At 44.1% G+C, this 144,179-nt stretch overlaps 5 protein-coding genes across 7 annotated transcripts in view; 2 read left to right on the top strand and 3 right to left on the bottom strand.

Annotated features, from left to right (window-relative positions):
- TMED2 (transmembrane p24 trafficking protein 2) overlaps positions 1–8,050 on the bottom strand; it is a 23,557-nt gene extending 15,507 nt beyond the window's left edge. Inside the window, exon 1 of one of the 2 annotated variants that reach the window (XM_040347277.1) lies at positions 7,721–8,050. In XM_040347277.1, coding sequence (XP_040203211.1) covers positions 7,721–7,900 — 180 coding nt within the window. In that variant the 5' untranslated portion in view covers positions 7,901–8,050. The remainder of the gene's footprint in view (positions 1–7,720) is intronic. The other variant, XM_040347278.1, reaches the window with a different exon arrangement.
- Positions 8,051–23,546: 15,496 nt separating this feature from the next.
- On the bottom strand, positions 23,547–25,394 carry MOCS3 (molybdenum cofactor synthesis 3). The gene has a single exon (XM_040347276.1). It carries the CDS (start codon positions 25,369–25,371, stop codon positions 23,749–23,751), a length of 1,623 nt encoding a protein of 540 aa, XP_040203210.1. The 5' UTR covers positions 25,372–25,394; the 3' UTR covers positions 23,547–23,748.
- A 170-nt stretch (positions 25,395–25,564) lies between these two features.
- DDX55 (DEAD-box helicase 55) lies at positions 25,565–44,813 on the top strand. The gene is made up of 14 exons (XM_040347275.1): positions 25,565–25,694; positions 31,110–31,160; positions 31,766–31,852; positions 32,892–32,983; positions 34,814–34,876; positions 35,261–35,410; positions 35,512–35,701; positions 37,025–37,107; positions 37,196–37,327; positions 37,424–37,516; positions 39,530–39,644; positions 40,915–41,083; positions 41,944–42,236; positions 44,512–44,813. Exons 1-14 carry the CDS (start codon positions 25,587–25,589, stop codon positions 44,662–44,664), a joined length of 1,779 nt encoding a protein of 592 aa, XP_040203209.1. The 5' UTR covers positions 25,565–25,586; the 3' UTR covers positions 44,665–44,813.
- A 17,197-nt stretch (positions 44,814–62,010) lies between these two features.
- Positions 62,011–78,637, bottom strand: EIF2B1 (eukaryotic translation initiation factor 2B subunit alpha). 2 transcript variants are annotated; one of them, XM_040347272.1, is made up of 9 exons: positions 78,442–78,637; positions 76,083–76,184; positions 73,609–73,748; positions 70,768–70,884; positions 68,687–68,799; positions 67,846–67,914; positions 67,686–67,761; positions 64,596–64,721; positions 62,011–62,196 (listed from the first exon to the last, which is right to left on the bottom strand). In XM_040347272.1, exons 1-9 carry the CDS (start codon positions 78,620–78,622, stop codon positions 62,041–62,043), a joined length of 1,080 nt encoding a protein of 359 aa, XP_040203206.1. In that variant the 5' UTR covers positions 78,623–78,637; the 3' UTR covers positions 62,011–62,040. The 2 variants fall into 2 exon arrangements, with proteins under 2 accessions (XP_040203206.1, XP_040203207.1); XM_040347273.1 differs by having other exon boundaries at positions 62,013–62,196; positions 78,509–78,598.
- GTF2H3 (general transcription factor IIH subunit 3) lies at positions 78,611–112,822 on the top strand. The gene is made up of 13 exons (XM_040347274.1): positions 78,611–78,686; positions 85,855–85,934; positions 86,022–86,128; positions 87,588–87,748; positions 95,004–95,069; positions 96,977–97,006; positions 97,099–97,127; positions 97,223–97,297; positions 97,379–97,432; positions 106,125–106,193; positions 106,287–106,422; positions 112,080–112,116; positions 112,220–112,822. The coding sequence occupies exons 1-13, from the start codon at positions 78,677–78,679 to the stop codon at positions 112,287–112,289; spliced, it is 924 nt and encodes a 307-aa protein (XP_040203208.1). The 5' UTR covers positions 78,611–78,676; the 3' UTR covers positions 112,290–112,822.
- The last annotated feature ends 31,357 nt before the right edge of the window (positions 112,823–144,179 follow it).

The raw sequence follows: 144,179 nt of genomic DNA, 5'->3' as shown, positions 1-144,179 counted from the left end.
TCATCTCAAGGCATCAGCAGGAGTCCATCATGAAGGCAGGACAACTGGTATTGCAGGCCAACTTGTTTGACTAGTTTCAGACCCGGTTGGTCTCAGTGCTATCCTGGCCATGTGCTCAGAGTTCTGGCCAGTGTAAGTAATATGTAGGGCAGGGGTGCCCAACCTTTTGAAGAGCGAGGGCCACTTAAGCAACTTGGTAACCAGTTGGGGGCCACAATGAACAGAGCGGGCGGATGACAGGTCAAGGCTACTCTATAGGCCCTCCGATCCGCCCAGATGAAAGGGGACAAATTTTCTTCTGTTTTTCGGATTGGAGGTAGGCGGGCGTAAACAGACATCTGTCGCTCTATAGAGGTGAATTGAATTGCTTTCACTCTGAAGTGTTGTGGTTTACCCACACTGCGGGTGCAGCCTAGTGCACCTGTGTCTATCCTTTGGGTTAGCTGAACTTTACCATAGACTCCACCTGTGGCAAAAGCCTGCACTGTAGAGGAAGCATCGGCTTAAGGGGCTCTGCTCCACAGATGTTTCCTCTACCACCAGCTTCATTCACAACACTGATGCTGTGGTATGGCGGGTTGGCAACCTGCGATCTGGGCTTGCCAACCCACCAATCCAGAGCAGGAGTTCGTGTGCCACATAAGAGGGCTCTGCGGGCCACATGTTGCCCCCGGGCCACTGGTTGGCCACCCCTGATGTAGGGAAATGTACAGAGGTCAGTAGCAGGTAGGGCAGTGTACATGGGTAATTGTTATGCAAAATAGGAGTACAAGGGTCACGAGTAAGTAGGGCAGAGGACAGGGGTCAGTGAAGCAGTGTTCAGAGAGTCAGCAGGGCACTGTATAGGGGTTAGCAGGGCAGAGGTCAGGTAGCTCAAAAGGACAAAGGGACAGTAGGGCATTGATTTTAACTAAATGAAGGCAAGTGGCGGTGGCACATTCCTCCGACGCACTGATCTCTGTGAGGCCTCCTTTCCCATCCATGCCATATGATGTCACATACATGCGCCTGAGATGGACAGGAGAGGGGGCCAGCGGAGAGGAGGGCCAGCAGAGAGCAGCACGATACATTTAGACATGTGGCTTCCTTGCACCTGTCTGCAAGAGGAGGAGGAACCCCAATGTCCCACCTTGCCGAAGGAGGGTTAACAAGGCGGAGAATAAGCTCAGGCAGCTTAGGTCAAAGCCCAAACTTCACAGCAAGATAGTTCAGATGGCTTTGGACTAGTGTCCAAATGAAACTCCAGCCAAACCTTTATAAGCAGTTACAGCAAATTGCTTTTTCCCTTTGGGATAAAGGTTTAACATAAATAAAAGCTGATCATTGCAAGCACCCAAACAGTGTTAAATGGTTCGTCTCATCTCTTTAACTGGTACATTCTGCTGGACAGCTTGTTCTTTTGAAAAATTATAGAAGAATCGCTAGCTGGATCACCAAGTGAAAATAAAAATATATGAATGCAACAATCACATCTAAGAAAATGTAAACTCTAATATAATGTTACCCGTTTAGATTGACAACAGGTAATCTGTTCTCGCAGTTGTGCACATTTGGCCCTCCCCTGTATTTGCTCTGATTAGAATAGAGTGATCAAAGACACCCAAGTATACATATCTTAACTGCACACTCACACAGCACCTCTGCGATGCTAGAGTGTAAACAAATTTCTGAATATCGATAGCACATTTTAGTTAAGCACAATACACAGTTCACAACGATCTACATAAAACAAAAAACACAACACACACACACACACCTTTCTACTGATCCCCGCTAAGCAGGCGGATGGCAGGTCCTGTCAAGAGTCGCACTCATCTATGGGAAAAACAGACCGCCTGTCCATTTTCATCCGATCCAGACGGATGGAAACCAGGGTCACCATCCGTCCGGATTTGACAGACAGGATCGGATTAGCAGCGGGTGACAGTGGACATGTCGCCGATCAGGTCCGCCTGAAAAACTGACAAACGGGCCTGATCAGAAAGCCTGTGTGAAAGGGGCCTTAGAGGAAAAGTCACCAAGACAGGAGCAGCTGTGCATTGTAACCAATCGGCTTCATGTACCATAATGCTTGCCTTGTATAACAATATCAGACTAAATGCCCAACAACGGTATAAAATGATTTGATTCTGAGCACTATAAGAGCTTGTTGTTTCTGTATTGGAGAGCATTTGTTTCAGGTATTCCCAGCTCCTGCAGAAAGTTAAAAGCAATAATTGTTAGTATAATAGAATGGTTTTAAACACTATGGGCCCCATTCACACCAGAACATGATGGAAAACCTGTGTTAAATGTGCGTTTTCTGCATAGTGTTGCAATTTGCAGTGGGTTTAATTTTTAACGAGACCCCAAAACATATGTTGCAAATGCAGTACATTTGCCTGCAAGGAATCGCTTGGTACAGGTGTACGATGCAATCCAAGGGCAGGGCTTTTTCCAAAGTAATGCATACACTACTTTTGCTGTGGTCCACTGTGATTAAACCTATTGTGAATTGAGATTGAGATCTTATAACGATTAATCGTGCAGCTCTAGTAACCACCCCACCAAACAACTGCCACAGTACAGACTAATTCACTGTGTGGAGAGAGACACATCAAAAGTGGTCATGGGGATATTCTGAACTTGCTCAGGTTTGAGAATATTCAACTGGGATCTGAAAGCAAACACCTCCTTAACTTTTTAAAACAGTTTTCTTCCTGGAGACTTAAAATTCAGTCCAAATAGCATTAAAGGTAAATGAGAAAAAAAATAAGGCGTACAAGTCTCAGACCTAATTATTTATGCATGCAGCATTGGGGTCCCTGGTTTTAAGCTTAGCCAGGACACTATCTGTATGGAGTTTGCATGCGTTTCCAACAGGTACTCCAAAGACATGCTGGTAGATTAATTGGTCCTGGTATGCATACAAGATTGCAAGCTCCTTAAGGGCAGGAACATGGCATGCAATGCACTGTGTAATTAGCAAGCGCTAGATAAATTCCTGTAATAGATAAATTAGGCAGGGAGAGTAGGAAACACTTGTACCTAAAAATCATTTGCCTATTGCAAACCGGGCTCATGATCAGAGCACCACATAGTGTGCTACCTGCTTCTATTGTGTACTAGAAGTGAGCAGCATCAAGGTATCATAGCAGCTGCAAGAGTCTCAGCAACAACCCCCAGCAAGTACAGATAGGAGACCCCTAGGGTCCCAGCCCCCTTTACACTAGTATGGGTTTTCTGCGTTGCACTGTTTTGAAGAGGTGCATGTGCTTCTGTTGGTGCAGCATAGCACATTTTTGGTCCAAAGGATTAATAGGAATGCATGAAAAAAAGCATGCACATTATTGCCACATGATTTTGTGCTTAAAGTGGAGGTTTACCCGATTTTGTGACTTTGGCTTAAATAATAGTCCCCCCGATGTACATAACGAGTTGGCATTTAAAAAAAATTCGATACCTTATTTATGTCTCCTCGACCAGGCACTTCCTGGTTCTAGCGTTGCGGGACTGGGCGTGTCGCTTTCACCGCAATGGATTAGGGGGATTGTCTGCTGGTCACAGCGGGGAGTGTCCTTTTCAGGACGCTGCTGGCCGTTGTCATAGCAGCTATGCAGTGTGACGGCGCGGCTCGCCGTCACACTGCGCATGCGCGGGATAGAGCGGTTAATGATGGGACAGCATTCACCGCATCCCGGAAGAATACACAAGAGGGCTTCAGAGTGCCCGCAATTAAGATGGCAATGTCCATCATACTTTTTTATAAATTATCGTTTTCAGGGGAAATCATCATGCTAGCGGCTTGGACTATAGGACTTGGGAGTACTCGTTTCTTTCTCATATCAGCGTTACAATAACCTTTTAAAAAAAAAAAAAAACGTTTTCCCGCGGAACTCCTACTTTAAAGCGGTATTAAACCCAAAACCAAAAATATATCTATATTGCAGCTTACTGACCCTTAGATGTGATGCCTGCGATAGTTTTTTCTGGTGATCTAGCCAGTAACCCATAAGAGCACCAGAGTACCCCCATCGGATGAGGAGAAAATTCTGGACAGCCGGCTGTCCAGAATTTTCTCCTCATCCAATTGCTTATGCTTAGCCTGCACCTGCTGTTCCTACTCTGAGGAGAGCTACATTTGCAGACACCTTTTCTAGAGCAGCATTCCTTTTCCCCCCTGTTGCCAGAGTACCCCCACTCTGGATGAAGAGCAGGGGACATCTTTGAACAACAGCATGGTCATTCTGGGGGAGGGGTAAAATGTACTAGCAGATTCAAATACACCAAGGCCTCATGCACACATAGCCTACTTTGACCACCGGCAGCGGGATTACGCAAAATTCAGCAAAATCATACCCCGAAATTGATTATTCCTCGTTCAAGAGTGCAGTTGAAGCTCCCCTAACCGCAGCAGCTTGTAAGCTCTGGCAAAACCTTATGTGTACATTTTCACATAGGGTATTATGAAGTTGAGTTTAGGAACTTTGACAAAAAAAAAAAAAAACACACCAAAAGTTCCAAAACGCAAGTTTAGGAGCTGTAGCATACACAAAGCTTTAAAGTGATTGTAAAGGTTTTTTTTTTGTTAAAAATAACAAACGTGTTATACTTACTTGCTCTGTTGCAGTGGATTTGTACAGAGCAACCACAATCCTCTTCTCAGGTCCCTCTTCTGTGATCCTGGCCCCTCCCTCCTGTTGAGTGCCCCCCATAGCAAGCAGCTTGCTATGGGGGCACCCAAGCTGAGCCGCAGCTGGCCAACTGACTGATTGACAGCAGTGGAAGCCGAGTTCTAGAGGGGTTTCACATAAGTATTAGGGCCCTTTCACACATACGGACAAACGGTCCGTTTATTACAAGTCCGTTTACTGACTTGAAATGTATCCCTATGGGATTGCAGACGTTAGCGGATGATGCATCCGCTAACGTCCGCAACCATTCGCAAAGATCCGCTTTTGCGGACGGAAGAAAACCCTATTTTTCTTCCGTCTGGCGGAACAGATCGGATGAATACAGACACACGGCCCGTATTCATCCGATTCCCCATAGGGGAGAGCGGAGGAGAGACAGGGCGGTCTCTGCACAGTGTGCGGGGACCGCCCTGTCCGCCGACAGCTCAGCGGCGATTTACGGAGGAATCCCCGCTGAGCCAAACGGGCTAACGGAGCAGATCAATTACGGATCCGCTCCTTGTGAAAGAGCCCTTAGATGGCACAATGCACAACACAGAAGGCTTTTTATCTTAATGCATTACGATAAAGAAAAAAAAAAAAAAAGTCTGCCTTTACAATCACAAAAAAAAAAAGAAAAAAAAAAAAAAAAAAAAGGGGGGGGGGGGGGGGGAGAAGAGGCAGGCTATTATAGGCGTTAGAGCATTTTTTTTCCTGTCTCTAACTGCCCCTCCATGTTAACCTGTGTCAATGAACACATAGAAATTTAGAGGCAAAAAAAAACACACCATCACTTGTGTGTTCAGGAGAGAAGCTTTTTGAGCATAAAAAAATAAATGCTCAAAAGTGCATTAATGCTAGGTGAGCTCCCACATTAAGTGCCAGTTCACACCGGAATAAGTCCAGTGCGGGTTCCCACATCGCACAGAACTCGCAAGCAGTATGTGAACCACTGTGGGCGTCAATAGAAAGTTAATGACACCCCTATATCGGATCACAGTGCGAACTGTAAATTCAGACAGGAATTAGATCGCATGGGTGTTCACACCCATGCGATCAAAATCTGGTGCAGACAATAAAAAGAAAAGGCCCTACAAGATTTTGGTCCAAATGTGACGCAAATTCAGCCATGCAATCTGTATGGCTGAAATTGCATCACATGTGAGCTGCACAGCAATGCATGCAATGTCTGACAGCGCTCCAGTATGAACGGACACATTCATCCTGAGCCCAGGTTCACACTGGGCTGCGGGAGTGAAGCTGTGCGAGTTCAGCTAAACTCGCACGATTTCACTCCCGCCTGTCAGTCCTGATTTTTTTTTGTAATCGCAAGGAGTAGTACAGAAACTACTTTTTGAAATGGGTGCAGCGCCGCGCCGATTAAGACAGTGCCATTGCTGACAAATGCTGCCGATTTGACATGTCAAATCGCATTTGTCAAAACACACCAGTGTGAACCAGGGATAATGATCAGAACTAAGGTCAATACAATGTATTAATTCCAGACGCCCTAGTCTGCAAAAACATGCAAGCGAAAAAAAAAAAACTTATTTTTTTTCCCCCTCGCTTTGCTGCTAAACCCTATATGAGAAAAAAAATGAGAGTGTCAATACAATACAATTTGCACAAAGCCATACAAAATGAAAGCCTAACTATACTTTATAGTCCGTTACAGCAGCTTTTTTTTTTTTTCTTACCTTTTTGGGATAAGGGTTTTATATGGAATAAAAAATCCACTGCATAAGAATGAGATCAGGCAGAGACTTGCACTCCATAGCTCATGGGGGGGGGGGGGGATGTAAAGAAGACGGTCTTCTTATAGATGACTGACACTTGGGACATCCTATATGACAGGTGACCCCCCAGTCTCATCTACCTTCCCCTTGGATGTACACTACACATAGTGAGGAGGAATAGGACGTGTGATAATGCAGAGATGACAGGTGACCCCCCAGTCTCATCTACCTTCCCCTTGGATGTACACTACACATAGTGAGGAGGAATAGGACGTGTGATAATGCAGAGATGACAGGTGACCCCCCCAGTCTCATCTACCTTCCCCTTGGATGTACACATAGTGAGGAGGAATAGGACGTGTGATAATGCAGAGATGACAGGTGACCCCCCCAGTCTCATCTACCTTCCCCTTGGATGTACACATAGTGAGGAGGAATAGGACGTGTGATAATGCAGAGATGACAGGTGACCCCCCAGTCTCATCTACCTTCCCCTTGGATGTACACATAGTGAGGAGGAATAGGACGTGTGATAATGCAGAGATGACAGGTGACCCCCCAGTCTCATCTACCTTCCCCTTGGATGTACACTACACATAGTGAGGAGGAATAGGACGTGTGATAATGCAGAGATGACAGGTGACCCCCCAGTCTCATCTACCTTCCCCTTGGATGTACACATAGTGAGGAGGAATAGGACGTGTGATAATGCAGAGATGACAGGTGACCCCCCAGTCTCATCTACCTTCCCCTTGGATGTACACTACACGTAGTGAGGAGGAATAGGACGTGTGATAATGCAGAGATGACAGGTGACCCCCCAGTCTCATCTACCTTCCCCTTGGATGTACACTACACATAGTGAGGAGGAATAGGACGTGTGATAATGCAGAGATGACAGGTGACCCCCCCAGTCTCATCTACCTTCCCCTTGGATGTACACGTAGTGAGGAGGAATAGGACGTGTGATAATGCAGAGATGACAGGTGACCCCCCAGTCTCATCTACCTTCCCCTTGGATGTACACATAGTGAGGAGGAATAGGACGTGTGATAATGCAGAGATGACAGGTGACCCCCCCAGTCTCATCTACCTTCCCCTTGGATGTACACGTAGTGAGGAGGAATAGGACGTGTGATAATGCAGAGATGACAGGTGACCCCCCAGTCTCATCTACCTTCCCCTTGGATGTACACTACACATAGTGAGGAGGAATAGGACGTGTGATAATGCAGAGATGACAGGTGGATGAACACATGCGGCCCAATGCAGGTTACCCATCCCCCCCATTCCCATTGTCATAGAGACATACGTTCAGCAGTCACAACTCACCTCCACATCGATGTCCAGGAAGCCCCCCTCAGCCACCTCGAAGATCAGGCCCATCTTGGTGCCGGACGTCACATGCTCGAAGTAGCACTCTTCTGCATGAGCGTCGATGCTGACGAAGTAACCTGAGGCGGTGGCAGAGAAGAAGGCGACCAGGGCGACGAGCTCTGATATGGTGAACATGGCGAGGCAAGGGGGAGCGAGCAAGCACAGGCCGGGAGTGTTGTTACCAAGTCTGGGCCTCAGTCTGAAAGAGGCGTCACCTCTCCAGGCAGCCGGGGAACGAGCTGCTAATGCCACGTAATGAGTCTACGGCGGCCAGCTTGGGACACGCTCACATCCGGGCACTCCAAACACAGAAACCTGGCAGCGCTGTATACGTGCAGCTCACTGAGACGCCGGGGAGGCCATTTTAAGTGTGGGCAGAGCGGGTTTCTAATGTGTATATCAGGACTGTATTACATTCTCGATAGGGTGTGAAAAAGTTAGATATTTTATCATGTATCTATTGCTCTTTGTAACCCCACAGTGGAGATGTTCCCTTACTCAGGGCCCTGTTACAGGCTTGTTACTGTAAGAGGAAGTGAGAGGGACCTTTTCAGTTGGAGCGCAGCAATAAAATGATGCTGTAGGTCTTTCCTCTAATAAAGAAAAGTAATTTCATTGTTGGAAGGATTTCCTTTCACTTCCTGTTTCAATTTTACATTGTTATTGGGAAATGCCTTCAAGGTTAAAGGGGTAGCAATAAAACATTATATAACCATGTGAAAATCCACACTAGATAAAAAAAGAAAAGAAAAGAAAGAAAAGAGACAGCTGCTGGCACAGGTCAAAAGATACAAACCTACTCCATATAATTCATACTAAGTGCAGATATATCAGAAATACATGATTATACAGTGACTAGCCCCTGACGATGTCAAACGTATGATGAAACACGCAGGGCGGCGTCTAATATGATGTCACCACATACAGCAGTCGCAAGCCGGAAGGAACTTGCCACCGACATTTTGCTAGCTGCAGCTTTTGTTGCAGCAAAAGCTCTTTGAGTTCTGGGAAACAGACTCTAGAATGAATAAACTTTTATTTTTGCCAGCAAAAAGACACTCTGTCCTAGTTAACACCAAGAGACGACGTGTGCCCCTTATGAACGAACGGTTACAGATTTTTATATCAAGTTACATAGACATTCATAAAGCCTCTCGTAAGCCCGTAAATAGCTTGTTAGCAAAAATCTTCTTCACTATTTCAATTATCTGCCTAATTTATCAGCCACTAATAAGGTTGCTGTGATCCTAGCCTCTCAGAATAAGGGGGAGTTAGATGTGGGGATGGTGTGTTCAGGGTGATGTATGGTGTTAGGGCCCTTTCACACGGGTGCGTTTTCCCCGCGTTTTTGCCGCATTTTCTCGGTAAAAATTGCGCTATTAAAACGCCCATAAAACGCTCCCCATGCCCCCTCCATTGAAATTAATTAAAAAACGCTGTAAAAACGCGGTAAACATGGAGCGTTAAAATCGCGGTAAAACACCGCGATTTTAATTCATTTCAATGGAGAGGGGCATGGGGGGCGTTTTAATAGCGCTATTTTTACCGCAAAAACGCACCAGTGTGAAAGGGCCCTTAGTTTTCCACCACACATAGCGTTTTGCTTTTAGGCCAAAAAGTTCAATTTTGGTCTCTTCTGACCAGAGCACCTTCTTCCATGTTTGCTGTGTCCCCCACATGGCTTCAGGAAAACTGCAAACAGGACTTATGGCTTTCTTTAACAATGTCTTTCTTCTTGCCACTCTTCCATAAAGGCCAGATTTGTGGAGTGCACAACTAATAGTTGTCCTGTGGACAGATTCTCCCTCCTGAGCTGTGGATCTCTGCAGCTCCCCCACAGTTACCATGGGCCTCTTGGCTGCTTTTCTGATTAATGCTCTCCTTACCCGGCCTGTCAGTTTAGGTGGACGGCCGTGTCTTGGTAGGTTCGCAGTTGTGCTATACTCTTTCCATTTTCAGATAATGGATTGAACAGTGCTCTGTGAGATGTTCAAAGCTTGGGATATTTTTTTATAACCTAACCCTGCTTTAAACTTCTCCACAACGTTATCCCTGACCTGTCTGGTGTGTTCCTTGGTCTTTATGATGCTTTTTGTTCACTGAGGTTCTCGATCAAACCTCTGAGGGCTTCACAGAACAGCTGTATTTATACTGAGAATACATTACAGACAGGTGGACTCTATTTACTAATTAGGTGACTTCTGGAGGTAATTGGTTCCACTAGATTTTAGTTAGGGGTATCAGAGTAAAGGGGGGCTGAATATAAATGCACGCCACACTTTTCAGATATTTATTTGTAAATAGTTTGGAAAACCATTTATCATTTTCCTTCCACTTCACAATTATGTTCCGCTTTGTGTTGGTCTATCACATATAATCCCAATAAGGTACAATTATGTTTTTGGCTATAATATGACAAAACGTGAACATTTTTAAGGGGTATGAATACTTTTTCAAGGCACTGTACATTCCTGAGCTCAGGACAGAACAATTCCACATTGATAGGCGTTCAGAGGCAGAAAGAAAAAAAACCCACTGCCAATGCATCCAGGAACAGTAGAATTTAGGCAGCTAAATTAGTTTTAACATGTGGTGTAGGTATGTTTAGCGCTTGACCTTCAATTCATTTCAATGGCCAAAATAAATTATTATTAATGCCATTGAAATGGATTAATGCCCACGTTTATAAGCGCGATTTTTTCTGCCAAAACGCTGCTGCTAGGAGGAAAGTCATCTAGAAGAGTTGGCCACATATCAAGCGTGCATGAGGCCTAGCACCAATTCCCTTGAAAGTTCCTAATGATCCTCAGTAGTCCTGCATTACGTGTCCTAATGTGACTTAGCACTTCAACCCTTACCCAGCAACTGTGACCCAGTGCACCTCAGCCTGCATTCTGCTCCGGTGACCCAGTGCACCTCAGCCTGCATTCTGCTCCTGTGACCCGTGCACCTCAGCCTGCATTCTGCTCCTGTGACCCAGTGCACCTCAGCCTGCATTCTGCTCTTGTGACCCGTGCACCTCAGCCTGCATTCTGCTCCTGTGACCTGTGCACCTCAGCTTGCATTCTGCTCCTGTGACCCATGCACCTCAGCCTGCATTCTGCTCCTGTGACCCAGTGCACCTCAGCCTGCATTCTGCTCCAGTGACCCAGTGCACCTCAGCCTGCATTCTGCTCCTGTGACCCAGTGCACCTCAGCCTGCATTCTGCTCCTGTGACCCGTGCACCTCAGCCTGCATTCTGCTCCTGTGACCCAGTGCACCTCAGCCTGCATTCTGCTCCTGTGACCCAGTGCACCTCAGCCTGCATTCTGCTTCTGTGACCCGTGCACCTCAGCCTGCATTCTGCTCCTGTGACCCTGTGCACCTCAGCCTGCATTCTGCTCCGGTGACCCGTGCACCTCAGCCTGCATTCTGCTCCTGTGACCCGTGCACCTCAGCCTGCATTCTGCTCCTGTGACCCCGTGCACCTCAGCCTGCATTCTGCTCCTGTGACAAAGTGCACCTCAGCCTGCATTCTGCTCCGGTGACCCGTGCACCTCAGCCTGCATTCTGCTCCTGTGACCCATGCACCTCAGCCTGCATTCTGCTCCTGTGATCCAGTGCACCTCAGCCTGCATTCTGCTCCTGTGACCCAGTGCACCTCAGCCTGCATTCTGCTCCTGTGACCCAGTGCACCTCAGCCTGCATTCTGCTTCTGTGACCCGTGCACCTCAGCCTGCATTCTGCTCCTGTGACCCAGTGCACCTCAGCCTGCATTCTGCTCTTGTGACCCGTGCACCTCAGCCTGCATTCTGCTCCTGTGACCTGTGCACCTCAGCTTGCATTCTGCTCCTGTGACCCATGCACCTCAGCCTGCATTCTGCTCCTGTGACCCAGTGCACCTCAGCCTGCATTCTGCTCCAGTGACCCAGTGCACCTCAGCCTGCATTCTGCTCCTGTGACCCAGTGCACCTCAGCCTGCATTCTGCTCCTGTGACCCGTGCACCTCAGCCTGCATTCTGCTCCTGTGACCCAGTGCACCTCAGCCTGCATTCTGCTCCTGTGACCCAGTGCACCTCAGCCTGCATTCTGCTTCTGTGACCCGTGCACCTCAGCCTGCATTCTGCTCCTGTGACCCTGTGCACCTCAGCCTGCATTCTGCTCCGGTGACCCGTGCACCTCAGCCTGCATTCTGCTCCTGTGACCCGTGCACCTCAGCCTGCATTCTGCTCCTGTGACCCCGTGCACCTCAGCCTGCATTCTGCTCCTGTGACAAAGTGCACCTCAGCCTGCATTCTGCTCCGGTGACCCGTGCACCTCAGCCTGCATTCTGCTCCTGTGACCCATGCACCTCAGCCTGCATTCTGCTCCTGTGATCCAGTGCACCTCAGCCTGCATTCTGCTCCTGTGACCCAGTGCACCTCAGCCTGCATTCTGCTCCTGTGACCCAGTGCACCTCAGCCTGCATTCTGCTCCTGTGACCCAGTGCACCTCAGCCTGCATTCTGCTCCTGTGACCCAGTGCACCTCAGCCTGCATTCTGCTCCTGTAACCCAGTGCACCTCAGCCTGCATTCTGCTCCTGTGACCCAGTGCACCTCAGCCTGCATTCTGCTCCTGTGACCCAGTGAACCTCAGCCTGCATTCTGCTCCTGTGACCCAGTGCACCTCAGCCTGCATTCTGCTCCTGTGACAAAGTGCACCTCAGCCTGCATTCTGCTCCGGTGACCCGTGCACCTCAGCCTGCATTCTGCTCCTGTGACCCATGCACCTCAGCCTGCATTCTGCTCCTGTGACCCAGTGCACCTCAGCCTGCATTCTGCTCCTGTGACAAAGTGCACCTCAGCCTAATCTTTGTGTTTTGCCATCAGGAAAGGTTCCACAGGTTTCTCGTAAGCAGAACACAATAACGCTGCAGGAGGTAATTCCCCATCAACACTGTGTTGATGAGGAAATCTAGCAATTTTCTTTCCTTCCACTCATGGTGAAAGGAAAAAAAAATGCATAATCTATGGCCTTCCTTAGACTCTGCACCTTCATTTATTGATTCCCATTTATACGTGACGCTCTCAAAGTACAGATATTGATAATATGGAATTCAAGTGGGTGAACCAGCTGTTAAACTGGTTCTTCGAATTTGTAATTCCATTAAGACTTTTCTTTCAGATTTGGGACTTGCTAAATTCTCCAGGCATTGATGGTATCTTTTCATCTGTCTGAAATCTGTTATCTAATCTGGAAAACAGCATTTCTTACAGCAATTACCTTGGGTAGAAGAGTATCTGGGCTATAAGTCTGGGGCACTTTTCTGCATGAGTTTTCCCAAAGTGCTCTTTTGACAAAGTTTCTGCCATCCTGGGTGGACGTCATATGACGTCCTCGGACCTCCTGGCCGCTAGGGGGCGCATGTGGGGTGCTGATGCGCGAGCCTGGCAGGCCGCGATGTTTGCCAAGTACTCGCGATCAGCAGTTACAGAGCCAGGGACGTGGATCTCTGTGTGTAAACACAGAGATCCACGTCCTGTCAGGGAGGAGGCCGATGGTGTGTCCCTTGTACATAGGGACACTGATTGGTCACCTTCCCCAGTCAGTCCCCTCCCCCCACAGTTAGAGTCGCTCCCTAGGGAACACATTTAACCCCTTAACCACTTAAGCCCCGGACCAATATGCAGCCTAAAGACCCAAGGTGTTTTTACAGTTCGGGACTGCGTCGCTTTAACAGACAATTGCGCGGTCGTGCGACGTGGCTCCCAAACAAAATTGGCGTCCTTTTTTCCCCACAAATAGAGCTTTCTTTTGGTGGTATTTGATCACATCTGCGGTTTTTAGTTTTTGCGCTATAAACAAAAATAGAGCGACAATTTTGAAAAAAAAGCAATATTTTTTACTTTTTGCTGTAATAAATATCCCCCAAAAACATATATAAAAACATTTTTTTTCCTCAGTTTAGGCCGATACGTATTCTTCTACCTATTTTTAGTAACAAAAATCGCAATAAGCGTTTATCGCTTGGTTTGCGCAAAATTTATAGTGTTTACAAAATAAGGGATAGTTTTATTGCATTTTTATTTTTTATTTTTTTTTTACTACTAATGGCGGCGATCAGCAATTTTTTTCGTGACTGCGACATTATGGCGGACACTTCGGACAATTTTGACACATTTTTGGGACCATTGTCATTTTCACAGCAAAAAATGCATTTAAATTGCATTCTTTATTGTGAAAATGACAGTTGCAGTTTGGGAGTTAACCACAGGTGGCGCTGTAGGAGTTAGGGTGCACCTAGTATGTGTTTACAACTGTTTGGGGGTGTGGCTGTAGGAATGACATCATTGATCGTGTCTTCCCTATAAAGGGAATGACGCGATCGATGCGCCGCCATAGTGAAGGACGGGGAAGCCGTGTTTACACACGGCTCTCCTCGTTCTTCAGCTCCGGGGAGCGATCGCGACGGAGCGGCTATAAACAAATAGCCGCGCCGTGGTCCCGGATCGCTCCCCGAGCGGACCCGACCTCCGCATGTAGCGGGGGGGGTCCCGATCGGACCCCCCACCCGCTAATAGGCGAGGACGTACCTATACGCCCATGTGCCTGTACGTGCCATATTGTGGACGTATATGTACATGGGGTGGTCCTTAAGTGGTTAATCGCCCCTTAGTGTTAACCCCTTCCCTGCCAGTCACATTTATAGCACTGTTCGCTGTATAAAAGTGAATGGTCCGAAAAAAGGTGTGAAATGTGTCCGAACTGCCCGCCGCAATATCGCAGTCCTGACAAAAATTGCAGATAACTGCCATTACTAGTAAAAAATAAACAAATTTCATAAATCCATCCTCTATTTTGTAAACGCTATAACTTTTGCGCAAACCAATCACTATACACTTATTGCGATTTTTTTTACCAAAAATATTTAGAAGAATACATTTGGCCTAAACTGAGGAAAAACATCTTTTTTTTTTTTTTTAAATGGGATATTTATTATAGCAAAAAGTAAAAAAATAGTGTTTTTCTTTTTTAAATTGTTAGCCTTTTTTTGTTAACAGCGCAAAAAAAAAAACGCAGAGATGATCAAATACCACCAAAAGAAAGCTCTATTTGTGGGGAAAAAAAGGACTAAAATGTTGTTTGGGAGCCACGTCGCACAACAACGCAATTGTCATTCAAAGCGTGACAGTGCTGAAAGCTGAAAATTGGCCTGGGCAGGAAGGGGGTGAAAATGGTTAAAGGAGGCCTTTTTAAATAGATAACATATGCATAAAATAAGTGAAATGAATACATAACCTTATTGCAAGATTGTTGTTAAAATTAATAATTTAGCAACAGGATCTCTTTAAAGTAGAACTAAAGGCAAATCTTTTTTTTTTTTTCTATTTTCGATAACCTGTCTCATTACTAAAATTTCCCGTCATTTCCTGTCCCTCCTTCAGGCCACTGGTTGGGCACCCCTGGTGTAGCATGACCGTCCAATTGTCATTCAAAGAATGACAGCGCTGAAAGTTGACAATTGGCCTGGGCAGGAAGGGGGTTTAAGTGTCCAGTAAGCAAGTGGTTAAGATAAAAAAGGTGTCCTCACCTGAGAACTCATTTGATCCTGCGCTGTGCACATCTGTAGCTCTTCTCGCCCCTTGTAATGGTCATGCATACTGGGTTCACAAATAGATGTAAGTGTGTAGCAGTCATTTTGTTCACGTTCAGCCATTAAACTTTATTAGCTTCTAAATTAGTTTTTAAAAACCAGAGAACCAGCAACTCTAATCCCCCCCCCCTCCTTCCTTCACTGTATAGAAAACACAAAGGCCCGGATTCAGAAAGAAGATACGATGGCGTATCTCGCGATACGCCGTCGTATCTCTGAGTCTGAGTCTGGCCATCGTATCTATGCGCCTGATTCATAGAATCAGGTTACGCATAGATCTCCCTAAGATCCAACAGGTGTAAGTGACTTACACCGTCGGATCTTAGGCTGCAATCTCACGCTGGCCGCTAGGTGGCACTTCCGTTTGTATACGCGAGGAATATGCAAATGAGGAGTTACGTCGATTCAGATATGAACGACCGCCCGGCGCTTTTTTTTTACGCCGTTTGCGTTCAGCTTTTTCCGGCGTATAGTTACCCCTGCTATATGCGGCATATCCTATGTTAAGTATGGCACGTCGAAACCAGCGACGTCATTTAGAGCAATGCAAGCTGGGAAATTTTACGGACTGCGCATGCGCAATTCGTTCAGCGCGGGGACGAGCCTGATTAAAATTTTACAGGCCCCCTAGCCGCGGAATTTAAATTCCGCCGGGGGATTTACGATACGCAGCTGCAAGTTTACAGGCAAGTGCTTTCTGAATAAAGCACTTGCCTCAAAAACTTGCGGCGGCGTAACGTAAATCAGATAGGTTAGCGGATCTTTAGATCGGCGTAACCTATCTGAATCTAGCCCAAACTGTTAACTGATGCCAGGACCTTATCAATACATTGTATCAGATATGCAAATTTTTCCATTACCCAATCCACAATTAAAGGATCACTAAAGGAATTTTTTTTTTTAGCTAAATAGCTTCCTTTACCTTACTGCAGTCCTGGTTTCATGTCCTCATTGTTAGTTTTTGCTTTGAAGTAGCTGTAATTCTGCTGTGATCTCCACACTTCCTGCTTGTCTGGCTCCTTATGAAAAAACTCATAGGAGCTTCTCACGGTGGTCTAAGCTTTCATTACTGTGTGTCTAAAACTCCTCAGAACCAATCAGATTAATTTAAAACAAAACACTGCCCTGGATGTGTTTGTTTTTGTTCTGTGGGTCTCTTTACTTCACATAAACATGAAACCAGTTTAAAACCGAAAGTGAAACTAGAGGCACATTATATGATAGAATTTAATCTATTTTTAATCATTTTTAAAAGGAATCAGTTAACTTTTATGTCTCTATACCCTGTAAACACTCATTTCAGCAAAACATTTTTTTTTCCTTTAGTGACCCTTTAAGTCTGGAAAACTTAACAAAACTGTCACCCTCGCAAGCTGAGCAACCCAGAGAACGAACAGATACCTGTGGTAAATAGCTCAGTTGGAGCGGATAGCCAATACACATAACTGCAGACAGGTTAGCAGTTATAACCCTAAGGCCGGGTACACACGGACAAACATGTATGGTGAAAGCGGTCCGTCGGACCGTTTTCACCATACATGTCTGCCAGAGGGCTTCTGTACGATGGTTGTACACACCATCGTACAGAAGTCCGCGCGTAAACAATACGCGGGGCGTGTCCGCGGTGTCGCCGCGTCGATGACGCGGTGTCGCCGCGACAATGACGCGGCGACGTGGGCGGCCCGCCTTTAAAATGCTTCCACGCATGCGTCGAAGTCATTCGACGCATGCGAGGCACGGCGGGCGGCTGGACATGTACGGTAGGTCTGTACTGACGACCGTACATGTCCGAGCGGGCTGAATTCCAGCGGGCTGTTTTAAAACAAGTCCAGGAATATTTGTCTGCTGGGAAAAGGCCCGGCGGGCAAATGTTTGCTGGAATTCGGCCCGCTCGCGCCCACACACGACCAAACATGTCTGCTGAAACTGGCCTGCGGGCCAGTTTCAGCAGACATGTTTGCTCGTGAGTATGGGGCCTAATACGTCAGCATGTTTCATAACTCATAAAATAATAATAGCCCAGCCAGAATATGGACAAATTTACGTCCCTCAGTAAATTCATAGCGTTTTGAGCCCAAACACTACCGCCCTAGAAGTACAGGGAGCAGAACCAGGTCAATTTATCTCCTAGGCATCTGAAACCTGTCATAGTTATGTTTATTTCAAAGCGAATGTCATGCCGGACAATAATCTGCAGGTTAGCAAACTGCACATATTCAGATATATGAATACTTATAGAAAACAGTTTCTGGGATTTGTTTACATTTCACTGCATTTTTGAGGTGGATAGGGGTACCCCTACCCATTCACATAAGGGGGGGCCGGGATATGAGGGCCCCCTTCTTAAAGGGGGGCATCCAGATTTTTATAAACCCCCCGCCCGCAGACCCCGACAACAAAGTAAAAATAAGTAAAAGCCTAGGTTCACACTGCTGCGAATTCAAAATCGCGGCAAAATGTGCGATTTTACAGCGATTTCGCGGCTGCGATTTAGCCGCGATTTCGGCCGCAATTTAATGTAAATCGCGGCCCGAAATCGCAAAAAGTAGTACAGGAACTACTTTTTGAAATCGCAGATGCGGCGTCGCACTGATTAGGACAGTGCCATTGCCGACAATTGCCGCCGATTTGAGATGCGATTTGACATGTCAAATCGCATCTCAAATCGTACCCAGTGTGAACCAGGGCAAAAAAAACAAAAAACACTGGGCATCCTCTGCAGCAGGGATATGCAATTAGTGGACCTCCAGCTGTTGCAAAATTACAAGTACCATAATGCCTCGGGGTGTCATGACCTGTACACACGATCGGTTCATCCGTTGAAAATCCGATAAAGCTGACTTTCATCAGTCTTGCCTACACACCATCAGTTAAAAAAACGATCGTGTCGGAACGCGGTGACGTAAAACACAACGACGTGCTGAGAAAAATGAAGTTCAATGCTTCCGAGCATGCGTCGACTTGATTCTGAGCATGCGTTGATTTTTAACCGATGATTTCCCCACAGAGGATCGTTTTTTTAACCATCAGATAATTTTAAAACAGGTTCTACGTTTTTTCACCGATGGGGCCCACACAAGATCGGTTGGTCTGATGAAAACGGTCCATCAGACCATTTTCATCACACGAACCGATTGTGTGTACACGGCACCAGAGTCCTGCTATGCCTCATGGGACTTGCAGTTCTGCAACAGATGGAGGTCTGCTGATTGCATATCCCTGCTCTACAGCATGGTTGCTCAACCTGTGGCCCTCCAATTGTTGAGGAACTACAAGTCCCATGAGGCATTACAAGGCTGACAGTTATAAGCATGACTCCCAAAGGCTGAGGCATGATGGGACTTGTAGTAAAGCAACACCTGGAGGGCCACAGGTTTAGCACCCATGCTCTACAGATTTGCGATGAAGCATTAACTCAGCTATCTAGAAAAACACAATCATTAAGCAGAGAAGAAAGAAATTTCATTTATTCTGTTTTACTGTCAATCATATTTTAATTATTATTACAGGTATTTACACAGCACCAACAATTTTACACAGTGTTTTACATATACTGTATATTGTGCATTCACATCAGTCCCTGCCCTCAAGGAGCTTACAACCTAAAAGGTCCCTAATTCACATTCATGGGTACACATAGGGCCAACTTAGACAGGAGCCAATACACCTACCAGCATGTCTTTGGAGGAAACTGGAGTACTCAAAGGAAACCCACGCAGGCACAGGGAGAACAAACTGCATACAAACTCCAGGCACATAGTGCTATGGCTGGGATTTGAACCGACAACCCTAGTGCTGCCAGGTTAACCACTTAGCCATTGTGTGCCCAATATCTCAAAAAATTCAAAATTTATACAGCGATGATATACAATACCCTGCCTGCCCTCACATAGGTTAACTACTTCAGCCCCGAAGGATTTACCCCCTTCCTAACCAAGCCATTTTTTGCGATACAGCACTGCATCACTTGAACTGACAATTGCACGGTCGTGCGACTTTCTACCTAAACAAAATGTATGTCCTTTTTTTCTCCACAAATAGTGGTATTTGATCACCTCTGCAATTTTTTTGTGCGCTATAAACAAAAGAAGAGCGACAATTAAAAAAAAAAACAAAAAAAAAACATTATTTTTTACTTTTTACTATTATAAATATCCAAATTTTGAAAAAAACGAAAACAAATTTCTTCATCAGTTTAGGCCGATATATATTCTACTACATATTTTTGGTAAATAAAAAAATAGAAAACAGAAATTGCAGTAAGCGTATATTGATTGGTTTGCGCAAAAGTTATAGCGTCTACAAAAAAGGGTATAGATTTATGTAATTTTTATTTATTTTTTTACTAGTAATGGCTGCGATTTTTATCAGGACTGCGACATTGCGGCAGACAGATCGGATACTTTTAACACATTTTTGGGACCATTGACATTTATTCAACGATCAGTGCTATAAAAATGCACTGCTTACTGTGTAAATGTCACAGGCAGGGAAGGGGTTAACACTAGGGGCGATCAAGGGATTAAATGTGTTCCCTCACTGTGTTTTCTAACTGTGGGGGGGTGGGACCAACTTGAGGAAGAGATCGATTGTTGTTCCTATATACTAGGAACACACGATCTGTCTTCTCTCTCTTGACAGGATGTGGATTTGTGCATTTACACACCTGTAGTGAAGTCCCAGGTATAATGCATCATTTCTGAATCTTTTTCATGTACCTTCTCCCTCCCACCATGACATCCTGGCCCATAGCGGAGCCACCGCTTACAATTTACAAATGTCACCATAAATCTACAAGGGAACACTCATGCCCACAGCAACCTTTATGTGCAGCCCAAGGCGGTGTACTGAACCACATGACAGTCAGCACTGTGACATGTGATACATCCCGATAACATTGCCCACTGGGGCTGAATCCCAATAAAAGGCCGGCATGAACACCAGACAGCAGCCACACAGAGGGGGTCGATTTACTAAAAACTGTTTTTTTTTAATTCATCAAAGCTTTCATCAAAATTAAATAAGCTGAAGTTAGAAGCTGATTGTCTACCATTCACAGCTTCACAAGATTTTGCACTCTCCAGTTTTAGTAAATCAACCTCAGGGTGTCCTATCACACTCAAGTTGGTGTAATTCACCTAAACCAGCCCACAATTTGCCTCCATGAATGGTAAGAACATAAGGGGGCCCCCACATAGGGGGAAGCACAGTGGCTAGCGCCTTCTGCCAAGAAGCACTAGCATTGTCAGTTCAAATCCAAGCCATGGCACTACCTGCACACAGTTTGCATATTCTCCCTGGGCCAGATTCAGAAAGATGCGCGCATCTTTCTGCTGGCGTAACGTATCTCCGATACGTTACGCCGCTGTAACTTTGGGCGCAAGTTCTGCATTCAGAAAGAACTTGCGCCCTTATTTACGGCGTCGTAACGTATGTGTTGCGGCATAAGGCCGCGTAATTCAAATGGGGATGTTGGGGGTGTGTTGTATTTAAATTTGCCTTGACCCCGCGTTTTTTACGTTTTTTTTTTAATGGCGCATGCGCCGTCCGTAAAATATCCCTGTGTGCATTGCGCCAAAGTACGCCGCAAGGAGGTATTGGAATCGACGTGAACGTAAATCTGTATTCGCGAACAACTTAAGCAAACGACGTCAAAATTTCAAAACTCGGCGCGGGTACGACGGCCATACTTAACATTAGCTACGCCTCATATAGCAGGGGTAACTATACGCCGAAAAAAGCCGAACGTAAATGACATAAAAAAATGCACCAGCGGGACGTACATTTTTGAATCGCCGTATCTACCTAATTAGCATATTCCTTGCGTAAACATACGGAAGCGCCACCTAGCGGCCAGCCTGAAATTGCAGCCTAAGATACGACGGTGTAAGACACTTACACCAGTCCGATCTTAGGGATATCTATGCGCAACTGATTCTCTGAATCAGGCGCATAGATACGTCCGACCCCACTCAGAGATACGACGGCGTATCAGGAGATACGCCGTCGTATCTCTTTTCTGAATCCGGCCCCCTGTGTCTAAGTTCCCTCTCACAATTCAAAGACATGCTGGTAGGTGAATTGTCTTCTGTGTAAATTGGTCCTAGTATGTGGATGTATGAATGTGAGCTAGGGACAGATGGATATTAAAAAAATATATATATTTTTTAAGTTTAATGAAAATGCTTTTGGAGTAAAAATCTATCTAAAGATAGTTTTCTATTTAAGATAAATTAATAATTTAGTTTATTCAGCATGAAATTGACCTTAGTTATGGAGGCTGTATATTCTGAAACATCATTTTTGGGTAAACTCATTTAATGAATCCAAGATCTGCAAGCGGCGATAACGTGCACTGCATTGATGCATTCACACAATATTACAGTAACCATGAGATAAAACAAAGTTCAGGAATATTCCTTTATCCCATTGTTTTGCAAATCTATGTACACTAAAAACTGTATGATTGACAATAAATACATCTGTACCAGGCTCTAATTGTGAGGAGGAAGGGCACACAGTAAAAGTGAAACCTTCTAAACCTTGTGATCCTTCTGAACATAGCATCAAGTGCTTTATTCCTCCCTTGAGGGGCAAAATGGCAGCAGGCCGTAAAAAGAGACCCAGTTTGGGAATATTTAAAGCGGGGGTTCACCCTAAAAAAATAAAAAAAATCCAGCATACTAGCACGAGCTACAGTATGCCTTAATTTTTTGCACCGTACTCACAGTTTAATCCCTTAGTTAAGTTTCAGACTCCCGCGGGGAGTAGGCGTTCCTAGGCAGAGGGGAACATGATTGACGGACATTTTCTCATATTGATTCTAACTCAGTCATTGAGGGTGTCTGTGCGCATACACTTGGTATGACACTTTGGCTGTGATTTTGTCACTCATCAGAAGCACTCATCACACAAGCCTATTGTATTTTCTTATATAGACTGTTTTAATATCAATATTTTATTTTTATTTTATTTTTGATCTTTATCACTATCTGTGCACATCACTGTGTTTTTGATGCATCTGGGCACTTAGAGGGTGAGCCACCCCTACACCCAGAGGCTTGCTCCTTTGCATCATTTTCTGGACAGACTCTGAGCTCATTAGAGTCTGTTCATTCGCTTGGATCTGCTTGTGTATTGTACGCTAAATACAATTTAATTTAATTTTTATTTACCTTTGTTGTGATTTTCATCACATATCTGGAGCGCTTATCATTTATTTACTCTACTTATTTCTTTGTGTGTCATGTGAACACTTTTAGATATAGCTGCCCCAGGTATAATTTATACACTTTATCATCTTCTGTATACTCACAGTAGCGCATCGGCCCCTTACACATTATTCAATTATTGACGGCCGGCTATGGAGCGTCACGCGTCCCGAAAATAGCCGAAATAGGACTTGGCTCTTCACGGCGCCTGCGCAGTCAGCTCCTAGTCTGTGCGCAGGCGCCGTATAGCGCCGTGAAGAGCCGAGTCCTACTCCGGCTATTTTCGGGAAGCGTGACGCGCCATAGCCGGCCGTCAATCATGTTCCCCTCTGCATAGGAACACCCATTCCCCGCGGGTGTCTGAAATTTAACTAAGGGATTAAACTGTGAGTACGGTGCAAAAAATAAAGGCATACTGTAGCTCGCGCTAGTATGCTAGTATGTGACTTTGGGTATTTTCGGAAGGCGTGACACGCTTTAGCAGCCCGTCAATCAAATCCGCTTGGCTTAGGAATGCCTATTCCCCACAGAAATCCCCGCTTGGAGCCGGATAACAACGGCTGATAAACGATAAGTACAAAAAAAAACAAAAAAACAACAGCATACTGCAGATGTCAGCAGTATGCTGGATCTAATGGCAGAAAGTTGATTTTTAGGTGAACCTCCACTTTAAGGGCAGGGACTGATGTGAATGTTCAATAATTGTATGTATGTATGTATATATATATATATATATATATATATATATATATATATATATATATATATATATATATATATATATATATATATATACACACATATACATACATACATATACACACACACACACATACACACACAAAATATGTAAAGCACTGCATAAATTGACAGCACTATATAAGTACCAGAAATAAATACCCCTAAACCAAAAGAAAGGATAATGCCCACCGTTCTCAATCACAGCCCAAAGCATATTAACTTCCAGAACACTACAGGTGCTCTTAAGGTAAGATTTATTAATCAATAAGCATAAATATCTCTAGGTGGGTGACATGAGATACCACAAGGTGGTGGGAAACAGCAGCTGTCTTATCAAAATTAGTCCCCCACCCACCCAAACGCATCCAGGGTAAGAGCAGTGTGCTCTAGCTTATGACAGCCTTCCTCCAATGCTCTCTAATATTTAGGAAAGGCAGGATCGATCTTCTCAGCCCATGCCATCAGGCCCCCTGCAATATCCTTTACTGTAAGCTCGCTAACACCTTCTTCAGAAAGTCGCTGTAGAATTTTCACGGCTCTCTGCGAATCGTTCCCAAGTTTGCAGATAACGATCAGTTTCTTCCAGTGATTGCCGCACTCGCCTGTCCCCGTCCTCTCCCCCAGGAGATCCGCGGCATTTCCAGCTTCAAGTTGACTCAGTGGGATGTGGACAGAGTGTGTTAGGTGGCAGATGTCCACCTCAGCTTGTGGTCGGACATCGATGAGCAGGTGAGGCACACCATCATCCAGGAGTTGTTTGTACTCCTGAACAGTCATCCTGTCAGCGGCACTCAGCAAGTATAACGCCCGGCACTTATCAGAGGCAGAGGAGCCACAGAACGCCTCATAGTCCTCAAGGACACGAGACTCTGACTCACTGCTACAGGTGACACAGTCTTTCCGTTTACCTCGAAGTCTAATGTTGCGGAAACGCCCGTCCAGTGCGTCATACATTAGCATGGTGCTGCTGTAGCTAGGATCAAGTCCGGAGGCCAATTGTATCACTTCTAGGGCCTGTAGACACCCCATGATCCCAGGGACAACACCCAGGACACCACCGTCGGCACAATTGGTGACCGTTTCTGGAGGTGGAGGAATGGGGAACAGGCATCGGTAACATGGCCCTCCCTGGTGGTTGTATATGGTTAATTGTCCCTCCCAGCGGAGTGCACTGGCTGATACAAGCGGCTTTCCCGCAACCACACAGGCGTCACTGATCAGATATCTGGTGGGCACATTGTCCGAGCAGTCGGCTACAATATCATATTGGCGGATAAGTGGCACAGCATTGGCAGGACTCAGCGCCATCTGGTATGGGACGTACTCCACGTTTGAATTTAGCTGCTGCAGTGCTGTCGCCATGGAAGTGGCTTTTGCCATCCCAATCCTCTTCTCACTATGGAGGACCTGTCTATGGAGGTTGTTCATCTCCACCTCGTCATAGTCCAATAACCCCAAACGACCGACTCCGGCTGCAGCCAGATACTGCGCCAGAGGGCAGCCGAGCCCGCCACACCCCACCACCAGCACTGAACACTGGGAGAGGCGGAGCTGACCTCTGACCCCGAACTCTGGGAGCACCAACTGGCGGCTGTAGCGTAAGATTTCTGGGTTGGACAGGGAGAGTCGGGACAGTGCAGGGAGCTCTTCATTGGTGCTGCGCAGCCTGGGTGGGGAGGAGGACCCGTCAGGGGGCTGGCATGACGATGACCCCTCAGGGGGCTGGCTTGACGATGACCCCTCAGGGGGCTGGCTTGACGATGACCCCTCAGGGGGCTGGCTTGACGATGACCCCTCAGGGGGCTGGCTTGACGATGACCCCTCAGGGGGCTGGCTTGACGATGACCCCTCAGGGGGCTGACATGACGATGACCCCTCAGGGGGCTGGCATGACGATGACCCCTCAGGGGGCTGGCAGGACCTGTATCTAAGTTGTTCCTTCAGGCTATGAATCTCCTGGTCTCTCCTCTTGATCTCTTCCCTCAGACTCTCCAGCTCAGCATTCTCCATGTGTGAGGAGGAAGCCAGGTGTCTGCTCATTGCAGCCTCTTTCGCTGTCCTGTTTCTGTGAGGCCGGTGGGAGCTTGGTTACAGCACAGCCTGAGTATCAGCACTGTATACTATGCACGGCACCAGACATGTGACATCTGCATGCCGTCTCACAGTGCACCGGAACCCGGAAGTCACTGTTCGTGTTGCTGCGGACGCTTTAGAGGAGCGCACTGGACGCACGTGTGATTCTTACTTACAGGAAGATGGAGAGTGTAACGGAGGGGACATGGGATACTTTGCCGCAGAGATTAAATGACAAAATACGGCAAACTCTCCGAGAACTGAACTTCAGTCACATGACCCCGGTACAGGTATGAGCCAATACACTCCCCTGTCTCCAGTGAGAAGACTCTAGTAATGTATTCGGATCACACACAGATACTTGGGCTGGTTAGGTATAGAAGGAAGGCTGAGAAAGTCACAGCTGACTGTGCTGTCCCCAGAATACTCTTCTCAATAGTACACATCACACACATAGTCAGCTTATCCCTTTATATACACTGGTCAGCCATAACCTTACATACCCATAGCTCCCAACTGTCCCTGATTTGGAACAAATGTCCGTCTGTCCCTCATTCCTCCTAATTTGTCCCTCACTTTAGTCTGATCTCTATAGTTGTATATAAAATGCATTATGTATCTATCAAAAAGAGTTTTCCAGCGCTAAACCTTTCACTTGATCTCTAAATTGCTGTATTTGTATTTTCCAAAAGCTAATATAAACGAATAGTAGTGGTAAAAAAAAGCACTTGTGGGTTTACCCAATTTTTTTTTGTACAATTCTTCTTTAAGAGGGGGCGTGGCATGGAGGGGGTGTCATATGTCTGCATACTTTTGCTGATAGGTGTCCCTCATTCCCCGCTCAAAAAGTTGTGAGGTATGCATGCCTCCCAACTTTTTGAGAGGTGAATGAGGGACACCTATCTGCAAAAGTAGGCAGACATAGGACATGCCCCTTACCACGTCCTCTTAAAGCGGAGTTCCACCCAAATTTGGAACTTCCGCTTATCCCACTCCTCACCCCCTTACATGCCACATTTGGCATGTAATTTTTTTGGGGGGGGAGTGGGGGCTTGAGGAGGAGTGGGACTTCCTGTCCCACTTCCTCCTTCCGGGTAGACGATTAAGCCTAATCGCCTAGGCGATTAAGCTTAATCACCTACAGGAAGGGGCTGCTGTAGGCGATCGCCCAGGACACGTGACAGGTCCTCGGCGATCGCCTGTCCAATCAGACGGCGCCGTGCCGCTCGCGCATGCGCAGTGGGTGCCCGGCCGTGAAGCCGAAAGCTGTCACGGCCGGGTGCCCACACTGAGCATGAAGACGCCGGACGGCGAGGGGGGGGCGAGGAGCGGAGCCCCGGCGCGTCGCTGGAGCCGTGGAGCAGGTAAGTGTCGGTTTATTAAAAGCCAGCAGCTACACTTTTTGTAGCTGCTGACTTTTAATAAACTTAAAAAATGGGTGGAAAACCCCTTTAAAGGAGAATTATACAAAAAAAACAAGATTAGTTAAACCCACAAGTTTTTTACCACTACTATTTCTTTATATTGCCTTTTGGAATTTACAAATGCAGCAACTTAGAAATCAGATGAAAGGTTTAGCGCTGGGAAACACCTTTTGATAGATAAAAGGGTGCATTTTATATACAACTATAAAGATCAGACCCAAATGAGGAGGAAAGAGGGACAGAGGGACATTGCTCCAAATCAGAGACAGTTGGGAGCTTTGAAATTGTGACCACTGACAGGTAAAAGCAGAAAAAATGGGCAAGTGTACGGATTTGAGTGACTTTGACAAGGGCCAAACTGTAATGCCTTGATGACTGACTGGGTCAGAGAAACTTCAAAACTGAAAGCGGGGCTTCACCCTATAAAACATTTCTAACTCTACATTCAGCCCAGTTCTGCAAATAAAATTACACTGACCTTTTTTTTTTTTTTCGCCGTAGATAGCGTTTATCCTTAGAATTCACCGCGGCTTCCGGGTAGGGAATCCCGCGGGAGTGGGCGTTCCTATTGACATGCCAATTGATTGACATGCTAAACGAGGGCGCATATAGCGCGTCACGACTTCCCGAAAGAAGCTCGGGTCGGCTCGGTTCTATTCGGCGCCGAAAAGAGCCGAGCCGACCCGAGCTTCTTTCGGGAAGTCGTGACGCGCTGTATGCGCCGTCGTTTAGCATGTCAATCAATTGGCATGTCAATAGGAACGCCCACTCCCGTGGTGAATTCTAAGGATAAACACTATCTATGGCGAAAAAAAAAAAAAAGGTCGGTGTAATTTTATTTGCAGAACTGGGCTGGATGTAGTGTTAGAAATTTTTTATAGGGTGAACCCCCACTTGAAGCTCTTGTGGGATGTTTCTGATCTGTAGTGGCCAGGACCTACAATAAGTGTTCCAAAAAAGGAAAATCAACATACCAGCAACAGTGTCATGGGCGGTCAAGGCTCATTGATGAACGTGGGGAGCTGGCCCGTGTGGCCAGATTCAATAGAGAAGATACTGTAGCTCAAACTACTGAAAAAGATCATTCTGTTTTCGATAGAAAGTGTCAAGACACACTGTAGCCACAGACCAGTCAGGGTGCCCATGCTAACCTGTGTCCATGGCCAAAAGTGCCTACAGTGAGCATCAGAACTGGACCACGGAGCATTGGAAGGTGGTGGTCTGGTCTGATTAATTTAAGAATAGTTTGAAGGAACACAGCAATGAGTTTGAGGTGTTGACTTGGCCTCCTAATGGTCTACAACACAATCCAATCAAGTATCTGTGGGATGTGAAAAAACAAGTCCTATCCATTGAGGCCACACCTCCCAACTTACAGGATCTGCTGCTGTTGGCTTGGTGCTAGACACCACAGCATGCCTTCAGAGGTCTAGTGGAATTCATGCCTTGACGGGTTATGGTGGATGGTCATTAAAGCGGAGTTCCACCCAATCCACTCCTCGCCCCCTTACATGCCACATTTGGCATGTCATTTTTTTGGGGGGGGAGTGGGGGCTTCAGGAGAAGGGGACTTCCTGTCCCACTTCCTCCTTCCGCCGAGGGGCTGCAAAGGCGAATAGTCTAATCGCCTTTTGGCAGCCCCTCCTGTAGGCGATCGCCTGGGACACGTGACAGGTCCCAGGCAAACGCCTGTCAAATCAGATGGCGCAGCGCCGCTCGCGCAATATGCAGTGAGTGCCCGGCCGTCAAGGCCGGGTGCCCACAGTTAGGATGGAGATGCCGGCGGAGAGGGGGGGAGAGGAGCGGCGCTGGACGGTGGAGCAGGTAAGTGTATGTTTATTAAAAGCCAGCAGCTACACTTTTTGTAGCTGCTGACTTTTAATAAACTTAAAAAATGAGTGGAACACCCCTTTAAGGATGAGCTTCGGCATGTTCGCAGAGCCCGCCAGGAAGTCGGCGCTGCTCTAATCACAGGCAGGGAGACGCAGCCACGCACCAGGAAATGTCTCCTTGCCTGTGATTAGTGCAGCGCAGTGCCGACTTCCTGGCGGGCTCTGCGCCTGGGCCGTGCGAATACGCTGGAGCTCATCCTTAATGGTCATCATGTTAAGGCTATCCTGAATAATAATAATAATTATATTGCGGGGGTTAGCTCAGGTGGGGATCACCTTCCCTGGTAAAAAGGTAGTCAAGACAGCAGGTTGTTCTTAAAAACCTGACTTGTAGCCAGTTTTATTTTAAAGGTTGCATGGAAAACAAACAAAACCATACAGAAAATAAACCCTTGTCATGCAGGTGCTTCTCCCAGTCACCAACAAAACAAAGCTCTTTTGGGTTTCGTTTCCTGAGTCCTAGGCCAAGAGATTCCTATTGCTCCAGTCCTTCCTTTTTTATACCACCTGCTGCTGGTCACAGGTGGAAAGAAAAATCTAGTTTGGAATGCACACTGCCAAGGTGGCCCAGAACACCTGGACCGGACTCCACCTTGGTTTCCCACATATGAAAGCATGCAAGTTGATACATAGTCTCCCATAATCTCCCGCCTTTCACTCTATATATATATATATATATATATATATATATATATATATATATATATATATATATATATATATATATATATATATATATTCTTTCCCTTTTTGCAAACTGACCTGATCACTGCCTCATCCTAATCATAAGTTTACAGTGTGATATTTCAATTGCAAGCTTGATTTATTTAAAGTAGTTGTAAAGATAAAACGTTTTTACCTTAAAGTGGAGTTCCACCCATAAATATAACATTACATCAGTAGTTTTAAAAAAAAATGTCATTGGTCCTTTAAGAATTTTTTATTTTTTTTTAGATGCCTTCAAAGTGTTGTTGCTAGGCAGAATAGTTAATCTTCCCTCTTCCTGCACCTAGGTGCTTAACCTACACCGCACAGACTCCTGGGAATGTAGTGGGTGTAACTATCCAGGAGTCTGTGCACTCCCCAGTCTCGAAGAATCATGTGACTTGGACAGTACAGGTGCTGAAACCTGATCTGAAAACTATTACATTGCTTGTGCAGCACTGAGCATGTGCGAGATCTGCAAGGCTGAAATCCAGGAAGTCATACAGTCTGGCTTCATGATGCCCACACTTAGGCTCCATTCACACCTAGGCAGACAAATTTGCGGCGTTTTGTCGCCGCAAATCGCGGTACAAATAGCGGCGTTTTGTACCGCGATTTGCGGCGACAAAACGCCGGTATTGTCCGCCTAGATGTGCCCCAGATTGACCCCCTCTATGGAGATGCTTCCCATCTCCTAGCCGAACGCCGAAAGCCGCCTGAAAAAAAGGTCCGGGACCTTTTTTCAGGCGGCAGGCGTCCGGCGTGGAGATGTGAACCATCTCCATAGAGGGACATGTGTTTTCATCCCTCTGGCGGCAGCGGCGTAGCACTACAGGCGTAAAAACGCCTAGATGTGAATGGGGGCTTAAGATGGCCCCAGTCAATTTCTATTTTATAAAGTGTCTAAATGCTGTAACAACCTAACAAAACGGACCTTAGTTTACAGACTAACTTTACTAGAATACATTAAGCTTGTGTATTACAGGGGTATTTATATTTAAAAAGTTAAATTGTGGCCGGAACTCCGCTTTAATGAATTCAGTGCATTAAAGTGGAACTACACTGCAATCTAAGCACCACAAACCAAAAATGCTATTGAATTGATTTTTAATAATCAAACTCACCCATCCATCCATGGCGACATGCTTCATTTTAGTGAGAAATCACTTTGAAAAACACCCCCAACCATTTCTGGCTGTGGCCATCTTTAGTAAGGGCAGAGAATTCATGTAGCATTTACTTTCCTGGAATGCGTCAGCCCTTAGTGCAGGCATGCATACAGGAGGGTGCGTTTGGCTGAGAAGAACCCAGAAGAGGAGGAGTGCAAAACCATCGCACAGAGCAGGTGAGTATGACATGTTTATTTTAATGAAAAAAAAAAAATGTAAGGCATTACAATCAACTAAAGACGTAAAAAACATGTGCAAGTGTCGCATTTAGTTGTTTTGACTGCTATCAGCAAATAAATAAGTGACATCTAATTGCTATAAGTAACCATATTGCATGCCCCATTTCCATTTGAATTGCTGTGAACTCCTTTAATGCTTTTTATGGTCAATACAAGCTTGATATCTTTTTTTTTTTTTCATTTACCAAAACACTGATTTCAATAGAATCAAACTCCCTTTTGTTTACTGCCTAGAAATAACCATAAATTCTTGTTTATATGTATTTTTTTTTCTAGTCTGCAACTATTCCTCTCTTTATGGGCAACAAAGACATTGCTGCAGAAGCGGTAAGCTTATTGTCGTATTTATGTTATAGTACAGCTAGATTCGGCCTAATTTGTACTACGCATAGTAAAATAGTCTTGTTAAAGTATACAGTAATACCTTGGATTATGAGCATAATTCATTCCAGAAGCATGCTTGTAATACAAAGCACTCGTATGTCAAAGCAAGTTTCCCCATAAGAAATAATGGAAACTCAAATGATTTGTTCCACAATCCCTTCTGGTGTATGCATTACTTTATGTAGCCAGAGGTGCGGGGGTGCTTGGAGACACTCGGGAACTGTTGACACTTTCGGGTGCTCCGATGCACGTTACGCCCACCCCACCCAGCTGGGAGTGTCTCTGAGCGTCTGTGTTCTTCAGCACCACTGGACGTCTGGCCACACACGGTAATACCTACTCCAGCGGCTTGGGTCCTGCTTGTCTTGCGAGACAGCGCTCGCAAATCAAGTCAGGATTAAAAAAAAAAACATAGCTTGTCTTGCCTCGTATACAGTGTTACTCGCAAACCGAGGTATCACTGTACAATGAAAATAAATTACAATTAATATTCCAGTGTTTATTGTTTTTTGACCCAGTAGTATATTGTAAATTGCATCTCTTAACAGATAACTGGAAGTGGCAAAACTCTGGCCTTTGTAATTCCACTTCTGGAGATACTGCTGAAGAGAGAAATTAAGCTAAAGAAAAATCAGGTATGTACTAGGAAGATGTTGGGGTTTTAAAGTGTAAACCCCCCTATTATTTTCTTCCAAGGAAGCTGCCGTCTTTGCCCCAGTTTAATCTACAACTGCCATGATGCTGCACATGTGATCAGTAATGACATCAGCCATTGGATGGTTTGACAGTTTGGTTGAGAGCACAACCAATGGGATTGTTATGTTTCTGGCATGTGCCGTATATGAAACTGTTTTATGGATTGGTTTATTTCCTCTTTAATATTTGAAGCCTTATTATTTTGGATGGCATTGGAAATATTAGAACCCATGTCTGTTTTTTACAGCTCTCTAGTAAGGATGAGCTCTGGCGTGTTCGCATAGAACACGTGCAGAGCCCGCCAGGAAGTGTGCACGGCGCTGCGCTAATAACAGCCAGGGAGACATTTCCCGATCTCTGCAGCCGAGCATCGGGACAATGTCTCCCTGACTGTGATTAGCGCAGTGCCGTGCACACTTCCTGGCGGGCTCTGCACGTGTTCTATGCGAACACGCCAGAGCTCATTCTTACTCTCTAGGGCTTTTGTGGCCTTGCCAACATGACCACAGCAGGTTGCTCACAATACGAATATATGTAGAAGGGGGTGGCAGCCTCCATACTTACTCAGTACATGCTTGCTTTAATTGTAACTTCATCCAGGTTTTTTCTTTAGTTTGTATAGTGTGGAAAAATTTGGTCTTTGTTGCTATTTTAGATTTCCCCTTACTTCCTGTCTTGCTGATACCCAAAGCTTTTGCAGTAGGATGAATCCTTTTTTTCTTAACAAAAAAACATATGAAAAAAAATTGCACTGCTATTAGTTCCTAGTGATTTCTACAAAGTCACTAATGAAAAACTTGTTGCCGAGAGGGAAAACAGGAAGTGACGCTAATAGGAAGTCAAGAAAAATCTCCACATTGGTGTCACAGTAGAAAAAAAAGCAGACAGGAGAAAATACCACTTCCTCGATCTATTATCCATCTATTTTGGCTGTATTTAAGAGGTACAAGAGATTTATTTTCTACCACTATTGTGCAGGTTGGTGCCATAATCATCACCCCAACTCGCGAGCTTGCTGTACAAATTGATGAGGTGCTGTCATATTTCACAAAACATTTTCCTCAATTCAGGTAAGATTTTATTTCTTCCTTTATTACTTTTATTCTTCTGTTCTATAGAATTGCTCTGGAATAAAAGTTGTCACCACAGCCTTTTTTTAATGCATAAGTACAACTCTGCAAACACTATTATTATTATTATTATTATTAGGGTTGTCCCGATACCACTTTTTTAGGACTGAGTACAAGTACTGATACTTTTTTTTATGTACTCGCCGATACCGAATACCGATACTTTTTTTTTTTTAAATGTGTCCCCAAATGCAGCCGTGTCCCCCTCAAATGCAGCCGTGTCCCCCTCAAATGCAGCCATGTCCCCCCCCCCATATGCAGCCATGTCCCCCCCCCCCATATGCAGCCATGTCCCCCCCCCCCCATATGCAGCCATGTCCCCCCCCCCCCCCATATGCAGCCATGTCCCCCCCCCCCATATGCAGCCATGTCCCCCCCCCCCATATGCAGCCATGTCCCCCCCCCCATATGCAGCCATGTCCCCCCCCCATATGCAGCCATGTCCCCCCCCCATATGCAGCCATGTCCCCCCCCCATATGCAGGCCATGTCCCCCCCCCCATATGCAGCCATGTCCCCCCCCCCCATATGCAGCCATGTCCCCCCCCCCCATATGCAGCCATGTCCCCCCCCCATATGCAGCCATGTCCCCCCCCCCATATGCAGCCATGTCCCCCCCCCATATGCAGCCATGTCCCCCCCCCCCCCCATATGCAGCCATGTCCCCCCCCCCCCCATATGCAGCCATGTCCCCCCCCCCCCATATGCAGCCATGTCCCCCCCCCCCATATCCAGCCATGCCCCCCCCCCCCCATATCCAGCCATGTCCCCCCCATATCCAGCCATGTCGTCCCCCCATATCCAGCCATGTCGTCCCCCCATATCCAGCCATGTCCCCCCCCCCCCATATCCAGCCATGTCCCCCCCCCCATATCCAGCCATGTCCCCCCCCCCCATATCCAGCCATGTCCCCCCCCCATATCCAGCCATGTCCCTCCCCCCCCCATATCCAGCCATGTCCCCCCCCCCCATATCCAGCCATGTCCCTCCCCCCCCCATATCCAGCCATGTCCCCCCCCCCCCCATATCCAGCCATGTCCCCCCCCCCCATATCCAGCCATGTCCCCCCCCCCCTCATATCCAGCCATGTCCCCCCCCCTCATATCCAGCCATGTCCCCCCCCCCTCATATCCAGCCATGTCCCCCCCCCCCATATCCAGCCATGTCCCCCCCCCCCCCCCATATCCAGCCATGTCCCCCCCCCCCCCATATCCAGCCATGTCCCCCGTACCTAAATGATGCCGCCGCCGCGTTAATCACCGCGCGGGGAACATTACAGTCAGCTTTAGTTTGAATAGTTCAGTGCTATAAAAATGCATTGGATTACTATAAAAAATGCCACTGGCAGGGAAGGGGTTAACACTAGGGGGCGGGGAAGGGGTTAAGTATGTTCACTGGGTGTGTTCTAACTGTAGGGAGGGGTGGCCTCACTAGGCCTCACTAGGGGAAATTACTGATCGCTGTTCATACATTGTATGAACAGACGGTCAGGCATTTCTCCCCTGACAAGACCGGGAGCCGTGTGTTTACACACACGGCTCCCGGTCCTCGCTCTGTAACGAGCAATCGCGGGTGCCCGACGAGCACGGGAGTCAGGGACGAGCGCACCTAGTGGCCGCTTCGAGATGCCGACGTATAGCAAGGGGTCTCGCGCAGGGGAGCCGACCTCCCGACGTATAACAGTTATACGGCGGCTGGTCGGCAAGTAGATAATAATCATAATTTTTTGAATTCCCAGAGAAAATGTAATTTGTTCACTGTTTCTTTTCAGCCAGATCCTCCTTATCGGGGGTAGTAATCCAGTTGAAGACATAAGGAAGTGTAAAGAAGATGGGTATGTGATTTGTAGTATGTATTAAATATAAAATACAATTTTTAAATTGTTTTGCCAAAAGTGTTGTATTAAACCCAAACAATTTTGTCAGAAATGCCCCAGCCAGTGTTTACAGTCAAAGTTAATGTGAACAAATCTAATTGGTGGCTGTGATCAGCACAAAAATGTATTTTGCATACGTTGAAGACATTAATAATTAATGGCCCAAAAGTTCTTGTTTTTAGTGCTTTTTAATTTTATTATTACATTCGTATTGAAGTTTCGTACAATCCATTTGGTGAATAAAACTTGTCTGCTGTATCAAGCTCATTCACCTGTCAGTTCTTCATTTTTCTGAATGTTTACTTATCTTAACATGATTTATATAATTTTTACTTTGATCAGTGGAAACATCATTATAGCTACACCTGGTAGGTTAGAAGACATGTTCCGTCGACAGGCAGATGGGCTGGATTTGGTCAGCAATGTCAAGACCCTGGATGTTCTTATTCTGGATGAGGCCGACAGACTTCTGGATATGGGGTTTGAAGCCAGGTGATTTATTATATGGTCTATGTCTATTTTATCAGTAGAATCGCTTCAAATTGCTATTGTGCCTTTTCTTCACATAACCCCACATTGATTTTCCCTTTTAGCATTAACACCATCTTGGGCCACCTACCCAAGCAAAGGAGAACAGGACTTTTCTCAGCTACACAAACCCAGGAAGTTGAGAATCTTGTACGAGCTGGATTGCGCAATCCTGTTCGAATCACTGTAAAGGAGAAAGGGGTGGCAGCCACTAGCACCCAGAAAACACCAACCAGGCTGCAAAATTACTACATGGTAAGCTGTAAAAATCTATCTAAAATATGGATTTTGCCAAATGTCTTAATTTTATAGTCTTTCATGTTTGGGCAAGAGCTGTAGGTGAAGTGGTCATAAAATGACACTGACCAGAGGTGACCATACCTCTTAGACTAGATAATTAATTGTAGCGCCCCCTTACTTTCAGTATGGGCACTACGCTAAATTTAGTGGGGAATGGAAGAGTTACCTTGCTCCCATTTACAATTTTTTTAAATTTTGGGACTTCTGTCATTCCAGAAATGTCCACTGGGTCAGTCTGTGGTCCAGGGATGCAATGCCATCCCTGGCCAGCAGTTGGCGCCAGAGGGGTTCTGGCAGAGTAAGTTTCTCCAGCGGCCAATAAGAGGAGCTTTTTCCCTCGCGGGGCATGCTGGAGGGGAGTATATCTGTGACAGGTGTCATGTGTTCTGGGTTCTTCGCAGGGTCCCTGTTCCAGGTGCGGCATCCACCTTCAGGGTGCGTGCATCCATAGACCCCGCCGGCGTGGCCCACCTGGCCATAAATGCAGACTACTTGGAACCTCATCCGGAGGTACAAGGGGGCCCAGGCGACTTGCTGGGTTCCCGGTTCTACTGAAAGGATCGCAGGCTGGGTGCCGTTCGATTGGGGAGTCTGTTTGAGGAGGACCCGGAGGCAGGTTGTCCAACAGAGCCTGAACAAACCAATTGGGGATCCGGTGACCAGAGTACTGACAGGTATGTTTGCTGTCATCTGGTGACCGATGCAAAAATCTACTGGGAGGATTTGCTCCATCTACCTATCTAGCTCAGTTATTGTAATTGGCCTGTGGCAGAGGCCCTAGAGCCGGGTCTGTGAGAGAGGCCTGTTCCTCCCAGAAATCCTAAGTGACATCTCGGCTGCCAGGCTTGTAAAAAAGGGTCTGTCCGGGGGCACTTTACCCACTGAGTTGGAGTGGCGACGAGTTACAAATTGGTACTATACAGAGCAGTACTGACTGCTCCATTTAATATCCAGGCCTGATACTGCAAGGTTCTCCCTCTCTCTCTATTCATCAACTTTATCCTTCCTTGATGTTGATGTTGGCCGTGTTGGGCTGGAAAATAAAGCATTGGAAAAAACCTTTATTCACTGTCTAGACCTTCGCTCACTGTTTGTTCTACAATTGCACCCCAGGGCCATATCAAGGTAACTCAATATGCCGATCCCAAAAACAAACCAGTGGCTCCTTCGGGGGTAGCGCTACATAATCTTCTTTTTAAAACTGAATGATGTCAGCATAAAGTATGTAATTCTTGTTTAAGCTTGATTTTTATTCCGAATAACTTTTGTGTTGAACAGATTTGCAAAGCAAATGAGAAGTTCAATTATCTTGTGAGTTTTCTACGTCAGAGGAAACAAGAGAAGCATTTAGTGTTTTTCAGGTAACCACTCACACAGTGTAATGCTTTAGAGAACATAGCCTGTAAGTCCTCTGCTTATCAGTTTTTTTTGTTTTTCACTGTACTTTAGTACCTGTGCTTGTGTGGAGTATTATGGGAAAGCCCTGGAAGCGTTTATAAAGAATGTGAAAGTCATGAGCATTCACGGCAAGATGAAACATAAACGTAATAGGATTTTCACAGAGTTCCGAAAGTTAGACAGGTAAGGATTTTTATTATATAAACAACAAAATTCTAGGACTAAGATTTTATCTGTCTGAGAAATATGACTAGTGACCGGTTATATATCTTGTTTCAGTGGCATATTGGTGTGTACAGATGTAATGGCCAGAGGTATTGACATTCCAGAAGTAAACTGGGTTATACAGTGTGATCCTCCTAGCAGCGCCAGGTATGTTGTACTACTTAGTGAAGCAGTATTCCCACGTATTTTGTTGCGATCATCTCAGAAGTTGTTTTTTCCCTTCTGTATGCTGACGCTAGTCTTTGAATCCCAGTATGCATCTTGTTTATCACATATAGCCATACAGGAAACCTTTTAAGAGAACATATTATTATACATTTTACCTTAGTAAATGAAGCTACATTTATCTCAGTAATGCTTGAATTGTGCCCTACCATTTAGTAAAGGATTAAAAGTCATACAATACCCTTTGCGGTGTCTAGCAGGGAACCATGGTAACTTTAGTTATTATACACTTTGATGGCTGTATTTTGTCACAGTGATCATTTATGTGACTATGAGCATCCTAATAGTGTAATGGGTAAATTCTGCGCTCACATGATCACTTGATGAATATGTGATCTAGCTGTGATGTACTCAAACCTAATGTGAGTGTTGATCAATATCATGTGAAATGGCTGTGATCTACTCAAACCTAATGTGAGTGTTCCAACAATCTTAAAAAATTAAAACTTAATCCATAAACAATACATATAAAACAAAAAAAGATGCGCAAAAACTGTAAATGAATAGATAATCAGGTGATGAAACACTAAGGATCATCAGTATAACAACTAACAGTGAAAAATGTGATTCCTCATATTTTCTCCAAATATAACAAATTAGTGAAAAAGGAAAAATAGTGAAATGTTCTCTTGTTATGAATATATATATACACACGTATATTAGTCCCACAAAAACAGAGTGTGTAACAGTGTTTAAAAAAACACAAAAATCATTCAAAGGATTAAAAAAACATCCAAAGGTGCTATTGTAAATCTAATAATTATCAAAGGTGCAGCAGTCTCCAGAGTGCAGCACTATTCACTTGTCAGCCTGCTGATGTTAAATGATTCACACTTATCAGATATAATGCATTTGACCATGGGTCAGCTTCAACACTTCCAATATTGCACCCCGTTCAGGAGAGAGAGTAATATAGATAGCCGGATGGCTCCTTACCAGGAATGGTGGACTCCTATCTCGGGAGTCAAACTCGCCTTGTACCAAAAGAAAGACAGCTTCACATGTTCACACCGACAGCCAGTCTAGTACACAAACACCTTCCGTGCAGGATCACTCAAACAGTATAGCCTTTGGGAGGGTGTCTGGTTGTTCACCTCACCTCTGATCAGCTGCTCCAAACTCTCCATGAAGATAATTAAGTGTTGCCACTCCGTGAGTGTTCAGCTCAAAGAAGTTCATTAGGTGGAAGGTGCAATGTTAAAAAAGAAAGAGGAGTACTTCATTGTGCAGTAAGCAAATGGTGCTTTATTAAAAAAAAAACGGTCGGACAAAACCAATGAGAATGGACCGAGGTTCAGTTTCATCGGTCTGTTTTCCTTCGGTCCAAAATTTTAAAACATGCTTCAAAACCGAACCGATGGACCGCTGCCCGATCAGTCCAAACCGATGGTTAGTACAGAAAAGCATCGGTTCAAAACCCGCGCATGCTCAGAATCAAGTCGACGCATGCTTGGAAGCATCGAACTTTGTTTTTTTCAGCACGTCGTGTGTTTTACGTCGCCGCGTTCTGACCCGATCGGATTTTGAACTGATGGTGTGTACACACATCAGACCATCAGGCCACTTCAGTGGTGAACCGATGAAAACGGTCCGTCGGACCATTCTCATCGGTTTTGTCCGACCGTGTGTATGGGGCCTTAAAGCACAGCAAACGAAAAACAAAATCTTAACAGCTGCTAGTGTTCAGGTAGCCTGCTGATATGTGGGGACTATCTCCCACCGACATATTTCCCTATAACAAGCATTCCCAGTAGATGCTTGTTTGTAGGATGTTAAACCAAAATAGCTGCATACTCACTTTTTCACTGAAATAAAAATTGCCTTTCCAGACAGGCTCTTTTAAGGAAGGAAATTGTACTTCATAATCTGAGGGTCAAGTTTATAATTGTGGGTCTCTTATTTTTACTGCTTGCCGATGTCGGTCTTTTCTTCCAGTGCCTTTGTACATCGTTGTGGACGCACAGCACGAATTGGTCATTATGGCAGTGCACTTGTGTTTTTGCTTCCTATGGAAGAGTCCTATGTCAGTTTTCTGTCTATTAATCAAAAGGTGAGCTTTTCCTACAAAACCATTTTATGTTTGCTGTATTGCACATAGTGTAACCAGCTCTGCATAAGAGTTTTATTGTTTATTTTATTATAGTGGATGTTGCTTTTTTTTTTTTTAGTCTGTCTGTCCCTAGTAAACTGGGAACCCAGAAATGCTGGTTTTAATCACAGAGGAATAAGAAGACAGTTTAACCTAAAAGAATATCAATATAGTGAGTTAAGCTGAAAGGACCCAAAATGCTCTCTACTGTAACAGTGTAGAGCACATCAGATCTTATAACTGAAAACTGTATTAAATCCCAAGCCGGAAATGTAATATATTGCAGCTTACTGAATCTTAGATGTAGTGGTTGCAATAGTTTTTTGGCCAGTAATACACCTCCTGTATTAACATTCTCCCACTCTGGATGAAGAAGGAACACAGGGGACACCTTTGGACAAGTAGCATTGTCAGTCTGGGGGAGGGGAATTTTAGATGGACCAATAGATTTAGATCAGGGATCCTCAAACTACGCCCATCCAGCTGTTGCGGAACTACAAATCCCATGAGCCATTGCAAAACTCTGACATTCACAGACATGACTAGGCATGATGGGAATTGTAGTTCCTGGACACCTGGAGGGGCGTAGTTTGAAGACCCCGGATTTAGATACACTAACAAGTTGAGGCCAAATGGTTTTGGTTTTCGAGGGCTCCAGGTGGATCCAGAGTTTTTTAAGCCACATTTGTTGTTGTTTTCGCCTCACATTAGGGCCTCTTGCACACTGGACATTATTAAAAAAAAGAAAAAAAGACAGTAGTGTTGGCTGTAGAATGAGGTTTTCAGGGTTTTTTTTTTTTTTTTTTTAACAAAATTATACTCCCACAAAAGCTTATGACTCAAAAACGCTGATAAATGCTGAATACCCTGAGTTGTTTGGCTCATTTTTTTTAGCTTTTTTTCAGAGTTAGAGCGTTTTTACAGCTGATTCTCTCAAATCCCACTAGTTCAGGTTTTTTTTTTCCAGCCAGAAAACGCCCCTGCCAAAAACTGCTAATAACAGCCTATGTGTGCATAGACACTATAGGATAACATGCTGGGGCGTTTGTGGCTTCAGCCATAGTTTTTCTGCAGCCAGTAAACGGCAACTGTAAATATGTCCAGTGTGCATGAGGCCTTAGTCTTGATTGAGAATAGGAATATTGCATTTTAATGATTTTAGATTCTTGTGTAATCTTCTGGGTTTCAGCATTTATTGCAGCTAACAACTTTTTCATCTTTTAATCAACAGTGCCCGCTGCAGGAAATGGCTGACTTTGAATGCACAGTTGATCATCTGCCAAAGCTTAAGTCCATGGCAGTGTATGACCGGGCAATGTTTGAGAAAGGCATGAAAGCTTTTGTGTCGTATGTGCAAGCCTATGCTAAACATGAATGCAACTTGATATTCAGAGTAAAAGGTACTTTATTTATTCATTCCCTTTGAGCAAGGTCAGCATTTAATGTAGATGTGGACCCAGTTTTTTTTACTGTAATGCAGTCAGTTGATCAATACCCAGCCCCCCCCCCTCAAAATTAGTAATTGCATCCATTCTAAAACTATGGTGGCAGACAGAGACTGGCTTTTTGGCATGCTAATTCTCTCTAGCTTTAGTTTGTCCTTAATGCATTCCTAAGGAGTATTTCCCCAAGGGCTCATGCACCAATGCTTATAGTGGATACTATTTGGAGAATTGACATTGGCCCTTGATAACCGTGTTAAAAAGCAAAGCTCAGACTGCTAGAACCATGTATAGAATATGAAGAGAGCTCTTCTATTTCCATTTTCTGCTTCTTTGAGAGCTGTCGTTAAGGTTTTTGGTACTATGAATTTTTTGTTTACTTCTCAGCTCTTGCTCATGGGTTTGCTCTGCTGAAAATGCCTCACATGCCAGAACTGAGAGGAAAGGACTTCTCAGACTTTGTTCCCAGTTCTTGGTTTTTGGTACTATGAATTTTTGGTTTACTTCTCAGCTCTTGCTCATGGGTTTGCTCTGCTGAAAATGCCTCGCATGCCAGAACTGAGAGGAAAGGACTTCTCAGACTTTGTTCCCAGTTCTTGGTACTATGAATTTTTGGTTTACTTCTCAGCTCGAGGACAACATGAGATTTTAGCAGACATGGCATATCGGCATCCCTTTAAATGGTCCTAATAGTTTGCCCACCAAGGCCAAAGTTTTAAAATATGTTGACAACTGTCACATCTGTGGAAATGCTTGATTTCTATGGGTTATTTTATGTCTGTGTGTATTTATGATTTTGGAAAATTTTGTTTTTGTAGATTTGGACTTCTCATCTCTTGCTCATGGCTTTGCTCTGCTGAAAATGCCTCGCATGCCAGAACTGAGAGGAAAGAATTTCTCAGACTTTGTTCCCAGTCCTATCAATACAGACTCTATCCCTTACAGAGATAAAAACCGTGAAAAACAGAGACAAAAGATGCTACAAGAGAGGAAGGAGAAGCAGGAAGTAGATGGCGGAAGGAGAAATTATGCCAAGAACAAGGCCTGGTCAAAACAAAAGACACGTAAAGAAAAAAGGAAGAAAAGCGCCATTAAAAGGAAACATAAAGAGGTTAATTGATCAGTTTTTGTGTAATTTGGAAAGCAATAACTATTCTTTGTTGCAAGATTTGTGAAAAAGTATTACCCTTGGTGCAAGTGATCCCCAGATTTTTACACTAGAAGCAACCCCTTGTGGAGGTAAACAGTACTTTAGTCAAGGCTTGCCATCAGCAGGGGAAGCATTATAAGAAGTGTTCACTTCTGTAGATTGCAGTAGGTTAGTGACTGGATATTGAGATTTTTTGGGACGACATTGAGACTTCTTTCAAGGATAGAGAAACATGCAGTGTGGAGGACAACAGTCAAAAGAGCCAGTTAAAATCCAATCTTTATTGGAAACTATGTTGGCACAAAAATCCAGGAACAAGACAGTTGACACGTTTCAGGCTATGCAGGCCTTAGTCTTAATGACTAAGGCCTGCATAGGCTGAAATACATCATCTGGTTCCTGGAGTTTTACCCCAACATCGTTTTCAATAAAGAAGATTGGATTTTAACCTTTTGACTTTCATACAGAGGCATACTTGCAGAGGCTTTTTTTTTATTCTTTATAATTTTTTTAAGGAAATTACAGAAAACACGCTCCAAGAGAGCGAAAACGGACCACCATCCAAGGCCAGAAATGCAAAATGCACAAGACAAAAACAGTCAGTGAATCGTATGTAAACGAGAATTCTTCCTTTGGGAGGACACTGCTTACAGGATGGTAGCGCTGTCAGTCTTTGTTACTGTTATGCAGTGTGAAGTGCCTGTATGACTGTGTGTATATTTATGTATATGACTCATTAAAACCATGTACACATTTCATTTAAAGCTGCATTGTCCCTGCAAGAAAAATCTAACAAAAGTCAAGCTTCCTGCAAATAAGGGGTATAATACCTCCCCTGTAAGTGGCCAGTCCTAAGTTTACGCTCCATGAGCTGTAATCTCCAAAGGACCTTCAACATCTAACACTCTTTTGGGTTTGTCAGATGCCTGGTTTCTTTCAGGCACAACCTATAGTTTTCCTTGCTGGCCTCTGTGTAAATACTGGACACAGCAGTGATTTATAGGGGCCAGTGGATGGAACTTCAGGTTGGAGCTGTGGACCAGGCAACCAACACAGTTCAGGAAGGAGGACTTTCAGCTGCCGTAGCTCTTGAGGTTGTCGACGATAACTCACCCCAGGCTATGGATTATACCCTTTTCATTTGCAGGGTGCTTTATTTTGCTTATTTTTTTGTGCAATGGCAGTGTTGCATTTAAATACTTACATTTGATTCATATCATATTATTTTTAATGTAAGGGGAAACTTTAAAGTGCTTGTAAAGGCTCAAGGTTTTTTGCCTTCATGCATTCTATGCATGAAGGTAATGCAGCAGCCCCCCTAATACCCCAGATAGCAAGGATAACTTGCCACAAATTTGTGGCAGTGTTGAATTGTATGTCTTAATTTGCTGCACATTTTCATTGGCAAGTTGTACACTTGCAGAGCCCTTGAAGTACAAGTTCAAGTTGACGCTTTTCCAATATGTAGGAAATTTGCGTAGCAAGTGAAAAATTGCAGTTGTGAGTCTACAGCAAGAGCTCTGCAAGTCTACAGCATGAAAATTCAGCCACAGTGACCCCTGTGCTGGGATGACTATTTCACAACATAACTGAACCAGAACTTGCAGCAGACTTGCAGAATATTTGTAAAGAAAGTTTATCTGCAGTCATGCAATACAGACTTGCTGCAGTTTGCAACAAACTTGTGAAGCCTGGCAAGTCTAGCAATAGCTTAGCAAGTTCTTTTCAAACTTGTAGCACAATTGCTGGCTATCTGGGACTTACCCAAGTTCCTTCTCGATCCTGTGATGTGCACAAGAGCAGTGCCTCTCTAGGGTCTCTGTTTCCTCATTGGCTGAAACAGCCACTGGCTCCCGCTACTGTAAGTCACAGCCAGTAAGGACAGGGCAGGGCTGAGCTGCGCTCTGTGTCTGAATAGACAGACAAAGCAGCGGCTTAGACGCAAGCTTTCTTGGGTGCCCCTATAGCAAGCTCTGTACAATGGGGGGCACTCAGCAGGAGGGAGGGACCAGGAGCGCTGGTGGTAGACCCGAGAAGAGGAGGATCATTGCTGCTTTGTGCAAATACACTGCACATAGCAGGTAAGTATGACCTGTTTGTTTATTTATATATATATATATATAAAATCATATTTTTAAATCAGCCTTTAATATAACTTTAACATTCATTCTTCGGTGCTGCAAGGGTTGTGGGATTGTCCAAAGTGTGTGAGCACTGCTTTTGTTTTGTATTGCAGGGCTCTGATATAGATGATGAAGATGTGGATGAACTGCTTCGTGATACCAGGTTGTTGAAAAAGCTGAAGAAGGGTAAAATCACTAAGGAAGAATTTGAGAAGCAGCTGACATCAACTGGTGTAGCTAAGGATGAACCTGACAAGTCGGACTGAACATAATCTCTTTAAACTTGCAAAACTTTGTACATATCTATTTTGTAGTAAATGTTCCTTCTGCCATTGCTTACAGACATATTTGTACAGCTTTTTAAAACTGTGTAAATTGTTAATTTATTGTAGAAAAACAAAGTTCTTTCTATTTGCGACTCAAAGTGTTATGTTATATAATCTTGCATAAAACCTGTTTTAAGGGCTGGTTCACACCAAGATCGTTCCTGTGCGATTCCCGTTCGATGCGTCTTGACAGCCCATTTATTTTTTTTGGGCTGCAAACCGCACTGGACCGTGGAAAAAGTAGTGTTTGCACTACTTTTAAAAATGCACTGCATGTTACTATGCAATTTGGTGCCTGGAAATGCAATGCATTCGCGATCTGTGTTTGGGGGGGTGCCATTAACAATACATTGGCATCTGCAAACAGATGACAAGGGCTGGCAGTGCATTCGCCTGCAATGTAGGAAATGTTCACAGAGCGTGCCTTTCCTGCACCATGTGGTTGTAAAGGGAGAAGGTTTTTATCTTAATGCATTCTATGCAAGTGGATGTAAACCCAACTTTTTTTTTTTTTTTTATAATTTCACAATGTACAGTAAAGGATTTCCTATCATCTGTGCCCAGTCTTGCCACACAGAGTTAATACTGCTCTGAGCAATCCTCTTTTATTGTTCAGTGTAATAAAACGGACTTGCAGAGTAAAACCTTAGTCCGTTCCGCCCCCTTGCTGTGAGTGACAGGTTATTTACATATCTCGCGCACTAGCCTGGAGACAGGCATAATTTTTTAATTCCCACCCCCACTCCTTTTCTGAAGTCATGTGGTTACTTTTCTGGATTTTGACTGGATGATTTTAACTGGATGTTGGTGATCATAGCAGAATTTAGTGTAAGGAATACACAGGAAATGCATGTTCACAAGGGGAGTGTCGAGGAGGGCGGGGAGTCTACTGACATCACGACTCCACATACAGAGCTCCAGACAACAGATCCACCCACAGAATCTGCAGTTTTTCAGTTCTTATAACAGAGAGAGGGGAAACATTTGACAGGTAAGGATACATGCAGGAGGCATGTATATCCTTATAGATCAGCACTATGGCAGTAGTTTAGAAAGGATGAGAGTGGTTTTACATCCACTTTAAGATAAAAAGCCTTCTGTGTGCAGTAGCCTCCCTCTGCCCCCCTAATACTTACCTGTGGTCCATCTAAAAACAGGGATGTTTTGGCTGTCTGGAACTCCCCTGCTCAGTGGTTGAGACAGCAGCGCGGTGCCATCCGCTCCCGTTGCTGTAAATCAAAGTCAGTGAGCAGGGGGGGCTGGCTGTGGCTCTGTGTCTGAATGAACACAGGGAGCTGTGGCTCCGGTGCCCCCATAGCAAGCTGCTTGCTGTGGGGGCACTCAACAGGAGGGAGTGGGCAGGAATACAGAAGAGGGACCAGAGAACAGGAGGATCTGGGCAGCTCTGTGCAAAACCACCACACCGAGCAGGTACGTATAGACATGTTTGTTATTTTTTAAGAAAAAAAAAATACGAAACTTTAGTATCACTTTAACTTGGGCCTAAAATGTGCATTTGTACACATACAATAATTGCAAAGGCACTTCTGGCACCAAAAGGGATAGAGGCAATGGAAAAAAAAATCTCAAGAAAATATAACTGAAATCTATAACTGCTGGCCTTACTATTTATGGTTTCCCCAGCTTTTTATTTTCACTCCATAACATATAGAACCTTGTGTATGAAAATGTAATTACTGGAACTGGCTAGCAACACCAATATGATTTAGACTCTTGATTCCAGCTACAATTTTCTACAGTAGGTTTTAGTCTAATTGGTGGCTGTGCACAATTAGGTGCTACCACAATTTTTTTTTTTTTTTTTTTTTTTTTTTTTTTTTTTTTTTTTATCCACCATAAATATGATTTTAATAATTACTATTTAAAATCCCTTCCTGAAGTCTATTAAGGGCCATAGCCCCACTCCTATTTTGTTTACAATTATGCTCCTAGTACTGTTTTGCTAGAAAACAGAGGCAAACCAGGTAGAGGAGGGGTAATCCTTAGCAGGTCTCCAGATTTTTTTTTGTCAGCATCAAATCCTCCTATGGCAGCAGTATAACCCAAAATTATATGACTTACTGTGTATCTTAATGGACTCCAAGAAAAAATAAAAAAATGTTCTTCCTCATCCATTAAGGGATAGAAGAAGACATATAATGGATGTTTCCAAAGGCATTCCAATTAAGAGTTGAACAAACAACAAGAAAAACATGTGGACTGCCTGGAGCTTAAGAGTCGTTTGAAGGATCCATACCCAAATCTGACATTGGATGAGTTTAACCCCCCAACCTGATAAGGTAACCTACCATCACAACCTTAACAGGGGGCATGGAAACTTAAAGCGGCGTTTCACCCAAAAGTGGAACATCTGCTTTAAGCACTCCTCACCCCCTTACATGCCACATTTGGCATATAATTTTTTTCGGTAGGAGTGGGACTTCCTGTCCCACTTCCTCCTTCCTCCCAGGGACCGCCAAGGCGACTCCTCTCGCCTTAGCTGGCCCCTCCCTTTAGACGATCTCCTGGGACACGTGACAGGTACATTCTTAGAGCGCAGCGTGACTCGCATGTCGGCGGAGAGAGGAGCGATGCTCCGGATGGCTGCATCGATGGACCGTGGAGCAGATAAGTGTCTGTTTATTAAAAGTCAGCAGCTATGCTTTTTGTAGCTGCTGACTTTTTATAAACATAAAAAGGCTGGAACTCCGCTTTAACCTGATGCCCCAAACCAAAGAACCAGAGAGGAGATGGTCAACTTGAACCCACCAAAAGGGATGAAACAAACAAGTACCTATTTGTGGAGAAAAAAAAATCACAATCTGAAGTGACCAACAAGGAAAGCGATTATACCCCTCGTAGGATCAGGTCTCAAATAAGGAGCCTAAGAAAATGTCCTTGTAAAGACCATTCTGTCTAAATAGGAAAGCCTTTACACAGCTGACCCTATAAGGATCAAAAATAGAGAAACGTTGTGCCTAGAGAGATTGTCAGAACAGACAACTACCTTGCCAAGGCAAGACTTACCAGGAAGGAACCCTGAGTTTGACTAGATATTACAACCTGTAAAGGAAGTGAAAGTGACTAGAGAGGCCACCAAAGAACCCAGGCTTTGATCCCATGGTTAAAGTTATAAGGTGCATTGTAAGCATGCCAACAAGGGCAAGCCAACCCTCATGGCGCTGAGGATGTTAATCACACTCACACCAGTATGCAATAGGTCCTTCTGGTTCAGGCCATAAGAGCTCCTGCAGGAAAAAAAAAATCTTGCCGATCCTGTTAAGCAGACACATTGCTTCTAAAAGTTTTTCATTATTTTTAATAAAGTACAATTTTTTTTTTTTTATCATCACATAGCAGTGCTGGACGGTTCTCAGAAATGTTTTTGATATTTTGCAGTTTGCTTCTCATAATATATTGTGAAGTAGAATCTAAGCCACGTTTTTATTGGTTGAATCAGTATACCGTATTTGCCGGCGTATAAGATGACCCCCTAATTTTCCAGGAAAAATGTTGGTTTTGGGATATACTCGCCATATAAGACTACCCCCTTCCTACTAGTCTTTCTGGAAGCTGAGGGGTAGCCAGAACCGCTGACAGAAACAGGCTTTTTCAAATATCACTGTGCCATTACATTACATGCCTCACTGTGCCATCACTTGCCTCCACTGTGCCATCACTTGCCCCCACTGTGCCATCACTCACGTTTTGCTGATTCTGACTTCCAGGCCGGTGACAGTCTCCGTCTGCTGCGAGCGTCCATGATATGAAAGCCGCGCTTTCTCCTCAGACTGTCCTGTGATAGGCAGAACACAAATATTGCCAGCAGAGGATGAGAAGGCATCTGTGATAGGAGGAACACAGAACAGGCGCTGCTGGGAAGATTTGTGTTCCGCCTATCACAGGACACTCTGAGGAGAAGGAGCGGCTTTTAAATCATGGATGCTCGCAGCAGACGGAGACTGCCACCGGCGTATAAGATGACCCCCGACTTTGGATGCATTTTTTGCATCCAAAAAGTCGTCTTATACGCCGGAAAATATGGTATGTCTCCCATACAGCGCGTCACGAGTTGCCGAACATCGGTGCGGCTCTATACGGCGCCTGCGCACCGACGTTCGACTACTTTCGGGAACTGGTGACGCGCTGTGTGCGACCGTCAGAAGGCTGTCAATCAAATAGGAACGCCCAGTCCCGCAGCCCATACCCAGAAGCGGCAGGGAACATCGATCTCTAAAACGGTAAGTACTACATTGATTTAAAAAAAAAAACACCCGGGAGACTGGGGCGTGGTCGGATGTAGGAGGGAGTGAGAGCGAGAGTGGTGGTGATGTGAGTGGTGGTGTCCTCGCCTCCTCTCCCCTCCGCGAATTCTCATGCCGCTGAGCTGTGTCTGAGGATGGATCCAAACCCCCAGAAATTATTGCCTTAAAGCCCACCCTCTACCTTGTCTCTCCCGGGCTGCTGGGGCTGATTGGATGCCGCTCGGTGCCGGGCTGCTAGTGGATCCCCCCCGCTGCACGTGTGTGTCCCTCTCTGAGTAGGAGCCGGCTTGCGTCTCTACGGAGGAGCGGCGAGTGACCGGAGCTGCCCGACATCAGCTGATTCCCATGATCTCGCGGGATCTCGGGACCCCGTGAGTGTGACTTCCTTCTACACCGTCCGGACCAGAGCTGGGGAAGCGAATTGCAGAACCACAGGAAAAACGAGCGGCCCCGTTGGCGCTAGCAGAGGGACTCAACAGAGGAGCATAGACTACACCTGACGGTACTGGTAAGGGGACACCTGGTGCAGCTTGTAGGAACAAGCATTTAATGATTATTGGTGGCTATTTGAGCTGGGCTCCTGCGACTTGGGACTTGGTTTAATAGATGCGGCTCCCATCTCTTTGGTAACAATAGACTGGGCTTATTAAGGACTACAACTGCTGGCTAAAAAGGCGGGGAGAGGAAAGGGGAAAGAGAGAGGTGAAAGAAGTGGACTTTAATATCTCTTTAAAAGAAGGGGGAAAAAAAATAAAAAAAATTTTTTTTGGTTCGCTGGCGGAGTGGTCTAATGGAGAAGGCGTATGGGGGATATATCTCACTGCATTTGGCATAAGTAGCAGTCCATTTAACCCCTAAGGGGTATTGTCTCCATATACGTACTCCCACGAACAGGGGAGATACGGGGGTTATTGATAAGCCCTGGGGGCTCCTAAGAGTCTTGTCACCCCCCCTCCCTCCCCCCTCTTCGTTGTTTTTTTCATTTCTAGGGGGTCATTCCATTTTTGATCTTCCCCTTTATCTTCCCCACTATGTTTACCATGACTAGTAAATGCGGGGCTGAGGACCAGCAACATTTATAGGGTGCCCCGACCACACGGTCCGCCAAGGGAAAGGAAAAGGGTAGCCAGGCTGCGGCAGCTAAGCTGGAGCGCTTCTTTCACCCTTCCCAGACTATACCTCAATCACCCACTAAAAGAGGCCCATCACCATCACCTGCAGCTACACAGTTTAAGGGCTCTGCAGCAGCATCAGGGGCTAGGAAAAGTCTGGGGACGGCAGTCTCTAAACCAACCAACCCCACAAACTCAAATGCAACCAAAGCCCCGAATATGATTAAAGGGCTTGGGGGGGGGCACACGTGACTGAGCCTGCATTAGCTGGACAAGTGGCACTTGATACCACTACCCCACCCGGCCCTGAGCTAGCAGAAGAGCCAACATTGAAAGATGTTCTGTGGGCTGTCAATGACTGCAAAGAGTTTATGGTGGGCTTTGATAATCAGCTAAAGACTCTGAGGGATGAGCTTGTCTCAATACATCAAGAAATGCGTAAAACTGTTGAAAGGGTTACCACCCTTGAAGAACGAATGAGCACAGTTGAAGACACTTTATATCCATTTGAAAATGAACTCAGAGGTTTACAGGAGAAAACGAAACAACAAGCAGCAAAAATAGACGAAATTGAGAATAGGCTCCGAAGGAATAATGTCCGTGTGATCAGCTTACCAGAACGGAGTGAGGGGCCCAATACTATAGCCTTCATGGAGGGCTGGCTCAAGGAGATTTTTGGCACTGCTACTTTCTCGTCTTTTTTCTCTATTGAGAGGGCTCACCGCGTGCCCTTTAAACCCCCGCAGGAAGGTGAGCGGCCTAGACTATTACTCTTCAAACTCTTCTATTACGGTGACAAGGTCACTCTCCTTCAAAAAGCTAGGGGAATGGGAGATATCATGTATAAGGGAGCCAGAATCTCATTCTACCCCGATTTTTCCCCTGACCTACAAAAGCGCAGGGCCGAATTTATGCCAATAAAGCGCACCCTACAACAGCACAAGGTGGTATATGCCTTACAGTACCCAGCCAGCTTACGGGTTACAGCCTTGGGCAGGACCTTCTTCTTCAACTCCCCGGCAGAAGGGACAAAATGGCTGGAAGCAAACTCCAAGGACCTATAGACATTAACATAATTGTTTACCCTCCCCTCTCCCCCCCTTTTTTTTTATTTTTTTTTATTTTTTTTGGAGGGCCGCCCTTCCCTTTTTTTTTTGTGAGGGGAGACTCTTTATCGACTTTAATTATTTTTTTTTAACTGCTAGGTGCACAGAAAGTCCATAAGGATTTTATGGAATTCTTTTCTTTATAGATCACTCTCACAAGAAAATTCTGCATAAGAGAATTTGTACCACATGATGAACGGCACTTAATACTTATTATTTTGTTTATTCCCTTTTTTTTTGCTGGGTACACTACATTGACTTTTAACTATTTTTTTCACTTATTAGATGCACATGAATTTGGATCCTATGGATCCTCCCCGTTTTTCTTTTTTCTTAGAGAGCTTTCACAAGAAAAATTAGCACAAGAAAACTTGCACTATAAGATAAATTGCACTCAATTCTTATTAACCTAGGGGGTCTTTTCTCTTAGGAGGGGGGAGGGGAGGGGAAGGAGGGGTGATTTTTCCTTTCCTCTCGGGGGGGGGGGGCACTATGTATTCATTTTGACACTTTTATATTTCTTCTGGGTTTGTTTTTTGTATTCTTAAAGGTTCTACTTGATTTGAGATGGCACACTTAGCCATAATTCGATTTTGATTTAATTGATGGGGAGGGAGGGTGGATATTCTCGCACTTCAAAGGAGGGCGAGAGGTAAATGAGTGTAAGAATGGGAGTATGGCTGCGGGTAGATGGGAGAGGTGAGGCCACAGGTGTAGCCCCACGGGGGAGCCCAGGGGGGGAGGGCAGAGGGAGGGGGGTTTGGGGGAGAGGGAGGGGGGTTAGGGGGGGACGAAGTTGGGAGGGAGTTCTGAGAGAGGGAGGTATCTTAATTAATACAGGAAAAAGGAGGAGCTTTAGTCCGGATGGGTGTCTGGAGGAGAGGAGAGGGGGAGAGAGGGAGGAGAGGGGGAGACCAGAAGAGGTGGCTTTTTTCTACTATCTTTGCTTTTGTATGGTACTGCTACTCTTTATAATTGCTTGTTTCTCTATAGTCTATGGCTTGGAGGATTAGATCATGGAACGTACGTGGATTGGGGGACCCTATTAAGAAAGCCTTGGTACTAGCATCAATCGACGGTAGGGGGCCAGGGATACTCTGCCTACAGGAGACACACCTAACTAAAGATACAATGGCCCAGTTGGGCTCACGGAAATTTCCATTCCGCTATCATTCAGTTCACTCCTCTTATTCGAGAGGGGTGAGCATAATGGTGGGAAGGGATGTGCCATTTACCTGCGAGAAAAGCTGGATCGACGATCAAGGTCGGTACATATTTTTGGCCTGCTCTATCGGGAACAGGCCATTTGTACTAGCCAATATTTATATCCCCCCTCCCTTTAAATTTGACATCTTACAGAGGTTGGTCGAATTTATGCTGGATAAAACCGATACCCCCCTGATTGCGGTAGGCGATTATAATGAAGTTCTAGATAGAGCCTATGATAGATTTCCTCTGACACACGAACCAAAGCTAGAACAAGTGAGCCGATTGACCCATTTCCTAGACGAGACAGGACTAATTGACATCTGGCGCACTCGCCATCCTGGTATCCGACAATACTCTTGTTTCTCTAGCTCCTATTCTACGTTGTCGAGAATCGATATGGCCCTGGGCAATGAGTTGGTACTAGATCTAGTGGAGAAGGTAGAGTATGGGCCAAGGGGGGTCTCAGACCACTCACCCTTGGAGTTAGTTATTAGGACAAACATGAGAACTTTTCCAAGAGAATGGAAAATTAGCCCATACTGGCTTGAGCTACTGGGCGAACCACGGGAACTTCTCAATAGTCTGAATGAATATGTGCAAATAAATACAGGCTCGGCAAAGCCTGGAGTGGTCTGGGACTCACTGAAGGCCTATTTAAGGGGCTTGTTGATTCAGAGCGTGGCCAGAGTACGCAGGGAGTCCAGGGCATGGGAAGAGGATCTAAGGAGTGAAGCGATGGTAGCCGAACAACGATTTATCGAGGCCCCGTCTCTAAACACCCAAAAAGAGTGGCGGGACAGACAAGAGGTTTATAGAATAGGTACTGTGAGAAAAGCACAGAATCATCAAATATTCCAGAGACAAACCCAATTTGGGGAAGGGGAGAAAGTTGGACGATTGCTGTCCATGCTGATACAGGCCAACTCTCCCTCCTCCAATATTGTGGCAATTAGGGCCCCTGCAGGGGAGATTTGCACTGATGGTAGGGAGATAAGACATATATTCTATGATTTCTATAAATCTCTTTATAAGTCTAAGGGAGGAAATGAAGGAATGGAGTCCTTTTTTCGGGGAACTCCAGTTCCAACTCTGTCAGATAAGGATAGAGAGAAATTGGAGTCCCCTGTTACACTGGAGGAACTCCGGCTGGTGATGGAGGGGATGTCTAACCACAAATCACCTGGCCCTGATGGGCTCCCAATAGAGATCTATAAGCGGTTTGGTGCAATCTTGCTACCAGAACTGCTTCAGACATTCAAAAGTGCGCTTTTGGAGGGACAACTCCCTCCCTCTATGATGGAGGCAACGGTTGTGGTAATCTATAAGGAGGGAAAAGACAAATTAGAACCTTCCTCTTATCGACCAATTTCATTGCTTTGCACAGATGCAAAAATCCTTGCCAAGGTTTTGGCAAATCGCTTAAAAGGGTGCATTGAGAGTCTTATCCACTCTGACCAATCAGGGTTTATCCCGAACAGGTCAACCAGCATAAATATCAGAAGGGCCTTCCTAAATATCCAGATCCCCACCGACATCGAGCGGCCTAGAGCACTGTTGGCTTTGGACGCCGCTAAAGCGTTTGACAGTATTGAATGGCCATACCTATGGAAGGTATTGGAAAGCTTCGGATTTGGTCCAATATTTACCAAGTGGGTCAAACTCCTATACAACGAACCAATAGCAAAAATAAAAATTAATGGCGAGGCCTCAGATACATTCAAACTTGAGAGGGGAACGAGACAGGGGTGTCCCCTTTCCCCACTCCTGTTTGCATTGGCCATGGAACCTCTTGCTATTAAAGCTAGACTAAACAAAGACATACTGGGGTTTAGAAGGGGTTCGGAGGAAGACAAGATATCGCTTTATGCGGACGATGTCTTGTTTTTCTTAGGAGATGTGGATAGATCGTTGGCTCCAGTGGTTCGAATGGTTAGGGAATTCGGAAGGTTCTCGGGACTAATTGTCAATTGGGATAAATCGGCTCTACTTCCAATAGATCCAATATGCGAACAGACAACTGCCGAGATACCCCAGCTGAGAATTACAACAAAACTGAAGTACCTAGGGGTCTGGATTACTAGCGAGGCTAAGGAGTATACCAGTAACAACATAGCTCCACTTTTGTTAAAACTGAAATTAAAAAAAGACATTTGGAACCGTCTCCCCCTCTCTGTAGCTGGGAGATGCAACCTGATAAAAATGATCTGGCTCCCCCAGATATTATATGTGTTACACAACTCTCCAATTTGGCTGAACCAATTATGGTTTAAACGGATTGAAACATTATTTAGGGAGTTAATGTGGAAGGGAGGCCAGTCCAGAATTAGATTGCATACAATGCAGCTCCCGGTGAAGGAAGGGGGGATGGCGGTTCCACACCCAAGATCATATTTCCTGGCGTCTCAGCTACAGCAGTTAGCGGGCTGTGGCAATCTAAATTTGGGCAATAACTGCTTTAGGCTATTGCTATCAAGGGCCCCACACAAAACTTTAATAGAAGCCCTGGAGGCAAACTCATTTATCCACCAATGCCTGACTATAAAGCTAATTAACAAAGTGTGGCAGACCACGAAAGCTTTATTGGGCTATATTGGGATAACTGAATTTGCTCCCCTCCCGCATAATAAGAACTTAATGGAACTTAAAGATTTAGAAATCCCCAAAATTTGGGAGATCCAAGGAATAACACGGGTACTACATATGTATGAGGGCAACCTTATCAAAACGTTTTCAAAACTGAGAGAAGAATTTGATGTACCTAACAAAACTTTTTTTAATTACTTACAGATTAGACATGCCCTCCAGACCCAGTTTAAGGCTTATCCAATGGTTAGGACACATATCCCTGTGCTTCTTAAGACAATCCAAACAAATATAACGAAAGGCCAAATCTCGGTACTATACGACAAAATCGGCACTAAAACTATAAGTCAAAGTGGGGCTTTTAAGAGCCGAGAAAGATGGGAAAAAGACATTGGGTCACTAACCTCGGAGCAATGGAATGATATTCTACATAGAGGGACATTGGTGTCAATCGCACCAGCACAGAGATTGTCCCATTTATTTCTTTTGCACCGGGTCTAACATACCCCTAAAAAAATGTTTTTTCTAGGTTGGAACCAGAGCGATGAATGCCCCAGGTGCAAGACACCGGGGGATCTTATTCATATGTTCTGGAGATGCCCCAAGCTCTTTAGATACTGGATAGAAGTGATAAACAGGATTAATAAAACCTTTAAAACTTCTTTAGAGCCGGAGGTTAGAACCTGCTTGTTAGGAGGTATAGAAGACCATAGAATCCCTCCAGGAGCAATGGAAAGTGTACTTAGGTGCTTATTCCAAGCTGGGAAGTTAATAGCTCAGAGATGGCAAGCGCATGCTCCTCCATCTGTGGAGAACTGAGTTGAAACTATCAATGCACTGGTATGGTGCGAGAGGGTGGCCTTTATTAAGCAGGGAAATTATGGTAGATTTAGAAGAGTGTGGGGACCTTGGCTAAGAGAAATGGGATTCCCCCTGGATAGATAACTTCTATAGGGGGTCCTAAAATCCTCTCACCCCAATGGGTGTCAAAGATTCTCTATAGCCATGGACTGTTGTTGAAGAAAAGTAAGGTCTCCCCATTCTCCTTTGCTCTTGGCTTACTTATTTGCAGCGCCCTTCGGGCTCTCTCTCTCATCTTCTCCTATTAATCTATCTCTCTTCGTCTGATTAATGGACAATTCAGACGATGATACCTCCTCCTAGGTTTATCTCTTTTTCTTTTTCCTTTTTTTTCCTGTAATTTTTCTATAATGATAATTGGGGGCTGGACGGGGGGGGGGGAGGGAGGAGGGAGGGAAGACACGAAACTAGTCGATTTATAAATTATATTATTGCTGTATACATGTATATAGTGTATTAGATAACGTGTATTATCTGCATGTAACTTGATCCCTTTTTTCTTACAAAAAGAAAACGGAAAATAATAAAGAGAAATTAAGTTAAAAAAAAAAAAAAACACCCGATTCTGCTTCGCCTAATTAGCCTCAATCTAATGTAAAAAAAAATTTTTTTTCGGGTGAACCTCCACTTTAATATTATAAAATATGCCTTGTATAAAATATTGACTTTTTCAGTGCTATGGGAGTTGCAGGTGTCACGTACAGCTGACCATATAAGTGAATGGTTGTATGTGGCTGTACTCTTATGGTCACTGATACTTTAGTACAGTGATGGCGAACCTTGGCACCCCAGATGTTTTAGAACTACATTTCCCATGATGCTCAACTACACTGCAGGGTGCATGAGCATCATGGGGAAATGTAGTTCCAAAACATCTGGGGTGCCAAGGTTCGCTATCACTGCTTTAGTACATTGACAAAAACATGTTTAGGTTTTTATGGGAATCCGTGAATGAGAAAATGTTGCTTTTGGGGGAATATATCATACATGCAAGTGAGCATTTATACCTATGCATTCAACTAGCGATGTAAATCTAAGTGCAGCCATTCACCTCCACAACCAGCTGCATACACCACCTGCAGCTTCTTCTATGGCCAGCGACTATTCACCTGAGTTTTCACTGCTGGTATCTAGGGATTACTAAAGAGCTATAACCAGCTTAATGAGCCAGCACAAGGTTTGAGAAAGATTAATGATGCAGAGTAACCCATAACAACCAAAAAGCTTTATTGTAATGGCCAAAAGAAGATTTTGGACTAATTGCTATGTTTTGTTGTACCTTTCTTCTTTGCCTTATTTTGGAAAGGCTTAAGGTACCTTTCACACTTGTGCAACTTGGGACGACATAGTCACATGACAAGTCATACCCCATGATTTCCAATGAGTACCATTCATATCTGTGCGACTTCAAAGTAGTTCTTGCACTATTTTGGTCCACAGACCTCAAGATTACACAGGCATTGCTTCAGGATGCATAAGTGTGAAAGGGGCCTTAAAGTGAATCTGTGCTTTACCCATACAAGGCACATTTGTGGTGGCTTAAAGCTTCCACTAGCGTTTAGATTTTCTCACCACCCCCTAAGGGACAGCACTGCCATAGCACCCAATCACTAAGCACCAGCACTGTAAATGTAAGTGTGTGTGCCTTGTGTGCTGCTATCTAGAAACTTTGTTCACCATTTTGATTCCGAAAAAAACTAAACCATAAGCACCAATAACACGATGCAAAAACCTTATATGGTATTTACAATGTGCATTAAAGTGTCCCAAAGCTTTTTTTTACTTGGAAAAAAACAACTTTATTGATATAAAGCACATTTTACAAACTATTCGGGTACATGTAGCCAAAGAAGGTCAGATGCATATCATGCCAGCAAAACAAAATATGTAGGAATGTTACAGAGTGAGCATATACATAATCACAGGTGCAGTGAATCAAATGGCAATTTAGTCCAACCCATAAACATGGTGTGCCACAGGTACAAGGGAACTTTGCACTGGATATGACACAATTATACACGTTACCCTGCCCGCCAACCATCTGTCCCAGATCTTGGAGTATTTTTTTGGAGATCCCCTGTGTGCGTAGATCAGTTTCTTGAATAGCAAGGTGTCATTAACTGCTTTTTTCCACAGCTGTAGTGTGGGAGGCACATTCTGCATCCATCTCTGAGCAATCACTTTGCGTGCTAGGAATAATGCTTCAAAAATAAATATTGTGTGATATTTGTCCACCTCTACGTCTGGCAGTAGCCCCAAAATACATAACTTAGGGTCCAGCACCACAGGGGATCCCATATTGTCATGGAGGAATCGGATAACCTGTGTCCAATACATCTGGATATGGGGGCAGCTCCATATGAGATGGTAAAACGAGCCTGGGCCAGTTCTGCACAAGCGGCACGTCAGATCCGGCGTGTGCTGGAACTTCGCCACTCTCACCGGCGTCATGTAAGCCTTATGTACTATATACAGTTGTTTCAGTCTATCGGACAGCTTGGGAGACGCTGTCTTTGTTCCCTCTAAGATCTCTTCCCAGTCAGCATCATCTATGGGTCCTACGTCCAAGTTCACATTCGGTTTTGGCCCTGTGAGAAATAGCAGCTGCACCCCACTATCGGAGTGTGTAATACAGACTTGATATAAGCTTGGAAGAGTCATCACCCAAAACTATATTCAGCACGGGGGTAGGGGGGGTTCCATCCCTACGTCTAGAGCTGGTAGCTGGTTTCTAAGTGTGTGACGGAGCTGCAGGTATTTAAACACTAGTTGTTACGGTAGAGAAAACTCCTCCTTAAGGGTCTGGAACTGCTTAAGCCCTGAGGTGGACAAGACCCCATGAAAATTGCCTCCCATTCATTCGAATGGGTGCTTTCACACTGGGGCTGTGCACTTGCGGGGCGATAGAAAAAGTCCTGCAAGCAGCATCTTTGGGGCGTGTTTGGAGCGCTGTAAAAAATCGCTCTAAAAACACCCCTGCCCATTGAAATGAATGGGCAGCGCCTTAAAAGCGATTCAAAACATGTCTTTTTTTAAGGTAACGTGTTACATAAAAAAAAAAACACCCGATATCGCCTGAAAAGCACTACTAAAAGCCAATAAACCAATTCAAAAACGGCCGGCGCTTTAGCGGCTCTTCAGTGTGAAAGGCGTCTTTCTAGACCAGTTGTTCTTAACCTCAGTCCTCAAGTACCCCCAACAAGCCATGTTTTGGGAATTTTTCTAAGATAAAATAGCTGTCCAAAATACCAAGTCATTGACTCTGATTTAAAGCACCTGTGCAACATAAAGGAAGACCTGCAAACATGGCCTACTTGAGGACTGAGGTTGAGAACCACTGCACTAGACCACTTTCTTCTCTGTACTCAAACTTTACAACTCTTGCTCCAGCCCTTTATAGCTACTTCGCATGTCAGGTCCCTTTAAGAGACCACTCTCCAGTGGCTTGAAAACAATCCCTCAAAAGGGGAAAGAATTCATAGCACACCCTGTGTAAAATAACAAAACTTTTATTAAAGTCCACTTCTGCACTCATAAAATTAAAACAACATTGAGCATTCATCAAACCAAGAGAATGGCCCCTTGTACAATATCATGTACATTTTCATCATCTCATAACATATCAAGCATGGTGGGATGAACTACAATATGAATGAAGCAAACATTGGAAGAAAAAAACATTTTAATGCATTCAGCTGTGCATCAAAAATAGACCACGCTACTTTGGGAGCCATGTTGCGAGGACAGGAGTTTAAGGTATTTTCCAGTTTGGGGGACTTTTTGACTCGTTCCATAGGCAGTAATTGTGATTTGGAGGATGGGAGCCCCATGAGCCTTGTTTGGTTGGTATGAGCACAGTTTTAAACAGGGTATTTATTTTACCCCTTTATTTCTGTTTAGGGGATAGGAGCAGATCCTGACATTTTTAGCCTTGGGCATGCACGATACACTGGAGCAAATTGGACCATGCATTATAGTTTAATTTTTGGCCATCCTTTGGGATAACTGTAGGAATATGGTTTTGTATAAGAAGGTTTTCTAGTTATAATTTTTTTCTATTGGTTGAACTAGATGGACTTCTGTCTTTTTTCAACCTGACTAACTATGGGGGAGAGGAGACCGAGGAAATGTTTTCCCCTGCCTGCAGCAGACTGTGGACATTATCTCAATCCCAGGCAATAAAAAAAAATAAAAAGATCCCTTGAAGTGGGGCTGTCCCCACACTGCAAGGGCCAATAGCCCGTTTTGCCTAGGAGAGAGAAGAAACATGGATACTTACCTGACCCTCTGCTCCCCCGGCAGGAGGTGCTCCCCAGGACTGTCTCTTGCTGTCCTCCATGTCCAGAGCAGGGCTTATGGATCCTGCTTTGGTCTTGATGATGCCAGGACTCTAGACTGCTGGAGCGTGGGGATGCAGAAGCTGCAGCAACCAGTCTACCTGGAGCAGGATCAGGGGAGTATAGGTTTTTATTGTTCCCTAGACATAAATGAACAAATAAAAGGATAAGTTCACCCTTTGTAACATGTTGTTCAGGCTGTAACATGTTACAAATTTATTGGCCCCCTGCACCCCAATTTTGGCAGCGAGCGGGGAGATCCCCCCCACTCGCTGCCACAATCTAAAGAAAACACGATTGTGCAGGGCTCCGCCCACATCGTTCATTCACAGTGTTCTGTGAATGGACTACAACTGTCAACAGCCTTTGCAGTTGTCAGCTTGTAGTTCTCAGCAAACTACCACAGCGCTGTTCTGCACTGTGGTAGTTTGATTCTTCCTGTCAATGTAAAAATGCCTATCCGATATATGTGGAAACAGCTCACACTAACAGTCTGCAGGAGACCTGCATGGCAACAGCGAAATGCTAATCGCTGTTGCAATGCTTTCCATGATCCTAAAAAAAAAAAAAAAAAAATAGTACAAGCTCATTTTATTTTACCTGCACAAAAATGTACATTTATAAAAATAAAAAAATGTAAGTAAACTTATCCCTTAAACCAGGGGTGCCCAACCTTTTGAAGAGCAAGGCCCCTTAAGCAACATGGTAACCAGTCGAGGGCCACAATGAGCAGAGCGGGCGGATGACAGGTCACGGCTACGCTATGGCCCTCCGATCCACCCAGACAAAAGGGTACCGGCACTGTAGAGGAAGCATCGGCTTATGGGACTCTGCTCCGTAGCCGCTTTCTTCCTCTACCACCAGCTACATTCACAACACTGATGCTGTGGTATGGCGGGTCGGCAACCTGCGATCTGGGCTTGCCAACCCACCATTACAGAGCAGGAGGTCGTGGGCCACATCAGAGGGCTCCGCGGGCCACTGGTTGGCCACTCCTGCCTTAAACCCTTGTTTATTTAACTGGAGTTTGGCTTTAAAATGATAAAAAGGTACAGCTTTTTTTTTTCAAAAGGTTATATTGTTGGTATGTAAAGGTACTGAAAGGTCCACTTTAAAGAAAAGTCAGATGAGACAGGCACAGCTGGTATTTTGGGATGAAAAAGGGTACAGCAAAAAGAGAGAAAAATTAAGACAAAGCTGAAAGACAGAAGGATCAAGCGATACTTGACATATCTCTCTTCAGCACTTAATTCCCTTACGTTTTCTCTCTTGAGAGTGTTCTTAAGCTGGCCATAGATGCATAATATTTCGAATTAACATTCTTAGGAAAAATCGTTTTCTTCTAACATTTGCTTTTAGAATGAATGGACTTTACCGAACGAAAACCACACACACGGTTACAAAATTAGTTTGAGAAAATGTTTCATTTTCTTATCATTGTGGTCGAAAGCAAATGTGAATTTGACCGACTAATGATTACAAAAATGCACAAACTTTCTTAGAACATTATTTTCCTAATAATATTGATTCTAAATGTAACCCATCTATGGGCAGCATAACTCGCAACCTAGGACAGGCTCTAGACTTGGCGGAATTGTAAGTTGTTGAGAAATCTGGGCCCAGGCTGTACTGCCTGACAAGAATGCCTGGATTATAAAACTAGGTAAACAGGATAACAAAACCTTCAGCAGGTAAAACCATTCATATTCCACGGATTTCAATTTTTCTTGACTAATTGCTTGGAGGTCAACTTTATTTCTTGACAATCTGCACAGATCTCCATATTATATATATGTTTTAAAACACAAACTTCTGTTCATTATTAAAAATGTTTATTACAATATTATAAGTATAGTTTAATGAGTTCATCGCTGATTGCAGATGGAGTCAGGACTCCCAGGTCTGTGAAGAGCAGTGTAATTAGGGAAGGGGATGTATAGTCAATCCAGGGGTGCTCTTTCATCAGGTCCTTTTTCTGCTGCTGCGTATCTGCTTTGTACTACAAAAAAACAAAACAATAACATAGTAGATTTTTATATGTTGTCATCCTAAAATGCCAGTTTATTTTCAGATATAAGGCCTATACCAAGAAATAAGCACACACATTCTATATTAAAACACAGAGGACATATCAGGTCATATCACAAGCATGTCTGAATATGTCAGATCACCCCATCTGTCAGAGAACTCCATGTACTTAGCATGCGTTTAGAAGAGAATTAAATGTGCTCAGATCCCCCAGACAGAATTTCCCTAAATAATACATATAGGGCCAGATTCATGAAGACTTATGATGGGCATATCAGTAGATACGCCGTCGTAAGTCCGAATCCCCGCCGTCGTATATTTAAGAGTATTCTCAAACTGAGATACGCTTATATATTGCAAAGATACGACCGGCGTAAGTCTCCTACGCCGTCGTATCTTAGGTGCCTATTTACGCTGGCCGCTAGGGGCGTGTACGCTGATTTACGCCTAGAATATGTAAATCAGCTAGATACGCCTATTCACGAACGTACGCCCGGCCGTCGCAGGAAAGATACACTGTTTACGTAAGGCGTTTTCAGGTGTAAAGATAAACCACCAAAAATATGGCGCAGCCAATGTTAAGTATGGACATCGAGACCGCGTCAAATTTTTCACGGTTTACGTTGTTTGTGTAAGTCGTCCGTGAATGGGGCTGGGCGTAAGTTACGTTCACGTGGAAACCAATGAGTCTTTGCAGCGTAATTTGGAGCATGCGCACTGGGATACGTCCACAGACGGCGCATGCACCGTTAGTAAAAAACATCATTTTCGTGGGGTCACAATGAATTTACATACAACACGCCCACATCTTACACATTTGAATTAGGCAGGATTACGCCAGCCCAGTTACACTACGCCGCCGTAAGTTAGAGCACAACTTCTTTGTGAATACAGGACCTGCTGCTCTAACTTACGGCGGCGTAGTGTATCTGAGATGCGCTACGCCCGCCGAAATCTATATCCAATATGTTTAATGTGCCCTTATCAGTGGATGATGTCCCTAGTAGAAGGCTTAATGTGCATAAAGTAGTTGTAAAGGTTGAAAGTTTGTTTTTACCCCACAATAACCCCCATGTAGTTCCAAAACATCTGGGGTGTCAAGGTTCACCATCACTGGAATAGTAAAACTTTCAACATTGGCCAACTGTGCCGTAACTGTGAAGGATGTATGGCTTTGTAGCATTTGAAATGGTTAGGGATGGCAAACTCATCTGTACTTGTATGATAATCCATGACTTTTTTTTTTTTTTTTTTTTTTTAAGGTGGGTACCTTTCCCAGCCCATAGGTAAAAGAAAGTTGCATGGTGTGGTCAGAAAATTAGGAGAGGCATTACATGGTAACACGTTTGTTTTCATGACAGGCCTGATTTTAAAGCATCTCTCATTTATTTTTTTACTGAACTGAGACACAGCCAACACTTACATAAAGCGGTGTGGGTGTTACTTATAGGTACAACACTTGCATGCTCCTTTTGATGCAAACACTTAGACTCCGTTCACACTGCCACAACATGAAAGTCGTGCGACTTACAGTGCAACTTTGCCAGGCATAGAAGTCGCCTTGAAGTAATACAGGAACCTTTTCTAAAGACGGAATGATATCAGTAGTGCTAATTAAGACAGCTCTCATTGACTAAAATGGGATTTCACGCATCACGGATCCCAAGTTGCAGCAGTGTAAACAAAGCCATATAGATAGATACTGGAAGGGCATAAAAGTCTGACGTTATGGAATACGTTTAATCTTTAGTACATCTGCCAGATGGTTTCCCAGCAGGTTATGGTGCCCCATTTATCAGAGGGGAGTGATTGATGTGTAGAGTTTCAGTTGCAAATGTGTAAATTTATAGTATGGCCTTTAACTGAAAGTTTACCCATTAACAAAACCAAATAAGAGCAGTGAATTTTCACCTCTCTTTACATACTTGACTTCTAGATGCATTCTGTCTTTATTTTTTTCAGAATGCACACTACACAGAACACCCCCACCTCCTCCAGTGTCTGTGGGTTATTGTAACACCTTTGTTTATACATGGGAACCCCAACTAGCATTCATATATGGTTTGAGCATGCATTGAAAGACAGGGGTCGGCACTATTATATGGAGATCTATTAATTTGTATCGTTGTAAAATCTTTGCATAGTTTACAGAAATTACAAAAAAAAGTTTTATTACCGATCATAAGTCTATATAGTCTAATCTGTGAGTGAGAGTGTGTATATATATATATATATATATATATATATATATATATATATATATATATATATATATATATATATATATATATATATTAGTGTAATATCCCCCCGTTTGCTTATTTTTTTAGGTGCGAGTTCTATTTTTTTGCCAACAAAAATTCCTCTTACCTTAAATTTGTCTGGGACATCTCTCTGATTTAGTGGAAACAGACGTACAAACTTGAAGCTTTCAGCTACCACATAGAATGGTTTATTCTGAGCTTTTGCACACACTGCCATCTGATTTGTACCAATCTGTATTATAAATATATAGAAATGATGTATAGGTTGGCAGCAATTTTTGAACAGATTGATTCAGACGTTCTTAAATATGGTCCTTTTTTGTTCAGCAGTATATTAAATGAACATATTTTGTCAGCTAGATAATGCAGATGACAGTAAAAAACATAAAATATAGCATTCTGTAAGTTTAAAGCCCGAGTGAAGTTTCATCAATTATTGTAGAGCAGTCAGGCTCCATAAAACAGTAATAGCGGGCTTATTTTTTATTTTTAACAGTCATATTTGTTGTATAAAAGGGTTGAAATACCCTGTGCTGGCAGCATTATAGAAAGTCTGAGCACTGCTTAACACAAAGCACTGTGGTCTGGATCTCAACACATCCCCGTGCAGTGCTCTAATATAAAGTGCTGCTCAAGGAGTATGTCTGACTCTATTTTCACCCTTGCTGCAGAAAATGGGAATGTTAAATATAAAAACAAGCCCTTAAGTAATACTGTTTATGCATTTTGGTTCATCATAATAATATTTGGTGAAGCCTCAATTGGGCTTTAAAGTCACAATGAGGGAAGAAGCTTTACTTGCCATCAAAGGCTCTACACAAAAACGGATACATGACAGTCCAGGTTTATTGTATCTGAGGAAAACACACAAACAGTGTGAAAAGTCGACAAAAAAGGTACACAGAGACATGACAATACCCAAGTATAGTTACTAAGGTAACCAGTAGCGACAGCAAAATGAAGACAAGCTACAGAACATCTAGACCTTGAAAGATTTGAGACTTTATGTAAAATTTTTAAATTATTGCAAGTTCTCTCAGCTGAAGACAAGCAAATCCTGGGATACAGTTCAAGTAACACTGCACTTGTTAATGCAGTTCTCAAACAAGAGAAACATGCATTTCTGCCATTAGAGGGTACTGCAGGGGAAAGGCTCCAGTTTAGTTTGCTCATGGGCTCCATTTTATACCTCCTACAGTTGGGATACAGTAGAGGATTGTTTCTGTCCCATCAGGGCTTAAAGGGGTTTTTAAAAATAACAAACATACCATACTTAAAGCCACTATGCAGTTCGTTTTGCACAGAGTGGCCCTGATCCTCGTCTTCTTGGGGCCCTCAGCGCCTGTCTCGGCAACTCCCAGCAAGAGTTAACCCCCCCCCCCCCTCTGGAAAACGCTCTCCCAAGGGGGTTAGCTTGCAGGCACGCTCCCATGTGATGCACTGGGCGGCCATGGCCACCGAGTGTATCACTCAGCCCGGCACGTCATTGATTTGATTGACAGCAGCGGGAACCAATGGCTGTGCTGCTATCAATCATCCAATGAAGAGCTGGGGGAAAGCAATGCGGGATCGCGCCCACAGGGATTTGGGGCTCAGGTAAGTAAAACGGGGGCTCAGGGGGCCAGAGAGTGCAAGATGTTTTTTCACCTTAATGCATAGGATGCATCAAGGTGAAAAAAACAAAACAAAGCTTTACAACCCCTTTAATTGACAGATAAGATAGTAAATTTTGTTCCTGTGACCAAGTCCTGTCGTGACGAAACGTAGGGAGGCGGCGTTCTGATGTCACCGCGCATTTTCTCTACCCGGATACGGGCTGTGTGTTCCTAAGCTGGCCGGCTTTATTTTATATGCTCTGCATTTCTGGACAATTGTAAGTGCAATTCCACTTGTTTTTACCTAATAAATTAAGGTTTTACACTATGTGAGCCCCTTTTATTTTACATACCCTCGGATGGCATATCGGGAGTCACTCACCCATACCAAGGATACAGGCTATCAGCATTTGGGTTTCCTCTCGGATATCATCGTTTCATGTCTCTTACCAGGCTGTTTTTGATCTCTTATAATTTAGAGATCGTCTCCATTCGGTAAGAGGCTTTATATGACTGTGGTGGAGGTTCTTTCCTTTCAAGCACTTTTCTCGTGTGGATTCGCTGTATACACTTGGGAGATTGTTTATATGGATTTTGCCTTTCTGGCGGACTGATCATTTTTATGACCATTATTTATTTGAACATTCACGCGTTTTATACTTCACTCAATTTTTGTGTTGCTTTACATATCTAGCGCGATCTCCCCCCTTTTTTGCAAGATGGTAAATCTGTCAGGGTTTACTTCCTCTTTAAATTCATGGTTAATACTCAAAGCAAACTCACCCACCCATCTCTTCATGCTTTATTTTGCCGAGAAATAACTGTGAAGAACAACGCGCTCTAGCATTTCTCGCTGTGGCCATCTTGAGTAAGGGCAAATGATTCAAATAGCATTTACTTCCTGGAATCTATGTGCCCTTAGGCCAGGCATGCAGGCAGATGTGCTTAGCTGAGAAAGAACCACCTCCAGGTTAAAGTAAAAAAAAAAAAAAAGGAAGAAGAACATGCCAAGACGACTCCTGGGATGTATGGCTATTTTTGCTTAGGCCAGAAACAAGGAAGCAACTTAGTTGTGGATAGAGTGCAGATGGATTAGAATGCTTGACAGTTTTCATTGCGGTTTGTGACCCCGATAAGGAGATTTATCCTCTCTATTTGTCCTGCTTACCATTATCATTGAAAGTGTAAGTAAATATATATTTTAGGTTGTCCCCAGAAAAGTAATAGAGGGGAAATCTTCTAACGGGGACTCTATAGTTCTGGTGACCTGGGGGTTCCCAAGGATTTCCCATAATTTGCAGGGATTTCCACGCACTTCTTTTGGCCATGGGCCAGGAAGTGAAGAGAAATCTCTGCAATAAGACATGGATGGCAAAATAAATCTGACAGGGGTTATAACCCTCTCTTCCTCTATCCAAAATTACTAGAAGTAAAAAGAACAAAAGGGTTTAAAACAAGTAAATATATTATACCTTCCTATATTTACTAATGCTAGCAACATAAGGATTACAAATAGTTAATACCGATTAAGAGAGAGTTTAGTTCTGCTTTAAAGTTAACACTTCATAAACGTGTAACAAAGTTCAATTAATTATTTGTACCTTATTAATAATTCCTCCGCTCTCCACGACTCCTTCAGCTCCTACAATCACCAGGTCTACCTTTTCCATGATGTAACTGGCAAAAACATAGTATGCAAGTGATTAATTCAGGAGTGTCAATTTATAAAGATTTTTTATCTATAATCTGTCCCAAACTTACCCAACTGCAGAATCCAGAATCACTGTGACTGGGACATTAATATTATGAAGCGCATCTGCCATCATTCTCCTGTAAGAGGAAAACTTTGATTACTAAAAATGATATTAAACATATGTAGAATTCCAGGGGTAGATGGCTGAATGTAGAAAATGGGGACTTTTTACGGAGATGTATAATACATGCTTCTTCTTGCAATAGATAAGTACCAAACATGTTATTGTTTCCGGCTTTATTGGCCCTGGGATTTCCCCCCAGCCCCAGAAGGGTTTCTGAGCTTCCCTGTAGTAAAATAATAAAAGAGAATATGCAGACTAGTGCTTACTATGTATTCATCAATACATAATAAAACAGCTGCTATTAACATGGGGGGGGGGGGGGGGCTTATTTACTAAAGGCAAATCCACTGTGCACTACAAGGAAGTGCAGTTGCTGTAGATCGGCGGGGGACATGCAAGGGAAACAAAAAAAAAATGCATTTTTGCTTGCACGTGATTGGATGATAGAAATCAGCAGAGCTTCCCCTAATTTCAGATCTATAGTGCAAAGTGGATTTGCCTTTATTACATAAACCCCATTGTCTTGCTTGGAGAAAAGGAGTTAGTATAGTGCAGATATCCACAGTGATCACACTGTCTATGTGCATTGGTGTGCCATTCAAAATCAAAGGCACTGCAACACTCATAGATCTATTTGTCAACTTGCATTGTGGAAATGCGCCATTTACATCACGTTATCTCAACACATAGGTATAAATCCGGCCAAAATGTTGTCATCTGTCATCAAGGTTTGTTGTAGAAGTTGTTGTCAAGAACAGGATCATTAAAAATAGAACATAAATTACCCTGAGAGGTCTGGCTGCGATTCTGTGACATAAACACTGAAGCGTTTGTTGGCGGCAGCAGCTTCTTCCAAAACCTTTAGGACCACCCTGGAGTAGGCATGGGTCAGAATTTTCTAGAAAAAAACAGAATTAAAATTATATATATTCTGTAAATTCTATAAGTGTCACCCATCAACTGTAACCAAATTCAAATCTTAGCATTTTTGTAGAGGCAGAGTACCAAAACAACCTGCTAACTAATCATAGTACAAGCCGGTTTTGTCTGTTTAACACAAACAAAACAATCATAAGGCTCCATTTATATTAGCGCGTCTCCAAAGCAACACGATTTCCAGTGCGACTGATGAGACTTTTGGTGCCACTGTGTTCCGATTTTACATTCTCTGGACCAAAGTCGCATTATAAAAACAAAATCACAAGTAGTGCAGAAACCTTTTCAAATCGCTGCACAACCATCTGAACAGGTGCCATTGCAAACAATAGGCTATGAATTGTCATGTCAAAGTTGCATGACACATTTTACAAGTGCGAATAGGCCCTAATGCCTAGTACACACTACAAGTTTTTAACGTTCAACCCAATGGGTTGAATAAAAAAAAAAAACACACACTGACAGCTCCGGTCAGAGCCACTGTACTAACCATCTAAAATTAGTGCAGCGATTTCCCCTGCTAAGCTGTTGTGTTCCGACAGGGGGACGGCCCTCCCGCCAGAACACTCCGCTCTCAGCGCTCTCTGCCATTGGCTGAGAGTGCCAATTGGGAAACAGTCGACTGCTGGTTTTACAGCATGTTTGTCCAGCTGAAGGTGACCATTAACTGGCGGAGATGAAAATAATTACATTCATACCCATCAATCATCAGATTCGTTTACCTATCTTACCCATTCCATCTATTTAATACCCTGGACTATAACTGCACACCAGCTCACTCATCATAATCTACCCATCCATGATAAGGTTTGGACTTTTGGACTATTGTTTGGTGCATATACTATATACCCAAGGGATATCCACCTATGCGCTGGCAGGCATGGCAAGCTATTGACTCTTCCCCGTATACCTCTGCATCTTGCTCTTATGCTTTTTAGGATTTGTTTTTATAATTGTGGACAAGCTCTCCGAACATACAAATACCTTTGCAGGTCCTGAAGAAGAGGTATATCTGAGAAACGCGTAGACCTGACCTGAAGGACACAGATTGCTTTCCTTTGTGATGCATCTAATGTCTATATGATTTAAACTGTTTTTATTAAAATTTAGTTTTTTTATTAAATGTATATGTTCTGTTGAATCGTACATAAGTGACATTAAGGGTATATTTAAAGCGGGGTTCCACCCGCAAATTTTTTTTTTTCTTAAAAAGTCAGTAGCTACTAACAAACAATGTAGCTGCTGACTTTTAATAAGAACACTTATCTGTCCTACTTGCCCGCGCTGATGTCCCCCCCAATGCAGGTCCTGCGCCGCCATTCACACTAAGGGAAACAGGCAGTGAAGCCGTAATTTCCTACTGCGCATGCGCGAGTCTTGCGCCGACTTGCGAATGGGCGGCTGCTCTCTGGGAACACACACAGTTCCCAGAAAGCAGCATGCCCCATTCACTAGGAGAAGATGAAGAAGAAGACGGACCGCGGCTACGGAAGAGTGAGATTACGGACTTCCGCATAGCAACAGGTATTTCGGGTGAGTATAAGTTTTTTTTTTATGATTTTTGGGCTACATTTTTTTTTTTTCCTGGGTGGAACTCCACTTTAAAGTCCCAAAGCCTCCCATACCTTTGCATTACTATACATATCAAGATTATACCCCCGAGTCACTCCACTAGTGTATGTGTAAAATCTATACTCTATAAAATGTGATTCCTTAATAATTAGTACATTTGAAAGAAAATATAAACTTATATTTTATTAAAAATTAAAAGCAAACCCATAACAACAGTTATAGCTGCAGTATAATGAAGGTAAGATAATAAAAAAAAAAAAAAAAAAAGAAGACTTTTTTGTAGAATCATGCAAGTCATGCCTACAAAATATAGACACGCTAACAATACTATTTACTCCATCTCTGTCATGGTACTTACAGATCCATCTTTTATAAATGGACAGCAGAGTTTGGTGATTTTATCTCTGGACAGAGAGATTCTCTTTAGGAAAAGTTCCCCACGCTCACTCATCATTTGTTTGCATAAAGCATAAGTCTGAAGAGGGAAAAAAGTACAATACCATTTTCAACAAAAATGTAAATAAAGTTATCAGTTTTCCACCTATTCATTTATAGGACACAAAGAATGCTAAACATAAACTGCAAAAAGGTTTACATAGAAGTAAAATTATCATATAATTTTATCAAGTACTGCTTTAGGCCAGGTTCACACTAGTGCGACACGACACTCCTACTTCGGATTCGACTTTGCCCTGCGACTTGAAGCCGACATATGTCCGACTTCTCAATGAACGGGGATCCGACTTGGATCCCCGCCAATACCAGGCACTGTGTTTGGTATGCATCTTGCGGGGGAACCTCCATGCCGAATTTTTAATAAAAAACCGGCATGGGTTCCCCCTCCGGGAGCATACCAGGCCCTTGGGTCTGGTATGGATTTAAAGGGGAACCCCCTACGCCGAAAAAAACTGCATGGGGTCCCCCCAAAATCCACACCAGACCCTTATCCGAGCACGCAGCCTGGCCAGTCAGGAAAGGGGGTGGGGACGAGCGAGCGCCCCCTCCTGAACCGTACCAGGCTGCATGCCCTTAACATGGAGGGGGGGTGCCCTGCAGCCCCCCCCCCCCACACCACCCTGTCCCCATGTTGAGGACAGGGCCTCTTCCCGACAACCCTGGCCGTTGGTTGTCAAGGTCTGTGGGCGGGGGGCTTATCGGAATCTGGGAGCCCCCTTTTATAAGAGGGCCCCCCAGATTCCGGCCCCCCACCCTATGTGAATGAATGAGTTTGGGGTACCCCACACACTACACAGGTTTTTAAAGTAATTTATTAGGCAGCTCCGGGGGTCTTCTTCCCACTCCAGGGGTCTCTTCTCCCGCGCCTTCTGCCGGGCTACTCCGCTATCTTCTCTTCTTCCGTGTTGACTCAACGATCTCTCCCACTGTAATGCCGTGTGCACGGTGCGCAGCAATTTATATAGGCATGGGGTGATGTCACCCGGTGACCCTGCCTTTTATGTCGTCACAACCCGGAGCATGATGGGACTGTGACGTCATAAGAGGCCTATATAAATCGTTGCGCATCGCACACACGGCATTACAGCGGGAGGAAGCGTTGTGTCAACAACGAACAAGAGAAGCGGGAAGAAGACTACGGAGAAGACCAGGCCGCCGCTAGTAAAAGAGCTGGAAGAAGATAGCGGAGGAGCCCGGCAGAAGGAAGAAGGCACCGGAGAGCGGGAGAAGAACCAGAGAGCGCGGAGATGACGCCGGAGAGCAGAAGAAGAGAGCGAAGAGTTGGAAGAAGACCCCCGAAGTCGGAAGAAGACCCCCGGAGCTACCTAATAAATGACTTTAAAAACCTTTGTAGTGTGTTTTTTTTTTTGACACCTTTTTCCTCCAGGTGAATGGGTAGGGGTACAATGTACCCCATACTCATTCACCTACGGTGGGGGGCCGGGATCTGGGGGCCCCTTACTAAAGGGGGCTCCCAGGTTCCGATAAGCCCCCCGCCCGCAGACCAACAACCAGGGTTGTCAGGAAGGGGCCCTGTCCCAAAGCACCCACCCCCCCCATGTTGAGGGCATGCAGCCTGGTACGGTTCAGGAGGGGGGGGGCGCTTGCTCGTCCCCACCCCCTTTCCGGACAGGCCGGGCTGCTTGCTTGGATAAGGGTCTGGTGTGGATTTTGGGGGGACCCCATGCCGTTTTTTCTGCATAGGGGTTCCCCTTTAAATCCATAACAGACCCAAGGGCCTGGTATGCTCTTGGAGGGGGAACCCATGCCGGTTTTTTATTTAAAATTTGGCAGAGCACAAGTCGCATGCCAAAGTCGGATCATGCAAGACAGCGTTCAGACTTTGATCCGACTTCAATGATATTCAATGGGCTGAAGTAGGATCAAAGGCAGATCAAAGTAGTACAGGGAGCGTTTTCAAAGTTGCTCCGACATGTGTCAGACCAGTTAAGACAGCTCCCATAAAGGAAACATTGATTTTCACACATCATGCGACATGAGCTCCCAATGTCGGAGCGTTTGTCGCACCAGTGTGAACCCGGCCTTAAAGCGGACATAGTCATTACATGATTACAAACCACAATGACTGGTACCTAATGTGGGCCAGAGCAATCAATGACAGTTAGGAATGAGAGCCATTAGCTGAACTTATGCCTCTTACACACGATCAGTTTTCCCGACAAGAAAAGTGTGATGTGAGCTTTTTGTCAGGAATTCCGACCGGGTGTATGCTCCATCACACTTTTTTTTGTCAGAATTCCTGCCAAGAAAAGATTGAGAGCAGTTTCTCTATTTTCGCGACAGGTCGTTTGTATGCAATTACGACGCCAAAAAAAACCCACACATGCTCAGAATCAAGCAGAAGAGCCGAACTGCCTGTTGAACTTCATTGATCTCGGCTCGTCGTACGTGTTGTAGGTCACTGCGTTCTTGACGTTCAGAATTTCAGCCAAGAATTGAGTGACCGTGTGTATGCAACACAAATTTGAGTCGTTTTCCTGCTGAAAAAAAACTGATCGTGTGTAGAGGGCATAAGTGTTGACTAGTGCCTCCCAGATGGGAGAACACTTTAAAAAATAAAAGGTAGAGCAAAGTTGAGAAGAAAACCTCTTAACTCCGTCCAATTACACACAGCAAACAAGCTTTACAAACTAGTCATGATGTAAATGGATATAATTATTGGGGCAGTAACTTTCAAAGCCAATCAGTTAAAGTTTAGTGTACAGTACTTGTGAACACTTACTGAATGCTCAAGCTCAGAAGTGAGAGTGATAAACCTCAAGAAGAGTTCTCCTCCAGAAGAAACAGCCACAGATGAATCCGCTTTAGAGAGGGTTTCGATTGCATTTTTCAGACTATCAATTAGCCCTTGAATAGTTTCACCTAAAAGTTGAATATCATCCAATGTTAAATAGTGCAAAGTAAACTAGTTAATGTACATTTTGTTTACTGTCATACCTGTTACCAGTAATAATGTATCAAAATACATGTTTCTGTTAACAATTGCTCTGTAATAATATCTGGTTGTCTACCCCTTGTTTGAAAGTTCACAATATCCAGTAGGAAACATTTTCAGATTTATACTCTAGAATAGACCCTTGGTACCCAGCATGCAACCTGTCTAGTGTTGGGCACAAAGTAAACAATACCCTCTGCTCCCTGCATTAGACGCATTCTAGAGCCAGGCACAGTGAAGTTGAAATGTAAAACAAAAGTGCAACATTTCAGAGCCAGACACACGGCAGCTGCATCTCAAAAGAGAACCAAGGCTGGGTTCACACTATTGCCAATTGGATGTGGGTTTGACCGCATGCAATTCGCATGTCAGGAGATTGCGACTGGCTCTCAATGGAGCCGGGTTCACACATCTCCGGAGTGAAATGCACAGGAGTCCTATGCGTCTTCTAGTCTGTTTCAGGTCCGAATTCAGCCTAAAAATTCGCACCAAAATCGGACCTGAAATGGTAAACCAGGATGCACCGGACCCTTGCTGTGAGCCGCTCCGTACAGCAGTGTGAACCCAGCCTAAAACGGACTACACCAGAACGGATCTGCTTCCTTGCTTGGCATGGTCCAAATTAAAAAGACAGAAGAGGATCAGTATGTATTTAGGAGGAATTGCAGCATTTAAAAAGGAAGAGGCTGAATTTACAATATTATTATTTCTGGATTAGGCAAATTATAATATAAGCACCATTATCCTTCTGTGAATGCTAAATTGTAGAGACGGTGGTATCGATTTACTATAGGCAAAGAGGCTACACACTTTACAAGGAAAGTTACACTTTGCAGGAGAATTTTTCCCAGAGCTTAGTGAATGAGGTGAAGCTCTGCTGAATCATCCAATCATGTGCAAGAAAAAATTTTTTTTTTTTCCTTGCATGCGATTGGGCAAATTGAAATTTCACCACATTCACTGAGCTTTGGGTACAGTTCCCTTGCAAAGTGAAAAGCCTGTTTGCCTTTGACAAATTAACCCCTTTATCTTATCTATTACTTTGACTGAAAATGAACACCATAGGTGCATCTCTTTGTCAGCATTAATGTTACTTTACACCCAATACTAAAAAAAAAAAAAAAAAAAAAAAAAAAAACTCTTTTGGAGATAGATAGATAGATAGATAGATAGATAGATAGATAGATAGATATACACACACACACATACAGTACAGACCAAAAGTTAATCAAGAGAATGCCAAGAGTGTGCAAAGCAGTAATCAAAGCAAAAGGTGGCTACTTTGAAGAACCTAAAATATGAAATATATTTTCAGTTGTTTCACACTTTTTTGTTATGTATAATTCCACATGTGTTAATTCATAGTTTTGATGCCTTCAGTGTGAATCTACAATTTTCATAGTCATGAAAATAAAGAAAAAACTCTTTGAATGAGAAGGTGTGTCCAAACACATATATATTTTGTCCCGATACCGATACTAGTATCGGTACCAATTCCGAGTATTTGCGGGAGTACTCGTACTCCCGCAAATACTCCCGATACCGATACAGAATACTTCCCCCCCCCCCCGCCGATGCATCCCGCCGCATCCCTGCTTGGTTAATACGGGCGGGGAACATTACAGCTTTCATTTGAATAGCTGTAGTATTTCCCGCCGCGCATAGACACTCCCCCTTGCTCGGGTGAACTGTTCAATCCCGAGGAAGGGGGAGTGTCTATACGCGGCATGAAAGACTACAGCTATTCAAATAAAAGCTGTAATGTTCCCCGCCCGTATTAACCAAGCGGCGGCACGGCAGCATGTACGGTAAGGGGGACATGTATATATACACACACTATATATATATATATATATATATATATATATATATATATATATATATATATATATATATATATATATATATATATACATATATATATATATATATATATATATATATATATACACACACACACACACACACACACACAAATACACTCACTTCTAGAATGAAAAAACAACAATGATAATTGTGTGCAGGACTAAGGATGAGCTCCGGCGTGTTCGCATAGAACACGTGCACAGCCCGCCAGGAAGTCGGCACGCGCGCTGCGATAATCACAGCCAGGCAGACATTTCCCGATCTCTGCAGCCGAGCATCGGACAATGTCTGCCTGGCTGTGATTAGCGCAGCGCGGGTGCCGACTTCCTGGCGGGCTCTGCACGTGTTCTATGCGAACACGCCGGAGCTCATCCTTATGCAGGACACAGTCATACCTTTATCTTTCTTCAGAAACTCCAGCAACGTTCTAATCGCAGCCACAGCAGTTGCAACATTGGGGTCTTCACGTAGCTGACATTTAAAATACTCAATTATTTCTGTAAGGAATAACAAAAATCTAAGAATCAATAAATGTGTACATAAATATATTTACATCACATGTGACCTCTGGGAGTTTTTCAGTCAGGCTTCAGGAGGTATGTAAACAGCCCACACCTATAGCAAGGGCTTTATTCGCCTTTGGTCAAAGCTGAAAAGTTTTTTTTCTTTGTACAGATGCTGCTTACCTGCATAGGCCATTTTTTGGTAAAGGTGAACAATGTCTTTAGAGATGAGCTCCAGTCGTTTTTGTGTTTAATAAAAGTCAACAGCTAAAAAAAAACTGTAGCTGCTGACTTTTATTAAACACACTCACCCAGGATCCAGCACTGTGCTCACCCGAGCCGTCGCTTCTCTCCTTCTCCTCTCCCCCGCATCTCAACTGTGGGCACCCGGCTGTAACACCTTGCAGATTCACAGCCAAATTCCCACTGGGCATGCCAAATGTGGTAGGGAAGGGGGAGTAATTAAAGCGAAACTCCCCTTTTGGGTGGAGCACCGCTTTAAAGCTGTCACCACCACAGATTCCAAGCAACCATCAGGTCCGCTCTCTCCTTAGTGACAGCAGGCATTGGACAGATTCTATAGCAGGCCATCTATTGGCTATGGATTCACCCACTGCCTGCTGTTAATTCCAAGTGGAGCAGTTTTGATGAGAAGCAAGTGTCTGACTCCCCATCAGGTTCTGTCCAACCAGCTTTAAAACCCCTTGGCCACTGCGCTGTCTGTGCGGCAGGTGGGGTGGCAGCGAGGGGGCTCTCCTGCCCTGAGAATGAAGTGTCTTTATGGCGCCTCTGGTCTTAGTGTACCTCTGCACCTGGTGTGGGCCCCAAATGTCACCTACATTGACATTTGCAGCTTGGAGGCACTTGGGATTCTAAAGATTGCCATAGACATTTAGCTTGGGTTCACACTTGTGTGTTGTAGAAACCACATGCGATTCACACCGCAATTCTGTGCGCATCACATGCGATGTCTGTTAGGTGCAATTTGAGCTATGCATTTTGTATAGCTCAAATCACATTTAATCTGTACCAGAATGGTGCAGGACCCTGTTTTTTTTATCCCCCCCTTAATTCGTATTGCATGGGCGTTTACACCCATGCAATGCTGGCAATTGCACTGTGTCTGGCAAGCTGTTGTTGGTGTCGTTAACCTAACTGTGACACCCTCAGCAGAGCACATGGACACGGAGATTGCTATGCAATGTGATGCGAGGAAATGCAGCAAATCTTGTGCGTTTCCTGCATTGCATCAGTGTGAACCAGGGCTCATTGTTAATTCTCCAGTGTGTAGTTATACAGTCCTATAGTATACTATGCAGCCACATTACCCTGATGGAGGCACAGAGACATTGCTGTGAGGAGTCCATGGGAGATTTACTAAAACTGGCGCAAACAGAATCTGGTGCAACTGTGCATAGTAGCCAATTAGCTTCTAACTTCAGCTTCTTCAATTAGGCTTTGACAATAAGCCACCCTTCACACCGGTGTGACCTGACATGCCATTTCACAGTTCCGAATCACATGACAAGTCGCACCCTATTGTCAGCAACAGAACTGTTCATATCGGTGCAACTCCGACTTTCTGGCGCTGCACCGACTTAAAAACAGGTTCCCGAGCATTTTTTTGGTGATTTCAGGTGCGACTTGCATAGACATCTGTGCATGAAGTCGCACCTCAAAACGCACTGACCTGCGGCTTTGAAATCATGCTACTTCAATTAAAGTAGCACAATTTCAAAGACACATTCAGTGTTAAGCTCTTGTTGACGCGACTTTGACCCCGACATCCCTGCACGACTTGCATACGACTTCTTTAACGGAAGTCAATGTAAGTCGCACCAAAAGTAGCGCAGGAACCTTTTTCTAAGCCGGAGCGACTTGATTCGTAACCGATTCGATTGGTTCCATTGCTGTTAGTGGTATGCGACTATGAACTCTTAAGTCACATGACAAGTTGCGGCAGTGGGAACTGGGGCTCAAACCTATTAGCTGATTGGTTATTTACCCCACCCCTTCATGTGTATGCAGCTTTCATCATCTGCTTTGTAGTGTATGGATGTTCTCTGCCATATGCCAACCTGCTGTACATGATCCCTTCTAGCTTTACAGCAGTCCAGTAATCTCCAAGGTCCGGTCCAGTCCAGTCAGCCCCCCCTGTCTGATCACACGTCCTGGTACCACCCTGATGTAGTAAAGTTGTCACCATGATTCTATCACTCTGTATTGGAAAGCTGCACTTCCGGTGTAATACCAATGTGGAGTCCCCCCAGCTCCGGGCAGGAGACATGTGGGGCACAGGGAAGAGTTACTCCCCTTACCGTTCTCGTCCATGACGGCTGTGTGTTTCGCCTGGAGGAGGCTGTCACTGCACCAGACACACGGCACTGGAAAGAGTTAACAGCAGCATGGCTCCCGGCTTCCTCTGACGTCATCAGTGAGGGACGGAAGTATGCTATGCTTTTATTGTTTGGAAGTGGTGACTTATTATGGCTTCAGGTGAGAGTCATCATCGTGTAGTGTTTCTGCTACATGTACATGTTAATAATAACACCGGGGGAGGGGGGCAGCTGGTATGTACATAGGAGGGGGTCTTCTCCGTACACATTGCACACATATGGGCGTCTGTTGTAAGGAGAACACACACTGACAGTCTGGGAGGATCAGGTCATCTCTGGTACTAATGATGTACATGGAGGGGGCTATCTAACACATCTTGCATGCTGGCCATACACACGACAATGTTCTGGTAGATTCAACCAGAGTCATGTCACACTACCGCCAAGTTTTCCATCGGCACCTCACATATGTTACAATCTGACCATACAATGTCTGCACAATCAGCTTCACACCGACCCATTATGTAATATGAGGACATACCTAAACTATTAGTCCTATCAAGGCACTAAATACTTGTTGGTAGATCTAATAGAGGTCTTACAATCGGATTATAACGTGTGGTGAGCCCAGGGGTTACTATACGCGTTACAATCTGACCATATAATTTCTTTACAATTAAAGTCCATGCAAAAACTAAAATCCCTGCATCTATAGCCATCAACATTCTAACACTAAACCCTCTAGCCCTGAAAAGAAAACTGATGGAAAACAGATGTCTCTGCAAGTGAAATCTGTGCGGTTTTCCCTTTCGCTTTCACACACCTATGGTGTAAATGAGCCCTAAAGGAGATTGTAGAGTCTTAAGGTAACCATACACTTCACTATCTGATTGTAAAATCTCTATCAAATCTTCTGTCAACTATGTAGTGCAAGGGCCTGCCTGATTTGATACAAGTTGAATGTATTGTTTAGGTCTGTCCTACCAACTACTATGTAGTGCAAGGGCCTGTCTAGCTACAAATAGGATAATTTAGGTAGGCCCTCTCATTACATAGTTTTATTAATTTCAAAGTTAAAGTGGAAGTCCATGCTAAAATCTCTGCATCTATAGCCACCAACATTTTAACCTCTCTAGCCCTTTAATGAAAAAACTCAGTATACATACCTTTTCTGCAGATGATATGACCCGATCTTCAGTTGCGGAAGCTCCGATCCCACACTGAGCTGTCAGACGCGGCTTCGCTGAGGAGGCAGGTGCAGAGAAGACATCCGACAACGGAAGCCCCATAGTAGCTAAGGATGAGCTCTGGCGTGTTCGTATAGAACACGTGCAGAGCCCCCCAAGAAGTGTGCACGGCGCTGTGCTAATCACAGCCAGGGAGACATTGTCCCGATGCTCAGCTGCAGGGATCGTGAAATGTCTCCCTGGCTGTTATTAGCGCAGCGCCGTGCACACTTCCTGGCGGGCTCTGCACATGTTCTATGCGAACACGCCAGAGCTCATCCTTAATAGTAGCTCTATGGGTGATGTCACTTACTATTAATTTCAAAGCCGTTGTCGGACTTGTCCTCAGCAGAGATTCTGCTGCTGGAGATCGGGTCGGATCGCTCGCAGAAAACCTTAGTGTTTGAATGTTGGTGGCTATAGATGCAGGGATTTAAGTTTTTGCATGTACTTCCACTTTAAATTTTAGAATTACCAAAACTATGTAATGAGAGGGCCTACCTAAATTATCCAATTTGTATCTAGACAGGCCCTTGCACTAAATAGTAGTTTGTTAGGACAGACCTAAACAATACATTCAACTTGTATTAAATCAGGCAGGCCGTTGCGCTACATCAGGGATCCTCAAACTGCGGCCCTCCAGCTGTTGCGGAACTACACATCCCATGAGGCATTGTAAAACTCTGACATTCACAGACATGACTAGGCATGATGGGAATTGTAGTTCCTGAACAACTGGAGGGCCATAGTTTGAAGACCCATGCGCTACATAGTTGATCTGATAGAGATTTTACAATCAGATAGTGTAGTGTATGGTTACCTTAAGACTGTACAATCTCCTTTAGGGCTCATTTACACCATAGGTGCGTGAAAGGGAAAACCACACAGATTTCACTTGCAGAGACATCAGTTTTCATGTGTGTAAGTTATGTGCTTTATTAACACCAATCTTGATGTCATGTCAGTTTTTTTCCCGTGCAGAAAATTACACACACGTTGCAGAAAAAATCCGCACAGTGTGGTGTGAACATTTCCCATAGAGAACAATTTTTTGTTGTTCCCCAGCAGAACATGGGCAGAAAACGGAAGTCTGCACCATGGTGTGAACAAGGCCTAAAGTGGAACTAAATTCATAAATTTAAAGCTGAACTAATCCCATTGATTTAACAGTTTAAAAAAAACAGTTACATTCCCAGCACATGCCGGGAATTCTAACTGCCACATTGGTTGTGCTCTCTACCAAACTGTCAAACCATCAAATGGCTGGTGTCATAACTGATCATATGTGCAGCATCATGGCAGTTGCAGATCAAACAGAAGCTAAGATGGCAGCTTCCTTGACTGAAAAGATTCGGAGGGTTTAGTTCTGCTTCAAGAACTCTCTGTAGAAATCCCTTTTAATTCAACTGCTAATAACCTATTGGCTGATTTGTACTTAAAGAGGAGGTCCAGCCTGGGTGATTTTTTTTTTTAAAATTCAGCAGCTACATATACTGCAGCTGCTGACTTTTAAATATTAGGGCACTTACCTGTCCAGGGAGCCGGCGATCTCGGCACCAAAGCCAATCTTCGGATCGACTCCCGGGTGCTGCCGCCGCCATTCTTGGTAAGGGAACCAGGCAGTGAAGCCTTTCGGCTGCACTTTTCAATTAGCCAGGTGGCGGGGGAAGGAGGAGGGGGGCTGAAATTCCAGGAGATCGGACTGCGGCCCGTCTCCCGAAAGTGGGGAAGGGGACCTGTCAAAAATGGGTCCCCATTCCCCCCCTTTCCCCTGAGAGGTGCCAAATGTGAGATCGGAGCGGGGGAGGAAGCGTATAAGCGGAAGTTCCACTTTTGGGTGGAACTCCGCTTTAGCACAACATTTCTGTTTTTGGAGGTAAAATGTTTTTTTTTTTTTGTATCACAAATTCCAAATCTATGCTTGTGTTATATGGAAAAACTGAAAACAAGTTGAAAAAAAAAAAACATATTTCCAATTACTACAAAGATATGGCAATAGTAATGTCTATTACCCAGGTATTGTATGGGTGTACTTATAAAAACTTCATCCTAGTTGTGATGTTATAATTATGAGTAATTTTGCTTTATGTATGTTATGCTTTGTGACCTTTGCAACATATTTTAATTACTTTATGGAAATCCCCACAAAAACGTTGTCCTCTAAAACAGTATTCATGTAAATGCTGGCAAAGTCGAATGTTACTAGGCTATTTTCTCTTATGTTGGATTTTCTTAATTCATAAGAATAGCATGCATCAGGAAAATACCACACTGTGGACACTAGATGGTGCTGACAATCATAGGAAATAAATATGTATTTCCTATGATCATCAGCAACAACTAATGGCCTTAATGCTGCAATTTTCTGAATCACACATTTAACAGTTTCACAGGACAAATAGCGCTGTAATTCTGTGATCAGCTGTGATTGGACACAGCTGATCACATGTGTAAAGAGCCTCATCATCAGCTCATTATCAAGATCAGTGATGTGATTCCTACCACATGCTGGGAATGTAAGGCTCTATTCACACCTGAGCGTAGTGCAGCGTAAGCTTCTGCAGTGCGTTATATTTTTTTTTTTAGTTGAACTTTTTGGAGCGGCACCATTCATTAGAATGGGCCTCCCTCTATTCCAAAGAAGCTCATATACCAAATCTTGTCACAGAGCCAAAAGCACTTTTTTGTTGCCCGCCAATCGCCAATTAAGAAATAATGACATCGCAAATGCGTTTAGTTTTTTTTATTTTTATTTTAATTTATTTTTTCATAAACACAAACAAAAAAAACAGTAAACGGAGGCAACATTGGAAGAGACATAGGGCCATATTCACATACATTTGCGGCCGTGTAACGTAACCCGTTTACGTTACACCGCCGCAAGTTTCCAGTTTTAGTGCCCAATCCACAGAGCACTTACCTGGAAACTTGCGGCGGTGTATCGTAAATACGTCCAGCGCAAGGCGGGCCAATTCAAATGGGCGTGTGCCATTTAAATTAGGCGCGCTCCCGGGCCGGACCTACTGCGCATGCTCCGTTTCGCAATTCCCGTCGTGCTTTGTGCGCAGTGACGTCATTTTTTCGAACGGCGACGCGCAATTCCGTATTCCCGGACGGCTTACGCAAACGACGTTCATTTTTAAATTTCGCCGCGGGAACGACGGCCATACTTTATACAGCAATGCGATTGCTGTGTAAAGTTAAGGCAGGTCAAATAACGACTAACTTTGCGACGGGAAACTAGACTAGCGGCGACGTAGCGAACGCGAAAATCCGTCGTGAATCGCCGTAACTCCTAATTTGCATACCCGACGCTGGTTTACGACGCGAACTCCCCCCAGCGGCGGCCGCGGTACTGCATCCTAAGATCCGACAGTGTGAAACAATTACACCTGTCGGATCTAAGGGATATCTATGCGTAACTGATTCTATGAATCAGTCGCATAGATAGAAACAGAGATACGACGGCGTATCGGGAGATACGCCGTCGTATCTCTTTTGTGAATCTGGCCCATAGTTAGAAAATGCAGTCAGTATGCCTACATAAAGCATGAAAGAGCCGAAACCCGAGTAACCCGCACACTCCCAAGGACAATATTGGTGGAGGGGGAGCAGGGGGAGAATTCCAGTAATAAGATTTCTAGAAATTATAGGTGCCAAGAACCCCCCAGAAAGAAGATCCACACTCTCACACACATTCACACTCCCAAAATATACCCATCAGCGCCACAATCCCCTGCTTAACTAACAAAAGAGAGTTAGAACCCCAATAATAGCTAGCCCAGACACTGTTTACAAACTATTCTATGGCATAGGAGACATTTCAGGTACGTTGTGAGGACAAGACTTTGCCCCAGAATGACTCTAACCATGGTTGCCAATGCGTTCCAAATTTTGATGAAATTCTGTAATAATTTTTTTCATATTCGTTTCCCAGATACAAGTCACTCAGGTGTGAATGGAGCCCAACTCTTTTTTGAAACTGGTAATTTGATGGGTTTAGTACCACAAAAAAACAAAAAACTGTTTAAACTGGATCCCATCAACCCCACTTATACTTACCTGAGCCTGATTTCAACCCAGCTCTGTGCCCAAGAGCAGTAGCTCACTCTGCTTTCTCCCTCCTCACAGTGCATATTAATAGTAGCGCCTGTGACGGGGCAGGGCCAAGCTGCACTGTCTGTGTCTATAGACGCAGGCAGCATTGCTCATAATCGAGTCGGCACAAGTGCTCCAATAGGAAGCAGCTTCTTATGGGGGCATTCGCTAAAGTGGTGGAGCTAGGAGCCAAAACCATTGCACAGAGCAGGTAAGTATAACATTTTTGCCATTGGAAAAAAAATAAGTTTACAATCACTTTAATGTCTCACATTTTTGTAGGATTCTCACATGTTCAAATATATTATCTCTATCTTTTTCGATATACAGCTAAATAAAAGTTTTATTTCAGTTTATTATTGCTGGTTTTGGATTGATACAAATACATATATCGGGTTTGTAAAAGCTTCTGTAAGAAATAAATGAAGCTGATCTCTGGTTGTGGTTTTAGGACAGCCTACTTCTTAGTATCCTCTAGATGGCACCATTTAGCAAGAATTTCAGCAAGCCTGGTAAAATTGGAATGTAATGTTTGAACTGACGTATTCATTCTAGTTTTACAGCAAAGAAGTATTAGTGCTTCTGTCAATGTATTTTTTTTACTTTCAATCTTTTTTTCTTGAAAATACTGCAGAATACAGCATATCAAAAAGGACAAAGGCCAGAGCCCTGGCCACAGCATAAGAACATGAGCATAATATAATAAATGTTACAAAAGATCAGAACTTAAAGGGGTTGTAAAGGTACAATTATTTTTTTCCTAAATAGCTTCCTTTTCCTTAGTGCAGTCCTCCTTCACTTACCTCATCTTTCGATTTTGCTTTTAATTTCTTTTGAGAGAATCCTCACTTTCTGTTCTTCTGTCTGTAACTCCACACAGTAATGCGAGGCTTTCTCCCTGGTGTGGAGTGTCATGCCCGCCCCCTCCCTTGGACTACTGGAGAGTCAGGACGCCCACTAACACATGGCTCCTTTCTCTATCTGCAACGTAGAGAGCGTCCTGACTCTCTTGTAGTCCAAGAGAAGGGGCGAGCACGACACTCCACACCAGGGAGAAAGCCTTGCATTACTGTGTGGAGTTACAGACAGAAGAACAGGAAGTGAGGATTTCTCAGAAGAAATAAGGACATTTAAAAGCAAAATGGAAGGATGAGGTAAGTGAAGGAGGACTGCACTCAAAGGCAAAGGAAGCTATTTAGGAAAAAAAATTGTACCTTTTACAACCCCTTTAAGCTACACATAGGGGGTTATTTACTAAAGGCAAATCCACTTTGCACTACAAGTGCACTTGGAAGTGCAGTCGCTGTAGATCCAAGGGGGACATCCAAGGAAAATACAAAACAGCATTTTAGCTTGCACATGATTGGGTGATAAAATCAGCAGAGCTTCCCCTCATTTCAGATCTTCCCCTCTGATCTACAGCAACTGCACTTCCAAGTGCAAAGTGGATTTTCCCTTCATAAATAATCCTCATAGCCTCACTGGTAGAGTTTGTGCCATATACCGTAGTACACAGAAAAGTGCTTAACATGACAATAAATCAAGGAAGTACCCAAACATTCCCAGAGACCAGAGAGAGACCGGTGGTGCCCATTAAGAAAAGATACAAAATTGGAAAAATTTCTTCTGCCAGCTTTTTTAACACTGTTAGTATCCCAATGGGGAGATATCCCCCTCACTACTTGTTCCAGCGAAATGACCGGATGTGAGGGGAAATGTCCCAAACGTAAATCACAAGTTTCAGTTCTGATTTGCCAACCCGTACCTGTTATTGCATTTAAAGAAATGTCCGCACAGTAACACCAGAGGAAATTATGGGAAATTTCCCCATTTGGGATATGGATATCATTTAAAATAAAGGTTCTACCTCTTCCGTATTCTTCTGAATAATACAAAGTGTTTGTTTGGAGTGGAGTTCTGCTTCAAATAGGAATGAATTGTGCTAAAAAGAAATTGATATCTGACTTAATTTGCATGTAACCATTGTGTTCATTCTTGTTATAGATGATGAAGTTAATCTTTTAGTTGTTGTCGTTGATGTGAACCCCATATGGTGGGGAAAGCAAGCACTCAATCAGTCTGCTGTAAGTACATAGGAATATATAGTAGGGAGTCCTGAAATTTAAATCTATGAGTATTTTCAACCAACCTTTACATCTTTGGTTTAATAGGTAACACTTCCAAAATGCATGGATGCAGTCATGGTGATGGGAAATTCCCATTTATTTATGGGTCGTAACAACAAACTTGCTGTGATTGCCAGTCATTTACAAGAAAGGTATGAGAGTTTTATTTCATCACACGCATTCAGATTGTACCTGTCTTCAATTCAAAGATATCAGAACAATGAAAGATTAATGACTGCTAGAATACTGCAAATCATTTTAAAGTGGAATTCTGGCTTTACACTTAACTAACCTTAAAACTGTCCCCTCTCCTTCACCTATGCTGACTAATCCTGTGTAAAAAAAAAAAAGTATATACTTAACTGATTTCAACCGGCTCTGGTCCGGTAACACGATCTCCCCTGTGTCAGTCAGTGGTGGCTGCAGGGGAGAGGAGAGAGCGCTATGACAGCGGCTAGTAAAGCCTGGAGCAGTGACATCTCCAGTTAATTCCAAGGGCTTCATATATTTATTCACTGCCACTGTACATCTTTTTTTACACAGGTTAGTTAGCATATGTTTTGGGGGGGGGTCGTTTTAGGGCTTAGGTGTATAGTGGGTAGGAATTCCAGTTGATTTAATGTAGTATTAAATCTGAAGCGATTTTAGGGATGTGTTTTTATTGATGTGCACAGTGTAGGAAGATACAACGCTAGTCACTGCATGCAAGGGTGATTCCCTAGGACGCTGCCAGAGAAAACAGCCACCTTGACACAGAAAACCTGGGGCAGCAGTCATGGCACCAGCTTAAAGCTGAGTTCCACCCACTTTTGATAGGTGGTCTTAAACTAAAGACCACCCCTCGTTTTTGGATATCTAAAATTGTTTATTTTTTTTCTAAAGTACCCTTTTTGGAAGTACTAAGTGTACTTCCAGTTCACCGGGCCGCGGTGCAGGATGTCATGTCCTCTTGCGCAGCGAGGCCCCCCTTCTTCTGGGACATGTGTGTGTCCCAGAAGACAAGCTGGCCATTCACAATGCGCCGCGCGACTCGGGCATGCGCAGTAGGAAACGGCAGCGAAGCAGCAAGGCTCCACTGCCATTTTCCCTTAGTTAGAATGGCGTTACCTGCACCCGATCCAATGGACCGATCAGCCGGGGGGGGGGGGGGGGGCAACATCACAGGCTCCCTGGACAGGTAAGCGTCATCATTAAAAGTCAGCAGCTACAGTGTTTGTAGCTGCTGACTTAAAAAAAAAAATGTTTATGGCTGGAACTCCGCTTTTAACTGGAATATAGGCAAGAAATAAAAGATAAAGCTAGCTACTGAGAAAATGGGTAAATGAGCTGCTGAAAGTGCTAAAGAACACTGAGGGTTTAATATCATTATATGCAGACCTGTCACTTTACATCTTTTCCAGGCAAAATATCCCCTGGCCTCTTAGTGATGCCTGGTACTTCCAGAGATAGGGGAGCATGTGACTTTTCCCCCCTTTTTTCCATAATGCAGTACTTGGCATGGAGGGATGAAGCTTTTATTCTTTCGTAAACTACAAAATAGAAAAAGACATGAAAACACATGACTTAGGAAGTGTTATTGTGTTATTTACACTATTTCTCCTTATTTTACAGTCGCCTCCTTTTCCCAGGAAAACAGTGGAAGAGTGGAGACTTCTCTGGGGAGTCCTCAATTTTTGAATCAAATGTATCAGGAAGTAAGGATGGCAAATACGAATTACTGACAGCCGCCAATGACATGATTGCTGACGATATCAGAGATCTTATGACCAAAAGTAAGAATTACCAAAAGAAAATATGGCACAAGATTAAAGTGTCTAGCATTCTATAACTGCTAGTTCATCAAGAAGAAAACCTGTAATTCTATATCTTTCAATCCCCTGATAAAATCAATTTCTCTTTCCGTCCATGGACGGACATAGCTCCTTAAATCTTGACATGTGGGTTATGTTCCTGTTCATAGGAGAGGACTAGGCAGAACATGTTAATTATCTTAAAACATGTAACTTTAATAGAGTTGAACAGCCCCGCCCAGGAGGCGGTCCCTCCGATCATAACCCCTTACCCTGCAGCATACAGCTTAGTTTTTTTCTGCCTAGAAGAGGAGATGGACCTGCCTCCCCCTTGGGCCCAGAGTCCTACAGTAATTTTAACTTTTTATTATTTTATTTTTTGATCCTGAGATCTTCTATCAAGTGTCGGCTGGACGACAAGCTGGATATTATAGATCCTGGTAGTCTCCCCAGTCCGGTCTTCGAGCGTCATTTTGGAGTGTTTTTTTCACTGTGTGGCTTGGCCTCTAGCGCTGGAAGCTTCCTGAACGACGCAAATAGCGCTAATCACCTAACAGAACACAGCAGACATACGCTGTGTGTGAGGCAGAGCGGGTAACGGTGCTGGACAGTCTCTGGCTGGGTGGTGATTTTCCTTGGGTAACCCCCTTGGTCAGCGCAGCTAGGAGGGTGGCCATTTTTTTTTACAAGTGTCTTGACTCAGTTCCTAAGGACTGTCAGTGGGTCAGAATGGAGTCTGAAGCTGGTATTTTTTCCCCGGAAATTCCAGAGGCAGCAGCTGGTGCCCCTGCACCTGCATTTACTTAGGACAATTTGTCGGCAGTCCTGGAGTCATTTGTTGCCAGGCTGGAAGTGGCATGTGGGCGTAAGGGGGGTAAAAAGCGCCCCCTCCCCCGGCATCTCCTGGGGAATACTCTGACTTGGGCCTGGCCGCAGAACAGGACCCCTGTTCTGAGGTGTCAGAGGATGTGGACCAGGACCGTCCAGGCACTGAGGAGGACTTCTCTTGCGGGTCAGTGCAGGACAGAGCACTTGTGGGAGCACTTATCAATGCAGTAAGGGACACTCTTAAGCTTGAAGATACTGCTGGGACATCCACTGGGGTGTCGGTCCCTTTTGGGTTTCACAGACCAACCTGCTCTGTAAAGGTTTTTCCTGTTGATTTCTTTGACAGATTCATAGATAAGGAATGGAAAAGGCCGCAGAGGTCCCTTGTGGTCCCTCAGCGCATGGTGGTCTGTTACCCCTTTGAAGAGAGCCTTTTGAAAAAATGGGCTTCTCCCCCTGTATCAAGGTTGAACAAGGTAACCACTATCCCGGTAGAGGGGACCCCTGCTTTTAAGGACCCTACTGATAGGAGATGCAAAGCGGTGACTCGGACCGTGTTCGACATGCTGGGTTCAGCGTTGCGGCCGTTAGTGGCTGCGACTTTGGTGTCTCAGACACTCACTGAATGGGCTAAACTTTTGCCCCAGGCAGTGGAGGAGCATCAGTTCCCACAAGAAATTGTGACACTGGCCGACCAGCAGGTGCAGGGTCTGGTGTACGTATGTGATGCAATCCTGGATGCGACTCCTTTAATCTCCAGGGCCTCTGTATCCGTGTTGGTCTTGCGCCGCCTGATATGGCTGAAATGCTGGTCCACTGATCAAGCTTCTAAGAAAGCGCTGACAGATTTGCCTTTCGAAGGTGGGAGGCTCTTTGGTGCCTCACTGGACGACATTATTAAGGATGTCACTAGAGGTAGGATCACTCTTCTACCTCAGTCCACCAAGGATAAAGGACCGCCCCGTAAGCTGGGGTCTTCCTTCCTTGCACAAAAGCAGTATTTTTGTCAGTCAGGGCCCGCTAGCAGACCCTCCCAAGCCGATAAAGGCTCAACTTGGGGACAAAAGCGTCCCTGGATGCGCAAGCAATCCAAGCCCACAAACAAATCCGCTTTCGCATGAAGTTTTTCCCCCACCCGATACTTGGGTGGGGGGATGTCTTCACAGGTTCACAGCTCGCTGGACCTCCCTGCTTTCTGACCAGTGGGTTTGCGAAGTGGTTTCTTCAGGGTACAAGATCGAGTTTCTCTCTTGTCCACCAAACAGATTCTTTTCCTCAAATCTTCCTCTCCTACCGTCTCGTCGGACTGTCCTGACTTGGGCAGTTCAAGACTGGTTGAGGTATGGGGTAATCATTCCCGTACCACCGCAGGACAGGATTCAAGGATTCTTTTCAAATCTGTTTGTGGTCCCAAAGAAGGAAGGAGTTCGTCCAATCCTAGACCTCAAGGCCCTCAATGCCTTTGTAAAGGTTCAGAAATTCAGGATGGAATCGATTCGCTCGGTGGTAGCTGTGCTCCATCCTGGGGACTTTCTGGCGTCCCTGGACATCAAGGACGCGTACTTGCATGTCCCCATATGTGACAGACACCAGAGGTTCCTGCGTTTTCGTGGTCGGGGAGGACCACTATCAATTTGTGGCTCTCCCATTTGGCCTAGCGTCAACACCAAGAGTTTTCACCAAGGTGCTTGCCCCAATTCTAGCTTTGCCGAGACAGTGAGGCATTGCCTTACGTGGGTTACTTAGACGATCTTCTTCTGAGAGCTGCTTCCAGCTCAGAGTTAGAGGAGGACGTGTCTCTAGCCAGTCAGACTTTCCAAGACTTTGGATGGATACTGAACATCCAGAAGTCGGTGTTAGCGCCTAGAATACCTGGGGCTGATTCTGGACTCATCGGAGGCGACAGTTTTTCTCCCTCCAGAGAAATTGTAGACGTTCCAGGCTGCAGTGAGGTTGTTAACATCCCGCAAATGGTCGTCTCTCCGTTTCTGTATGAGAGTCCTAGGCCTCATGGTAGCCTCCTTCGAGGCAGTACCGTATGCCCAATCCCATATTTGGGTGCTGCAGAGAATGATTCTGTCAAAATGGAACAAATCCCCATTGTCTCTGGATCATCAGATTCAGGTAAGTCGCCTAGTCAGGGCCTCTCTGACTTGGTGGCTGACATCCCCGGCACTTTAGTTTGCGAAGTATTTCCTTCCTTTCCACTGGGACTGTGATCACAACGGATGCCAGCCTGACCGGTTGTGGGGAAGTCTGTGGGGGGGGTTCAGTTGGCCCAGGGCCGCTGGACTCCAGAAGAATCTCTCCTACCGATCAATGTCCTTGAACTTCGAGCGATCAGACTGTGCCTCTCCAAGTGGTCGCAGAGGGCGTCCGGTCAGGATCCAGTCAGACAACACCACAGCGGTGTCTTATGTCAACCATCAGGGAGGAACAAGGAGCTTGGCCGCAGAGTCGAAGGTCGCTCACATCCTAAGATGGGCCGAAAGGAGCGTACCGGCTCTATCTGCTGTTTACACTTCGGGCATAGAAAACTGGCAGGCGGACTATCTGAGTCGCCAGATGCTGGACCAAAGGGAATCGTCGTTACACCCAGAGGTTTTTCAACTCCTTTGTCGGAAATGGGGCACACCAGATGTGGCCTCTCGACTCAATCGCAAGGTGTCAAGGTTTGTGGCCAGGTCCAGGGATCCCTGGGCAGACGCGTCGGACGCGTTGGTGGCTCCATGGGGTCAGTATCGGCTAATTTATGCCTTTACCTTAATGAAATTGCTTCCACGTCTGCTCCGCAGAGTGGAGGCCGAGGGGATTCTGGTGATTCTAATTGTCCCAGACTGGCCCCGGCGTCCCTGGTATGCTGACCTTGTGAGGCTTGTAGCAGACGCTCCCTGGCGTCTGCCAATGTGGGAGGACCTTCTTTCTGAAGGTCCCATACTTCATCCTGCTTTACAGTCGCTGGCTTTAACGGCATGGCTATTGAAAGCCAGGTACTAAGGGACCGTGGTCTGTTGGATTCGGTAATCTCCACCATGTTGAGGGCCTGGAAATTTTCTTCCCGGAAGATCTACCATCGCACCTGGAAGGCATACATCTCTATGTGTGAAGAGATGGCTTGGCGCCCACGCGACTATTCGGTTTCTCGGATTTTGCTGTTCTTACAGCGCGGAGTGGATCAGAAACTTGCCTTAAGCACTATTAAGGGGTAGTCTTCTTTCAACGGCCCCTGGCGGCTCACTCACTGGTTAGTACATTTGTACAGGGGGTCCGACACGTGATTCCCCTGATTAGACCACCGCTTCCTCCGTGGGACTTGAATCTGGTGTTCTCAGTGCTTCAGGAACCTCCCTTTGAGAATATCAGGGAGATTCCTCTCTTAACGCTTTCTCAGAAAGTTGCTTTTCTAGTTGTCATTACATCGGTCAGAAGGGTTTCTGAATTGGCAGCCTTGCCTTGCAAGTCACCTTACCTGGTCCTCCATAAGAAGAAAGCGGTATTGCGCCCACAGCCCTCTTTCATTCCTAAGGTAGTTTCGGATTTTCACCTAAACAAGGACATTGTACTTCCATCCTTGTGTCCTCGGCCGTCGTATCCCAAGGAGGTTGAAATACATACTTTGGATGTGGTACATGCCCTACGGGTGTACCTGTCTGCTACGGCTCCATTCCAGAGATCTGACTCACTGTTCGTGACGGTGTCTGGTCCACAGAAGGGCCTGGCGGTCTCATCGGCCACCATTTCTAGGTGGATCAGGCAGACCGTCATCCAGGCCTATGCCCTTAGGGGGCGGGCGCCTCCCTTTCCTGTCACAGTGCATTCGACCAGGGCAAATGGTGCCTCCTGGGCTTTCCAACATCAAGCATCTGTCTCGCAGGTGTGTAAGTTGGCGACCTGGTTGTCTGTTCACACTTTCTCAAAGTTTTACAAGTTTGATGTGAGTGCATCTTTGGATGCTTCCTTTGGCTGCAAGGTTTTGCAAGTCCGCTGTTTGAGGTTGCAACTCCTCCGTTGAGGAGCGTCGTTTGTTTGGGGTGAAGTTAAGTCTTCTTTGATTGCTGTTCCCACCCCTCTTTTTTCTGACACTGCTTGGGGACATCCCACATGTCAAGATTTAAGGAGCTGTGTCCGTCCTTAGACGAAAAGAGAAAATAGGATTTTTTGTACTTGCCGTAAAATCCCTTTCTCTGTCGTCCATGGACGGATACAGCTCCCACCCGTTCTTTTTTATGACGAACTGAGCTGCAGGGTGAGGGGTTATAACTGGAGGGACCGCCCCCTGGGCGGGGCTGTTCAACTCTGTTAAAGTTACATGTTTTAAGATAACTAACACGTTCTGCCTAGTCCTCTCCTATGAACAGGAACATAACCCACATGTCAAGATTTAAGGAGCTGTGTCCGTCCATGGACGACAGAGAAAAAGGATTTTACGGTGAGTACAAAAAATCCTCTTTTTATCATGGTTTTCCTTTTGGTTTTTAACCACGTAAAGAGGGGGTTCACCCTATAATTTTTTTTTCTAGCATTAAATTAAGCATAGTAGCGCGAGCTACAGTATGCCTGTATTTATTTTTTTTGCCCCGTACTCACTGTGCAATCCTATAGTGAAGATTCCGACTCCCCGCGGGGAATGGGCGTTCCTATCCAGAGGGAAGATGATTGACGGCCGGCTCTGGCGCGTCACGCTTCTCCGGAAATAGCCGAAATAGGACTTGGCTCTTCACGGCGCCTGCGCATAGTCTGTGCGCAGGCGCCGTATAGCGCCGTGAAGAGCCGAGACCTACTCCGGCTATCTTCGAGGAGCGTGACGTGCCATAGCCGGCCGTCAATCATCTTTCCTCTGGATAGGAACGCCCATTCCCCGCGGGGAGTCGGAATCTTCACTATAGGATTGCACAGTGAGTATGGGGCAAAAAAAATAAATACAGGCATACTGTAGCTCGCGCTACTATGCTTAATTTAATGCTAAAATGTTGTTATTGTGGGTGAACCACCGCTTTAAGGGACCAAAGATCTTTTTTATATTAGTTGTTTACAAGTTAAAATCTGTTTTTTAAATTTTTTTTTGCTAGAAAATTACTTAGAACCCCCAAACATTATACATTTTATTTCTAACACCCTAGAGAATAAAATGGTGGTTGTTGTAATACTTTCTGTCACACCGTATTTGCGCAGCAGTCTTACAAGCGCACTTTTTTAAAATAAATATACTACAGTACCACACGTGTGGTTTAAACACCGGTTTTATATGCTGGTGTGACATATATGTTCGCTTCTACGCGCGAGCTCGGTGAGACGGGGGGCTTTCAATTTTTTTTTTACTCTGTACTTTAAAAAATGTAAACATCCCTTGTAATAGAAAAAAAGCATGACATGACCTCTTAAATATGAGAGCTGGGGCCAAAAAGACCTCAGATCTCATATTTAGACTAAAATGCAATAAAAAATTACAATTTCCCTTTTAAGAGCATTGGGCGGAAGTGATGTTTGACGTTGCTTCCGACATCCATTTACTCTGTATAAGGAGAAGATTGGGTCTTACACATGATGCCTGAACCCTAGCAAGGTCAAATGCGATATCCCCTTTAAACACCCATCTTACCTAGCTTTTCTGTATACTCGATTAATATCTACTAACTGCACACTAGCCTTTACTTATGCACTCTCTTAATTTACTGGATACAGTGTTTATATTATTATTTAAACACATTGACACTGTATGCTCCATGAATTTTTTTCCCTGTATCTTTACCCTTATTTGTGTACGCATTACTTTAATAAAAATCAAGTATTAAAAAATAAATAAAGAATTAGGACAAATAGACCTTCATTAGAATTCTTCAAACAGTGGGAAGGTTTAGAACCACTATAGCGATTTTATTGCACTCTGTTGCGTCTAGGGAAGATTTCCCATCACTTCTGTTTCTTTGACCATGGTGAAGTTGAAGTATTCAACTTAGAATAGTAGTAATAAATACAAAAAATGGTTCTAAACTTCCCCTTTTGTATCTAAAAAAAAACAAATTTGTAATTCTCATCACAGGAATGTGTTAGACGCCCTTTAAAGTCGTTTCTAGGGCCCTGCACAATTGGGACACTAGGGGCCAACATAACAAAGCAGACAGGCATTAAACATTTGGAAAGCAAGGGCATAAACATTTCAGCCATAGCATTACCAACTAAACAAGATAAACATATTCATTTTTGTGATATCGTATTTCACAACAACAACCTTTCCATTACTAAAACGGCTGGGGCCAAATCAGGAGAAGCCAACCAGCTACCCCATAACTTCTCAAAGTTTGAAAAGCTGCCCCTACCATGTAGTCCTTTGAATGGTAAAGTCATTTGGGAGGGCAGCAGGGCCAAACTGCATTCAAACCTGTGTCTGAAATGTGATTCTTCTTCACAGGCACTGAAGTGAAAGGACAGCGAACAGATACTATGTTGGCAGGATCCTTAGCAAAAGCTCTTTGCTGTATCCTTTTCATTATGAATACGTTGAGGGTCCATAGGAAATGTGTCATTTACATTGATGGCCAGTGGAAGACCTTTACCCTTACAGAGGCGATGGGAACACTACCCCTGCAGCTAACTTAAAGTTCATTGATGTCATGCAGTTGGTTATGCCAAGTGATATTGACCCTGGAACAATGCAAGCATCGTCAAATAGGAGGTCAGTCTGCCGCAGCTCAAGGAACATCTTGGAATCTTTGGAGGTACCCTAGGGTTCCATGGTTGAAATTACTGTCTTAAATTTATGTGAACCGTAACCGTGAACTTCTGCAGTTTGCACCCTGTCATTTTGTTAAATCTGTTTAAAAAGTACAAAAAAATTCAGTTGATCTTGTCAGAAATTTAGATCTGTCATGTGTCCTCTGCACATTTGCTGTGTTATCACAAATAGTCTGTTGTTATCCGGGATTGCAGAATGAACACCCTTTGGCCCCTTTCACACCGGCGCCTCTGCTAAGCGCAATCCACTTGCTCAGGTGGGGCGGGCAGTCGGATGGAAATGGACAGGCGATCCAATCTGCCGGACGGATGGAGAATAGGACCACCATCCATCTGTTTTTGGCAGACAGGATCGGATCAGATGGCGGCCGGTGCCAGTGGACATGTGTCTGTAAACATCCACTGCTCCGTAGAAGAGACTGCAGGGTCCGATTAGGTCAGCCTGAAAAACTGACAGGTGGACCTGATCGTACAGCCCGTGTGAAAGGAGCCTTCATGTGTAGAGCTCTGAGAGTGGGAGTAGCTAAGTGGTTTAGCAAAAGACACCTGGCAGGGCTGGAAAAACTCAGGTCACAAAAATGCTATATGTTGCCAGCCACAAAAGGACTTGGGAACGGAGTGCATTTCTGGCAGATCAACGGGTATTTTTCTGAACTTGGACGGTTCTTAAAGGGATAAAACATGGGAAAGGTGCATATATTTCAGAGATGTACTGCAAATGTATTTTTTTGTCTTGTCTTAAAGTGATTATAAAGTCTTGTTTTTTTTTTTTCATTAAAAATAACAAACATGTTATACTTACCTGCCCTATGCAGTGGATTTGGACAGAGTGGCCCCAATCCTCCTCTTCTCGAGTTTCTCTTCTCTGCTCCTGGCCCCTCCCTCCTGTTGAGTGCCCTTACAGCAAGCTGCTTGCTGTGGAGGCACCCGACCTGAGTCACAGCTCCCTGTGTCCATTCAGACACGAAGCTGTGGCCCGGACCCCCCCATCTCTCTCCTGATTGGCTGACTGACTTTGAGTGACAGCAGCAGGAGCCAATGGTGCTGCTGCTGTGTCTCAGCTAATCAGGAGAGAGAGTCTCGCGTGGACATCGCTGTACACAGATGGGGCTCAGGTAAGTATAAGGGGGGCTGCTGCACACAGAAAGCTTTTTATCTTGATGCATAGAATACATTGGGATAAAAAACCTTCTGACTTTACAACCCCTTTAATCCTGTGATGATAGATTTTTCTTTGCATTAGATGGGTTTGGCATTTCCATACAGTTCAATAGGAATGCAAAAATCTGCTTGAAGCAGGAGAACTGCATGTCAGAAAAAGGTCACCTTCACGTCAGATCCTCCAGTCATTGAATACTGAATGATCTCATAGGAGTATCAAACTAACACAAGCTCAAAGCCCATCAACATTTATGTAGACGGTTAGTACATAATTGGGTAAAGGCAGCTTTTTTGTGGTATGCAGGAAGGGAGGGAAAATCACCTCAATGGGGGCAACGGCTCTAAAGGAAAATAGAGCCTGTAATTTCATCCTATCCAAACTAGATGCACGCGTTCTGCATTTATTTACAACCATGGCATACATTCATTCCCATTTGTATTTTTTTTTTTTTCTAATTCCTAAACCTTTTCCTGATTATTAATGTCCAGACATTAACCGAATAAATAAAGAAACCAAAGGTACATATTTTTAAACACTTTTTTCTAAGGTAATGTAAGGTTGCTACAGCTTCTGAGTGTCTAATGTCTGTTTATTTGTATATGATGTGCAGCTGGACAAGAAGTGAAATCCAGGATACTGGTGAGAAAATCGACTTGATCAAGTTTGTCTATTGCTGGTTTCCAGAGCATCCTCTAACAGGGCAGTTCTTTCTGTTGTCTGGTAATTTATTGTAGGTCATTAAGGCAGCAGAAGATAGTGCTCTACAATATATGAACTTTATGAATGTCATATTTGCTGCTCAAAAACAGGTAATTATACTTAGTTGACTATAAGTCTCTAGATGTTTGGATAAAGCTGATTAAGCGAATGCCTTCTTCCTTTTCCTTTAGAATATTCTAATTGATGCTTGTGTATTGGACACAGACTCGGGACTCTTGCAGCAGGTAAGGAAGTAATTCAATCATGTCCTCTTTTATGTTCTTATAGCATGCGACAGTCACAGCTTTTCAGAGCGGAGAGTGACATGACAGAAGTGCTTCTGTTCCTTGACAGCATCTTATCATTCTGCCAATTGTCTAGACCTTTGGAATTTCTTGTCTAAGCATGAGATCATTGTGTTGCAACATACTTGTGGGCCACAGCAAGGGTCCCCAAACTCTTCAGCTCACCAACCTATTCATGAAGTTTCAGATTGTTCATCAATAGCTTAATAAATACTACCTTAAAACTTAGTGCTAGGAATAATAATATTATTAAGATTACTAGCACAAAATGTGTCAGAATATAACCTGTCCCTTCTGGTTATTTTAATGAAGAAAGAATATTATTTTGCATCTCATTGTGCAGCATTCCTGTGCCAGAATAGTACATGTATGTTTATCCTTTCTGCAAGTTGAAGGGTGGGTGATCAGACATACAATACCAAGACAAACCAAGAGCACTGTTGCTTCTGGCTTACTGTCCAACCGTAGTAATGCTGTCTGTCCTCTAGCTACCTCACCTTCTGTACAAGGGACTGGAATTGAGCTCTACGGAGAGCTTTAAAGATATTAGCTGACTCGACCTTCTATTTTCAAAGGAGAAATCCAGCCTGAGCTTGTTTGGCTGGGCTTCTCCTATGGGTCACAGGAGTGCAGTTTGTTTTGCACTCCTGTGACCCATTTTCAGCAGAGAGCGAACTAAAGTCTCTAGGGCAGGGGTCCTCAAACTACGGCCCTCCAGTTGTTTAGGAACTACAATTCCCATCATGGCTAGTCACATATCAAAATTTGTTGATAATCAACTTTTTGCACAGCAGCAACCACAGCCTCCCAGGCACTATTCAGAGAGGTGTACTATTTCTTTCTCGTACATCACGGGACACAGAGCGGCATATTCATTACTAGTGGGTTATATGGAGTACCTTCAGGTGATGGACACTGGCAATCTCAAACAGGAAGTGCCCCTCCCTATATAACCCCCTCCCATAGGAGGAGTACCTCAGTTTTTTCGCCAGTGTCTTAGGTGTTGGTGCACGTTGAGGCTGTGCCTGTAGTAGTCCTTGGGACCAGGGCCAGCTGACCGGATCCGTCCAAGGTGCTTCATAGCCAAAGTGGACGGTACCCGGGCCCCAATTCGTGGATGGGGTTTTGCCTATAATGCCTCTCCTTGGAGGGCTGGACCCTGGGTTCCAGGTCTGGTTTCTAACCTAGAGAATACCTGTTGCCAGTGGTGCTGTATAGGTCCAGGTTGTGGTGTTCTTTTAAGACCCCGGTCCCTGAAGGTCTATGACCATACCCACGGTGAAGGGTGAAGATTGGGCCTCTTGCAGAGCAATACCCTGCGGCGTGGAAAGGTAAGCAGGGGGCCTACGGAACTTGGTTTGTCAGTAGGCTTCCTACAGGGGATTCTTGGGCAGCCTATTTATGCCTCTGTGCATGGGCAAAGGAGAACCACAAAGTTTTCAAACGGGATGGCTCAAAACACCCAGGTATAGTTCCCCTGGCTGGGCTAGTAGGCTGCTGCTGCTTCTGTCACAAGGAGGGCCTTTTTTTGGGCAGGGTGTTCCACAGAGAAGGAACCATACCATTAGGGAGACAGTTTAAAGCTTCCCTTTTACCTGTGTCTGCTGCTCCAAGCGTCTAAGGTCCTGGTGTCTCCTCTCCACATGGCTTCCTGCTTCCCCTAGCGGTGTTTGACGCGCGCGCGTGCGCGCGCTTTTACTTATCTGTGCGCGCGCATACGCGCGCGCTTGCGCCGACGCCGCGGGGAGGGGGCGGTTGACGCCGGACGGCTCCTCCCCCCTGCACACAGGGAGGATAAATCCTGGAGGGCTGTTCAGTCTGTAAAGGCTGTGAGGGGACACGGAGCAGCGATGCTGGCTACAGCATAGGAAGGTTTGACAGAGCTTTCTGGCACAGTGACACCCGGTGGCAGTTGTGGGAAGTACACCTTACTAAGGAGCCTCTGGCTTAAAAGTTTGCATTCAAGCCTGTGTACTAAGCAGCGCCTTTGAACACTTAGGGTGCTCACCTAGCCCAGCATTAGGGGGGTCAATACCAGACAAAAAAAAAAAAAAAAAAAGATTTTTTTCTGGTTGAAGCCCTTGGGGCTCAGTATTGATTTTCCCTTTTTATAGGTTATGGGAGGTTTGGAGTCCCTCTAACATTACCCTATCCTATTGTTTCACATTTATTTGATTATATGTGTATTTTCTCCAGCTATTACAGTCAGTTGTATACTAGCGGAGTGCCTCAGAATTTGTATATTATGGCTCCTAAGGGTGCAGGTAGCGCTAAGAACGCTAAAACGGTTAAAAAACCAAAAGGTTCTCCATCGGGCTCTGAGGATATCCAAAATCTAGTGGCCCCTACTACTCCGGAATGCCCGGAAGTTGTTGTCCTAGGTGAGCCATCAGGGTTGCTAGGTGCTATGGCTGGCCCTACTCAACCAGCTCCTTCCTATGTAACGGAAGAGATGTTAGCCTCCACCTTGGGTGGATTGGAAAGGAGGATGGCCGCTCTAATTACGGCATCTTTGGCAGGGAAGAAGCGGGTTAGATCCCCGTCTCCCAGGTCTGAGTCTCTGGAGGAGGATATCCTCTCCGACTGACGAATTGGAGGATCAAGGAGACCAGACAGAGGGAGGTCAGGATCACCTTGACCATTTAGGTTCTGAGGATTCTACAATAGAGGAACCTTTTTCAGCTTCTCACGCAGAAAGACTGTGGGTTCAGTCCCTAACGGATATGGTGCGGTTGGCTTTTAAGATACCTGTGCCTCAGCCTCTGGCCTCCGCGGTATCCTCATTGGGCTCCCTGAAAGCGCCCCAAGCCAATTTGGTATTCCCGGTACATCCTTTGTTAAAGGACCTGATTTTTCATGACTGGGCTAAGCCAGACAGGTAACCCTTAGAGGAAGAGTTTTTCAAAGAGATGGGCTGTCCCTACTGTGGACGCAGCCATCTCATGTGTGAACAGATCTTTAACTTGTCCTGTAGAAAACTTGCAGGTGTTTAAGGATCCGGTTGATAAACGCTTGGAAACATTACTTAAGGCCTCCTTTACTTCAGCAGGGGCGATAGTTCAGCCCGCTGTGGCTGCTATTGGAGTGGCCCAAGCATTATCAGATAAGACTAAGCAAATGCTTAAACTTATCCCTGCCCAGCAGGCAGAGGAATTTTGGATATACCCAGGGCTATACGCTTTACGGTGGATGCTATCAAGGACTCCATCCAGCAGGCGTTACGTTTACCCTTATTTCTAATCCATATGAGAAGGCTCTTATGGTTGAAGAATTGGGAGGCTGAGCCCCCGTGCAAAATACTCCTGGTAGGGTTCCCTTCCATGGAGGACGTCTCTTCGGAGAAGACTTGGATAGATATATTCAGACTATATCAAGCGGCAAAAGCACTCTCTTGCCAGTCAAGAAGAAGGCCCGAGGGCCCGCATTTAGGCGCCAGCCCTCTCCGGGGCAGGGGCCCTCTAATACCAAACAGTATCGACGGCCTCCTGCAAGATCAGGCATTAACAATAAGCCACAGGGCCAAGCCACTGGGGACAAGAAGCAGTGGTACCGCAAGCCTGCGAAGCCAGCCCCCAAGTCGGCCCTATGAAAGGGCGCCCCCACCCACGATGGTGGGGGGAAGGCTGCGTCTCTTTGCAGAGGTTTGGGAGGCCACCATTCCCGACTGCTGGGTACGGTCTTCCGTGACCACGGGCTACAAGCTAGAATTTCTAAAATTCCCTCCTCCTCATTACCAGGAGTCAAGAGTACCAGGCGACCCTGTGAAAGGAGCCGCATTGATGGCGGCATTGAATCATCTGCTATGCCAGAAGGTGATAGTAGAAGTACCAGTCCGGGAACAGGGATTGGGGTTCTACTCCAACCTGTTTATCATCCCAAAGCCCAACGGCGATGTCAGGCCAATTTTGGACTTAAAGGGAGTAAATGCGTATCTAAAGGTCCGCTCATTCCGGATGGAAACTATTCGGTCAGCTGTCGCCGTGCTCCAGAAGGACGACTTCATGGCGTCCATAGACATAAAGAAGGCCAACTGCTAAGGATCCAGGGGGTCACGGTCCTGGCTTACCTGGACGACCTCTTGGTCGTAGACCATTCGTCTCCTGGCCTGGAAAGAGCAGTGGCCCTCACGGTTCAGTACCTCGAGAGGTTCGGCTGGGTCCTAAATCGAGACAAGTCAGCATTCCTGCCCACAAGGCAGCTGGATTATCTCGGCATGAGATTGGATACAGAACAACAGAGGGTGTTTCTACCCCTATTAAAGGCCATCAAAGAGCTAATACAAATGGTTCTAAGCAAGAGAAGGCCAACTGTTCGCCTATGTATGCGGCTACTGGGCAGGATGGTGGCCGCGTTCGAGGCGGTTCCGTACGCTCAGAGCCACACTCGCATCCTGCAGGCAGCCATCCTGTCAGCCTGGAGCAAGAGGCCTCAGGCCTTAGAAATTCCTTGGCCACTCTCACCAAGAGTGCGGCAAAGTCTAGCTTGGTGGTTAAACCCTCAGAATCTCCTGAAGGGAAAGACTTTCAGTCCTGTGACCTGGAAGATAGTAACCACAGACGCCAGCCTGATGGGCTGGGGAGCAATTTTGGATGGTTGCACTCGCCAGGGCTCTTGGGCAGCGGCAGAGAAGCAGTTGCCCATCAATATCTTGGAGCTCAGAGCTGCTCGACTAGCCCTCAGGGCTTGGACGTCCAAATTACAAGGGTTCCCGGTGAAAATACAATCGGACAATGCCACGGCGGTGGCATATATATAAATCACCAAGGGGGAACCAAGAGTCAAGCCGCTCAGAAAGAAGTGAGCTTGATTTTCTTGTGGGCAGAAGCCCATGTGCCCTGCATATCGGCTATATTCATTCCCGGAGAGTCGACAACCTACAGGCGGACTTCTTAAGTCGCCAGACTCTGTTGCCGGGGGAGTGGTCTCTGCATCCACAGGTCTTTCAGACACTCTGCCAGAAATGGGGAGTGCCGGACGTGGATATCATGGCATCGAGACTGAACAAGAAGCTAGACAGGTTCATGTCCCGCATAAGGGATCCCAGGGCCTGCGGAACCGATGCGTTAGTTTGCCCTTGGCATCAGTTCAAACTTCTTTATGCATTTTCCCCGCTCCAGTTACTACCCCGCCTGCTGCGCAGGATCAGGGTGGAGCACAAACCAGTCTTCCTGGTAGCTCCAGCATGGCCCAGAAGGGCATGGTATTCACTAATCCTAAGGATGGTAGTGGGAGACCCTTGGACTCTTCCTCTATGGCCAGTACTGCTATCGCAAGGTCCGATCCTCCACCCTGCCTTACGGCATCTAAATTTGACGGCCTGGAAGCTGAATCCCTGATTCTCAGGGGTAGAGGTCTGTCTCAGAAAGTAATCTCTACCCTAATCAGAGCCAGGAAACCGGTCTCTAGGGTGATTTATTACAGGGTCTGGAAGGCCTATGTAGGCTGGTGTGAGTCCAAGTTATGGCTTTCTCGTAAGTTTACCATCGATAGAGTATTAAGTTTTCTCCAGCTAGGAGTGGGTAGAGGACTGGCATTAAGCACAATCAAAGGACAGATTTCAGCTTTGTCAGTGTGGTTTCAGCGGCCGCTGGCCACCCACTCGCTGGTTAAGACCTTCATTCAAGGGGTCTTACGTATTAATCCTCCAGTTAAATCCCCGCTTTGTCCGTGGGATTTAAATCTTGTTCTGTCAAGTTTACAGAAACAACCTTTTGAGCCGTTGGCTGAAATTCCTTTGGTTTTACTGACAAGGAAGTTAGTATTTTTGGTCGCCATAGTTTCCGCCAGAAGAGTATCGGAACTGGCAGCCTTATCCTGTAAGGAACCATATCTTATTTTACATAAGGACAAGGTCGTTCTCCGCCCTCATCCTTCCTTCCTACCAAAGGTTATATCCAGTTTTCATCTAAACCAGGATTTGGTATTACCATCCTTCTTTACTAAACCTACTTCCAGAAAGGAAGGGTTGCTGCATACCTTGGATATTGTCAGGGCCATGAAGGCCTATCTTAAAGCTACAGAGAAGATCCGGAAAACAGATGTGTTGTTCATTTTACCGGATGGGCCCAAGAAGGGGCAGGCAACTGCAAAATCCACCATCTCGAGGTGGATTAAACAGTTAATCACTCAGGCCTACGGCTTGAAGGGGTTGCCTCCTCCGTTATCATTAAAGGCTCATTCTACTAGGGCCATGGGCGCCTCCTGGGCAGCACACCACCAGATCTCTATGGCTCAAGTTTGCAAGGCGGCAACCTGGTCTTCTGTCCACACATTTACAAGGTTCTACCAGTTGGACGTAAGAAGGAATACTGATGCAGCCTTTGGGCAGGCAGTGCTGCGGGCTGCAGTTTGAGACCCTCGGATTCCGGGGGCTCCCTTTTGAGTAAAATTTAAAATTTAAATTTATTTTTCTCAACTAAGTTGGATTTATTATGATTTGAGTATATCTCTAAATTAAATCCTTTTGTCTTGGGAAGATGTCTCCCTCCCCTCATTGTAAGCATTGCTTTGGGACATCCCACTAGTAATGAATATGCCGCTCTGTGTCCCGTGATGTACGAGAAAGAAAAAGGGATTTTTAATACAGCTTACCTGTAAAATCCTTTTCTTGGAGTACATCACGGGACACAGAGCTCCCACCCCTCTTATGGGGACCATTTTGGGAGGCATACTGCTTGCTACAAAACTGAGGTACTCCTCCTATGGGAGGGGGTTATATAGGGAGGGGCACTTCCTGTTTGAGATTGCCAGTGTCCATCACCTGAAGGTACTCCATATAACCCACTAGTAATGAATATGCCGCTCTGTGTCCCGTGATGTACTCCAAGAAAAGGATTTTACAGGTAAGCTGTATTAAAAATCCCTTTTTTCCTTCAATGTAAATCTCCCATTTAAGAAGGGCCCACAAATTCTCAATAGGGTTTCGGTCAGGTGAGGTAGGGGGCCATGTCATTATTCTTTCATTTTTAAGGCCTTTACTGGCTAGCCATGCAGTGGAGTACTTTCATGCAGGTGATGAAGCATTGTCCTGCATAATTATCATGGTTTTCTTGAAAGATGCAGACTTTTTCCTGTACCACTGCTTGAAGAAAGTGTCTTCTAAAAACTGACAGTAGGTCTGAGACTTGATTTTAAGTCCATGTTCAACCTAAAAAGGTCCAACTAGTTCATCTTTAATGACACCATCCCATACCAGTACCCCACCTCCACCTTGCCTTGCTGGCATTTGAGTCGAAGTGAAGCTCTGTGCCCGTTACTGATCCAGCCACAGGCCCATCCATCTGGTCTGTCAAGAATCACTCTCATCTCATCAGTCCAATAAAACCTTTGAAAAATATGTCTTCACATATTTCTTGGCCCAGTCTTGACGTTTCAACCTATGCGTCTAGTTCAGTGGTGGTCAGGTTCCAGCCTTCCCTACCTTACCTTGGCCATGTCTCTGAACACCTTGTACCTCTGGGAACTCCAGGTAGGTTGCAGTTCTGGAATATGACAGCACTGGACGATAATGGGTTCCTGGTAGCCTCACGCTTGATTCTTCACTAATCTTTAGGGCAGTTCATTTATGTCTTTTTTTTTTTTCTCAACACATTTCTTGCGACCCTGTTGACTATTTGCAATAAAACGTTTGATGGCTCTGTGATCACACCTCAATATCTTAGCCATTTCAAGAGTGATGCATCCCTCTAAAAGACTTTGCAATTTTTGACTTTTCAGAGTCTGGCAAATCTCTCTTTTGGCCCATTTTTCCTGGAAAAAGAAGCTGCGTAATAACTTTGCACACATCACCCGATATGCTTAAATCCAATAAGCATTCAAGTTTACACAGCTTGGAGTTGGACAATATGCATAAAAATTATGATTTGGTCAAAATATTCAGTTGCCTAATAATTGTGCACAAAGTGTAGAAATGCTAGATATTTGTGCATTCTTCTAACAATCACCGACAAACAGTCATCTGCAGTGACCAAAATTTCTCTTTACAGCTATCTTTTTTTTTAGCAGTAGGATGATTTGGATGCAAAATAAGCCATCTAGCGTGTTGCTAGTTGCTAGTGCTATTTTTCAAAATCATTTTTTACTAAGCCTGCAAGAAAAAGGCATACACTAGCTCATTATGTGGCACTTACCTGAGATCGAAGCCCCCTAAGCGCTCCTCGTTCCCCTCTGCCACCATCTTTCTTCCGACTGCCTTCCGGGTATCGCCGCTCTGGCGCTGTGATTGGTTGGAGCGGCGATGACGTCACACGCATGCGCGCGTGTCCCAGCATTTTTCCATTGAGAAAACCGGCACGCTCAGTCGTCATAGACATCGGTGCAGTGTTTTCTGAAAATATCTCCTTAACCGTGTAGGTTAAGGAGATATTTCTTGCACCTACAGGTAAGCTTTAATCTAGGCTTACCTGTAGGTGCAAGTTGTGTGGTTGGGTTTACAACCACTTTAAAATGTCATAAGCACATATGACTCTGTTGGACATTAGATTGCAAGATTCTTTAGATACAGGGACTGAGGTGAATGGTTCAGTATTTCGATGTTGGAGAATATATTTTTTCTGTATGAGGAAATTATTTCATATAGCCAATTTTGAACGAGAAATTCTGAATGTTTGTTTATTGTTTTAAATATTCACAGGCTTGTGACATAACAGGAGGAATATATCTGAAGATACCTCAAGTTAACTCACTGTTGCAGTACTTGTTGGTAAGATATGTATATATTTAAAATATATAGTAGATATTTTATACTTCAGATTTGTATGTTCTTTGCATTAACATTGTATTCTCTGTGGAACAGTGGGTTTTCCTTCCAGATCCAGATCAAAGGACTCAGCTGAACCTGCCCCCTCCAGTTCATGTGGATTACCGTGCAGCATGTTTCTGCCATCGGAACCTGATTGAAATTGGCTATGTTTGTTCTGTCTGTTTATCTAGTGAGTATAGCTTATCATTCGACATAGCTATTAACATACTTACAATTAATTATTGGCACTTTATTGCTTATTATTCATTTACTGTAATACCTTCCGTGAGTAGACATGATTTTAAAATAATGGTCTATAGTAAGAGTATTTCTGTAGCAATAAAATACATTTTTTTTATATAAAAGTCAGCAGCTTGTTTGTAGCTGTTGATTTTTATTAAGGACACTTACCTGTCCAGCGAGCCCGCAATGTCGCCCCTCCGAGGCTGAGTCATTCATCGGATCGGGTGCAGGCGCCGCCATTGTAACTAAGGGAAAACCGGCAGTGGAGCCTTCAGGCTTCACAGCCGTTTTCCTACTGCGCATGCGCGAGTCGCGCAGTGCTTTCTGAATGGCCCCGTCATCGGGGGAGTAGGGCTCATTGCAGAAGAGGAAATGACGCACTGCACCACAGCCAAACTAGGACGGAATGTGTGGATAAAAAATAAAAAATCACTTTAACAACATGTAAACTCCCTGTTCATTTGATCACTGCAACATTGTGAGTGGTGAACTGAGTTATGTTATATTCTTAATATGCCTGCATTGTATAACCTCAAGTACAGCACATGCACATGAAGTATGCTAAACTAAAATGGACTGCGGTTTGGAGAGAGATAAGGTGGGCACAATTATTTCTGAAATCGTGCCGTGGTCTGAGCTTGTCATCAGCATCTTGGGATACTAAATAAACGGCATCTTAGGCCCCGTACACACGGTCAGACAAAACCAATGAGAATGGTCCGACGGACCGTTTTCATCGGTTCACCTCTGAAGTGGCCTGACGGCCTGATATGTGTACACACCATCAGTTCAAAATCCGATCGGGTCAGAACGCGGTGACGTAAAACACACGACGTGCTGAATAAAATGAAGTTAAATGCTTCCAAGCATGCGTCGACTTGATTCTGAGCATACGCGGGTTTTGAACCAATGCTTTTTTGTACTAACCATCGGTTTGGTCCGATGGGGCAGCGGTCCATCGGTTCGGTTTTGAAGCATGTTTAGAAATTTTGGACCGAAGGAAAACAGACCGATAGCCTATATACACACGGTCAGTTTGGTCCGATGAAAATGAACTTCGGTTCATTCTCATCGGACCAAACCGACCATGTGTACGGGGCCTTAGGATGCTGAATATTTGAGTGGGGTGGAGCCCACTATTGCCCAAAATCACAGCCCATAATTTAAACTAAGCTGATGGCCCTGAATTTTTTCCTCTACCTCCTGGCATGTTTAAAGAAATCTAATCTAATAGGCATTTATGTACATAGATGTGTTCTAACTTTGCATATGAGGGGGAGGTTTGATTTTTTTTTTTTTTTTTTTTTAACCATCATCACAAGTAGACAGTGATAGTACATAGGGAATGAAAGGTAAAGTTTATAGAGCTTTTTCTTCCCGTAGCTCATGACTGGGGACAGAGTCCTCAATGCGCTGCTTACCCAGCTCTGCAGCCAGGATTTTGACAGCTCGGAACCTGGAGGTTCTCAGAGCAGGGCACTTCCATGTTCATTCTTGGCTGAGGAGATACCATTCACAAATCTTCTTTCTTGCTTTGCATGCTGAACCTATTGCAGCACTCCTGGGCTCTCAGTCAGGTGGGGATTAGGTACAAAAGGAGAGATTGTATGTTCTGTGCCTGTGATCAGGATCACTTCTACATGAATGTTAGCAACAGCATGTTATTAGAGAAAAAAAAACTTCCAGTTGCCATTGTGAGTGTGGTCTGTTGGCTATAATGTTCACTGTTTGGAATAAAGCCACTTTTTGTTATTCAATATTTCAGTGTGGCACTCCAGTCTCATGATGCAACTATTGCATTCATATTTCAAGGTTAAATAGGAGTTCCTTAGTGTGCGGAAGTAGCCAACATATCGTCTATATGCCCTGCTGGGGCATCGTCAGTAAAATTTCCACAAAACCAATTGTATGTACTAAATTAATTCTACGCAAGTTTCACCACCATCAATGTACCACCATAATACATTTACAGGAAAGAGTTACATTAATTACAGGTTGAGAGGCTTTATTACTTGTACTGAGAGCAACAAGGATGCACAATTGCAGCACCAGGATGCAGACACAGTACAATATATGCAAATATGGCAGATCTCGTGTACAGTGGATAAAAAGTTTACACACCCCTGTTAAAGTGTCAGGTTTCTGTGATGTAAAAAAAATGAGACAAAGATAAATAATTTTTATGTGACTTATAAACTGTACAACTCAGTTGAACAACAAACTGAAATCTTTTAGTTGAAGGAAAGTACAAATAAAAAAATAAAATAATATGGTTGCATAAGTGTGCACATCCTTAAACTAATACTTTTTGAAGCACCTTTTGATTTTATTACAGCACTCAGTCTTTTTGGGTATGAGTATCAGCATGGCACATTTTGACTTGGCAATATTTGCCCACTCTTTTTTGCAAAGACACTACAAATCTGTCAGATTGCAAGGGCATCTCCTGTGCACAGCCCTCTTCAGATCACCCCACAGATTTTCAAATCGGATTCAGGTCTGGGCTCTGGCTGTGCCATTCCAAAACGAATCTTCTTCTGGTGAAGCCATTCCTTTGTTGATTTGGATGTATGTTTTGGGTCGTTGTCATGCTGAAAGATGAAGTTGCTCTTCATGTTCAGCTTTCTAGCAGAAGCCTGAAGGTTTTGTGCCAATATTGACTGGTATTTGGAACAGTTCATAATTCCCTCTACCTTGACTAAGGCCCCTGTTCCAGCGGAAGAAAAACAGCCCCAAAGCATGATGCTGCCACCACCATACTTCACTGTGGGTATGGTGTTCTTTTTGTAATGTGCAGTGTTATATTTGCACCAACCATATCTTTTGGAATTATGGCCAGAAAATTCAACCTTGGTTTCATCAGACCATAACACATTTTCCCACATGCTTTTGGGAGACTTCAGATGTGTTTTTTCAAAATTTAGCCGAGAAGAAGAAAAGTCTTCTGTCTTGCCACTCTACCCCATAGCCCAGACATGTGAAGAATACAGGAGTTTGTTGTCACATGTACCACACAGCCAATACTTGCAAGATATTCCTGCAGCTCCTTTAATTTTTCTGTAGGCCTCTTGGAAGCCTCCCTGACCAGTTTTTTCTTCTCGTCTTTTCATCCACTTTAGAGGAACGTCCAGTTCTTGGTAATGTCACTGTTGTACTATATTTTCTCCACTTGATGATAACTTCACTGTGTTCCATGGTATATCTAATGCCTTGGAAATTCTTTTGTACTCTTCTCCTGACTTATTCCTTTTAACAATGAGATCCCTTTGATTCTTTGGAAGCTCTCTGCGGACTATGGCTTTTGCATGTGGGATGCGACTAAAAAAATGTCGGCTTACTAGAACAGCTGAACTTTTATTTGGGGTTAATTACAGGCACTTTAATTTAAAAGATGGCAGGTGTGTATTGACCCCTATTTAACATGTGTTTGAATGTGATTGCGTAATTCTGAACACAGCTACATCCCCACTTATAAAAGGGTGTGCACACTTATGCAACCACATTATTTTATTTATTTTATTTTTACTCCCCCCCCCCCTCCCCCTAAAAGATTTCCGTTTGTTTTTCAATTGAGTCACATTAACCACTAGAGTACCGGGCCATCGTCAAATGACGGCTCCACGGTTACTCTGAAAATTCAACAGGACGTCATTTGGCGTCCTGTATTCTTGCGGCCACTGGGGGGCGCGCGAGCGCGCCGGCGGCCGCGCGCGCGCGCCCGGCGCGTCCCCGAGATGCCGATGCGCGTGCCTGGCGGTCGCGATGTCCGCCAGGGACTCGCGATCGGCGGCTACAGGGACAAGACGTGGAGCTCTGTGTGTAAACACAGAGCTCCACGTCCTGTCAGGGGAGAGAGGAGACCGATCTGTGTCCCTTGTACATAGGGACACAGCATCGGTCACCTCCCCCAGTCACCCCCCTTTCCCCACAGTTAGAACACAATTTAGGGATACATATTAACCCCTCCCTCACCCCCTAGTGTTAACCCCTTCAATGCCAGTCACATTTATACAGTAATTAGTGCATATTTATCGCATTAATCGCTGTATAAATGTGAATGGCGCCAAAAACGTGTCAAAAGTGTCCGATGTGTTCGCCGCAATGACACGGTGACAGTAAAAAAATCGCAAATCGCCGCCAATACTAGTAAAAAAATTAATAAAATAAAAATGCCATAAATCTATCAGCTATTTTGTAAACGCTATAACTTTTGCGCAAACCAATCAATATATGATCATTGCGATTTTTTTTTACCAAAAATATGTAGAAGAATACATATCGGCCTAAACTGAGGAAAAAAAACGTTTTTTTTTTTTTTAAATTGTGATATTTATTAAATAAAAAAGTAAAAAATAGTGTTTTTTTTTTAAATTGTCACTCTTCTTTTGTTTATAGCGCAAAAAATAAAAACCGCAGAGGTGATCAAATACCACCAAAAGAAAGCTCTATTTGTGGGAACAAAATGATAAAAAAATTGTTTGGGTACAGTGTAGCACGACCGCGCAATTGTCATTCAAAGTGCGACAGTGCTGAAAGCTGAAAATTGGCTTGGGCAGGAAGGGGCGTAAGTGCCCAGTATGGAAGTGGTTAAAGGTGGAAAAAGTTGTGAAATTATTTATCTTTGGCCTATGTTTTTACATTACAGAAACCTGACATTTTAACAGGGGTGTGTAGACTGTGTATATCCACTGTACCTACATAATAACAAAATATTCATAGAAACAAAGATATATATGTATGTGTGTGTGTGTGTGTGTGTACCTGAGCACACACCCTGCTGGTCATGCACAAAACCTGGACACAAGGTTGGAGATTCCATCCTACCCAAGACACTACTTTGGACCACCAGGGATGCTCACCATTTGTGACCACTAGTTATGCCACCCATGGCCACCAGGTAATGCCAATCAGTGCCCATCACTAATGCCTGCCAGTGCCTCCTTATCAGTGGTGTCCATCAGTGCCACCTATCCATGCCCATCAGTGTTGCCTATCAGTGCCAAATATGAGTGCCCATCGGTGAAGCCTTATCAGTGCCCATCAGTGAAGGAGAAAACTTAAGTATTTACGTTTAAGTTTTGTAACAGAAATTATCAAATGCCACCAAGAGAAAGCTCTATTTGTGGGAACAAAATGCTAAAAATTTTGTTTGGGTACAGTGTAGCATGACTGCACAATTGTCATTAAAAAAGTGACAGTGCTGAAAGCTGAAAATTGGCTTGGGCAGGAGGGGGGGGGGGAAGTGCCTGGTATTGAAGTGGTTAAAGGACCAATTTTGTAGTGTCTCGTACTGTCACATATATATATATATATACACTGTATATTGACATACACTGATGAACATTTTTACCTTCATGGAACACCTCAGTCAAAATGGAAAATTAAATCTTGATATGCTTATGTTACTTGAAAACTGTTAACATCCGATATGTTGCTTTGCATTTACAGTATCTTTTTCCTGCTAATCAGCTTTCAGAACTTTACCGCTTTACTGCAATGCATTATTAAACATATGGCTGGCTGTAGATAAAGTTGATGTAGAGAATTTTTATACATCCATCTTATAATCCACTGTTGAAAAATGTCTTTATTGTTTCTTTTTAGTATTCTGCAACTTTAGTCCCATCTGTACCACTTGCGAGTGAGTATTGCGTACTTCTACCCATTTATAAAGCATACCTAAATAATGTCATCACTTACAGATTTTGGTCTCTTACACTAATCATTTTTTTTTCTCTGAACAGGACAGCATTTAAGATCTCTTTACCGCCAGTTATGAAGGCAAAAAAGAAGAAATTAAAACCTATGTTTTAGAGGCAGGTACAGCTACTATACAGATGACCAACAAGGTTTTACTTCTCAGCGATCAATAATAATTAAGACCATATCATAAATTAGAAGAAAAGCATCGGACAGCTGACAGGCTTTCGTTCCAGTGCCAGAAGGACAACATGGCAACTGAAAATCTGCAATGGGAGGTGCACATGCATTGTGTGATATTTTTTACCACCAACAAGAAAATCGTTTTGCCTCAAGTGTAAATAGTGTGTTGCCATAGCAACTATCCACAATCTGCAATTTGCTATTTTATCTGCATTAAAGTATTACAGCTTGATTTTTGTCTGGCCGCTATTGTCAGTACAGAATTTTTTTTTTTTAATAGACGAGATCCTGTGAAATGACACTTTTGAGAGACTGACAACACTCATACCACAGCTAGCAGAAATGACTGCTGCTTATATATGAAAATAATGAACCAACTGAAAAATATTGCTCTTGATACTTTTATTTACTGCAGCTATTTATATGTATATGTTTTGTAAAAATAAAAACAAGATATTAATTAAGTCTAGTAAGTACAGTTATTTGTAAAATGTTTTGTATTTACTTTTTTCTTATATATTTTGAGTGATGTCAATTAATTAACTCTACAAAATAGCAGATGTTTTAAATACACAAGTACCACAAATAAATGGATCTCTTTAACCACAAACCCTCATTGAACAAATTGTGGCTTGATATACCAACATGCCATTTACCTTCTCATTTTAAATTTGCTCACATTCAGAACATAGGGTTCCTTCTGAACAGGGATCGGAAACTAGTAGTGTACTACAAGGCACTGTACTAGGTCCTGTTCTATGTCATCTACAGCAGATATAAAAAAAGTCTACACAACTCTGTTAAAGTGGTTGTAAACCCCACTTTATGACTTTTACCTACAGGTAAGCCTATAATAAGGCTTACCTGTAGGTATAAAGAATATCTCCTAAACCGGCACGGTTTAGGAGATATTCCCCTCGCAATGCGCCGCTGACTGCAGCGGCGCATGCGCAGGGGGGATCCTCGGCTAAAGGACCGGCAGCCGCCGGACCTTGCCGTCATCGCCGCTCCAGCCAATCACAGCGCTGGAGCGGCGATACCCGGAAGACACGCCGGAGCAAGATGATTTCTCGCTCGGCGTGAACCAGGTAAGTTTTGCACACCTCGTTCCGAGGTAAGTATTTCATAATGAGCTAATATGCGGTGCATATTAGCTCATTATGACTTTTGCCTTGCAGGAGAAAAAAAAAATGTCAGGTTTCTGTGATGTAAAAAAAATGAGACAGATAAGTAATTTCGGAACTTTTTCCACCTTTTAATGTGACCTATAAACTAAAGCTGCACGATTCTGGGAAAAATGAGAATCGCGATTCTTTTGCATAGAATGAAGATCACGATTCTCAAAAATGTATGTATTTATTTAAAGTTATTTTCAACACAAAACGGAGATTATGTGCTTAAATATAGAATATGTAAATCTGACAGACTGTTTACATGTTAAATTTTAAAAGCCGCAGCAAACCTGCTGACCTTACATGCTTGCAAATGTGAAAGAACAGCTCTTATTTTCTCATTTAACTAAATGTGAAAATCAGAGGTGTTCTGTCACATTGGCAAGCATGTAAGGTTTGCTGCTGCTTTTAAAATGTAACATGTAAACAGTCCGTCAGATTTACATATACTGTATTTAAGCACATAAGCTCCGTTTTGTGTTGAAAATAACTGTAAAAATCTAAAACTCTATTGGGTGTAACAAGATGTCCGCTTTCCCCCTTCTCACTAACATTACTGTGCAGGAGTGTGGGGTGGAACAAGATGACGGCGGCGAAACATCACTTCCTGACAAGACAGCCGCCGCCGGGTGTACCAAGAGGGTCGCCACTCCTGAGCTAGGCTGAAGCCGGGGACTTTCCTTTGGCCGCACCCGAAAATCGCGGGTCATCCAGCCTGGAGATGGTGGGGGGGGGGGTGAATCGAGATCGTGATCTTTTCGCGATTAATCGTGCAGCTCTACTTATAAACTGTACAACTCATTTGAAAATCAAGCTGAAATCTTTTAGGGGGAAGTAAAAATAAAAACATTAACACGGATCCGCTGGTAAGACTACGGGTTAATGGTTTTATCTCAGATCCCTTTCCTATATCCAGGAAAATGCAGGGATGCCCGCTCTCACCCCAGACCTACTCCTACTCTGTCTGGTCTGCGAATTGGGGAGTTTGAAGAACAGGTATCTCTCTATGCAGATGACATGCTTTTGTATCTGCAGGATCTGGGACCCTCGTTTTCGGAGGCCTTCAGGCTGATTCAGAAATTTGGAGCTTTCTCCGGATTTCAAATTAATTGGAAGAAATCGTCCCCTTTTACCATAGATGATGCAGTGGTTCTTCCATCTGAATGTCCCATTCCTTTGTCTACTTCTTTCAAATATTTATGGGTTGTGGTATAGCTCCATATTTCATCGTTTCCAGAGACTAATCTTTCACCAATTATCAGGGCCTTTAGAGAGAAGGTACAGAAATGGCAGAATTTGCCTATAACATTGATGGAACGAATACATTTGTTCAAGATGATTTTTCTCCCTAAATTTCTCTATATCCTCTTGTACTCCCCGGTCTTTGTGACGATGCAGATTTTCAGAACCATTGACTCCATTATTGTGGGATTTCTGTGGGTTTTATCAGCCCCCCGAGTCTCTAGCCGTTCTAAAATTACTGGTTACAATGGGAGGGGTTAGCCCCTCGGACTTGCGCTCCTACTTTTTTGCAGCACAATTGTCCTTTCTACACTGGCGACTTTTCCTCCAGACACTGCCACTACTTTATTGGAAGCAGCGGTTGCCACCTTGCAAGAAACCCTACTGAATATGGTCTACAGGAAGGGGATCCCGGGGAGGAAGGTGGGGTCTGTCATGGCGCTTCCTGGTAAAATATTCCATCTCTGTTCCCAATGGCCCTTATGGCTATGCCCAAATAATCCTTTGTGTTGTAATAAATCCTTCGATGATTTTTTTTAATTAACAGACGGACAGATATGGGCAAAGTATGGTGTGAAGTATTTACATCATATATGCCAGGACAAAGGATTGTCCATTTTTACACAATTGAGGGAACAATTTGGAATACCCAGGACCCACTATTTCCGCTATGCTCAGCTGTGTCATGCAGCTGTGGCTCAGTTTGGGAAAGGTGAGCTCCAAATACAGAATACGGAGCTAGAGAAGGTACTATTTTGACCCAGATCCAACTAAATAAATTTCTAGATATTAGGCTGGATTCACACCTATACAGTTTTAGAGCTTTTTTCATTTTGCAGATTTGCACTACAGAGCGTGTTCCATAGGAAACCATGTAAAATGGACTGTAGTGCAAAATGCAAAAAGCACTATAAATGCATAGGTGTGAATTCAGCCTTATGTAGGAGTGGGTCCTAAGAACCCAGGGTTGTTATCAGAGGCCAGGGCTTGGTGGGTGACTATTGTGCCGAGTTGTCTGAGGCGCTATGGCAGGAAGCTCTGAATACTTATCTTGTATCTGTCAGCTCATCCACAGATAAGATGATTCACATTTCGATACCTTCACCAGATGTACTACACGCCAACTAGACTATACCGAATGAGTAGGAAGGACTCTGCAGTCTGTCATAAATGTAAGGGGGGAAAGAGACTTTCATACATATGGTACAGGTATGGGAATGCTCTAGAGTAAGACCATTATGGGGTCTCAAGTGACTGCATTTATTTCTAATAACTTTGAACTACCTAATATATGTTCTCTCTTACGTTGCCTTCTGGGGGTCTTTGACCAGGAGAAGATGAATGTATGCATTAAACTGTTACTTAGAATTTTATACTCTGGAGTAAAAAAACGTATAGCCTGGGGTTGGATGTTTGGAGAGCAGCTGACATTTGGGATGTGGTTAAAAGTAGTAAATGTGGATGTACTTTTATATAGTATGACGTATGAGGCCGGGGTGCCCACAAGAAATTCAGGAAGGTATGGTTTAGACAGGGGTCTCCAAACTTTTTCAAACGAAGGACCAGTCTACTGTCCTTCAGACTTTAAGAGGGCCGGGATTGTGGCCAGCAGGGGTAGAAAATGTGCCGAGCTCAGCATCAGTAAGAATAAATATGGCTTTGGGGTTGGTGGTCAGTAGAAGAAGTAGTGCCTCATTATTGGTATTAGTAGGAGGAATAGTACCCCATCATTGGGATAATTGGAAAACATAGTGTCAGTGGGAGGAATAGTGCCCCAAGGGCTGGATAAAGGCTAGCAAAGGGCCACATCTTGGAGACCCCTGGTTTAGATGGATGGACTCCAAGAACATGCTGGAGGAAGAAGGGACCTAGAGATGCGGATGTACCTAGGAGCGTAATCCCAATGACAGAGTTCAGACAGAGGGTGGGAGTATGAGCACAAGGCTTGGACAAATAAATATTGAAGTTAGAAGGGTGTATTAGGATATGTAAAGCTTTATCCCATTGCCCATGGTTTTCTAAAATAAATGTTGAAATCCCTTGAGGAAGGAGGGGGTTTGGGTTCTGCCCTTCATGGAATAGGGAAGATGTGTTATTTCCTTCTCCTAAAGGGAAAGTTGTGGGGGGAAGGGTTTGTTAAACTGATTGTTTTCTACAGTTTTTTTATAAAAAAAAAAAAAATTACAAAAAAAACAACTATACTGAGTTGTGGGATAGGGTTGGAGATTCAGGGCATTTTGGTTACACTATTGTCTGGATCACTGTGGAATTCATTACTGACTATACTTGATGTAATACCTACCCGATGTCATGTAGGTTTATTGTTATGCTAAATAAAAAACAAAAAAAACAAACATACAATAATTAAAGCATTCTTTGTGACAGAGTGGGCAAGGGTTAGAATTTTCGTCTTGTTTTATTTGTCTGTACACCAGTTGGGGAGATTCGCTTACAGCAGAGATCATGTGACCAAGGGCCTTGGCCTTCACAAATCTGTCTTTGAAGGACACGTAAAACTGAATTTTGTTTAAAGGTAATTAATATAGTGTTTCTTTCACTGTTTATTTATTTCAGCAAGACTATTAACTTAGCTAAATAATACCATTTGAGAGCAGGTTTACTTTGAGTAATATACAAATATTATCACGTGTGAAGTGATGTATATCAGTGTTGTAACAAACAAAACTGTGAGAGTCGGTTCACACTGGGGCGACTTGGGATCCGACTTGAGGTCGCCTCAAGTCGTCCCAAGTCGCGCTGTAGAGAAAAACAATGTAAGTGAATGGGAGCGGTGTTAATACACACTACTAAAGTCGCTCCGACTTCAGAAGAGGTTCCTGTACTACTTCAATCCGACTTGTAGGCGATTTGTACCCATTAATTTCAATGGAAGTCGTCTCCAAGTCTGATCACTGTCTTAACTGAAGCGACTTTCCAGGAAGATAACATACATTTCTCAGGCAAACCTCTCCCTCCCCCTCCCTCCCCTAGAGCTGATTGTTGTTTGATTGGCCACTGGAAAGTCTCCTGTCCTGGAGACGACTTCAAGTCGTGTTGTAAATCGCCCCAGATCGCCCTGTGGTTCATGCTCAAGTCGTGTCGGAGTCGCCTCTGAAAGTCGCACTGGAAGTCGTGTCGCCCTAGTGTGAACCGACTCTGTACCCTGTGTTTTGTTTTATGCAATAAACTTGATTTAAACGAAAAATAAAAATCTAAAATAATGTGGTTGCATAAGTGTGCACACCCTCTTATAACGGGGGATGTAGCTCTGTTCAGAATTAAGCAATCATATGGAGCACAGGTTCACGCTGACAGCCGGATTGAAATTGTGCAAGTTCAGCTGGTGCAGTGGGAGGGAGAATATAGAACTACTCCCTCATCCAATCTTTTTCCTCTCTATCCTATCCTTTACTATAATCCCGTTCTTCAATTTCTATTGAGAAATGCATTTTTTTTTTCTATAACCACCCAAATACTATTATTTTTACTGTACACCCCCTTCCTTTTCAGATCTTTTCAGTGCTGTGATAGTTGGACTGACAGTTACTCAGCCATGCAATTTTGTATCCAAATACATTTTAAATAATTTGTTTGAGACAGATAGAGCTTTCTTTTGGCAGTATGCAATAACCACTGGGTTTTAAAAATGTTTACTATATATTTATACATATTGAAAATAAAACTCTTTCCCCCTACTTTGTTTATCTATTTGTTATAAAACACGTCAAATAAAAAATGCAAGAGCATTATAAAAATCACCCTATAATTACACCTTTTGGAAAGTGGTCTTATTTTTTGCCAACATTTTTCAGAAATTAAGAAACATGTTATTGAAGTGGTTAGGTATACTTAGCCTTTAAATGAATAAACCCTCTTACAGGCACAATTCCTCCCAATACCGGCAAGGGAGGGAGGAGTCTAGAGATGGCGCGGTCAGTGTGGAGGAGTAGCTAGACGGGATGCCTGCTCTCCAGCCCTGCTCCGAACTGATGCCGATATGAGCGTGAGCTGGATCCCCCGCTCCCTCCACTGAAGAGTCCCCCCCCTCCCTCCCTCCTCCCCCTCACCGGATTGTAGCTCCCGGCCGGTCGGCCGAAACGGACTTGCACGGGTCTCCCCGAACTGCTAACCTGGCGGGTGGGCTGTTGCGTGGGCTGGGCGGCTCCCCTGGTTTCCCTGGCTTACAGGCTGGCTGGCGGTGCGTCGGTGCTGCATTGTGTCGGCCGGTGCTGCGTCTCCCTGGTCTGCCTGGTTCTCTGGAGCGGGCGGGTGGATGAGCTGCGGAGGTGTGCCGTGCGGCTTCGGGAGGGGGCCTGGGGGGAGGGGGCGTCACGCAGTCACGCAGTATCAGGTGGCCCAGTTGCTCCATAGCTTGCAGCCCAGCGAAGTGAGGCACTGGCCCCATCATTAAAGCCAAAGCCAAAGCCATAATAGTAGGTACAGAAATAACCTGGAAACTCACTGCAGCAGCTCGTAAGCACTTCTTAGTCAGACAACTATTGGACTGGTGAGTACATTCTATGAGCACACTTCATCCATCAAAGTGGTGAGTACAAATGTACAAATGTCCTTTTAAGAAATATGAACTAAGAAAAAGAAATATATGAATTGGATACCTCTCTCTGAGGAGATTGACAAATGGATGGGTCTGACATGAAAGCATGAAATAATGCTCATAAGGGACATGTGCTCAACACTGTCATTTGAAGTGTCTGTAAAGATGTCGGTAACTTTATAGTCTCCCCGGTGGTTCCCTCTTGACACTTTCCCTCTTCCCATGGGGGTTAATTAAAAAACATAGTGAAAAACTCTTTTTTGCAAAACGAGACATACGGAACGTTGTTTTTTTTTTTTTTTTTTTTTTGGCGCACTATATTCAATAGACGGGCACCAGAATCGCAGAGAAGAGGGGGGCCAGTATACTTGCTTGTGGCTCCGAATACCCTTATCCAAGGCCAAAGACAAAGAGCGGAAAAATTATAGCAACCCTAAACTGTGATAAAGGAAACATCAAAAGGCACTGTTTGGTGCTATACGCAACACATATTGTACTCTTTCCACGTTATACCTCAGTATTTCACAATATATAGGCGAGTCGGCAGAAAACGTGTTTAAAAATCCCTTGCAGATATAACTGTAAAAGCGTAGTACACAGTGCAAGTAAACAGACCATAGAGCCCTGAAAACCCGTAGAAGGAGGTCCTTGAGGTATACGGGCGCTGGAGACCGAGAGGGGGGGTCAGTATACGAGTTGGGTGCTCCTAATAGCTCCAAGTCAAGCTAAAGATTAGAAATACTATAACTATAAATTAAGATATAAGAAACATCAAAGGGTATTGTCTTGTGCAGTAGACACCAACCACAAGTTCAAACGGTCTTCCCATAAAATCTCTCTAAAGTGACGCAGTTACAACTCAGGGGTGAGGATGACCACAAGGGGAAAAATAGCGAAAGGTGGGGCAATCCCAAAGGTCCCCCGCTTAAGTCAAAGCCCAGGCCCGATGTGTAAATTTGTGATCCATGGGACAAATGGAGATAATCAGCACATAGAAAAACCACCAATTGGTAAAGGAGGTCAAGTAGAAAAAGAAAAGAAAAAGGATAAGAAAAAAGGGCCTGCGAATACCATGGCGGACTCAGAAATACTCTCAGAGTCACTCTTAGAGATTAGAACAGACCAAGATAGAGAAACAGACAAAGAAACAGACTTTGAACAGGGTAATAAGGAAGAAACGCAGGATATGACACTTTTGCCAACAAAAAGGGAAATGGAAGGAATGTTCGCTGCCCTAGAAAGATCACTTAAAACGCAAATGGAAAAAATGGAGAGAAATATGGGGCATATATTGGAAAGAGTGGAAGAAGTGGAGAAAAAAGTCGAATACAATGTAACCTCAGTTAAAAAACTAGAAGATGAAATAAAAGCATTAAAAATAAACCAACGAGAACAGGCGTATAAATTAGAAGATCAAGAAAACAGGGATAGAAGGAAGAATATAAGAATACGCGGAGTTCCAGAAACGACACAGGCTGAGGACCTCCCAGAAATAATAAGGAAAATTTGTAATCCAATACTAGAGAGAGAAACAACTTCCCCACTAAGAATAGAACGAGCACACAGGATAAGACGGCCCAGGGAGACAGCACAGGGCTACCCAAGGGACATTATTGTACGTTTTGAAAGTTGGGAAGAGAAAAACCACCTATGGAGAAAATTGAGAGGGAAATCACCGTTAGAATATGACCAACAGAAAATTCAAATTTATCAAGACCTGTCACAAGAGACGTTAAAACGAAGAAGAAGCTTAAAACCATTGTTAGGAGTGCTGCAGGAGCATGATATTCAGTATAATTGGGGATTCCCAGCGTGCCTAATAGGCAGGAAAAATGGCATTTCGGCAAGACTGAGGTTTATTGAGGAGATACCAGAATTTTGCCATAGTCTGGGCATTCCAATACCAAAAAATTATTAATGTTGATCGACAGAGGAGGGGGGGAACGGTGGGGGGGGGGGCGGTGGGTGGGGAGGGAGACGGGGAGGGTCAACATAGTAAACTAAGCCATCGGAGTGGGACGGGGGAGGGGGAGACCCAGAAAGCGCTTCTTCACCAGTTCCCCAGTATAGGGAGATAGGAGACCGGGCTAAAATAGAACTCCACCTCAGCCTGAGGAGCAAAAGAGCGCCAGGAGCGCCAAATAGAAAAAGCTCTAAATGACCAGAAGGTCAGGGATCGAATGGGGGGAAGGGGGGGAGGGGGTGGGGGGGAGAAAGCCCCAAATGAAGAACAAGGGGGCAAGATACGAGGGGAGGGGAGGGGGGGGAGGGAGAAGGGAGGGGGAGGAGGAGTTTGGGTGGGAAGGGAGAGGGGAGGATTGGGAAGGGGGGGGGAAAGGGACTCAGATCTGTGTGTCATGTAGCAGGAAAGAACAAATATATCCGAGAAAGACAGAAAAGGGGAAAAAAAAAAAAAAAAAATATGACAAACATAAATTTTTTAACATATAATGTAAGAGGTCTTAGTTGCCCTGAAAAAAGGCATATGGTATTAAGAGAAATTGAAAGGTATTCCGCTGAAATCGTTTTTCTGCAAGAGACACACATAACGTTGGATTCTAATGTTAGATTGTATTCTCGGGCAGTTCCCATTTGGTATTATGGGGACTCCCCAAAGAAAAGAGCTAAGGGGGTCGCCATAGGAATAGGGAATAATATCTCTTTTACAGTAGAAGATAGGAAGGTAGACCCGGACGGTCGATATCTGTTCCTAAAAGGAGTACTCCAAGGAAAAAAATACACGTTAGCAAATATATACTGCCCAAATAACCAACCATATAAATATCTGAGGGGGATCTTGAACGCTTTAATGGACTTTAAATCAGGACATGTAATACTAGCAGGAGACTTCAACCTCTCAATGGACTATCAATTAGATAGTACATCCGGGGCTCAGAGGCGAAATATTAAACAGCTTAGAATATTAAGAAAAAAAATGCATGACTACTGTTTAATAGATCCTTGGAGGATTACACATCCAAATAAAAGGGACTATACCTACTATTCTGCCGTGCACGGAACATACTCAAGACTGGACTATATAATGGTAGACCACGAGTTACTGGAAGAGGTAGTTAAAACTTCAATAGGGGTAACCACAATTTCAGACCATGCTCCTGTAATAGTGGAAATTAGATTCAAAGAGATAGAGCAAAGAAAAGGATCATGGAACTTAAACGAAGAACTTATAGAGGATATAGAGGTAAACAACATAGTGAGAACGGATTTGGATCAATATTTCACCCTCAATAACACACCAGAAGTAAGGGTAGCTACTGTATGGGAGGCCCATAAGGCATACATCAGAGGGAAACTAATCTCAATAGGAGCAGGGAAGAAAAAGATAAGAAAATTAAACATGAAAAAATTAACAACTGAGCTATTTGAATTGGAGCAAATGCATAAGGAGAGAGGAGAAATTGAAATACACCAAGAAATTGTTGTAAAGAGGACCCAGCTTAGAGATCTTATGAAGTTTGAAACAAGAGACATATTCAAAAATGTTAGAAAGGAGAGGTATAAATGGGGGAACAAACCAGGGAAACTTTTAGCTAGAATATCTAGAGAAAAAAAAAAAAAAAACTACATAGAAAAAATAAAAAACCAAGACGGCCTTATGAAATATAAGACGTCCGAAATCGCGGAGTCCTTCCGGACTTTTTATAGCTCATTATATTCAATAAGAACTAATGAAACCCAAGAGCAAGAAAGGGTGAGAAAAAGGAAAATTAGGGAATACTTAGAAGAAGTGAAATTACCTAAAATTTCCCAAAACGACATTGAATCCTTAGAGGCCCCAATAACTCAAGATGAGGTACACAGAGCCTTCCGGGAAACACCGTGTGGTAAGAGCCCAGGCCCCGATGGTTTGCCGATTAAATATTACAAAACATTTAAAGAACTTTTGATCCCAGAGATGTGCAACTATTTTAACAAAATAGGAGAGGAAGAGGAAATAAGAAAAGAATCTCTATTGGCAAATATTTCTATTATCCCTAAAACGGGAAAAGATGGAACGTTGTGCTCCAGCTATCGACCAATAGCATTGTTAAATGCAGATCTGAAAGTATATGCGAAAATATTAGCAACTAGGATAAAAAGTTTAATGCCGCAATTAATAAACCCAGATCAGGCGGGCTTTGTAGCGGGCAGAGAAGGAAGAGATAATAGCATAAGGACCCTGTTACTGTTACAACAAGATCCAAAAAAGAAACCCCCAGTCGTACTCATGTCCTTAGATGCCGAAAAAGCATTTGACAGAGTCGACTGGGGGTTTATGATGGAAACCTTACAAAATATAGGCCTAGGACCAAGGTTCATGAAATGGGTGAAGAACTTGTATAGTCACCCGACGGCAAGGGTGAAGGTCAATGGGAGTATGTCGTCTGTATTCAACATGGAAAACGGAACCAGACAGGGTTGCCCGCTCTCGCCTCTCCTATATGTAATAGCCCTGGAACCGTTGTTAGCAAAAATCCGGGAAAACCCGGGGATAGGAGGGGTGAGGGTGGGAGATGAAGAACACAAGGTGGCGGCGTATGCAGACGACATACTCCTATACTTGACCAAACCGAGAGTCTCCCTCCCTAATGTCATAAAGGAAATAAAAAGATACGGTGAACTCTCAAACTTTAAAATAAACCCGATTAAAACAGTAATTTTGAATTTAGGGATAGATAAAAAAGAAGCAGAAGAACTTCAGAAAGAGTTTCCATTTACATGGGAAAAAGAAGCTATAACGTACCTGGGTATAAAAATTACATCTACAGTTGAAAAACTCTACTCGGCCAATTTTGTCCCCTTAATCAACGACATTAACCAAGACCTGAAAAACCTAGCAAAAAAACATATCTCCTGGATAGGTAAGATTAATGCGTTCAAAATGATGATATTACCGAAGATAACATACAAACTTCAAATGCTCCCAATAAAAATACCGCAAAGCTTCTTTAAAGTAATTAAAACAGTAATTTTGAAATATATATGGGCAGGAAAAAAGGCTAGATTAAGCTATTCATTGCTGAGCATGAAAAAAAAAGGAGGGGGGTTGGGGCTCCCCGATATAAAAAGATATTATTTTGCTGTAAACTTAGCAAGGTTGGTAGAATGGACAAACGCATACACAAAAAAAAAATGGGTACGTATGGAAGAAATATTAAGTAGGACACAATTAAATAGAAATATATGGATACCACCGAAAATGAGGGAATTGAGCACGAACACACATAACATAACAAGGAACGTATTTAGAATATGGGACACAATATTTAGACGGGAAAAATGGGAGTATAACTCTCCATTAACTCCATTAGCAGGCACAAATTTTTTTCCACCAGGAAATGGAACACGTTTTGGAAAGCACCTAGGGGAGAAAAAATTAAAAGATATTGTTACACGTGGAAAAATTAAACTAAGACAAGAGATAAAAATAGGGGAAAAGGAACAAAATATGAGTGAATGGGAGTATTTGCAGTTAAAACACTTTGTGAGTACACTACCACAACCAATTAGGGAAGATAAGACACTATACCCAATAGAAAAAATATGCAGCATGGATAAGCCCCTGACACATGGAATATCAAAGGCATATGGGATACTAACAGAACTCGAGATTCAAGACACACTGCCTTTCTTAGAAAAATGGGAAAGCGATATTGGTAAATAAATTGATAAAACACAAATGATAGGTGCAGTATACAACCATGCCGCGGACATTACCACCATAGAAGCAAACTATAAATGTATGGTGCGATGGCACCTGACCCCATCAAGAATGAGTAAGATTCATCCAAGAAATTCAGAGCTATGCTGGAGAAACTGTAAACAAAAAGGAACAACTCTACATATATGGTGGGACTGCCCGAGAATCCAGGAATATTGGAAAGAAATCTTGAAATATATTGTAGAAATAACAGGGGAGACGATTCTATGTAGCCCGCTGCCCTGTCTGTTTCATGGAACAGAAAAAACAAAAAAACAATATGGAACAACTCTGGTCCCAGTTTTATTAAATGCAGCTAAGGCTCTGATCCCAAAAAATTGGCTACATCCAAAGAGGCCATCAATTAAAGAGTGGATAGAAAGGGTGGAATATATAGAAGAGATGGAGTATCTTGCCTGCAGAGAGACAGGAGAAGAGGACAAATACAGGGTGGTTTGGGAAAAATGGAAAGTATTCAAATCCTCAGAAAAGTTCGCCCAGGGAATGATAGAAGCAGATAGCTGAGAAATTATAAAGAAGATTACATGGCACACAGATCTGGGGGGGGAAAAAAAAAAAAAAAAAAAAAAAAGGGGTTGGGACTAATTATGTTATACTAGCAAGGAATGCAGTCAGACTTGTTAAGCGGGGAAAGATTAATTAACAGTTTAAAAATGTCAAACCTGTAATGGCAAAAAAAAAAAAAAAAAAAAAAAAAAAAAAAAGGGAAAGGAACTTAATCATAAGAAAAGAAAAAAAAAAAAAACCCCACGAATGATGCGAAGCCGCAAGAGAGACGCTAAGGGCGGGCGAACCGTGAGCTAGCCTCTCCGCTATATGTGAGCAGAGTCTGACGTGGAAAAAAAAAAGAAAAAAAAAAAAAAAAAAAATGAATAAACCCAAAAAAACTTTATTAAAAAACCAAACCAAATATTGACAGAGAAAATATACAATGTATCATTACAAAACCTTGCATTTCTGTTCTTTGTCTTTCTGTGAAAACAAACTGTAAAAATGTAAATTGAGTTAATATTTAACTTTAAGATATTGGAAGGACTTTATAGCCACAGGCAAACCATCTTATTATTAGCACCACATCCTTTAGTTGAATGGATAAAGAGAAATTTAGGGTAAAAAATCCCACTAAATTTCTCTTTATACTTTAAGATATTACAACTGTAAATTCAGATTAAAGCAGTCTAGAAACCGCACACATTTTTTTCCCACAGATAATAATGTGTTACAAAGCAGTCTTCTGAAAAATAATAAACAATTTGTCCAGTCTTCAAATCCTCATTTAACTTTGTATGCTGCCCGGGAAATGGTTTTGCCAATGTTTTCTGATCGTAGAGCAGAGAAGCATCTTGCGTTTTTGGTCAGAAGTTTTGGGCTTTGTCCACGATAACATCTATCAGCTGGCAACAAGGTGACAAAAAATTGCTGTGATTCCTAAAGAAGATACAAAGTCAAGTCAAAATATGACCTCTTTTGAATTCCCATCTTGTAAAATCCTTTTTTTAAAAATGTTAATCTCGTGTATTTAAAGCAGACCTTGCACCTTAAAATCAAAGTCCACTTTTTAAATGTGCCCCTCCCACTTGCCAAAACACTAAGTAAAGTTTAGGTGTAGGGGCAAAAAGTTATATATATTAACCGTTCCCCTGCCTTCTGTCCCTGGCACCTAGGCAAGAATGACCTCCTCCTTAAAGGCCAGGGGCCAGATCCATGTAGATCGGCGTAACTTTAAATAGGCGTAGCGTATCGTAGTAACGCTACGCCGCCGCAACTTTGAGAGGCAAGTGCTGTATTCACAAAGCACTTGCCTCTAAAGTTACGGCGGCGTAGCGTAAATCTACCAGCGTAAGGGCGCGGAATTCAAATGAAAAAGATGTGGGTGTCTTTTATTTAAATTCTACTTGACCCCACATAAATGACGTATTTTTTTAACGGTGCATGCGCCGTCCGTGGGGGTATCCCTGTGCGTATGCTCGAAATCATGTCGCAAATAGTCAATGCTTTCGACGTGAACGTAATTAACGCAAAGCCCTATTCGCGAACGTTTTACGCAAATGACGTACACGACGAAAAATTCAACGCTGGCCCGACGTCCATACTTAACATTGCGTACGCCTCATAGAGCAGGGGTAACGTTACGCCAAAAAAAGCCTTGCGTAAAAGTCGTAAAAAAATGTGCCGGGGGGACGTATGTTTGTGGATTAGCGTATCTAGCTAATTTGCATACTCGACGCCGGAGCATCCTAGAAGTTACGCAGCGTATCAATAGATACGCCGACGTAACTTCTTCGTGGATCTGGCCCCAGATCTTGGGAATTGTAGAGTAGCCAAAACCCTATTTACAACATCACAGCGATCCTTCATCATGAAGTATCTTTTCACAAGATGGAGTACTGGTTGTTCCCAGAATATCTTCCGCAGTATGATGACGTTATCCCTCTGTGTTACAAAAGCTGAGGGAAAAGTTTGGCGATTTGGAGTACTCATTACTCCAGGAATCTCTTTGGCAGGGTAATGAAGTCACCCTACAAAAGCAGGAGGAAAAGGTAAGCATTATATTTAACTTTTATACCTGGCCTCATGTACACTGCTGCTGGTAAACGGATGTTTAGGAGCAGTTGGGCATTTTTCTTCAGCTGCCTCTGAACGCTCCTCTATGTTATCTTATCAGTACATGTACACAGGGTCATTTACAGTTGTTTCTAGGCAGTTGAGTTTAGAAGCTTTTTTTGGAACGCAAAAAAATGGGTTCAGGACGGATGTTCAGAGGCATTTGAAACGTCAAATGCCTGTAACAGCTTGTAAACACTGCTAGACGCGGTAACTTGCGTTTAGCAGCATTTCGTTTACAGACGTTTTTCATTCTAAAAAAAAAAAAAAGCTTCTAGACACACGTGTGGCTAAACATGGCATGTAAACATGGCTAAACGGACGTTTTTAGATGCTGGTTTCTAGCTGTCAAGTGAAATCGTTCAGGAGAGGTTAAACAACGTCCCGTGTACAGTACATGAAGGTGTTTTTTTAAAGTTCTATTCATTGTTTCAGCAAGACGGAGGGGAAACATTAAAAAGCAGACCTTTTGAATAGTGCAAGGTCTCTTTTATATATGTGAAATAAATGATGATGATCTTAGCAACGCAGTAGATTAGCAATATCTATTGTATATTCGAAAGTAAAGAGAAACTGAAATACCAATTTTAATAAATCTCATATTACTACAATTTTGCAGAAGGAGGATACCAGTGGCAGCTTTCATATTTCACACAGTAAAGGTTTCTTTTACAGTTCATTATCTGGATCATGCAAGGCCTATTAAATAATTGGTGTTTAACCCTTTCGTACCTAGGCCCATTTCTGACATTTGTTGCTTACAAGTTAAAATCTGCATTTTTTGCCAAAAAATTACTTAGAAACCCCAAACATTATATATATATTTTTTTTAGCAGAGACTCTATAGAATAAAACGGCAATCGTTGCAAATTGTTCATGTCCTACGGTATTTGTGCAGCAGTCTTTCAAATGCAATTTTTTAGGAAAAAAGACACAGTAAAGTTAGCCCAATTTTTTTGTATAATGTGAAAGAAGATGTTACGCTATATTTACATAGCGTAACATCTTCTTTCACATTATACAAACCTCACATGTGTGATTTAAACACCGTTTACATTTGTGGGCGCGACTTACGTGTGCGTTTTCTTTGCTATGCGAGCATGCGGGGAGGGAGGTGCTTTAAACATTATTTTTTCTTATTTATTTTTTAACATTGTCTCTTTAAAAAAATCGGATCACTTTTTGCGCTGTTACAAGGAATGTACACATGCCTTGTGACATCCCTTGTGAAAGTAATAGGTGGTGACAGGTACTCTTTATAGAGGGTTTGGGGGTCTAAAAGACCCCAAACCCCTCCCCTGCACTTAAAAGTATTTAGAATACTGCCATTTTCTTTAAATCGGTGCCATTGACAGGCGGGTAAACCGTAAATGAAGTTGTGACGTCACTAGGGATTTTACATCAGAGACCCGATCCAAGCCGAATCCAGCTTTGTGCGGGTCTCAGCCTAGCCGGCGGACTTGATGGCTGCTGACTCGGGTCTCCCTGTGGGACGGGAGGCCTGGGAAGGCGGTGAGAGGGGGGCGTCCCCTCCCGATCCATTAGGATAACAGCCGAGCGGCTTTTAGCCGCATCAGTTGTTATTAAAAAGCCATTCGCTGGTTTTAAAAAACACTACCGGGGTGATGCCCGGTATAACCCATGAACGCATATTTGCGTACGGTCAGCGTGAAGGGAATAAACATGCTTGATGGTGTTTTCTTTCTCTGGGTGCTTGGTGTGGTCAGATACTGCCTACAGATATAAAGCTGGTCATACACGGTTAGATTTTCATTTGAAAGTTTGTAGAACAATTGTTTGTCAGAACACTTTCTTGCTATCATTTAGTCAAATAATTTTGCTTACGAAAGTCCTAAAATTTCATCCATACCTGCCATTTGAATAGAATCCTAGGCGTATTACAGTTTTTCTCTATTGGTTTGGCTCATTTCTTGAAACAGAAATGACATTCTCAAAACTCTAAGATCATTTGGCAAAACAGTCTTACAGTTTAGCACAACACTATAACTCAGGTGCAAAAGCTCATATTTCTCCCAAAACTGTTCACTCATGCTTCAAAACCATATTCATTTCCCATATAAAGAGTCAGTGCCCCCAAAATGGCAAATATTCTTCTCAATTGCTTTGGCTCATTTCTTGATACAGACCGGACATTCTCAGCTCTCTTGGTACATTTGTCAAAATAACCTGGATGGTTCAGCACAACGCCATGGTTCACCTTCAGAAGTTCATATCTTTCCCAAAACAGTTCACTCATGTGTCAAAACTAAATTTCTTTCTCATTCAAATAGTCAGTGCCCCCAAAATGCTTCATCCCTTTGGCATTGTGTAAGCACTGCAAGTCAAAATGTTTAGATGTTTTGTCTCTATGGCAGAGGACCATTGAAATATCCCTCATGTCCACCTTTCAGTCTTAGCCCAGTCGTTCATTGACAATGGTTACTGTACAGTTTTGGTCTAGCTAACTGAATACAATTGTGTATAAAACTGAAAAAAAAGAAAAGATTTTAGGGTAAGAGTCGCCTCCAAGGTTTGACATCACACACTGCACTCATACTGCCAAGGAAAAATTACTTTACAGTTTTGTAACCATTATCATTCACACACAAAGTAACTTCCATACATCAGAGTAAAAAGAAAATGTATACAGCATAATATACGGAAATATAAATACACAAACGAAAAACAAGGAAAATTAAATTTAGCCTACAATGCTGTAAATAAAGCTGGAGTTTCACAAGTACTGTAACATCTCTTCACTGGTCGCTGTCCTCACCCTCCCCCTCCTGGCCACCATCCTCACCCTCCTGCCCACCGTCCTCACCCTCCTGCCCATCCACACGCTGCTGTCTGTCTGGCCACAGATTTTCGTCAACATCGCAGCGTATATCCTCCCTTGCGATGCAACTAGGGAAGAAACGGCGTGCATGTCCCAACCATACCCTACACTGATCTCCTGTAATATCCTCACAGGCAGCGTCCATTGCATGGAGCAGGGACCTCTGATCTTGAGCCCGATGCTCATACACTCTCCACCTCCAAGCGGAGAAAAACCCCTTAAATAGGATTGAGGTAAGGAGAGTAAGGTGGTAGGAACACCATATCCATCCTTGGATGAGCAGTGAACCAGGCCCTGATAAGCGGGCCACAATGGAATTTCACATTGTCCCATACAATTATATTTTGTGGTAGGTGAGGCCCTATGAGACCTCTCTCATTTTCAGGGATCAAATCCAAATGAAGGCGGTCCAAGAAGATGAGGAGCTTCTGTGTATTGTATGGGCCAAGACTGGGGATGTGAGTGGCCACACCATTCTCAGAAATGGCAGCACACATAGTTATATTGCCCCCTCGCTGGCCTGGGACATCCACCGTGGCCCGGTGGCCAATAAAATTACGGCCACGTCTTTGGCCCTTGGCCAGGTTGAAGCCAGCCTCAGCCACATACACAGGTATGTGAGAGGTCTCGTTTCCTTCCAGTGCCATTATTCTCTACAATAGAGTAAAAAAAGATAACATCAAATCAGTCATACAGAAGAGTCATACACTAGAGTTACAGACAGCTACATAGGAATGTTCTATGTTCCACAAGTTCTATATACTACTGGCCAGTATTCCAGTGGTTCTAAACCTGGGGTACATGTTCTTCTCAGAATTGGGGACCCAGTCGAATACTGGGGCCCCGCCACAGCTTTAAATGTTCCGGGCCAACATGGTCCCGGAACCAGGAACACCGCGTGGCACGTGCACCCCTGTCTGGTAGGCCATCTCGCCGGGGGGCCGTGATGTGTGGTCACCCTAAAGGTGGGTGCCACCTCAGGAAAAGAACCCCGCCTCAATGGCGTCTGCTCCAGAAGTACCCTCCCCCAGCATGCCCCGCGAGAGAAACTCCCTCCCGATTGGCTGCTGGCAAGAGGCACCCCAGCCTGGACTCCACTGTCGCCCCGGGGTGGTATGACACCCCAGCAACCACAGAATGGACCCGCAGCACAGCCCAGCTGAAACAGAGACCCTTTGTAAAATTGCAATCAGAATCAGAGTCAACTACACTCTGATTATCCCTTAACTTTTACAGTAATAGCACCGGTACTTGGAAGTACACAGGCGCTACATCTACAATATTTTTCTTGTCATTGTTAGTATCATACGTAACATCCCACTGAGGTAAGATACTGTTATACTGTAGGCCTATCACACACACTAAATGAATATGTAAATGAATAAACATATTTGTTGCTCTATGCACAGTGTCCTGTCCTATACATTATATAATTCCATCATTGATTGCGAGGCCATGGTTGATAACATGGTCTATAATTGTGGCCCAAATTTCATCAGGGACAGCATGGCGTCTTTGTGCTCCTCGGCCTCTTCCCCCTATTCCACCACCACACACCCTTACTCCTCCTCCTCCTCTTCTTCTTCCTCGAGCAGACAGTTTCCATTGTTCATTTACTTGGCCAGGTGACACCATGATCAGAAATTGTACTGGTCCTGCATGGTCAAGCTCTATATATACATGTTTGGCAGCATTCACAATCATGGACAGCACTTGTCAGGTACAGTAACTAAACATACTGTTTGATTGGTCATCTGAGACCAACTCCAACTCCTCCTTCGTTAGTCAAGTTCTAGTTGCACCCGACTGTCAATTGCTGTAATCATTTTATCAAATGTTCCAAGAGATTCATATATGGTATTCATGGTATTATGTTCCTGAATAATTTTGACAATTGAACAGACTATTGTGCATGTGATGACTTAAACAATGAAATGACGCTGACACGTTTTGGAGAGAACGACCATTAGACTGAAGAAATGACAATTAGTTTAGATCAACAAGATCTATTCAATTGGAAATTGTGCTAAATGTAGGCAACTTGTACTAAATCATTTGAGAAATGTACTGAGAAAGTGAGACATGTACTGAGACATTTGCAATTTGATGAAATGAATGAGAAATGCCATTCAGTTGTGAACAATTGCGAAGTGGTTTGGAGATTTGTCCATGTTGTTTTGAGAATGTCATTTCTGTTTCAAGAAATGAGCCAAAACAATGGAGAAAAACTGTAAACAATTGTCATTAAAATATGTATGATTTCTCCCGAATGAAAGGAACATTCAGAGTTAGACTTTCATTCATTAAAACAAAATTCCATCCTGCTTCTTCTGAATTTTGTTATCACTATGGTCAATTTGACCCCACTAATCATTAGAAAATCAAACAAATGTTTTGAAAAGAAAAAAATTCAAATTACGTTCTATTGATATATAGCCAGCTAAAGTATGTTACCACAATCTAGCCCTAAACATTCTGTAATGACTATAGGCAACTTGCCAATCCAAACACTGAAAAAATCTGTCTTTAAACACATTCATAAATGCCCAAATCTTCATATGTGTGTGTCAATAATTTATTTGCAGACAATCCATGGTTCTTAGTACTGACCCAGAGAAGAAATAAGCTGAAGAGCTGAAGATATTTTTTTTCCCTCTGTACAGGTTTCCTTTAAACCCAGAAAATAGACATACCCCCATACAAATGATAACCAAACATTGTCTGCTGTGATCTAAGGGAAATTCTCAGTAACCCCAAAACCAATCTTAATAAAATTAAGCCTAAAGCTCGCCATGCACAGCACCAATGGACAAACCTCCAGCTGCAGCTATTGTATTTTGACAGCCTCCATGTCAATTGTCAATATACCCAAACAGCATCTGATTAGATGCAGACATTGAATAACTGACAATTTTCCACCCAGCTCCTTCAATTTTTCAATTAAATAGGTTGTAAAGGAAAAACAAAATTTTTCCCCTAAATAGCTTCCTTTACCTCTGTGGAGAAAGCCTCTTGAGGGGGAGGGGGCGAGCAGGCAAGTCAGGACACTTTCTACTTTGCAGATAGAGAAAGGAGCTGTGTGTTAGTAGGCGTCCTGACACTCCTGCTCGCCCCCTCAAGGGGCTTTCTCCAATCCAGGGAGAAAGCCTTGCATTACGGTGTTGAGTTACAGACAGAAGAACAGGAAGTGAGCATTTCTCAGAAGAAATAAGGACATTTAAAAGCAAAATCGAAGGATGAGATAAGTGAAGGAGGACTGCACTAAGGTAAAAGAAGCTATTTAGGGGGAATTTTTCCTTTACAACCCCTTTAAGGGGATTCATGCAGGTGGGGGGGGGGGGGGGGGTGACAGTGCCACCCACTGAGCACATTTTGTCCAGTTCATCAGGTACCAAAAGAAATTCGAACAGCATATAGCCAGCGTATCCACTAATTAGCACCACAGGTCATGTTAGCGGCTCTTATTTATTTATTACTTTTTTTATGGTTGTTAAGTTGAAATCAAGCATGTAAAAACTTTCTTCATACTCACTCTCATACGACTTGCACCATCGTAACACACTGTGCTGCTGAAAACTAATGATGCTGGTCGATCTGTACTGTAAACGGATGCAGATGAAAGAGTATCAAAGCTCTGGGTACTGGATTTAGCAGAAGACAAATCTGAAAAATCTCTTGTAGAACAACTTTGTGTGAATTTTCTGTCTCGGCCCAGAGAGGACTGACGGACAGTTCCCTGGGCTAGTCTCCTCCTCATCAGTAAAGTAAATTGTTTTTTCTCTTCATTTAATTCCTTTATTCTGCTTACTTGGCAATGATCTATCCTCTTCAGTGACTGAAACACACAATGAAAAACACATATTACCAATGTAACAAATGGGTTTATATATTATAATCAATATTAAAATACACCATTACATAAATGACAAGTCCATGCAAAAGTTACAAGTTGTAAAAACTTGGGGATCCTGGGGATTTTTCGAATACTAAGTCCACTGTTGGGTTTTATTAGACCTGTAATTAATGAAAAAAATACTCCTTTAATAATAGCAGAGGAATGGAATTTGTATTTTAGTATAGCATGGAAGGGTTGGATCCTCTATTACAGGGGTGTTAACCACTTCCATACTGGGCACTTACGCCCCTTCCTGCCCAAGCCAATTTTCAGCTTTCAGCACTGTCGCACTTTGAATGACAATTGCGCGGTCATGCTACACTGTACCCAAACAATTTTTTTATCATTTTGTTCCCACAAATAGAGCTTTCTTTTGGTGGTATTTGATCACCTCTGCGGTTTTTATTTTTTGCGCTATAAACAAAAGAAGAGTGACAATTTAAAAAAAAAACACTATTTTTTACTTTTTTATTTAATAAATATCACAATTTAAAAAAAAAAAAAACGTTTTTTTTTCCTCAGTTTAGGCCGATATGTATTCTTCTACATATTTTTGGTAAAAAAAAAATCGCAATGATCATATATTGATTGGTTTGCGCAAAAGTTATAGCGTTTACAAAATAGCTGATAGATTTATGGCATTTTTATTTTATTAATTTTTTTACTAGTATTGGCGGCGATTTGCGATTTTTTTACTGTCACCGTGACATTGCGGCGAACACATCGGACACTTTTGACACGTTTTTGGCGCCATTCACATTTATACAGCGATTAATGCGATAAATATGCACTAATTACTGTATAAATGTGACTGGCATTCAAGGGGTTAACACTAGGGGGTGAGGGAGGGGTTAATATGTATCCCTAAATTGTGTTCTAACTGTGGGGAAAGGGGGGTGACTGGGGGAGGTGACCGATGCTGTGTCCCTATGTACAAGGGACACAGATCGGTCTCCTCTGTCCCCTGACAGGACGTGGAGCTCTGTGTTTACACACAGAGCTCCACGTCTTGTCCCTGTAGCCGCCGATTCCGAGTGCCTGGCGGACATCGCGACCGCCAGGCACGCGCATCGGCATCTCGGGGACGCGCCGGGCGCGCGCGCGCGGCCGCCGGCGCGCTCGCGCGCCCCCCAGTGGCCACAAGAATACAGGACGCCAAATGACGTCCTGTTGAATTTTCAGAGTAACCGTGGAGCCGTCATTTGACGATGGCCCGGTACTCTAGTGGTTAAACACAAGCAGCATCATCAGTATGGCTGCCCTCAAAGGGCCGGTTGTATATTGATTGTAGAGTTTGGGAGTTTGTTACGTACAGGGTGCAGAGTTCAGGGGTGTGCTATGTTCAGAGGTGCACTACATACAGAGCGCAGAGTTCAGTGGTGTGCTACATACATAGTGCAGATTTCAGGGGTGCGCTATGCACAGTGTGCAATGTCATTTTGCCTTGTGCTATAAGCACACACTTCATCTTAGTGAAAAAATCCATCTTTAAGCTAAAAGGTTCACTCACCATTCATCCGATCTGCCATTCATTCAATAACCAAACACCACCATCTTGTTCTCAGTTCGCCATCACAGCCATCATTGCCTTTTTAAGCTCCTCACGGCTCCTTTTATTCTCACAAACAGTAAGTGATCACTCCACCAGCTAATCACCTCCCCCATGGGAGTGGTCATCACAGGATGTCCCCTCAACACAGCAAGCGTTGTCAGCAAGCCATGTAAGGACATCCCTCTAACAGGATGTCCTATACAATACATGAATAGAATACATACAATGAATACAATGCTGGCTAAAGTCTTATGGGCGTGTCTGGGCAGGGAATGCATCCATGCCTTGTAGCAGGCAAAGCTGTATTGCTTTTAAAACATGGATGCCTTCCACCAATCCAAAAACGCTTACAAGCTCCCATATTTTCGCTGATAGAATCCTTATTTTGCGCCATTCCATAAAATAACGCATATTCAGATTATACCATTATTGTAGGTGGAATGGAGGCTATCTACATGCGTACGCTACAAATCCCAAACCATGCTGATCAGACACAGCAGAGACAAGAGCGCACATCCGTCTATAACCACTAATGTGAGCATATCCCCTCCTCAACGATCGTCCGCGCTAATGCACAGAGGGCCCCTCGCTGGCGGACATATGCCCATGCCGCAAACATCACTCCAACCTTAAGACATTTTCTACTACCAGACGAGATTCAACCAGTCTCAGACTGCCCCAGTCAGCTTTTTGAAATTTCCACAACAGCAATACCAACCCTAGCTTCCCCCCCAAAGCTTCCTTGCATCTCTATGCTCTCTTACCTGGCCTGGCTCTAATATTTCTCTGTGTAGGTGTCTCTAGTACCTCCCTGTGTAGAAAGCTGTGCCTCGCCTTGCAGGGAGATTGTTCTCTCTCTCAGATTTGGGAGACTTGTCCCTGCTGTGGGTACATGAAGGGATCTGTTAGATCTGGGAGCTTCTGAGAACAAAGCTATCCTTGTAAACACAGAAGGCTTCTGTGTTTACAAGTTACAACGGGGAGCGGAGGGTGAGAGCTGGAGGTGGAGGAATGGAACTCCACCACATTCCAGCTGCAAACTGGGTGTGAGGGCCACATGACAAGGCCTGGTGGCTGGGCCTTGTGTTTGACATATGTGCTTTATTAGGTTTTCATGTTGCTGGCTTTATTACGATTGTAGAGATTATTTTTTACTTTTTGTCCAAGTGATGGTGGTCACCCTGACAGGAAGTCTATGTACAAGGAGGAAAGCCCCAGACATGTTGTGTAAAGTGCAGAAGTTATCATTATTGAAAGTCGCCCTTAAAGCCAATGCATTTTTGGGGTTATAAAGGTCCCTATCAGGGCTTGGTGGTTGGTAAAGAAAACAACATTGGATTGAAAGGTATTTAGAAAAAGGAAAGGGATCTGTACCATAAGCTGTTTTAACATATTTTTCCACCTATGAAACCACATTTGAGAAACCCTCATTCCATGCTTGTTATGTGTTTCTATTTACTCGGCATACACCTAAATAAAATATTTCTTACCCTTCCAAGTTGCTTCTTTGGAGCAGACATACAGATATCACTCTATAAACAGATTCTATTGTTCAAAATAACTTGCAATGTGCCATTTAGAACATTTTAGGGATATATTGGTAAGGTAAGTAGCTATTTTTACATATTGGTATATTATTTATAATATTAAATTCTAAAAACAGGAACAAAAATAAAGTACAGGTAAGTTTTTCACTTTTGGATAAAGCGGAGAGGGATTTGAACACCTGTCAACTGAAATATTCCAATGGGGACACTAGTTTTGGTGACCCTGGTGACAACCAAGCATTCCCGCACTTTGCAGGGATTTCCTCTCACTTCCTGTTTTGGCTATTGGAAAGGAAGTGAAAGGGAAATCTCCCCAGTGGAACACAGATGGCAAAAAAAAAAGCTCACTCACGCTATCCAGACTAAAATAAAAAAAAGGTTGGCCTTTCGCTCTACCTTAAACACATATTTGTACAGAGTGGGAGAGGTGGTGTTTGGGTCTGTTACATTACAGAGTGCACTCAACCTAACTCTTGAACTGCACATTTTTAAACTACCGTTACAGTAAAATGTAAGGCATGTCAAGGGAAATAGAGTTTGTTAGTGCAAAGTCTATCTGAATGCATATCTTTCTTTGACTTTAATCCTTTCCCGCAGAGCGTATGCATATATGCGGCCTGCAGGCATCATCCCGGCATCATTTTTTAGAGCCTGCGATTGGCTTTCCAGGGATAACAACCGATGCCGCCTCCGCCCGCTCTTACCGGGCCTCCCGTCCCACCGGGGGACCCAATCTACGATCCGCCACCTCCAGTGCCTAGAGAGAGACTGAAACGAACCCGGAAATGGCTTTGTTCCAGTCTCTTCAATGTAAACAAGGAAGCGACGTGACAACGTCACTTCCGGTTTACTTGGCTGCCAATGGTGCCGATTTTAAAAAAATACACAGTATTCAGAATCGCCATTTTTGGCAATCTGAATACTTTGAAGTGCAAAGGAGGGATTGGGGGTCTTTTAGAGAACCTGTCACCACCAATTACTGTCACAATGAATGTTAACAAAAGTGATCAAAAAAATGTTTATTTAAAAAAAAACCACAATTTTATATTATAAAAATAAATAAAATAAATACGATTTTTTTTTCTTAAAGCGCCCCTGTCCCCGCGAGCTCACGCAGCAAAGAAAACGCATATGGAAGTCGCGCTCGCATATGTAAACAGTGTTCAAATCACACATGTGAGGTATCGCCGCGATCGTCAGAGTGAGAGCAATAATTCTAGCCATAGACCTCCTCTGTAACTCTAACCTGGTAACCGTAAAAAAAAAATCAAGCGTCGCCTATGGAGATTTTTAGGTACCGTAGTTTGTCGCCATTCCACGAGTGCGTGCAATTATAAAGCATGACATGTTTGGTATCTATTTACTCGGTGTAACATCATCTTTCACATTATAAGAAAAAAATTGGGATAACTTTACTTTTTCATTTTTTTTAATTCATGAAAGTGTCTTTTTCCCAAAAAGTTGCGTTTAAAACTCTGCTGCACGCCCTAATCCAGGATTAGATTTGATTTGTTTGTGTATACCATTGTCTTTGCTTTTTGTCTTTCCCCGCAATGTTAAGGGGACTACGTATGCCTTGTACCTCTGAAAACTGAATAAGATTTTGTTGGATAAAAAAAAAAAAAACTCTGCTGCACAAATACCGTGTGACATAAAATATTGCAACAATCGCCATTTTATTCTCTAGATTCTCTGCTAAAAAAAATATATATAATGGTTGGGGGTTCTCAGTAATTTTCGAGCAAAAAATATGGATTTTAACTTGTAAACACCAAATGTCAGAAATAGGCTTAGTCATGAAAGGGTTTGAACAATAAAAAAAAAAACCTGACCCAAAACCATTAGAGTCTCCTCTTAAAGTAGATCCGAATCCAATCACTAAAATCTCATATAAGCTTTAACATGTTAATGCAATTTCAAATGCTGCTTTCAATCTTTTTATATCTGCAGCTTTCATTATAATTATACCTGGTGGCCTCTGGCCACCTTTGGAAGTGTGGCAGCAATGATGCAGACTTCCATCATATGCTATGGTCCTGCCCCAATTTGCAATCTTTCTAGGCTACAGTCAGGGCCGCCATCAGGGGGGTACAGGCATTACACCTGTAAGGGGCCCGATGGTCCCAAGGGGCCGGCTGGCCCCCCTCCTGTTTTTCTTTGCAGTACACCTGTAAGGGGCCCTATGGTCCCCAGGGCCCCTTACAGGCCCGGCTGGCCCCCCTCCTGTTTTTTTTTTTTTTATTTAAAAAAAAATTGCATTACACCTGTAATGGTCCCCAGGGCCCCCCTCCCGTTTTTGCATTACACTTGTAAGGGGCCCGGTGGTCCCCAGGGGCCCCCACCCCCCGCTTATTATCTCGCGTCAGTAAATAAGAGATTAAAACTTGTTGTTTTTTTTCGTCAGCACCCCCGTCCCCGGTTCTCTGCTCCGGGGGGGGGCCTGCCTAAAGCTGTGTAAGGGGCCCCAAAATTTGGGATGGCTGCCCTGGCTACAGTTATTCATTGCATAACTTCTCTAACCACTATCACAATCCCCCAAACAGTCTTGGTCTGTTTACTGGGCTTGGTGGTTCCCTTGGCTTACCGCAGGGCAACCAGAACCCCACTAGGGTTATTATTGTTCTGTGCTCAAAAAGCAATTATTTTAAAATGGAAACAACCTGTGGAACCCTGCTTACATTTTTGGAAGTTCTTATTTAATGAAGCTGTACCTCTCTACAAAGCAACTTACCTTTCCAGTGGATGCCCAAGTAAATTTGACAAAATTTGAAACATATGGCTAGAATCTACAACCACAAATGAACTATGATGCGTGGTTGGGTGGAAGGTGACTTACATACCTCCTACAGTATAAATCAGACATTTAGATAATTATCTTTTATTAAAGTTCTGCTAGCCTAGACTTTATGCATTGTACAGGACGCCAGGGTTGGGTCCTGGACGGGTGCTATACAGCACCACTATTTGGGCTATGGTCCCTTTAATAGCGGGAGGAGTGTTCAGGGGGTCACCCAAAGTGGGTGAAGGATTCCAGGTAGAGTTAATCCAGAGAGGACTGGCTTGCAGTTCTCTCTCTCTTGATAGAGTAATTTGGGGCCTGGAATTCTGGAGGCTCTAAAGTGCTATTTGGGTGGGAAAGAGCCTCCACTCCTAAACAATGAAGAGCCAGCACACAAGGTGTTAACACTCCCAGAGAACCACCCATTTAAACAGGAAGTGGTGGTGGAGGTGTGTAGAGGAGTGTGGAGATTGCACCTGTGAGGACAAGCTGGGAGTCTGATAGCTGCTGTTCACAATACAGTGAGGACTTTTGGAATACAGGGGGTGAAGACCCGGCTACCAACTAACTGTATGTGTTTTGTTTTTGACTTACTTTTTGGTGCTGAAGATAAGCAGACTTTATTTTGATGCTGAAGCTAAGCGGACTTTTTGTTTATAGTTTCCTTGTGTGCTGAGAAAAGCCTTAATTTTTGTTGACCTATGAATAAAAGCCTTTTTATGTTCAGGTGAACGGTTTGTGCACTTAATCCCACCGAGCTATAGCCCCCGAACTATACAACTGGTGTCGAATGCGGGCAAAGTGCATTTGCAGGCGCAAAAACCGTTTAAAACTAAAAACTGACATTTAAAGAGACAGTGTACTTATGGCATGTCTTGGGTAAAGTCAGCCCAGACATTGCAAATAGGCAAAGGCATGGAGGAGGTCATCAAGGCTCTGGCACAAGCCACCGTGACCCAGCAGCAAGCCACTGTGACCCAGCAGCAAGCGTTGGCAGAGGCAAACCGTCGCCATGAGGAAGCGATGGCTCAGCAGCAGGAAAACATGACTGTTGGTCGCCCAGTTTACAGCTCAGCAGGAGTCCTCTCAAGCACAGGTGGCTGCCTTGCAGGAGGCAGTACAGCGGCTGGTTCAGGGACGAGAGCAAGCGGTCGTTGCCGCTAGCAACCCAGTGTCCGTGAGAGCCAGTCATTTTTTACAAAAGTTAACACCCAGCGATGATGTAGAGGCCTTTCTTACCACCTTTGAAAGGATAGCAGAGAGAGAGGGGTGGCCCCGTGACCAATGAGCTGGCATTATCTCCCCTTTCCTCACCGGTGACCCGCAAAAGGCCTACTTTGATCTCCCGTCTGAGCACATCAGCGACTATGAGCGACTGAAGGCAGAGATCCTGGCCCGCCTGGGGGTAACCACAGCCATCCGGGCTCAGAGGGTGCATCGCTGGCGGTACAAACCTTACAGACCACCCAGGTCACAAATGCATGAACTGATACAGTTGGTCAAAAAATGGCTGCAGCCCGAAAAGTTGTCCGGTCCACAAATGGTGGAACGGGTGGTGATGGACTGGTACCTGCGGTCCCTGCCAGAGGACCTAAAGCGCTGGGTAAGCCATGGAGACCCTGCAACTGCTGACCAGCTGGTTGAGTTGGTTGAAAGGTATACCGTTGTAGAGGACTTGCTTGGGCCTGCCAAGCGTCGGGAACCCACGCTTAGGCCAACCAGACCGACCACAACACCTAGGAGAGAAGCCCTACCAGACATGGGAACTTGCAAACCTGCATCAGCTTCCGCAGAAGCACGAAGGTTGGCGCCCACCCAAGGACAGGGGACCTACAGTGTTGGCGGTGTCGGTCCTGGGGGCATACCCAGGCACAATGCCCACTGCAGGAGGAGCCTATGGACTGCGGGATTGGTCGGAGAAGCTCCTTCTATGTGCAAAGTGTGTGTGCCACTCATCTTGATCTGGCTGCAGGACGGTTTGAGTGTGAAGTGTGGGTGAACCACCTTCCTGCCAGGGCTCTACTGGACTCTGGTAGCATGGTAACACTAGTACATGCCAGGGTACTTGGGAGGCTTGGGCCAGTAACCAAGACACTACGGGTAGTGTGTATCCATGGGGACACCAAGGAGTACCCCTTGGTCCCGGTGACTGTTTCCTATGGCCATGCCTCAGTTACACAGGAGGTTGGGGTGGTAAAAAGTTTAATTCATGACATCCTAGTGGGGCGGGACTGTCCACTATTTCTGGAACTATGGACCCAGGTACAGATGGGGCTGCCAGGAGAACTGGGGACACTGGACCTGGAAGGGACAGGGTCTGAGGGGTCCGAACCTGAAACCTCCCCAACATACCCCGCTGATATGGAGACGCCTGTCACCAATAATGAAACTGCAGAGAATGCTAATATGGAGGATAATGCCCCTGTCCCAGGTCTAGAAACCGAGTTGATCTCTGAGGGGGGGGGGAAGTCTTCCCATTGCAAGTTATGCTGGGGGAGGATGATGAGGAGCTCTCCCAGGTTGAGGAGGGGGAAGGGGAAACATCCTCAAGGCCAGTACATCCAGACCTGGATATATCCAGGGGTGCGTTCGGCACCGCCCAATTACAGGACCCTACCTTGATCAATGCTCGAGAGCAGGTTTCTGTTATTGATGGGGTCTCACAAATGCCAGGCGCAGATCAGAGGTTTCCTCACTTTGCATTGAAGGGGGACTTGGTGTATCGAGTGGCTGAGAGCCGAGGGGAAACTGTAGAGCAGTTGCTGGTTCCCCAACCGTATAGGCGGATGCTCCTTGATCTGGCCCACAACGATGCACTGGGAGGACACCTGGGGGCGGAGAAAACAGAGGCCAGGATAACCGACCGGTTTTACTGGCCAGGGCTGAAAGCCGAGGTTAAAAGGTATTGTGCGTCTTGTCCCATTTGCCAGTTAACCACCCCAGTGTCCCACTATAGAAATCCTCTGGTACCCTTGCCAATTATTGAGGTCCCGTTTGAGCGAATCGCTATGGATCTGGTGGGACCCCTGGTAAAGTCGGCCCGGGGGCACCAATACATATTGGTAATCCTAGATTATGCAACTAGGTATCCAGAAGCCATCCCTTTGAGGAAAGTCTCCTCTAAGGCCATTGCCAGGGAATTGTTTCAAATGTTCTCACGAACTGGGTTCCCCAAAGAGATACTGACAGATCAGGGTACCCCTTTTATGTCAAAGGTGATGGCGGACTTGTGCAAACTGTTCCAAATTAAGCAGTTGCGGACGTCCGTCTATCACCCGCAGACCGATGGCCTGGTTGAGAGGTTTAATAAAACCCTAAAGTCCATGTTGAAAAGAGTAGTCCAGAAAGATGGTAAGGATGGGATATGCTATTCCCTGCTCTGTTGTTTGCTATCCGGGAGGTTCCACAAGCATCCACGGGCTTCTCACCATTTGAATTAGTGTATGGACGAAGGCCCCGGGGGTTACTCGATCTGGTAAAAGAGACATGGGAAAGTGAGTCCTCACCGCATAAAACGGTGGTAGAGTATATCTCTCAAATGCGAGAGAGAGTGGCTAAGGTGATGCCGCTAGTGAGGGAGCACATGCAGAAGGCTCAGGATGCCCAAAGAAGAGTGTATAACAGGTCGGCTAAAATTAGACAGTTCCAAGTAGGAGACCGGGTGGCTGTTCTAATACCCACGGTAGAGAGTAAATTCTTGGCCAAGTGGCAAGGCCCGTTTGAGGTGGTAGAGAAAGTCGGTGAGGTGGACTACAAGGTACACCAGCCAGGGAAAAGAAAACCATACCAGATCTATCATGTTAATTTGTTGAAACCCTGGAGAGACAGAGAACAAGTGTCTGCGGTAGTAGGGGTACAATCAGGGGACCATGCAGGGATCGACCTGGTGCAGGTTGCTGCTACCCTGACTGGGC

Source organism: Rana temporaria, chromosome 1 (genome assembly GCF_905171775.1).
Source record: "Rana temporaria chromosome 1, aRanTem1.1, whole genome shotgun sequence".
NCBI classification, from domain to species: domain Eukaryota; kingdom Metazoa; phylum Chordata; class Amphibia; order Anura; family Ranidae; genus Rana; species Rana temporaria.
This window is presented reverse-complemented; position numbering and strand designations above follow the sequence as displayed.

Bases quoted from the DNA above. Each gene is read 5' to 3' on its own strand.
- MOCS3 (XM_040347276.1), bottom strand. From the start codon at position 25,371: ATGAGCAGACACCTGGCTTCCTCCTCACACATGGAGAATGCTGAGCTG.
- DDX55 (XM_040347275.1), top strand. From the start codon at position 25,587: ATGGAGAGTGTAACGGAGGGGACATGGGATACTTTGCCGCAGAGATTA. The intron at 31,161-31,765 runs GTAAGCTTATTG...ATCTCTTAACAG, and splicing joins AAGACATTGCTGCAGAAGCG to ATAACTGGAAGTGGCAAAAC. The intron at 35,702-37,024 runs GTAAGCTGTAAA...TGTGTTGAACAG, and splicing joins GGCTGCAAAATTACTACATG to ATTTGCAAAGCAAATGAGAA.
- EIF2B1 (XM_040347272.1), bottom strand. From the start codon at position 78,622: ATGACGTCAGAGGAAGCCGGGAGCCATGCTGCTGTTAACTCTTTCCAG. The intron at 70,885-73,608 runs GTAAGTGTTCAC...TTCCCTCTTCAG, and splicing joins CTTCTGAGCTTGAGCATTCA to ACTTATGCTTTATGCAAACA. The intron at 67,762-67,845 runs GTAAGTTTGGGA...TGTTTTTGCCAG, and splicing joins ATTCTGGATTCTGCAGTTGG to TTACATCATGGAAAAGGTAG.
- GTF2H3 (XM_040347274.1), top strand. The intron at 95,070-96,976 runs GTATCCTTTTCA...ATTAATGTCCAG, and splicing joins CTTAGCAAAAGCTCTTTGCT to ACATTAACCGAATAAATAAA. The intron at 97,298-97,378 runs GTAATTATACTT...CTTTTCCTTTAG, and splicing joins TATTTGCTGCTCAAAAACAG to AATATTCTAATTGATGCTTG.